The sequence below is a fragment of the Sus scrofa genome, chromosome 13, assembly GCF_054392235.1.
Source record: "Sus scrofa isolate SSC_HxYL_T2T_F1_AM1 chromosome 13, Sscrofa_HxYL_maternal_Yorkshire_Landrace_v2.0, whole genome shotgun sequence".
Lineage (NCBI taxonomy): Eukaryota > Metazoa > Chordata > Mammalia > Artiodactyla > Suidae > Sus > Sus scrofa.
Genome location: NC_139395.1, coordinates 195,635,338 through 195,757,823, shown reverse-complemented (window position 1 = coordinate 195,757,823; position 122,486 = coordinate 195,635,338). Strand labels below are relative to the sequence as shown.

The following is a 122,486-nucleotide window of genomic DNA, read 5'->3' as shown; positions in this document are numbered from 1 at the left end:
CTCTTGAGGTAAAGTGTGCACTCATTTTTTTGTAATCTGACTTTGGAACAACTCTTTTCTCCCACACAAAACAACACGACTTTTTAGTAAAGGAGTCAACACATAATAGAAGTGCAGTCAATATGCGATCAGTTGAATCATTTCATACTCGTGGGAAATTTTTATTTTTCACGTTAAAAAGTAATTGGTTGTTCTAAGTGAGCTCTGGGTGCAAATAATACAAACCGAATTTGTGTTATCATTTTGCGCTCTTGATGTTTCACATTGGTTGCCTAAGGACAAATGCTTCCAAGCTCCTATTTCTTTCTGGTTTTTCAGCTAGTAAATCGGCATGCAAATTAACCTACACCTAAAGATCTGGATTCTGAAGGCAGGAGGGCTGGGGATAAATAAATATTTTTATAAAGTTTTTTAAATTTAAGAATATGTACTATCTTGAAATCTATCATTATTTTGTTCAAATCAGTATTGGTGTAGCCATGGAAACTTGGGAGATGAAGGTAAACATCAGTCAAATGAAATAGTTTGAATTTATCTGCACTTGTGCCGGGAATCTCTGAGTCTTGGAAGACTGTCTTCCGGCCATTTTCTCATCTTTATAATAAGTTTTAACTGATTTTCTCCTTCTATGGTTCCAGCATTCCTTTGACCCAGTCTGATTCCCCTTTTATTAATGTTTACCCTCATTCCTACTCTGAGTCTGCTGTGATTTCCTTCATATGTTTTTCAGTCCTTTGCAGATAAGACCCATGGTGACCCCAAATGAACTCAAACCCTGACTCATGGAGGCTCCTTGGACACTCCTCTCTTAGAGAAAACTCGGCTCCTGCTCCTTGATTGCCCTGCCATTTGTCATTATCCGTTGTTTACCGTCTTTGAGCCAGTTTTCAATCCCTGCGACAGCACTTCTGTCCAAATCAATTTGTATTAATTTTTTCCAAGTCAGATTTCGCAAGGCGCTGCATCCAATGGATTCCAGAGGTCCAGGCATATTACATTTACAGGTTCCCTTCACCCAGTGGCTTTGTAATTAGATTTTTTTATAAGTGGGGGTGGGAAGGCGATCGAGTTTCGCTGGCGTGATGGTCCAGGGCTGTCTCACCACCTAGTGAAAATTCATGTGTGGAGCTATTGACGCAGGCGCGAGTTTAATACCCGTGATAAAGTGGGGGATTTTAAAAAATGGAACTGAAATGCCAGCTGCTCCTCACATTCCTCGCACCATATTGTCTAATGAAGCGGCCCCTTTTTTCAGCACCTCCGGCCTGGAATCTCTGCGTCATTTTCTGATCCTCTTTTATCCTTTGATCAACATTTGATCTGTGGAAGGAAGCCAAATTGTGAAAGTCCATCAGCCTCCCGCTCCCCTTCCGCGCTCTGTTATCAACGCTCTCGTGGCCCTGGACTCATTTCCAACCAGCTGTACCTCTGCAGTTCTTTGTTCGGTGGTATAAGGTGGCCCCTCGACTGTTTCAAAACTGTTTTAAAATCAGCTGGTCAAGTCGACCCCAGTGCTGTGGGCAAAGCCTCATTACTCAGGCACTTCACCTTCTGAAACGCAGTTTGGAAGCCTTGAGTCTTGCGGTCCCTGGTCCTCTTCACTGGGCGGGGAGCAGAGGCAGCTCTCTGGGATTCACTGCCATTTTTTTAACTCTTAGAACATTGCATCTCCATAAAAATCGAGTGGGATTTGTGTGTTGGTGAGCAGGGGAAGGGTCGTGGAGTGCTTGCCTGCGCCATCTAGGAGTACTATCATTAGTTCTGTCTTGTGCTGTTTTAAAACACAAACAGTTCTAGCCTAGCTCTCTTAATCCACTATGTATATTTTATTTATATATTTATAAATATATATTTGCATCCAAGCTGATGCCAAACTCTCAAAAGGCTGAAAACAACACTCACAATAAAGGATTACGAGCATTAGGTTTAACCCTTTATGTATATTTGAACATGGCTTTCCTTCTCCAATGAGAACGGTGACTAGTTTTTAACTTTGCCTCGTTTTTACTATGCCTTGCTCCCATCTGACTGTCTGAACTTTGCACTGTGCCACCCTCTCAAATCCCTGCCCCCAAAATGAATTTTATAATACTTGACCTTTTAATCTAGCAAATCAGGCCCTTCTGTAATTAAATTAAACTTTTCAGGGGATGAACCCAACTATCAAATGTCATCTTATCTTCAGCAGCAGAAGTTGAAACAGAAATATCAGACATGTAGACAAGAAAGAGTCAAAACAGATCATTAACACCAGACTAAATGCCTTTAGACTGTCTTACAATGACTTCATGCTTAGCTGTTGAAAATAAGCTGTCAAAAACTATGTTGCTGTCTGTTCAAGGAATACGAAGTAATATACCAAATGCATTTGCTTTGAAGAATGTCTGGAACGGCTCTGAAAAACATTAACAATTTCACTTAGACATATGAGTGCCAGAGTGGATAGAATAACTGTTTTGAGACAGGAAGCACTAAGTGTAGACATACTACACTATGCTCCCAGCGCTATCCTTTGATAATAAAAGCTAATAGAAAATGAGAATAAACCAGTTAGAATATACAGAACGAAAATAAATATTATAGGATATGGCTGAAACCGCCATTAAATACTAAGATCTATTTTGCAATGCATTGAGACTTATGATTAAACATTTTTTCAAAGTGTGTGAATAATAAATAAGTGAAGTTCAATCCTAATATCCAACTTCGAAAATAAGTGTTACCTTTTTCTGGTCTCTCCCGCATTAAACAGATCTGATAAAACCAGGAAGAAATAGAAATAAGGTTTACTATATTTTATCACCTTTATGTTTTGTGAGGATCTGTTTACTGATTAATAGAACTAGGAATGGTAAAGGAAAGAGAAATCGTATATGAAGAACCTATCACTCTGCCTGGTACATAGTAGGTGCTCAAAATCTGTCCTTCCTAGTAAATAAATCCATTCAACCATAGTGTGAGCAGGTCCTGCTTTGAACCTAGGACAAGTGGTCTGACCTCTAAAGCTTAATGTGTTTGCCTCTTCTCACTACGGAAAACAGTTGTGTTCTGGGTGAAGCCAGTGAATACGATTGTTACTATTTCTTGTCAATGGTAAGAACCATAATAAATTGGAGAGGACTTTGTAGTTGAGAAGACTTGTGTTTTCATCTAGTTCATAATAGTGCTTCACACCTCTTTGAGCTTTATTTTTTTCATCTGAAATATGGGAGTAATACCACCTACCTCATAGGGTGGCCAGAATTAAAGGAGGTTGTTTAGACATTTCTCTAAAGTGTCTGTAAATTAACTGTTTCTCAGCAGATGTTTTTCAATGTCATTCTCCTTTCCTTTGAGGAACAGAGTTGATGAGACTTAGAGAGAGTGTCAAGGTGTTAGTTGAATAGTCTACAGCCATACCACCCTGAGTGGGTGGGTCAGATGATCTTCTCTGAAGAGGAAGGAACAACAATTACATGGTCAAGGAGTGGGGGTGGGGAAGGATGGACTGGGAGTTTAGGGTTAGCAGATGCAAACTATTGCATATAGAATGGATAACCAACAAGGTCCCTCTTTGTAACACCGGAAACTCAATTCAGCATCCTGAGATAAACCATTAATGGAAAAGAATACAAAAAAATAATGTGTATTTATATGTAATGGGATCATTTTGCTGTACAGCTGAAATTAATACAACATTGTAAATCAACTATATTTCAATTTTTAAAAATTCATTAAAAAATAAAAATAAAAACAATTATATGATGGAACCAACACAACTGGGTTAGAGAGAGCATGAGGGACAACACCCTGGACCTGCCATCAGCTCAGGTTAATAGTAGAAAAATTTACTTTTAATCATTTCCAAAGGAGGCTGCCTTCTCTCTGAAGGGTCCCTATAGCATATCACAAATGATGTCCATACATCAGTGTAAGTGTCAGGGAAGAATACAAGTGCCCATGCCCTATCTCTTTTCTATGAATCTGGGCCTCTGTGTTCTTTGTTAGCTCTCCAGGGGGTGATTCAACATTTGTGAACCACTGGGTAGGTAATTCAGTTGCAATAATCAGGGCTAAAGTTTGTCCTCTGGCTCCAGCCATTTCTAGAGCAGAGAGTTCCAGGGCACTGCAGTTGTCTAACAGCAGTGTCTTTGGCTTCTGCTCTGGGTCCCTTCCAGTACCAAAGATTGTGGCTGGAGTGAGTTTCAGTGCAGTGGTGCTTGAACAATGGAAGATACAAGTCAATGGGTAAACGCTCTCTGTCCATCCTTGGGTGGACAATTCTGAGAAGCATTCTGTGAGGAGGTCCCAGTGGAATAATACTCCATTCTCCAATTCTCCAAAGTGGTTATCTCAAAATCACATGCATATTATATTGGATTTTCCCCTTTATCCTTCTCACATTTCCTGCAATCTCACACTTCTAGATGAACATTTGCAGGCAGATTCTTAGCTCAAATGCTACTTTTAGGACAACTAAGGCAATAATGCTTGGCCAAAAACATGCTCAGGAGAGCATGGCTCATTTGTTTGTCAAGTGGGAACCTTATAAACTCATTCAACCTCACAAGAGAGTGAATTAAGAGATTACCACTTAATTCACTAGTGTGTGCAACAAGAAAGTGAATTAAAAAATGAATGATGTCAGGAAGGGTCAGAGGTTTTGTTCAGGAGTATAACTAGTGCCACACCCTCGAAATGAGAAACAGGCACAGAGCTGAGCCAAGGCTGCAGGGTTTGTTGGAGGAGAAGACAAGTCAAGTCCTGGATTCTCTGATACAGATGCCAGCAGGAGCAAAGGCATCACTAGGAAAACACAGAGACACTGATGGAGTATTTAGAAAATCCCAAGAAGTATATCCCTGGACCAAAAAGGATCTTGGCTGGTGTGCAGTAAATAACTGACCTCACCCAAAGAAAGGTTTGACTGTCATTCTCACTTCTGGGAAGGAATATCTAAGCCCTTGGAATGTCTGCCTCGTATGAGTGGATTTGCTTCCCTTGGAGGCCTTGGGCCATGCCAGATAGTCTAGGCTAACGATGTGATTTATGGTGAAGGACCTTAGGCAATATGGTAGCACTTCAACCCAAGGAGGGGCTAGATTCTAAGGTTAGGCATGTGTAAGGTCAGTCAGGTTGATGTGTAAAGTTCTGGATGCTATGGCTTGGGTGAGTTTCCCTAGCTGGCAATACTCTGGCATATTGTCACACACCATTGCTAAGAGAAATAGGCACTGTTCATACCTCTCCCTGTGGAGGAGGCAACTAAAAACTCTTCACCCTGTGTCCCCCAGCCCTGCCTTATGGGACTCTTCCTTGTGTTGATTTTAATCTGTATCCTTTAGTAGCTTTCAAGATTAGATTGTGAAAGACAGTGACTTCCATTTTGCTCATATTCTCTCTGGGGTTCTCTTGTTTGTTCCTCCTGGAAGACCCACAGGGCAGCCTCCAGGCCATGGCCTATAAAAAACTGAGGCCTCCAGACTGGTAATTGGCAAGAAGCAGAATCCTGCCAACAACCAGATGGCTCTCCCTTCAGTTGAATGTTGAGAGTTTCCTGTAATTTCCTCCATATGAGAAACCCAGAGCCAGAGGGCCCAGCTAATCCACAAGTGTGATGTCAATGATTTAAACTGCTATGTTTTAGGGTAACTTCTCATGCAGCAATAATTAGTATCTGGGACTAAATCTCAGCTTCCCTCCTTTGTAATAGTGTGGTTGTATATAAGTTACTGAAGCTTTTGGTGCCTTGATTTAGTTACTTGTAAACCTTGGGATCATAGTAGTACTTACCTTACCAGGTTATTATGAAAACCAATACAATGAATTAATCCCCAGTAGGACCACCTAGCAAGAACTCAGTGCATCTTAATTCTCCCTGATGCTGGTTTGGGGACTGTGTGGAAACAGAAGTGACGGCTACCAGCAAGGGGTGCGTTTCCAAGCTGAAACTGAGTGGCTTCTTTAGTGATGGCATCTGATGTGACTACCAATTGAATATGAAAGTCTCTGAATTAATAGTTTAGAAAATTTGAAAAGAAAGAAAGTGCTCAGTTTCTTCTTTAGCACCAAAATGTTTAAAGTGTAATTGTAAAACTTGACAGATGCACTGAACTCGAAAGTGCAGGCATCCCGTTTTGAAGGTCGATGGAAGGTGGAGGTCAGTATTCGGGAGAGTTGCAAAATGCATAAAAGGAACTTAATATTTTCCCCTGCTGTTAGTTTTGCCCTGTGGGCTCTTTAGGCATCCAGCAATTGTGAATTAGGACTGAAAATAAATTTAATGTATTTATCAGATCATCCTCTTCCTCTAAAACCTTAACTGAAGTAGTACCTATTAAGAGTTTGTACCTGTAATTACTATTCGGCAAGTGTTAAATCAAGTCTGTGGCATCCTTGCACATCGAACCAGACCTTCCACATACACTTCAGTCCTCAAATCCTTTCTCTGGTCAATTCTCTTTTCATCACGCATTTTCTTGTGGAATTTTTTAAAAAGCTAAGTCATGCATTTGGGAGGAGTATAGATGGCCAAGATCTTATAAGAGGACTGATAGGCTAGGGTCCTTCCAACATAATTTACTTTGGGGGTTCCAGAGTTCCAGAAAGCTCCTGACTGGCATAGAAAGGCATTTTTAGGACCACATGATTGGCAGGCCTTGCCTGAGTAATTTGTATTCTCTTTCTAGCCAAGTGCAATAACATCAACTTGAAGTGATAAGGATACTGCTAAATTTGCTTTAATTAATGTCAGGTCCCTGAGTAATAAATCACCAGTAATTTGTGAGTTAGTTTTTTGGAAATGGCCTAGTCTTTTTGGCTGTCACTGCAATTTGGCTGGGAAAAGCCTCCCACTTGTGGAGGCCTGTCTGCTCAATCATATTCTTCACTGTTCTTGGTTTTTCAAGGTGAGACTTCATCTGGATTGAAGGTATGTAAGAGTACACTCATTTTCTTAAGTAGAATCCCAGCAAAACCTTTTTAGCATATTCAACCCTTCCTGTAGACTTAGATCTAGTAGAAGTATTAGCTACTTTATTTTAGACATTTTAGCAGTTTTCAAACACTTGTTTGCTAATATGATTTTTTTTTTCAGAAAAATCCTCTCAAGAGTAGAATTTCATGATAAGACATGAATTTTGAAAAAAAGAAAATATCTACCTGATTGAAAATAACTGAATCTCTTAACTTCACTTTTCAATGTTTTCTTGAGGTGGCAATAAGGTACACAAAACATCTATCTTTTTCCTCTTCTGTGTCAATAATTTAGAGACGTATTTTTTATTTGGCCTTGCCTATGACATATGGAAGTTTCCAGGCCAGGGAATTGAATCACGCCATGGCAGCGATCTCAGCTGCTGCAGTGACAACACCAGATCCTTAACCCACTGGGACACAAGGGAATTCCCAGAGATGCATTTTTTGTGTGTTGCATATTTTTAGAAGAGATGAATGTGTGTGTGTATATGTGTGTGTGTATTTGAAATTCCAGCTATTTGGTGTGCCATTCTTTTAAAAAAATTTTTTTTATTATAGTTGATTTACAAGGTTCTGTCAATTCCTGCTGTATAGCAAGGTGACCCAGTTTTTTATATATAATACACATACACACACACATATATATACACACATATATATATATATTCATTTTTTTCACATTATCCTCCATCATGTTCCATTACAATTGATTAGATATTAATTCAATTTCTTCATGCTGGTTGGTCTGCTCTAGTCTGGCCTTGCAAAGAATTCCCTTCTCAACTTTGGATCAACCTTGTTGAGCAGCTTCTTACTTATGAAGGCTGTTTCCTCAGGCTCTATTTTCAGTTCAATTTTGGCTTTCAGCTCCTGCTGCTATGGGCTGACTTTACTCGTTTTTGCAGTTTGCACTATCCCGTGCATACAGGTAATACAAAGGAAAAATCCTGGTCTGGTCTGAGCCTATGGAAGTTTGATATTTTGTGTGATTATATCTCCTTGATATTTAGCTCTCAGATCACCTCAAACTTTGTTAACTTTACAAGATACCAAATAGCTTTATTGATCAGTTAATTTATAAAGGTTATGAATTCTGGAGGTGTTTTAATAGTTATAACTTGTATTGGTTTTCCAGAGTCTCCAAGAAATGTTGTCTGATCCAAGGTAACAAGGAAACTGCTTTCTTAATGCATTAGATTTTCCTTTGATGAATATGCTAAGCTACCACATTAGGAATCTGACTAAGCTATTGAGTCCATTTTCAGTTAATTTGGTGGGAGGCAGTGGGCTGAAAGAGAACTGGGCTGAGAGTTGTAAAGCCTGATACTGACATCTGACACCACAGACAGTTTACTGGACCTCATTTTCACATCCATTAATTCAGTGAGAAATGCATCTTTGGACTAGGGAGTTTCTGAAATCCTTTCTGTAGTTGACACTCTATGAATCGTCTTCAAGGACCATCTATATCCAGGGCATTTGCTTATCAATTTCTCTGGAGGAGGCAGGTGCAGATTAAAGGTATAAAGGATCAGCTGGTCTTTTTTTTTTTTTTTTTCTTATGTCTAGCATGTAAGGTTAGGTTTGAAAGAAGAATTAAGCCCTTAATGAAAATAGAAAAGGAAATTACCTGTGGATTTATGAAATTACAAAACAAATTCTAATTTTTCATGGGAAATTTAGAATTGGAGAGTTTTTCATAGAACTGTTGGTAAACAGAGGCATCTATTTCTTTTGACTCTTCTTTGGCTACAATACTTTCTTAGTACTCCCCATTCAATCATCACTCCTTCTCATCCTCATGAAGCCACTAGTTTCTTAAGAGCTTTCTGTTCATTCTGTGATTATGACATCCTTAATCAAGGGTTGATTGTGGTGGAAATAGAATACACAAAATTCCTATCTCCTTCCTGTCCTGTCCCTTTAACTTAGAGAGACATTTGTGTGTGTGTGTGTGTTGCATATTTTTAGAAGATATGTGTGTGTGTGTCTGTGTGAAAAAGCACACCGATTCCAATATCTTGTTATACTTGAATGATTTGCTAGCTTCACCCAAGCAGTGATTTTTCTGGGATAAAGGTGGAAATCACTGGAGCAAAAAGACTGAGAAGTATTGTGCAGGGTTGGATAAGAATTCCTAGGTGTGGATTGTTTTAATTGCCTTTTCTTTATCCCATTGGTGAATGAGGGATTCCAACCCTCAGGTTACAGGGGTGGCTAAACACACAACATCCAATGCTGGACAGATGAGATTGTCAGCAGTTAATAGTCACACACCCTTACAGCCCGGGGAAGGGGGACACTATGTGCCACAGGCATTTGGACGTGTAGAGGTTGCACCTGGGAGCAGAGTGATCAACCAGAAACTGTGAGAGGCAAGCTTTGTAGTATCCAGAGAGTGAGGTACTCTGTTTCCCACAGGAGGATGTAATTGGCTTATTGGAACAATCCACATCTTGGCAGGGAACTGAAACCTGGTGCTCAGGGATAAGCAGAACCTGTGACTGGTACCCTCAACCAGAAACTGTTGTTTGACTAGGTGACCTTATCCACAGGAGCAGAGAATGTGGCGGGGGCGGGGGACAAGTTGCAGCTAGGCCATTCAAGGTCCTCCCAGTTTTAGGGGATGTCCCGACAGCAAATAATATTAAAACTTATTTTCAGTCCTTGCAGCGCATGGAAGTATGAAGATTTTTTTTTTAATCCCAAAGCAAAATGATAAGAATTAAAATCGTATTTAAATAAAACACAGGTAACTTTCATCAGTGAGAAATATAGACTAAATTTTTTGGAATAGTATATTAGAAGATAAATGACATGAAAATCTAGAAGAGACTTTTCTTTTTGGCTGCATTCACATGTGGAAGTTTTCAGGTAAGCGGTCGAATCTGAGCCACAGTAGTGACCTGAGATACAGCAGTGACAATGCTAGATCCTTAACCTGCTAAGCCACAAGAGAACATTTTGTTTGGGCAGGAAAAGCTGGGTGAATTTTAGATCTTTTCAGTTCTATGCTTTTACGATTTTTAAAAATTACTTGGATACTGAATAGTTTGCCTTTCTCATAGATTTCATTAATATCTATTTGGTTTTCATTTCCTTTTTTTGTTCTAAAGTCTTTCATCCTACATGACCTAAGCTTTTTCTGCATCTTACAAGGCTGAACTTGGCTTTTCTGGTGTTTATTTTCCTTGGCTTTCATAGTGCAAATCTGTATTTGTGATTTTTAGGTTTGCTCAGCATCTTTTCTATGTAAGAAAATGCTTTGTAAAAGGCAATTCAATAGATTGATTCATAAGGAGAATGTGCAGAAGTGACAAGAAGTATTAAATGAGAAGAAACTGTTCAGAATAATAGTATTAGTGATGAACCCAATGCTATTGAAAGGTTATTTTTCAATAAATACCACTGCAAGTTATAATCATCTATGCTGGGAGATGTACGTACAGTAAACAACTCATTCCAGTTTGTCTAGGGTCTGTTTAAGCTCCGAAGATCCTGCATCCTCAGAAAGTTTTCCATCCTGGCAAACCAGTATGGCTGGTGCCTCTAGTTGAATTCTTATTAGAACTTCTATTACAGAGGATCAGATATACATACAAGGTGACTGATAATAACTTCATAAAATATTTTATGGGTTATTGTATCTCTGGCGCTTAAAAGATTTCTGAGTGCACAGTAGGTTTTCAAGAAATATTTGAGAACAATAACTGAGCCTATAGCCTACCAGTCAGTTGTCTCATTAACTCAGGAGAAGCTGCACCTCACTGGAAGATCATTCTAAATTGTTAGAGACCATCTCTTCTAATTCATGTGAGGTAAAGTAGTTTTCTGACTTGAGGGTGTTAGGATGCCCGGCAAAGGATGCCCAATCTACTGAAAGGCAGAGGTGTGCTACAACACGAACATGAGTTTGTAAAGTGTTGTTGAAGTTTACTCCCAAGTTAAAGTCAGATGCTCGTTTATTGTGTTACTCAAATATCTGTCTTACCTACCCAAACCTCCGTAATTATGAGCTTCACCAAACCCCTAAGGAGAATGGTACATGGACACTAAGTTCTGACGACACCCGTGAGGAGTACATACTTGAGCAAGGACTCTGAGACTACCTGCGTAGTCTATCCAGCAGAGGGCGGTGGTGTACCTGTGCAAAGACCAGGGCTCACCTGGGATGAATGGCGATGGTTAGCAAGATGTCTAGGGCCGGGTCTGTAAAGCGCTGAAAAACAACAGCAGAAAAATATTTCCTGTAGGAAAGCAGTCAGGCCACCTGTTACAAATGCAGCGCCGTCTTGCACAGGTCGTGGTGACCCAGCGAACTCACAAATCTATGAAGTCTCAAAAGTTTGACATAAACGAAAACAAAAACAACACTCTAGTACATTGTCATTCCTGAGAACCAATGCACTAGAAAGCTCATTTCAGAAAAACACTAAGTACTCCAAACCAAGAAAAACAATGAATATATAAAGTCTAAAGGTGTATCTGAAGATAATCTTATTTTTTCTAATTTCTAATGATAATAATATCTAACCAATTTGGTGCCTTAAAGTTTCCCAAACTTATACTCACAATATTTTAAATGTATCAACACTTTAAGGTAGGTCAGACTCTGGCAACTACTACCATTTTATATGTAAGACACCTATGGCAGAGAACAATTAAGTGATTTATTTAAGGACACATAGCTGGATGGATTAGAGCCAGTTAATTCTGAATACCAGTCTGTTTCTGTTTATCCTCCACACTTACCTATGGTTCCTTCCAATTATGTGCCATGTATTCAACAACATGTTATATTTATCATTAATTATTATCATGATTTTTAGCCAAAGACATATACTTCTTACAGGTATTAGGATAATTTCACGAAGACTAAACTTGATACGTGATCTGTTTTTATTTTTTTGTCCTAAAATGTCAAATTGCCCTGCAAGTAGTAATTCAGAAAAAATGAATGAAGTTTTCCAAAGGGCACAATTCTTTGTGCAAGGAAGAAGTAACTATTTCTAGATATCACTAGACATTTTTCAGCACTTTAAGAAAAGACATGATGCACCTTGGAAATGAGAAGATAATGGTGAAATCAGGGAAGTTCCCTGTTCACCAATGATATTTTATTTCCTTTGCTGAGAATGAAGAAGAAGATGAGGTCCCTGGGGCAGCTTCTAACGTGCCCATGGCAGTGTGACATTGCTGAATGCTTTTTCTGACTTCCATTTTTTCAAGGTAGTGACAGCTGTTTGGCTTCTCCCCCTGAATCCTGAAGTTATTTGCTACCCTACAGCAAAATCTGATTGATCACGGTGAGGGAAAAATGGGTTCTGTGACTTAGTGTTTACATTCTGCCCTAATGCTGCTGTTCTGCCTTATGAAAAAGAGACTTCCATGGGACCCCCTTTCCCCAGCTCTGGAAGCTATTTGGCAAGTCCAGCAAAGCTATTTGAGTGTATGTTTACTTTCGAATACCCTATGGTCCACATTCCATCAGAAGAGATCTTCATCAAGCCCAATAATCTGATCATCTAATAGATGGGCTGCTAGGCTGGGTTATCAGGAGCTCGACTGTATATGTAGCATAGATTTTATTTATTTATTTATTTATTTATAGTCTTTTTAGGGCCACACCCACAATATATGGAAGGTCCCAGGCTAGGTGTCGAATCAGAGCTGTAGCTTCTGGCCTGTACCACAGCTCATGGCAACACCAGATCCTTAACCCAGAGTGAGGCCAGGGTTCGAACCTACATCTTCATGGAGGCTAGTTGGGTTCGTTCATGCTGAGCCACAACAGGAACTCCCTGTATTTTTTTTATATATGTTTAACAGTAACTGAATTTTTTTAAAATTGAGATTTCATAACAACAGAGAAGATTATGGAGAGTGACTGAACCCAGAATGTAGAATGAACTATATTCAATGTGTTACATTGTGTGTATAAATTGTATCTTGTGCATACCTATTTGAAAGGCCCAGAAACAGGGCTCAGCTGCAACAAAGAGGAGATCCTTGTGCTTGCTACCATTCTTTCCTAGCAATGGACAATTAAAGGTAAAAACACACCCTCGTTTTGACCCTGATTCTCCTATTCTGTCATTATTTAGATTTTCATCATTGGCTGACTTGCTCTGTGCTCTCTTTTTTTATGTTGATTGGCCTCAGTGCAGTCACTTCCCTGAACATGGACAGATGTGCTAATTGGAAGTATCCGTTGTCTCTCTGTTTGCAGTCATTTAGAGTTCAGACTTTATAGCCCTTTTTTTTTTTTTTTCCGGCTGAATTTCCACAGCTTGTATTTCTGTTCTTATTTGCTACTGGACACAGCCATGCAAAGACTGGGAATGTGAAACTGCTCCATTTCTGTGAACATGCCTATTGTCACTCTGATTATGAAATTCCTTCTCATCTCTGCTATAGGAGCCCCTCAAAATTGGAATTAGGCAGCTGTCTTATGTTTGCCCATAACCCACTGTTCTTATACCTCATGGCACTTATCAAACCGTATTCCAGTTGTCTATTTCTATTCTTCACTAGATTGTAAGCTAACTTTATTCATTCACAAAACCAGTGAGTTAATTGTTTTCTGATAGCTTCATGCATCAACTTTTTGTTGAGCATCTACTATGCATGTGCAAGATACACACACCTAGGATCAAAGCAGACATCTTCCTTGCACTCATTATGTCCTCATTGAGCTTGTAGTCTAATAGGAAAGGCAGACATTCATCAAATAATCAAACAGATAAAATGCATAATCATTAAATGTGATGAAAAAAGGAAAGGTATACAGTAATGTGAATTTATTAAATCTAGTCTGGGAGTGAGGCAGGTGATCAGAGAAGAATTATCTGAGAAAGGAAATTCTGATGTGAAATCTGAAAGGTAACTGAGTTAATTAGAGGGAGATGTGGGAAAAGAGCATTCCAGGCTATGAAGCAACATGCTCAAAATCTCAAGGCAGAAAGGAATAGGGTGAATTTATGAAATGGAAGAAGAGCATTGTGGTTGGATCATAGAGAGTGAAGAGAGAGGAGCAGTGAATGGAGCTGGATAAATAAGGCCAAAATGAATAGTGCAGGGCCTTGAAAGCTGTTTTAGAGAGAGAAAAACCCACTGGAGAGTTTAAAGCAGGGGGACCACATGATCTAGTGTGAAATTGCCCTGCTACCAATGTGGAGAATGAATTGAATGGGATCAGAGCAAATATAGAGAGTTAGCAAGGTGGCCCCTGCAGCAATACAGACAAGAGATGCTAGAGTTTAAATTGGGATGGTGGTGGCAGAGATGGAATAGGAATTGCTAGACTGGTGGCATGAAACTAGGGCCATGTAGGAGTCTTTCTGCCAAAGGGAGAAAATCTTTCCAGAAGGCAATGGTTATAAATGATGAACACTACCTAGGGTTTCCCTACTGTGTCCTGGTCATCACTGCCTCTCCAGCCCCTGGCACCATGCATGGCATGTGGTAAATGCTTGATATCTGTTTGTTCAAGGAAAGTCAGGAGAAAGTAATAAAAGAAAGGAGCAAGGAAGTGGATAATCTTTCCAGGCTTTTAGTGGGAAGAAAAATATCTTCCCCCCATTCAAAATATAAAAATATTTCGCTGATCTTTGATAGAAAATAGCTTCTAAATTGAATGCAAAGATTGATGATTGATTGATTGATTTAGTGGCTAGTTTTAATACTAACATGGAAGCAACCTAAATTTCCATGACAGAGGAGTGGATAAGGAAGCTGTGGTACATATATACAATGGAATATTACTCAACATAGAAAAGAATGAAATAATGCCATTTACAGCAACATAGATGGACTTAGACATTATCATACTAAGTGAAGTTAGTCAGTGAAAGATGAACATCATATGATATCACCTTTATGTGTAATCTAAAAAAAGAAGGATACAAATGAACTTATATGCAGAATAGGAAGAGACCTACAGATGTTGAAAACTAACTTATGGATATCAAAGGGGACAGCTTGTGGGAAGGAATGGACTGGGGGTTTGATACTGGCACATGCACACTGTGGTATATGGAAAGACTGGCCAACAGGGTCCTGCTGTATAACACAGGGAACTCTTCCAATATTCTGTGATAAAAGAATCTGAAAAAGAATGGATGTGTGTATATGTATAACTGAGTCACTTATATCACAATATTGGACATCAACTATACTTCAATAAAACTTTAAAAAATGAAAAAAGAAACTAGGTTTTAAATTGAATGCAAAGATTGATGATTGATTGACTGGTTTGCACAGTGACTTGTTTTAATAGTGGGCTGAAAGGGATGCTGAGGCCTTGTCTGGGTTCCATGGGAAAGCAAGCAGTGCTCCTTAGTCCTGTCTGCCATTGGTATGCTTAGTAGAGAAGGGGTGGAACGAATGCCATGCACGGCTTGTTCTGTGAATTATGCTATAACCCCCTTTGTGGCATTGAGATGAAAACTGTCCACTTCCTAAAAGTTCTTGTCTGTTTACCTATTTCATGCCTACTTATACGTGTGTTACATGTGCTCAGATAACACAACCACACATACACACACTCATAAATAATATACATTTTGATATCATTGTTCTTGTCTCAACTAGAATCATCAGTACTAAGAAAATGATAGTTCAGTCTACACAAATGACCACGTCATCTGCTGCATTCCTTCTTTATAATAGATTCAAAAGACAAAATTTAGCTCACTTTTTTTTTTTTTTTAATGGGAAAAGGATAAACTGGGACAGAGTCAAGGACTCCTGAACTTTTATCGTTTTCCAAAACCTTGGATTGAGATCAATGTCTATTTGGTCCATGTTTCTACCTCACTATTGATGCATTGCCCCCTTTTCCAGCAGCTTTTTTCCTATCTTCATGGAAACTTCCACTTCACCAGTGATCTGTGCTTGACTCTTCTCTCTGTATATTCTCTGACATATTCCATAGTGATGTAAAAGCTCTTCCTATGAGTGCTGGAAAAGGACTTTTTCTCTCTCTCACTTGTTGTTCTCAGGATTTTCCAAAGAATTGAGTGTGTATTAGGCCCTCCAAAGTTGAGAAGTTCAGACTACCACCTGAACCTCTGAGTACATTCTATCAACATAGCTAACATACAGAGTTAATTCCCTCTGTCATTAAAAGACAACATTAATTGTGCTCACATTCCCAAATGCAAGAATACCAGGCAGAAGCGTGTAAAGCTAATCTTCATTGGTCCCTAGATACCAAAACTCAACAGGAATTCCTAGGAGAATACATTAAGAACCTTGGCAGGCTCTATTTGCTCTAGTACAACAATGTTGAGTGTCAATGATGAAATTCACTACAGAGAAATGACACTGTGCTGCTTTTGCCTGGGAATATATTGCTACTTTACAGTCCAGAAGAATAAGAGTGAATGAATATTTATTTGAAGAGGAAATAGCAGAAGATACATAGTGAAACAAAATAAAAAAGAAAATTGCTAGAGGCTTTGGGTGCTTATTCTTACCTGGTTATCCTCTTCCACCTGGCAGGAATTCATACTTCTCTGCCCATCCAGTTAGGCTGGACCATGTGGCCAATTCCTGGAAAAATATCATGGAAGATGTGACATGTGTTGTCACTTCCAGGCCAGAACATTTGATTACTGCTCTGAGCATTCCCTATCCCCAGTGCACTGACCAAGACACTGCTTGCTACAGCTGATACAGCACAGTGTAGTGGAGACTACCTCATCCGAAGCTGCCAAGTGATCGCATGGATGACAGTTGCTCTAGAGAGTCATCAGAAGATCACAGCAGAATTTACATGAGCAAGAAATAAATGGTTACTGTGCTAAACCGCTGAAATCTAAGGCTTGCTCCCCTGGCATGACCTGGTCTATCCCATTTAATGCAGCAAAGTTAGGGAGATTGTTAATTTCTTATCAAAGGCAAAAATACTATAAGGTTTTGGATGGTTGCATCCAAGACTAAAGAATTACGAGAAACTAAAATAAATGAAGATAACCTATATCTATTCCCCTGATCATGGCTTGGTTCTGTCTAGGTAAGTTTGGATTTGGAATGAACAACCCTGCCTGCAGGGGTGATCTCAAATACAATGCCTTGTTTTTTTTGTTTGTTTGTTTGTTTTTGTTTTTGGTTTTTTTTTTTTTTTTCTGCTGGGCCGCACCACGGCATATGGAGGTTTCCAGGCTAGGGGTCGAATCGGAGCTGTAATCGCTGGCCTACGCCAGAACCACAGCAACGTGGGATCCGAGCCGCGTCTGCAACCTACACCACAGCTCACGGCAATGCTGGATCGTTAACCCACTGAGCAAGGGCAGGGACTGAACCCGCAACCTCATGGTTCCTAGTCAGTTTCGTTAACCACTGCGCCACGATGGGAACTCCTGCCTTGTTTTTTTAAAAGTCAACTTTATTGAGGTATAATTCATGTACGGTAAAATTTACCATTCTAAATACATAGTTTTAGAAATTTTTTTTTTTTTTTTGGCTTTTTGTCTTTTTCTGGGGCTGCACCCGAGGCATATGGAGGTTCCCAGGCTAGGGGTCTAATTGGAGCTGTAGCCTCTGGCCTACACCACAGCCACAGCAACGCCAAATCTGAGCCATGTCTGCGACCTACACCACAGCTGATCCTTAACCCACTGAGCAAGGCCAGGGATCAAACCTGCAACCTTAAGGTTCCTAGTGAGTTTCTTTAACCACTGAGCCACAACGAGAACCCCTAGCAATCTTGATGAATGTAAATGATTGTGCAACCACTACTTCCATCATGATATAGACTATTTCTTTTTGTTTGTTTTTATTTATATGTTTTTTTTTTAATGGGCTTCCCTGCAGCCTATGGAATTCCCAGGCCAGGGATCATATCTGAGTCACAGTTTTGACATACACCACATCTGTGGCAATGCCAGATCCTTAAACTACTGTGCCAGGCTGGGAATCAAACCTGGGTCTCATGCTCCAGAGACCCAACCAATCCTATTGTGCCACAGCAAGAGCTCCTAGATAGACTCTTTCTTTCTTTCTTTCTTTCTTTCTTTCTTTCTTTCTTTCTTTCTTTCTTTCTTTCTTTCTTTCTTTCTTTCTTTCTTTCTTTCTTTCTTTCTTTCTCTTTCTTTCTTTCTTTCTTTCTTTCTTTCTTTCTTTTTCTTTCTTTCTTTCTTTCTTTCTTTCTTTCTCTTTTTCTCTTTCTTTCTTTTTCTCTTTCTTTCTTTCTTTCTTTCTTTCTTTCTTTCTTTCTTTCTTTTCTTTCTTCCTCCTTTCTTTCTTTCTTGCTTGCTTGCTTCCTTTTCATTTCCTCCTTTTTCCTTTCTTTCTTGTGTTTTTTAGGGCTGCACTCACGGCATATGGAAGTTCCCAGGCTAGGGGTGGTATTGGAGCTACAGCTGCCAGCCTACACCACAGCCACAGCAATGCTGGATCCTTAACCCACTGAGAGAGGCCAAGGATCAAACCCACAACCTCATGGATACTAGTCAGGCTAGTCACTGATGCACCAGGGAAGGAACTCCTCTTTTATTTTTTAACTCAGTGAATTTTATTACATTTATAGTTGTATAATGATCATCAGATAGACTATTCTGATCACTCCAAAAATTTCTCCTTGTACTCCTTTGTAGTCAATCCTCTTCCTATCCCCACCAACCCCCGGCACTCAGTACTCTGATTTATGTACCTTTAATTTTGCTCTTTCCAGATATTCATATAAACAGAATCACACAGTATGTCAAACTTTTGTGTCTGGCTTTTTTTTAGTTAGCATAATGCTTTTGAGATTTACTTATGTTATTACCTCAATAGTTCATCCATTTCTCTGCTGAGCAATACTTCATAGTATGAAGTTAACACAATTTGTTCATGAATTTACCAGCGGATGGACACTTAGGTTGTTTTTGGATTGGGATGATTATGACTTTAAAAAATCTACAAACATTTACACACAGGTCTTTGTGTGAATACGGGCTTTCATTACTCTTGGGTAAATACTTGGACGGGGTATAGTCTGATTAGAAAGGAAGCATCTGTTTATTCCTCAAAACTACGTTTCAAAGTAGTTATTCCATTTGCATTGCCACTAGTGAAATGTGTAAGATGCTCCACATCCTTATCAGCACTTTGAATTATCAGTTTAAAAATTTTTTATCCACTTGAGGATGCATATGGCAGTATCTTAATTTTGAATTGGCTTTTCCCTAATGGCTAATGGTGTTGAACATCTTTCCTGGTAGTTACCGTTCAAGCCTCTTCTTTTGTGAGTTGTTTATTCAAATCCTTTACTCAGTTGTTATTTGGTTTTCTGTCTTCTTATTCAGTTATGGTACTCCAGATCTCCTAGAGGATATATTCCAAACACAAATCCCTTACCAGATATGTCTTTACTGCATCTTTATTTATTTATTTATCTTTTTTAAACCAGATAAACTCAGGTTGAAAGGAAGTTCTGAGAGGTGAGACAAAATGCTCCTCATTTTTTTTTTTCAGATTTTCTCTCTTTACCCCTGCTTATCTGAGGGGAAAAAAATGAAAAGTATTTATCCCTCTGCCTTCCTGGAGATTTAGGGAGAAGAACAGCTCATGGAAGCTATATTCATGGCCTCATGCATCATGTCCAAATCATATAACTTCTCTATCATCTTTTTCTACAGCATCTAGCCAAATGCCCAAAATCTTTCAAGATTTTGTCCCAATTCAGGGTGTCTTAAATACTGCTTTGATAGGCATTCTTTTGTATAAATGTATGACTGAAAGATTTCAGCATTTTCTCCCACTATGACATCTTATGTTACTCTAAAAAAATTAGATAAAGAGCTTAATAAAAGTATATTTGATCACTATGGGTCTTTGTAAAAACAAAACAAAACAAAACACCTTAATAAATGTAAAAATTGCTTGTCATCTGGAAAGTTTGCCTGCAATATTAATATAAACTTGTTGTTTGACCTAGAGTCCAAGGGGTTCATCACTAAAATGACTTATGCTAATGAGAAAGCAGAATCATTCAGGTTATACTTTGTAAACTCGCTGTGAAAATTTGGGTAACCTTATTTTCTACGTTAATTTTATTTTCTTAACAGATGTTTTTCTACATTTGAAAATTCTTAACTTTTTGAGGTTAATGACCGACTGACAAAGGAGCTCTAAAACCCAGACTGTGATTTTCCATATAGTGTGTACTTTTGCTCATTATCTTTTGGGTGAGGAAGAACTCCACTCATGAAGTTCATTTTAATATATCATTGAAAATATTTACAATGGTACTATTACATTGCCTTTATTGTTTATTAATATTGAGACATGAAGCATTTCTTTTATTGGTATTGATAAATGCAAAGATAAAGAGATTACTCACTGAAACTCCACCTTAATTTTAAAAAATACTGTGAATTAAAAAGAAAAAATATATAGTGTGGTTAAGAATATCAAAGGAAACATATTCATTCTATGGAATTTAAATAGCATCAACCCTCTGTGAAAACCTACTTCCATGAGGGAGCACCACATTCTTTTCACCATGCTTGATTCATATCACACAAGATAATCCCCCTTCCCTTTCTATTATTCATACAGTGATTTTTAAGTTCTTTATTCTGTGCCAACAAAATTCATTTCCATGTAATGTCAATATGATTTAAATATAATGAAAGTAAATAGTGATTGAAATAGAACCTGTAAAATGCAAAAGGACGTTATGATCCCCAAAGCCAATAAAGACAAACCAAGAGATGAAAAGTGAGGCTTGCGGAGAATCTATCTCCCTATCTTTGGGGTTCAAGTGTTTCACTTCTTAACAGAGTAGAAGAAACTATGACAGCATCTTCAGTTTAAGACATTGAAGGCTTTAAGGAGCTGGGTCAAATCAAATAAAATGGGACAAATGAGAAGTAAAGCAACAGCCACTCTACTGTTTTACAACAGTAATATTGACCATTTATTGAACATTTACTACATGCCAGTTCCTATTCTTAGTGCTTTACACATATTAACTACAGCCCCTGACTTATGATCATTTAGTTTTATGATGGTGTGAAAGTGATATGCATTCAGTGGAAACCATGCTTTGAATTTTGATCTTTTCCCAGGTTAGTATATGTGCTAGATACTCTCTCCTGGTGATGGGCAGCATCAGTGACCACCAAGCCTAGTCTGCCCCGAGATCCTGAGGGTCAACCAACAGTACACTTACAACCATTCTCTACCCATCAAACCAGCCTATTTTTCACTTTCAGTCCAGTAGTCAATAAATTACCTGATATATTCAACACTTTTTTTTTAATAAAATAGGCTTTGTGTCAGATGACTTTGCCAAACTTTAAGCTAATATAAGCATTCTGAGCACATTTAAAGTAGGCTAGGCTAGGAGTTTCCTGGTGGCACAGCAGGTTAAGGATCCTGCATTTTCTCTACTGTGGTTTGGGTTGCAGCTGTGGCACAGGTTTTATCCCAGGGCCTGGAACTTCCACATGCCATGGATGTGGCCAAAAAACCAAAACAACAACAAAGCAACAAAAGTAGGCTAGGCTAATCTAGGCTATTTGGTGAGTTGGGCATATTGACCTAAAACAAACTTTCAGCTATTTTTCCAGCACATACAGGTTTATTTAAGATCAGCAGAGAATTGCAATGTGGGGTCTGAAGCTATGATGAGCCATATGATAGTAAGATATCCAGACAAAGCCAATGGGCTTTGTCTGGATATCTTAAGAAATCTGTTTCATAATATGTTCCCTGCTTCAATTTTAGGAATCTTTACTTTTTGGTCGCAAGGGATTTAGAAAAGCTTTATGGGAGGTAGGGAGAAATTGGGAGGGCTGTAGTAAACAAAGAATCCATGGCTTTTTATTGGCTGAGTCCTTGCCAGGAAAAGAGAGGTGTCTATATTCTTCTTCTTTTTTAAGGGCTGCACCTGTGGCATCTGGAATTTCCCAGGCTAGCGGTTGAATCAGAACTGCAGCTGCCAGCCCATCCACAGACACAGCAACGTGAGATATGAGTTGCATCTGTGACCTCTGCTGCAGCTTGTGGTAATGCTGGATCCTTAACCCACTGAGCATGGCCAGGGATTGAACCCATGTCCTCATGGATATTGGTTAGGTTCTTAAGCCGCTGAGCCACAATAGGAACTCTGAGGTGTCTTCTTCCTGTTGGTTTCTGCTATCATCTTTCTGGTCTTCCAATTTATTTAATTGAGGTTTCTGTTTATTACTTTTTTTAAAAAAAAACATTTTCCCTTTTTGATCAAAATCTTTCTTAGAAAGCATTGCTGAGCAAGTGTTAGGTTTTATAGTTTCAGCAGGTTTTTATCACTCAGTGTCAGGAAAGACATTTCCTGGGTGTACTGTTGGAGGGCAAGTACACTGAATGGAAACCTACTGAGGTCACAAGTATGAAGGAAGGATTGAAGAGAAAATTCTCAGGCACTTTTTATCTACAAAACATATTTTAAAATATCTATCCATGTGTTATTAAGATCACAGATACTAGAGATCATCTGAAGCCTTGGTCTTCATCAAAGATCTGGTGACAAAATTCCAATGGGCTTTGTCTGGATATCTTAAGAAATCTGTTTCATAATATGTTCCCTGCTTCAATTTTAGGAATCTTTACTTTTTGGTCGCCAGATGATGTGTAGGTCCAGTTGGGATTCAGTGCTTACTTTAGGTGTACAACTTAGGTGAAGCTGAGTCTAATCCTTGGAGTTTGGTGGCAAGAGAATTGATTAGCAGTACCTGTGAGGGGGCTTTTAGTGAAGTTGAAGTGAGTTTGTGTGGGGTTTTCTTTCCCAAGAGAAAAAAATCTCCAGTTATATGTCTTCATCTTCCAAGAATTCATTGTGAAAAAATTGCTTTACCAAAACATGGGTTTTTGTTTTTGTTTTCTTTTTCTTTTTAGAGCTACACCTGTGGCATATGGAAGTTCCCAGGCTAGGGGTCGAATCGGAGCTGCAGCTGCTGTCTATGCCACAGCCACGTGCCAGACCTGCACAGCATCTGCAACCTGCACCGCAGCTATGGCAACGTCATACCCTTTAACCCACTGAGCGAGGCCAGGGATTGAACCTGCATCCTCATGAGTACTAGCTGAGGTCTTAACTCACTTAGCCACAGCAGGAACTCCAAAACATGGTTATTTTAAATAGAAGTAATTAGCCTTTTGAAATGTTGAGTCTCTCTCCTTTTATCTGTTATGGGTCAAATGAAGCAGGCTCCAAGTGCATTATGTGTCCTGCGATTACCCTGAAGGGGGAGAGTTGATGAGTTTCCAAGGGGTGGATCTGAGATTTAGAGGAACCAATGGCAATGTTTTTGGCCAAGGTATTTGGGGGACCTCCACAAATTGGCCAACTGAGTCTTAATACCGTTAGTGTGTGCCAGCAAGCCAGAGGGTTGTGGGTGGTAAGCACACTGAAAGTGTTCTAAAATCAGTCAAACAGCACAGACTTATTGAAGGACCTGGCCAGTAAAATGGGTTCTTCAATCATTTGGAAGCTGGAGAGGAGTTCTCCAGGGAGGCATAATCTTTTCCAAAAGAACTCTGGCACACAAGAGGCAGTACGGTATCTGCAAGGGAAGATTTCGGTCCAGTATGAGTACCTCCCGACTATGACCAAAACAGACTTATATCTATTAGATGTAGGGAGGTGTATGAAATCCATTTGCCAGATTTTGAATGATCCACTAGATAGTTTAAAATGTTTGTGTATAGTATGAACAGGCTCCTTGGGGTTGTACTTCAGACAAAAGGGACAAGTGAGGCAGGCACTTTCTGTAGCCTTGTTACTGTTTCCCCACCAATATTAACATATGAATGTTATAATTTTGCCCATAGGCCAATGGTTTAATGTACGTCAGTGGTGATAAGTGGAAATTTTAGAGGCTCTGGTAGAACTGGGTTGTTATTTGGTCCAAACCAGACTTTTTTTTTAATCAAATCAATAACTAACTGTTGAATTTCTAATCTTGCGTTTCCTTTCCTGAAGCCAATCTTTGGACCTCTATGGCCAGTTTTTCTAAATTATCATTTGGGGAAAAGTCCCTTTGGACCATGACAGAGCTTTGGTAGCTATTGGTCCCTTTAGGGCAAGTATTCCTTACAGAAATGTCAGGAAGGTGATTTCCCTTAAATCCGAAAGCCAAGTTTAGATGCCCGGAATCTTAATAATAGCTAAACAACATGTAAAATATTGCATCCAATAACTCCTGAACATAGGAGCCATCTTTAGTTTTATTTCTGCTGGAAGCAAGAAACCCATGTTGCTTTCACAACATTCTAAACCCATGAGTGACTCTGAAGTATGTCTACTATCTATCTATCCATCTATCTAGGCAGTTCTGTCCTTGGCTAAAGTACAATCCCGTGTGGAAGTGTAGAATTCAGCTTGTTGGGCCAAAGTTGCCATATGCAAAGATACTGTCTTGAAAACATCAAAAAGAGTTGTAAGAGCATACCCAGAACAATATATGCCATTGTCACCTTTTAAGTAAGAACCATCTGTGAACCATGAGAAGTCAGCATTACTCAAAAAATTTTTCTGTATGTCATCATGAGGAGTCAGGTGGCGGTCCATCAGCATTAAGCAGTTATGAGGATTTTGTTGGTGACAGAGGGGAGCAGTGTAGAAGGGTTAATGTTATTAGAACTTAAAAGAATTATGTGAGAAACAGTTAACAAAAGGACTTCATGGGAGTTGAGGTGGCGGACCAAGAAATGTTGAGGGTGATGAGAACTCAGGAGATCTACTGCATAAGGTACAACAATGGAATAAGAGGATCCTGTAATGATTTTCTCAGTGGCCTTAACTAAAAAGATAGTGCTGTAATGGCTATAAGGCAACAGAGTGTATCCCCATGCCACATGGCCCAATATTTGGTTATAACACCCTGTGGATTGATGGTGCTCCCCATGGTTTTGGGTGAGTAGGCTAATGACATTCCCTTTCTTTTCATATACAAACAGGAAAAAAGGGAATTTGATAACTGGGATGTGTGAGGACAGCTAAGTTCATCAAACTCTCCTTTAAAGCCTTTAAGTCTATGTCATCCTGTCCTTCCCATAAAATTTGATCTAGATCGTTATTGCTTAGTAAAACATAAAGAAGTATGTCCATAAGAGAGAAATTTGGAAGCCGATTTCATCAGTAACCAACTAGCTTGAGAAAACCTCAAGCTGGCACTGAGGTTTGGGTTTTGGGAAACTCGGGACACCACAAAGTCTATCTGGATCAAAATAGCCCTTATTCTAATATCAGATACTCCAAATAGCAAAGCTGGGTTTGGGTAAATTGCAATTTTTCCTTGGTGATTTATGTTCCTTTGAGGCTAAAAGCCTTAGCAAATGGATGCTCTCATCTTATAAGGAGGCTTGAGGAGGTGAGCAAAGAAGTAAATTATTCACAAAGTTCAACAAAGCAGAACTTCTAAGGAACTTTATATCATCCAGATCAGCCTTGTGGATTTGGGAGAAACACCAAGGACTATAAGGAAAACCCTGAGGCATTACAGTCCAAGTAATTTGTTTTTCTTCTCAAAGGAAGGCAAAAAGGTATTGGCTAAACTTTATCAACTGGAATACTAAAGAATGCACTGCATGAAGCAATTGCAGGAAAGAATATGCTTCCAGGGGAATGGATGTTTTGAACAATAATAAGGTGTTGAGGGATAACAATGCTGTTTATTTCTCAGAGGTCCTGAACAAACCTCCGCCCTCAGCCCTTTGGTTTTCTCACTGGTAGATGGGAGTATTACAGGGGCTAGTATAAGACAAAACGAGGCTTTGAGCCCTATAATCTTCTACTATGGGCTTTTGGCCTTGAAGGGCTTCTTTATTTATAGGGTATTGATTAATTCTGGGAAGAGGTTTTGAGGGATCTATTTAAATCTTGATGGGAAGTGCTCTGTAAATTTTATCAATATCAGTTGGATATTTTGCCCATAAGGAGGGTGGTAGCTGATTCAACAGAGACAAATGATCAGTATTTCCAGAATCAGGTCCTGTACTGTGAGAAAAGATGTCAAAGTGTCTTTTCATTCACCTAGCAGGTTGCTTTGATGGCTACTTTCAATTCTAGAATTATTTCCCTCTTTTGGAGGAAAGAAATTTCAGCATGAGAAGTCTTGGCTTAAGAAATGGGCAGCAGCAGAGGAACTAAGGAGAAGTGGGTGTCTGTCTCTCAAAGAGCCTAAACAAAAGGGAATATTTTCAGAGACAGGAACCTCCTGAGGCTCATTAGAAATTCCCACTAGAAGTTCTCGTCGTGGTCCAGCGGAAACGAATCCGACTAGGAACCATGATCTTGTGGGTTTGATCCTTGGCCTTGCTAGTGGGTTAAGGATCTGGTGTTGCTGTGAGCTGTGGTGTAGTTTGCTAGTTTGCAGACATGGTCGGATCGGGCATGTCAGTGGCTATTGCGTAGGCTGGCAGCTGTAGCTCTCATTAGATCCTTGGCCTGGGAATCTCCATATGCTGCGGGTGTGGCCCTGAAAAAGACAAAAGACGAAAAAAAATAAAAATATAAATTCCCAATATTTGAACTGCATTACTACTCTGAGGCAGGCACTCAGAGCAGTGGGGTTGAGCACTGAGAGTGTGGCTCCGATGTTAAGTAGGACTGAAAGAGATTCATCTCCAGTCTGGAGAAAGGTTGCTTCAAGCTGACTAAGAGGGGTGATTGGGAAGAGCCCCTGTAGTTCCTCAGAGATTCACCATTGAGAATTGGGTTTCCATATAGGCCACCAAAATATTGACCTAAAACAAATGCATTGCCGGATATTTCTGCAGCAAAGTTTATTCAGGATCAGCAGAGAATTGCAATTTGGAATATGCAACCATGGCAAGCATGCTAAAGTTTCATATGGCAAGGGAAAGAGAACACTTTTCCAGAGAGAAAAAGGAAGTCGGGAGGATGGTAGTAAACAAAGAGTCCATAGCTTTTCATTGGCCTAGTCTTTGCCAGGAAAGAAGGGTTTTTTCCTTTGGGTTCTGCTATCTTCGCAGGGCATGAGAGCTCCCCCTGCTGGTCTTCCTATTCTATTTAATTGGGGCTTCTGTTTGTAATTTTTATGTGTATGTTAAACACACTTTTAATTTACAGTATTTTCAACTTATAATAGGTTTATTCGAATGTGAACTTAAATTGAGAAAGATCTATAATTTAGTCCTTACAACAAACCAATGAGACTGATACTATTATTAGACCAATTTTACAGACAGGAAACCAAGGTCATACAACTATTAAGTAACTGAGTCAGAGCTCCATCCTGGCGATTGAGCAATGGAGCCCATGACTGTATCTGGTATACTGTCCTGCCTCTCAAATAGTTACTTAGTAGCTCAAAATGATCCTCTCTTATAATTTATTATTTGTATTTGTATTAAATATCATTAACTGAAACTTTATAAAGACATCTTGTTCTAATATATTTTATTTTATTTTATTTACCCAATACATTTTTTTTTCCTGCTGTACAGCATGGTGACCCAGTTACACATACATGTACACATTCTTTTTTCTCACATTGTTATGCTCCCAGTACTATACAGCAGGATCTCATTGCTAACCCATTCCAAAGGCAATAGTCTGCATCCATTAACCCCAAGCTCCCCATCCATCTCACTCCCTCCCCCCCCCCCCAGCAACCACAAAAAGACATCTAATCCCTGTTTTAAGAAAAATTTTAGCTGGTGGATTATCTATAGATTGGATTTATAAAATAATTTAAATAACTTTTAAAAGCACTGAAATTGATAATTCCTAATTTTTGTTTGTTTATTTGTCTTTTTAGAGTTGTACCCATGGCATATAGAGATTCCCAGGCTAGGGGTCGAATCAGAGCTATGGGCGCTGGCCTATGCCACAGCCACAGCGATGCCAGATCCAGCCACATCTGCAGCCTACACCACAGCTCACAGCAATGCCGGATCCTTAACCCACTGAGCAAGGCCAAGGATTGAACCTGCATCCTCATGGATGCTAGTCAGATTCGTTTCCACTGAGCTATGATGGGAACTCTCAGTAATTCCTAATGTATATTGTGCTCCTTGGAGTGGTTACCTTAGGAGGTCTTATATTTACTGCAGACATGCTATCAGTGCTCAAAATATTTTTACATTCCCTTTTTGAATTGTCTTGGAAAACAGGGCATTTTTTGAATGTCTATAATGGCATAAACTGAATCTTTTAAATGTGGATTTGAATGTTGTAAATAAGTAAAGACCAAGTTAACCAAAATAAGGTATAAATCCAAACAAGAATGAATGTTTTTGTTTGTTTCATTTTGCTTTTTATAGGGCCACATATATAGCATATGGAAGTTTCCAGGCTAGGGGTCAAATTGGAGCTACGGCTGATGGCCTACACCACAGCCACAGCAATGCAGAATCTGAGCCATATCTGTGACCTACAGCAGAGCTCTTGGCAATGTCAGAGACTTAACCCACTCATTGAGGCCAGGGACCATATCCACATCATCATGGATACTAGTTGGGCTTGCTACTGCTGAGCCACAGTGGAAACTTCCAAATAAGAATGAATTTTTCTTGTGACTTAAACTGATGCTTATTCCAGGTCTAAAATATTTAGAGAAAGGGGCAATGACAATTTCGTAGTTTGTAACTTACCAAGGTGACTACAACCTTCAAGGAGCATCTTTTGATAATATGCATTCTGATATGCTTTATTAAAGCAGACAATAATAGGTCTGTGTTTAATATCTTGCTTTAACTCATAAGTGGCTTGGATGTTCCTGAATGAATAATAAAATCATTGTTTGAATGATCCATAGTGAACTTAACAGCAGGAAGGGTTAATCACTGTTTTTTATACTATTTAGCATAAAACAGAGATTTTTCTGCAACTTGACTTCATTTGTGAATATCATATACATTTCTCTGTCAAACTCTATTACAAAGGAATTCAATTTCTTCTTTCTAGTTGAAATATGCAAACTCCTAGCCTCTTCTTAAATAACTGATAAGTAAATTGGAAAGCATATTCTGAGCTATATCCTTTCTTGTCGCTTGGTATGATAATGTAGGTGGAGCCTTCTAAAACTGTTTATACACTAGGAAAGTGTTCCATTTATTCATTATTCTGGGCTAAAATGAAATAAAATATTTTAATAATATTTTCATGGAACTAGTGTTAGCCAAAGAAATCAAAGCTATGATTTAGATAAAGGTAGTATTTCAGTGTAATTTCTAAGCGCCCCATCTAGCAATGTTTGATATAGACCAGTAGTTCTCAGCTAAGAACAGTTCCTTAACCCTGGGGACATTTGGCAATGTTTGGAGTTCTGTTTTATGTGACACCTGAGGGGAGTGCTACTAGCATTCAGGGGGTAGAGGCCAGGGATATTGCCAAACATCCTACAGTGGACAATATAGCCAACCCAAAATGTCAATAGTGCCAAAGTTAAGTAACCTTGAAGTAGGCAAACTGCTAATGAAGACAATAATTAGAGTTAAGTTAAAAAGATTATATAAGGGAAGAAGGTATGAAAAAAGTATATATATATATATATATATATATATATATATATATGAGACTTGGTCATATATGATATACATATATGACTGGGTCACTATGCTGTACAGCAGAAATTGTCACAACACTGGAAATCAATTATACTTTAATAAAAAAATGTAAAATAAAAGATTACATGAGAATATAGACATAATAGGAAGGCAAGTAGATAATTTTTAAAATAAGTTTTTAGAATATCAAATGTAGTATCACAGACTGCTTATCTCTTCAACATTCAAGATTCAGTTAGGACACAAAGAGAATGAGTAGTTTTAAACCACCTACTGTGGTAAGTTTAATGGTGGTATTCCAAAAAATATGTCCACCTGGATCCTGCAGCTATGACATTATTTGGAAAATGAAGCTTTGTAGTTGTAATTCAATCTAGAATCCTGACATGAGATCATTCTGAATCATCTGGGTTACCCCCAAATTCAATGACATGCCAAAGGGGTCAAAGCACAGAGGAGAAATCCCCATGAAGACAAGGGTGGAAAATGGAATTATGCATCCACAAACCAAGGAAGCCTTGGAGTCACCAGAAGCTGGGAGGGGCAAGGAAGGATTCTCCCCTAGAGTCTTTTGAAGGAGCATGGCCCTGTTGACACCGTGGATTTCAGACTTTAGCCTCCAAAACTGTGAAGGAATTTAAAAAAAGAAGACTTAATGGATACACAAGGTCTAGGATAATTGAAGAGATCATAGTGGACCTATCAGAACTATTTAACTCTACCAATAGAATGGCCAAAAGGACTGTTAAGCCAAGGCAATCAATCAATGCCACTACCAGACATTAAGTGCAGCAGAACTTAACTGGTCATGAAAGATGAGCTCTACATGGACCCATGTTCAAAAACCAAGACCAGAACCAATATACACTTAAAAAGTCAAGGCCAGAGAGGTGAAGTTTGTTAGGACATTTACCCAATGGTCTTCATTTCAACTTGAATGTGAAGAACACAGCATAGTATGTGGCATACCCAGCCAGAAATAAGCCCTATTGCAAGAGATTAAAGATTACCTTTTACTTGTTTTCCTCTTTTTATAACATCAGAATCATGCGTCTAGTATGAAGAGCCTTTTAAATTGAGGATTCATTCATTCGGCAAATGGATGTCTATCCATGGAACTCCAGTATGGGTTCTTTAACTCAGGACTTTATGAAGAAGACATATGGGTTTGCTAATAGTGACTGATCCAAAGATTAACGGTGAGAGTCATATTGAGTTGACCATGCCTTTTTGGACATGAGAAACTCTTTACAATTATGGGCATTGAAATTGGCACTCTCTTTTCCTGTTGGACAAGAAGCTGGTAATTATCTTTAACCAGCATGACTGAAAGAATAGTACTTTCTCCCACCATTCTTTGCCTTACAAAGTCAGTCTTGAGATATGTGCTTTCTTCTTAAAAGACCTTATTATTAATCTAACTTACTCATCAGACATCCTTATTCCAAATGCAATTTTTGAGTATGTGTCACTTTACTTGATTTATACTGAGGATTTGTTTTTCTTCACTATTTCTTAGAGACTTTGGGTGGGGCTGTGAGGTGAATACTCAGTGCTTTACATACTTAATTTGGTAGCTGTTTCATTAGCATTCTTGTCTCTGGAGTCATGTGGAAAGGGTGCTTTAAATATCCTTTTGTGGGAAAGTTACTCCTTGCTCAGAAAGTGAGTAGCAAAGAGATTCACCGTGAGTCTAAATCTTGGGTGCCATGATGCTTCCTGTTCAACAAAATTAATTGTCTCCTGGGAATCAACTTACCAGCCTTCAGAGTAAGTGCTGATTTGGGCAGAAGCAGTAGAGTTTAGTCTCTTCACAACTAGCAGTTATCATGTGGGACACAAACACAATATCCTGTCTTTGGGAGGATAAAGGGTTCTGCATTAGGAATTCCTCATTAAATTGATGGAAATGTTAGAAATATGTTCCATAAGTTTTACTTTTTAAAAGCTCATCAGCCCACATATTAAAAAAATCAAAACAGTTTTCTAAACCTTTCCTATAGTTATGGACCCTTACAACTTTACCAGCTCTTATAGTGAAGCATCTTAGGTTTGCTGCCTATGAAGTATTTCCCTTTCATTAGCTGAAAGTAGTCCCTATTAAATTATCCAGGGGTTAATCATTTATATACCACCTTTTCCCTCTTCCTCACCTTGCCTGCTTTGGACTTACTCTCTGTTTTTTTCATCACCACCCTCAAGGAGTAGAAAAGGAAAAAAGCTGAAAGACAAACCAGTATTTTACCAGCGATTTTTTAACTTTAAATATGTGAAGACAGAATCAAATTTAATGGCTAAAGTAGAAAGCTATCTCTGGCTTGATTTACCCATGCTAGCCCTGTTGCTCATTAGTGCTGACACTTGAGTTGATTGTAGTGAAAATGTCCTAATGTGCGGTTTAATTTTGAATAGCTGCCTCTTGGAGTTAAGGGATGCTGCTGGCAAGCCCTGGGTGCGCTTGTGGGCAGGCTGGGAAAACTATTTCCCGAAAATGCGAAAATGAGGTGGTGAGAAAGCAACACTGTTGCCCCACTTTAAGTGTTCTTTCCAATTTGCTAAAATGTGCTTTGAAATCATTTGCAAAACAAAAATGACACATACTGAGCCATACTATTCTTGTCAGAAACCTCTGCCATGAAATCTACTGTGCAACAACTCATAAATTTCCTTCTGGTTAAATAGCCATAGTTTTAACACAAAGATTAATCCAACTCATTAAGAAGCAAGAGAGATGATTGGATTCCATTTACAAATGCTAATTAGAAAAGAGTACAGTATTCAGATGTTACTTGGTCCTTCAGTGCTGCTTTGAGAGAAGGTCTTTAAAAGAATAGTTTACAAAGAAATTAGAGCTTTGATAAGTGTTATGGATTCATTAATTTGCAACGATGTATGTGCAACATGCTGCCACATAAAGAATCACCTATAGAGGTCCATCATTTCTTCTTCAGAACATGATACATGATTTCCTTCTACAGTTAAGAGATCACAGACAGTGCTTCGCTGTATAGTGAGGCTCCGGGAGGCCGTGTCCTATCTCCCCAGCCCACTGCCCTTAATTAGCAGAAATAGCCATGCCTCAGAGTAAATGAAGGGTTCCACTGAAGAGAACTTTCAAAATTACTATTTATTCTTTTAAGTCCAAATGTTAAGATGTTAACCATTTCAATATCATTATTGCAGGAAAGAATTATACTCCACAGTGCTCTCTGCAGCCATAATTCTAACTGCATCCTGGACATGTAGTAGACATGATAATAATCAGCAATTGAAACAGGCTGCCATATGGACCTGCCCCCCGCAAGAGACTGAGGTGTGGAGAGCTGCATGTCTAAATACCCACAGAAGCACTATGCATCTTGTCTGGAGCCATTTACACAGCAAGCACTGACTGAGCATTTATCATACTAGACATACAGCTAATTACTAGAACTATAAGCCTGCAAAGACATTAAGCCTGCCCTCAAAATACATACCATCTACTGGGAGAGAGTGACAATTGAAGATGTGACTTCTAATTTCCATTTAACAAGTATTCCTAACAGAAGCAAAAATAGAGTCTTCCTGGGAGGGTCAAGAGATAATTCTGTACTTTTTATTTTATTGAAAACATATAAGTTGCTCTTTCTGATTATAAACATACAGGGGGAAGTTTATAAAATATGAAGAAGTGTCAAGAAGAAAATAAAACCCCTTGTAAGCTCATTATTGAGTGTTAACTGCTAATGACTCATAGATATATTTTCTTCTGAATTGTTCTGAAGAGTGTTTACATAATTTTCTTTTTCTCCAAGTTGTCTTTTATGCAGCTGACCTCTAGTCTACCCACCCACCTGTCCTGCCCACCTTGTCATTTCCTCAACTTTATCTCTATTGGTTGAGAACTCAGACAACCAAACCTGTTCAGGTGGTGCCTAAAAGAAGAGTAAATTACACCGAGGGCAGGTTTAAGGGCCTCTTCTCAGAGAAAAGAGCACGAGCTTTTGCACATGGTTTCTATTTTGGATCCTCAGAGGCCTTTTTTCCCCTTCGCTTCCTGGGTTTCAGCTGTGTTCCTGGTACTTGAGGTTATTGGATAGATGACCTCTCCATAAGCGAGCCGCTTTCTTCTAAATGTAGTTCCTGACTTTCAGAAACTAATGAGAATTTGGCAATGCCTGGCTATCAATAGCTTGTCACTATTAAGCAGTGAGCAAAAATGGCCTCAATTTTAAGCCTCTACTTCAGCCCAAGAGAAGCCTGACAATCTGGGCATAAGAGACATGTGGCAGTTGGAACCTAGCGCTAATATATTTGCCCTCATCTAGGGTTGCCAGGTAAATTATAGGGCCCCCAGTTAAATTTGAATTTAAGTAAACAGTGGGTAATTTTTTAGTATAAGTGTGTCCCAATGTCCCATGCAATAATTGGGACACACACACACACCGTTTATCTGAAATTCAAATCTAACTGGGTGTCTTGCACTTTTATTTGCTATGACTGGCAATTCTCCTTTCATCCTCTTCAGGTACCCTTTTCCCACAGTTCCTTCCTTTTTTTCTTACCCAAAAGGCTTCCCAGAAAGACTCAGTTGAGTTGACTTCACTTTCTACTTGGTTATATTTCAAGTAGTTTAAACATACAGTTTAAATGTATTTGTTGATGAAACAAAATACAGAGCCCCATTCGAAAACAACTAAATTGGGGTCAAAGAATGTGTGAATGTGTGTGTATGTGTGTGTATGTATAATCACTGAAGTTTTAAGAGAAAAATTATTTTCCATTTTAAGCGCATAATGTAAATTTTAAAGATTTGAACAGAAAGTTTTGGAAGTTTCCAATAAAAGTTGAGTATCAAAATTGTAGAGCAAAATATCTAAGTTTTTTTCTTTTCAATGACTTTTTAGAGATTCTAAAACCACAGTCGAGGGATTGAGCCTATTAATTCCTTTAAAGCTAGTGCTAACACTAAGCCAAGTGCCTTGAGATGACTGATCTACTTTTCTTCCTGTTGATGGCAATGATGATGATGCTTTTTAGAAATTTTTTTTTTAGAATTAGTGAATTGGGGGTGTTTTCTTATTTAATGTTTAAAATTCTGAGTTATTCTCTTATTTTAAGGCCAAAACCAGCATGGATTCTAGAGTTCATCCTGGATTAGAATTCTACCTTTGACCCTTACTTATTGGGACCGAAGAAATCACTTCAATGCTTTGAGCTTCTGCCCTGGTATCTGAATAGGTGGATAGCAATATCTGAACAAGGGGATAAGGTTTATGAAGATGAAATGAGGTAATGTATATGAAAGTATCTGGTCTTACACAGTAGGTTTCCAGTAAATGTCACTCAGTATTTAATTTTTTGGGGGGATATAATTGCTGTTAGTCACTAAAATATTTGTCAATTAGAGGGGTGTACTTTTCTGCATCTTTCAAGTCCTCCTTCCCTCTTTCCCCTTTCTTCTACATATCATGAGACATGTAAAATTATTTTGTAGTTCCTAACCTTATAATGTCCCTTTCACTTCTTGCCAAATGCTAAAGCCACATACAGAGAATGGTTTTCTCTTCTGCTTCTAATCAATGAAATTACCTGACAGCGAATAAGACAGAGGTCTTGCATCCAGGGCACTGACATTTTGTCTGTCTTCATCTTTCCTCTGAAAAACATGTATGTACTAATTTTTTCCACTCTTGATAAAAGAAAAGTATGATGGCTTCTTACTACCTAGAGAAGAATCCAGCCAACTCTACAAAGATTTCACATAAGGTTTTACTTAAAGATACAATGAATAGATCTACAGCCTTCCTGGCTCATCTAATATCTCCTTCTCTAGTGCAATGTAGGGACCACTAGGGCATAGTTTTCAGTGAGCCACAGCACCCAACACTGAAGTTCTTACCAGTGTTTCTCTTCAATTTGAGTTAGTCTCAAACAATGAACCTGCATGTTAAGAAGTACCTTGTGCATTTTGCTTCATGTTGCTTTTAAAATAATAGTACTCTGATGGTTTATATTAGGCATCATTTCACTCATATTTTTGACAACTCCTCTGAATAGGAACTGGGAGAAGGAAAGATAGACTTAAATCCGTCCACCAGGAGAGTTCGGCCATTTCTAATGGGGTCGGTGTGGGAGGGAAGAATCTTGGAAAGTAAAAGAAAGTGAAGGTGAGGTATGGTGTAGTTCAGCCCTCTGGAGCCAGCAATAGGGCCCTGGAGGTGGGGGAAGGGGATGTGGCTAGTGGATGTGGCGGTAGTTTGCCAGCTAATTATGTGAAGTGGACCAAACAACCCTAATTCACATGTTAATTGAATAACCCATCACAATAAAGTGTTAGAACTCAGGCAGCCTTATTCTAGGACCTCAGGCTGAATACACCAGAGAAGGAACATTTTTAACCCTCATTTTGCAGAGTTTTGTCTTTGAATCACATTCTGAGCATGGCTGATTTTCCAAAGGGAAGAAATGCAACAGCAGTTCCAATTTCACTGACATCAGGAATGCAAGATTTCCCACTTAGCATAGGTGGGAAGGAGGCCGATTGCTGGGAGCAGAGTCTCAGCCTGGAAGTGGTCTTGGTAATTTGTGCCTGGAATTGTGGGATCCTGGTTCTCTAGCTATGTGGAGGTGAATGAGCATGCTGGGGTGCAAAGTGCTCTAACCCTTGAGGTATGAGCAAAATTGTTATAGAAGCCTTGGTTAAATCTATAGAATGGGCATCTTTTTTTTTTACTACTTAATGACCCTCTGCTTTCAGTCCTAGAGCCATAGATCCAATATCACTGACATCGTATAGAGAGATTTTCCTGGTGGCCATGACAGCAGTGGTCATGGAAACAGTATTTTAACCTTAAAGTATTTCCTACATGGATCCAAGGACCAAACACTGAAAAGTCTTGGCTTTCTAACCATGGCAACAAGCAGCAAATTCTAGCAAGTGTCCCTGGAGATGTCAAACATATTGGAGGAGGGAAACTTTACAGAGAACTTACTTCCTACAGTTAAGCAGAAGAGTAGTTTAGGAAAATAAATGGAGAATATTAATACCATTGAAGAATATCTCCTTATATATTGATGGATGGAGTCCACAATACGTGAGTTATATTTGAATTTATATTCCCACATGTTTATTTATTGATGTCTCAAAGAAACATTATTGCACATCTAGTAGGTATTAAATACTGTGATGTGCTCTGGGGACACATTAGAAACAAGATAGACATGGCTCCTAACTTCCCTTGATGAAATTTGTAGTCTAGTTCTTATATATATCCAAGGAAACTTTACTGTTTTAAAATAATCTTTCCATTAATTTAAGGCATTGAAATCCAAAGACTAAAATATAAAGCTTGCAAGTCTATGTAATAATGAGTCACAGATACGAACCACATTTAGTGTGTAGAAATACTGATGGTTGCTATTGACTTCTCAAATATGGTAGTGAAGAGGTGCGTTTTCTTTTCTAGTGTTGTCTGTAAAATGAAATGCTCAGCCTCTAGATTCAATCTCACAACTTTAGCATCCAGGAATCAAAGGGACACCTGGCCATCCATCCAAATGAACAAAATCCACCTCAGCAATCAAATGAATATCAGATAAATAACCAAATCATCCTCTCAACCAAAATGGTGATGTTAGATATTTCCAATTCAGGAAAGATGGGTCAAATAAATTTCCAACCCCAGACTCTCATAAATAAAAAATCAGTATTCCAGGTGATGATAAATACGTTTGCTTAGAGCACTACCTACAATCTGAAATATAGCTTAGTCATTTGGATCCTCCTTAATGGCATTATGTACATGTCAACATCTGCCATGATAGGCATTAATGATTAGTCAAATAAAATAAATGGTTAGTTGCACTTATGATGTGTTAGATTTTACCGGGCAGCAAGAATTTATTCATCCCTTCAAATGGAGAAATAGAATTAATATATGGTATGGTTCAGACTCTCAAAAAATTATCATCTTGTTAGGAAGATAAAATTAAAACACATATAAAAGAGGTGAGCAAGGGTAAAAAGTAAAAATAAAGAGTGAATTTAAAATACAAAAACACGTAATAAAATACCAAAGTATGGCAAGTGCTAAGGAGAATCAGGTAAAATCACTGAAAGCAGTGATAGCTCAAGAATGTTTCACTGCCTAGATTGCATTTATGCTGAAATTTGAGCAAACGGCAAGTATTTCATAGGAACAAATAGATTTAGGAAATTGCAGGTGGGGTAAACAGTTTAAGAAGTAGTGTGAACTTGCTGTGTTTCTGGATCAATAAATAGACTGGTCTAACTAGAATGAAAGATGAGATAAGATCACTAGGAAGAGTGGGTGGGTGTTTTAGGGAGGACCTGAAAGTCTAGCAGACATTTTTAAAGTTTATTTCATTGAAGTGTAGTTGATTTACAATGTGTTAATTTCTACTGTACAGCAAAGTGATTCGGTTATACATATATTTACATCTTTTTTCATATTCTTTTCCTTTATAGTTTAATCACAGGATATTGAGTATGATTCCCTGTATTACTGAGTAGGACCTTATTCTTTATCCATCCCATTTGTAATAGTTTGCATCTGTTAACCCCCAACTCTCAGTCCCTCCCTTTCCCACCTCTCCTTTTTGGCAACCACAAGTCTGTTCTCAATGTCTGTGAATATGTTTCTGTTTTATAGATATAGTCATGTGTGTCATATTTTAGATCCACACATAAGTGAAATCATATGGTATTTGCCTTTCTCTTTCTGACTTACTTCACTTGATATGATAATCTCTATGTCTATCCACGTTGCTGCAAATGGCATTATTTCATTCTTTGTTATGGCTGAGTAGTAATCCATTGTGTATATGTACCACATATTCTTTATCCATTCCTCCGTCAATGGACTTTTAGGCTGTTTCATGACTTGGCTATTGCAAAGAGTGCTAAGCAGACACGTTTTAACATGGATAGTGAATAGTAAGCCAGAGTAGATTTTGGTGCAGAGGGAGCACATGCTGTAATCAATGGTTAGAAAAATTAATACGATAATTGTTTGGGGTTTAAGGTGAGAAAGACAAGTCAGAGAAAATAGTATCCATGGACACAAGTCAATAGTGAGTCATTATTCCATATATAAAAAGTTGGGATTATCTGTAAATAGTGATAATTGGCATGAATGGATACAAGTGGCGATTAGAGAAGAGTAAATAAAGGAACAATTTAGGTATTGAGCAGGACTAGGGAGAGTAATGAGTTTTGGAAATCTGAGTTAGATGGAGACAACAGAAGATGAAATGTCTGCTATTTGGAAGTTCCTGAGTAACACATGCTTTACATTGAGGGAACTCTTGGAAATCCTGTTAATAGTTGGAGGGCTTTAAAAAATTATTAGTAGGGCTCTGACTCTCAATGACCTTTACCACCCTGGTGAAATATACACATCATGGAACAATGTTTAGAGAAAAGAGGAATATTGAGGTCAATGTAAAACCCTATATCCACAAACAGGTCATTATCTGAGATCATTCTAGATCAAAATGTGAACAATGCATCATGGTCAAATTAGTATGCAAAATAAAGCATCAGCATGGAGTGAATTTATGTGATTATATCATGAATAATTCATTAGCACAGGCAATGCAATTAGCTTCTTATAATATAATGATATAACTATGCATTCATGTACAGTAAGCCTGACCCAAACAGTCATGTAATACTAAGCAGTTTGAAAGTTGAAGAAAGCCCTAAATGTCTCAAATCCAAAGGACACAATGAAATTTGCTGCTAATGAGACAAAAAAAGTACTAAGTATCAGAACAAATTCATGACTAAAATTGGTAAAAAAAAAAAGGCATGTTTTTTTAATATGAGCATTTTATCAGACATCAAACAAAAATTACCTTTGTCAGCATAATTTCAAATTGATGTGTCTGATAAATATACATCAACATATTTTTAAAGTTATTATATAGAGAGCATGTAGTTAACAGTTGAACAATCAGCTATTCTGAATACCTAGCATTTTAACTTTAGAAAAACATTTCTCAAACTTCCAAGAAGATAGAAATCCAGGGATTGAACAGACACAAGATCATTAGTGCTTAGGTTGGATCAATAAGTAACTGGCATCTGGAGTTTGCTTTAAAAGAACCATTACTTTGAAGAATAAAAGTTCAATTCACTTTAAAATTCTACGTTAGTCATTTTTCGTAATGAAATTATCTCTCCCAGACTTTCGTTTTGTTGGTTTAGACTGAGGTTGCCCCTTATATATACTCCATGTGAGTTTCCTTGGAACTTAGTTTGTCCACTCTTCCTTAGGAGTCCCCATGCTCTCATGCATAGGAATACAGCAGAGTAAAATATCTGAACATAGCTTCAGGTTTCTTCTGGTTGGTTTTCCTTCAACATTAATTATGTACAACAGTAAAATATGTAAGTTGAGGATGGTAAAACAGAAATCTCATTTTTACAAGGTACACCGAAAGTAATCAAAAATTCGTATCACCATTTTTGTTGTTATCATGTTAGTGAAACTTTCTATGGTGGGGACCTGGAAAGGAGCAATATTGCAGTGAGCTTTGAGGGACAACAGATGTATGTAAAGTCATACATCTCCAGCAATATTCAAGTTCACATTGAATTTTTCATCATAGTAGTTTCAGTTACTCATTAGATCTCAAAGCTAAAATAACCAGTGGTATATCATTATCCATCTCTTGCACATTCTGTTATAATATATATAGCAGTGAAATAATATCTGTCTCAGTTAATTTTAATTACTATAACAAAAATACCATAGATTGGATGGCTTAAACCACAAACTTGTTTTTAACAGTTCTGGAGGCCGAGAATCCAAGATCAAGGCGCAAGCAGATTCAGTGTCTGGCGAGGACTAACTTCCTTGCTCATAGACAGCAGTCTTCTACATCCTCACGTGGCAGAGAAAGTAAGCTAGCTTTCTGGCCTATTATAAGGGGACTAATCCCATTCATGAGGACTCTACCGTCATGACCTAATTATCTCCAGGAGGCCCTACCTTCAAATCTCATCATCATGTTGTGGGCTAGGATTTCAACATACAAATTTTTTTGAGGGGGTGAAATTATTCAGTTCATAAAAACATCTATTGAGTCAGAACTATGTGAAAAGAAAATCATGGACTTGGAGAATAGACTTGTTGCTGGGGGGAGGGGGAGGGAGTGGGATGGATTGGGAGCTTGGGGTTAGTGGATGCAAACTGTTGCTTTTGGAATGGATTAACAATGAGATCCTGTTGTGTAGCAGTGAGAACTATGTCTAGTTACATATGATGGAGCATGATAAAGGGAGAAAAAACTATGTATACATGTATGTGTAACTGGGTACCCACGCTGTACAGTGAAAAAAAAAATGTGTTGGGGAAATAACAATAAAAAAAAAAAGAACTATGTGACAGGTCCCATTATCTATGTTTGTAAATATAATCCCGTTTAATTCTCATGGAATCTTTGAACAGGGGTGTTCATTTCTTACAATATAGTAGAGAAAATATCTTGTAAAACCCATCTATTGAGAAACATTTAAGTTGCTGAAGAAAATATAAACACATGCGAAAACACATGCACATTCACTCACATTACTGAGTTGGCAAGAAAAGCTAAACTAAGCCGAAGTACCAATCCAGAACAAAGAGTGCTGACTGACCTACAGGTGATTTCCAGAACCATCTGAGCTGGAATTTTGATATTACTAGGTTACATGAGCTTGTACGAGACAAAACATGAAGATCCTAAAGACAGAGTCTTGGATCAGAACTTCACATAAAGCCAGAACTCCAAAAAATCCTCAGTGAAATGGTTAGCTAGAAACAAAATAAAACAAAACAAAACTCTGTCTTATAAAAGTTGTCTGGCAGGAAAATTAACTCTGTACTTTGTCTTGGTGAAGGGGAAAAAATAGAATAAAATAAAAACAAACCTAAACTAATAAACAAATTCAATCAAGTTGCAGGATACAAGATCAGCATGCAAAAACAATGAACAGTCTGCAAATAAAATTTAAAAAATTTACAATACCATCAAAAATAACAAAATATTTAGGAATAAATCTAATCAAGATGTACTATACTTGCACACTAAAAACTGCAAAATATTGCTGAAAGAAATGAAGGAAGATGTAAGTAAATGTAAAGATATCCAGTATTTATGAATTGGAAGTTAATATTGATAAGATGGCAATACTACCCAAATGACATATAGATCAAATGCAGTCCTTATCAATATCCCAATGACATTTTTTGCAGAAATGGAAAAACTGATCCTAAAATGCAAATAAAACTGCAAGAGGCCTTGATTAACCAAAACAATATTGAGAAAGAAGAACAAAGTTAGTTTGTACACTTGATGTCAAAGCTTACTATAAAGCTACAAAATAGTGTGGTGGTGGCACAAGAACAGACATAACCCAATGGACAAAATTAAGTCAGAAATAAACACATACACTTGTGGACAATTAACTTGGTGCCAGAACCACTCAATGGGGAAAGAACAAAAATGACAAAGTCAACAACAAAATGACAAACAACCGAGTTAAAAAATGGGTAAATTATTGAAGAAATACAAAGGCCAAAAGGATAGGAAAAGATGATCAACATCATTAATTATTAATGAAACATAAATCAAAACCCCAAGAAGATATCACTTCACATTCACTAGATTAATTATTAAAAAATAAAAGGAAAAAAGAAGAAGTAGAGTTGGCAAGGATAGAGAAATTAAAACACTCATACTTTGCACATGGGGATTGAAAATGGTACAGCCACTATGGAAAACCATTTTTTGATTCTCCAAAAAGTTAAACATAGATTTGCTATATGAAAAATAATTCACCTCCTAGGCATATGCCCCAAAGAACTGAAAACAGATATTCAAGCAAGAGCTTGTACTTGCACCTGAATGTTTATAGTGGCACTATTAGAAAGGTAAAAGCAACCCAAATGTCCATCAGGGGGTGAAAGGAAAAACATATTTTAATCTGCACACATGATAGAATTCAGCCATAAAATATTGTAAAGATTGATTAATGAATCTAAAAAATGTACTAAATAAAAGAAGCCAGACCCCAAATATCATGTACTGATGATTCCATTTGTATAACATATGTGGAAGAGTTAAATCTATACATGCAGAAAGCAAGTTAATAATTTCTACAGGATGGGGAGAAGGCATAATGGGAAATGATTTGCTTGATGGTATGGGGCTTCCTTTTGGGGTGCTGAAAATGTTTTGGAACTAGATAGAGGTGATGGTTGCACAATGTTATAAATGTACTAAAAACCACTGAATGCACCCAATAAAATACATTTTACATTATGTGAATTAACCTCCAAAAAGAAATATTAAACAAACAAACAAAAAAATCACTCCTGGGAATTCATAAGCACAAACCAGGCCCAATAAAGGCTTGTTTTCTGACATTTACATCATATCCTTGTTGGTAGTGCCTGCTGAAGGATGGCATAAGGAAACGCAAATATTTTCTGGAGGTATACACTCTCAATAGAGGAACAGACAGAGTTTCATCAAGCCTGTACACACAACAATGAAAACAATACCAAACAAAATACAACAGTAAATAAAACACCAAGACAAAAAACAAAAAACAAACAAACAAAAACACACAAAAAAACCCAGAGTGGAATCAAATTCATAAAAACTTCAGATATTGAAATTATTGAGTTTACAATAAAAAGATGAACAATGCTCAATATATTTAAACAAAAGAAAAAGAAGTCTTCCAACATGTTATTGAAGACTAAGAGACTTCAAAATTGATCAGAGATAAAAAGTACTTCTTTAAATAAAAACCATAGTTATTGAAACTGAAAACTCGGTGTAAAGTTTTAACAGCATAGCAGACATGGTTGGAGAAGGAATTTACAATAGCAAAATAGAGCAAAAGAAATGACTCAAAATACAACATGGTTAAAGATTTGGAAAACATGAAATGAAAGTTAAGGGACATTAGGGCAAAATTAAAAGGCCATGCTTGCACCTGGTCAGAATTTTACAGAAGAATATAGAGAATGGAGAAAATTCAGTAAAGATAGAAATAATGCCTGGAAATTTTCCAGTACTGATGACAGACTTGAACACAGATTCAGGCAAACTCACTGAAACTTATTAGATAGCAACATTAAAGTATATACCCGTGAAATCAAAGCTCACCAAAAAACACAGAGCACAGCCAAAATATCTACAGAGAAATGACTCAACCACAATAGGAACCAAAAGATGATGAAAAAAATCTTCCAAGTGCAAGAAAATAGCTATCAAGGAATTATATTCTCAGTGAAACTAGTTGAAATAAAGATATTATCAGACATACAAACACCGCGCTTTTAGCAACAATCCCTCGTGATGGGTGTTCTAAAGGATGTATTTCATAAAAAGTAAAATATACTAGAAGGAAAATATATGTGATTTTTTAAACCAAATAATGTAAAAATTGGTGTACTCATTGTTCTAACAGAAAACTGGGGTTCAGAATATTTCCCAAGATCTATAATCCACAAGTGAGAGAGTCACTCTTAATATTCTGATCTGTGTCATTCGAAGCCTGTATTCTGTAGCACTATGTATTTAATCCATGCCCCAGCTGTATTAGTCTTCTCAAACTGCCATAACAAAATACCATAGACTGGGTGTCATAAAAGAACAGAACTATATTTTCTCAGTTTTGGAGGCTAGGAAGTTCAAGGTGCTGGCTGATTCAGTTTCTTGTGAGAGCTCTCTTCTTGCTTGTAGATAGCCACTTTCACACTGTGTCCTCAAATGGAAGACAGAAAATTTTCTTTCCCTCTCTCTCCCTTTATAAGACCACAGACCTATCAGATTAGAGTCCCATCCTTATGACCTCATTTAATCTTAATTATTTCTTAAAGATCCTATTTGGATACAGTCATAGTGGGGGTTGGGACTTCAACATATGAATGGGGGGTGGGGATACAATTCAGTCCATAGCACCAGTCTCTCGAATAGTAGTTTTGTCTAAATTCCTTAAAGTTATTTCTAGATCCTATGACGAACCCCACTCTATTCCCTAAATCTTTAAAGGGCAAGTTTGGTGCTAGTTACTCACCTCAGTACAAATAAATTTTCCACCCATCTTCTCTCTGCTCTATGCCTCAGGAGGTTAACCTCTGCAGCAGCTATATTTGCTGGGAGATTATTGATTGATTTCAGATCACAGGATGCATTGGCGAAAGATCAAAAGACTGGATTCCCTGCTCCTCCCATGTTTTAGCGCTGCTGCTGTGTCCCTCCAAAACTACAACTCCGATTGGGCAGTCCTTCCTCCGTGGTTGTAGTTGTCATTGGGTTCTGGGAACACCATTTCTTCTCCAATTTCTTCAGCCTAAGAAATAGAAATGTTGCTAATCTCTGGGTGACTCACTAGCTTTTATTTTGTTTCCGAAACCCTGCCTGCAACTTTGTAGAGTCTTATCATGGATGTCTCTTCATTTAAGTCCTATGCAGAGTGAATTCTATATCTTGCTATCCCTAGGAGCTGAAGACTGCTTAAAGATTGTTTTTAACTTAAAGGTCAGGTAATATGGGACTTACATGTCCATCCATTTTTGTATTTGGATTAAAAAGTATGTGCATAGACATCCATTGCATTTAGAAGGGAAAGATGAAAATGAATAGGGGGAAATGTCAGGAGTAAAAGAGTCCTTGCAGACCTGCATAAGGAAATTGTCCCTTTCACTTTCAGAAAACCCTCCCTTGCCAAAGGGCCTCTCCCAAGGGAAACACACAGAAAAAAAAGAAATGCCCTTTTATCTTTTTATGAGTAAATTGAACATCATTACCCAAGTATTGTCCGTTCGTCTAATGGAAGGGTTATAAGAGGAGATCATTCATTTTCATTATGACTCCTTTTTTTTTCCCACTTTTTCACCTTTGGATTGAGAATAAGTAGACATTTTCTCAGTATTTTAGTTTAAAATAGGTCATTTCGCTCACTTTGTCAAAGAAGCCTTACTTCCTTAATTTGGGTGATTAGATGTATTCAGGGAGTTTTTCTAGCAGTGTAGCTGAGTTTCAAAATCAGTGTCATTCTGGAAGTTCCCATTGTGGCTCAGTGGAAACAAACCTGGCTAGTATCCATGAGGGGTTCAATACCCAGCCTCACTCAGTGGGTTAAGGATCTGGTGTTGCTGCAAGCTGTGGTGTAGGTTGCCAACATGACTCTGATCCTGCATTGCTACAGCTGTGGCATAGGCTGGGAGCCCTGGTTCTGATTCGACCCCTAGCCTGGAAACTTCCATATGCCACATCTATGGCCCTAAAAGGCAAAAAAAAAAAAAGCAAAGCAGTGTCATTCTCAGTGTTGGAAATGTGTAGAGGATATCTGTTGGGATTGCTTGGTGAATGCAGGCATAGGTGACAAAAGCCAAAAACATTAGGTTGGAAAGAAGCCTAGGAATAGCCTCCAGCAGAAAAGCCCTACAAGGGGATAATGGACAGGTACAGGTAGGTTCAGGTGCTGTGAAATAAAGTTCAAGGAGGGGATCTAAAGAGATGAACAGAAAGACAGGGTAGGAAGTTCTCCAAGCTGGCAGGTCTCATCGTTAAGACTGAGAGCAGGCTGGGAGAATGTCTTTTTTTCACATACTAGAAGAATTCCATAAGATTAAAATGAGAATGGCTTTGAAACTTCAGTTCACTGAAAATCTGAAAATAGACGTATACTGTTCAAATAATAGAGAGAGATGATACCCTTAAATTCCCCAATGCTGCCTTAGTTATGCACCAAAACATCAGTATGTGATGCTGTGTGAAGTCAAGGCAAGAAAGGGCAATGAATCAGGGAGGGAGGAAATTTCTTTTCACTGAGATAAACACCTTGTCCCTTTGGTCCCTGGGAGGGTGGTGACCCAATAGGGAAGCCAAATCTAATAGCAGGCAGTACTGCTGGAACCTCCGGAGTAGGGTGTTCTAACCCTCTGTTAAATATCTTGAATGTGGGAAACAACTTCATGACCTCGTATTCCAGAACTGCCTTTGCCCTCCACTGGGTAAACAGGAAAGTTTGACTGAGTGCCAAAACCTTCTCATGCCTGACTCCTGTCCTTTCATCCTCTAGACTTATCTTAGAATTGATGGACTCAAGGACACTGGGCCTTGCCTGGACCTCCCACCTCGCCTGTGCCATGCCAGCCACTCCGCGGCCATGTGTGTTTGCTAAAGTTTAGCTAACAAGCTGAAGAAGGAGGAAGAGGGGGCAAATTTCAGCCAGAGTCTGGCCTGAGGAAAGACTTCCAACAGTGCCCCTGCAATGCTTTAACAGTATTAAAGTCAAATGGAAGCTTTTCATAAAGCGAAATCCGCTGCAGCTCTCTGTATGTAGGGCTATCAGCCAGCGGTACCTGAAAGCAGGCGCTGGCCTTGCTCTCTCTCTGCCACAGAATGATGCTCCAGGGATAACAAAGGGAAATACCCGGGAATGTCAAGTCAAACAAATTGTAGCTCTCCCTGCTGCCTTCTCTGACCTTGTTCTGAGGTAAGTCATACCTGCAAGAGGGACGTTCAGAATAAGCACGTTTGTCATTTGAGGCTTCTATCTGCTCCAAAAGGAACTCTAAATCTTCCTTATGGAGGCACTGACATTTAGTTTGGCACATTTTCAGATACTAGAAAAAGAACCATGACTTGACAAAAAAAAATATGTCAAGTTAGTATAAAGAAGAAGAGTCAATGATTTCAGGGCATTTGGAGAATAATTTGCACACAAGTGTGCAAATACACAAGTTTTCAAATACTGAGGGTTTTTTTTTTTTTTTTCTTCTTTTCTGGCAATGAGTAATGTGTACATTGTGTGACTTTTCCAAACCTTCTAAAATCAAGTGAGGTTTTTTTGTTTTTTTTGTTGTTGTTGTTGTTTTCCTTTGTAGTATTCTGGGGTTTTGTTTTGGTTTGGTTTGGTTGCTTGTTTTTTGTCAAATGTGATTTCTGTTTCAAAGTTTAAGAACATCATATAAAGATAAACTTCACTGCATCTGAAGATGAGGGGATGGTTTTTCAGAGAAGTTATAGCATCCACTTTAGAGTAGATATCAGTCTTCGATTTGGCACATGTTTATCTGATAAGCCTCCCTGTGTGTGTTCCAAGTTTCAGTTAAATCTCTCATGGGGCACCCAACCCATTTTTTTTTTTTTTTTTTCCCACTGTACAGCATGGAGACCAAGCTACACTTACATGTATACATTTTTTTTTCCCACCCTTTGTTCTGTTGCGATATAAGTATCTAGACATAGTTCTCATAATGCTACTCAGCAGGATCTCATTGTAAATCCCTTCCAAGTTGCATCCGATAACACCAAGCTCCTGATCCCTCTCACTCCCTCCCTCTCCCCCCGGGCAGCCACAAGTCTATTCTCCAAGTCCATAATTTTCTTACCCAACCCATTTTGATTTGGTGGGGATGTTATACTCTTTTGTGTGACAAAATAACCCAGAGACATTTACAATGTAAAAATGAAAGGGATTTGGAAAGGCTGACAGGATACAAAACATTTTCCAAGATAACTATGCAGTTTGTTATTTGTTGATATACTTGCTGAATATTTTGCTTTTTTTCTCCCGGAGGGGCGTCTAATTCTACATACTCCTTATTTCTTTACTCTTCACCAGCTTCTACACTCTTTAAATTCTATGGTTCTAACATTTTAAGACAATATGTGATCCCTCCAAATCTTTGATTATCATTTTACTTGTTCCCAGAGTAAGCCCTCCATCATTCTATGTTTAAAGAACTGGCTAATGAACGAAATTAGAGGGGAAAAGTTTATCTTTGTAGTTCCAGCAATGGAATACCTTCTACATTTATTACTGCCCATGTATCAGTTATTTGGAGGCAGATTTAAAAAAAAAAGAAGGCTTGTGTCAGAATCATTAATATGTCATGGCCAAATTGTATGGAATTTCTTGAACTCTAAGGGGAAAAAAAGATAGCCTGCTTTTAGAACTTCTGCTTTTCTTATTAACTTTGACCTAAGCTATTTCTCAATCAGCTGCTTACATATCCATTTCATACACTGGAGGTGTAGAAAATTTCATAAGAAAAGCAACCCGCATAAAAATGACTTTTTAAAGAAAGTTCAGCAACCTCTGTATAGATCGAATATGACATGTTCAAGTCACTGACTTCATTTATTAAACGCACTTCCCTGATGTGTTAAATAACTCGCTCTCCTAAGTGCAGAGCGTTTGTGGAGTTCTCCCTGCCCCCCTTTCTTCTCATTTCCACGATTTACGATGTTCTCCTGACAGGCATCATACATCTAGGGCCCATTAGGTAGGAAGGTACTTTTACCTATGGGTGAGTTCTGAAGTAGTCCTAGGGTGAATGTTATTGTTTGGCAGTCTCCCTGGGAGTTTATAGAAGAACAAACAAAAAAAGAATCATCTGGAAGAGAGATTCAAGGGAGTTTTCTCGTGCTTTTGAAATAATCTTTACAGTTTGTTTTCTATGGGGCTTTTTACCCTGGTTTTATTTTATAAACTTACAATGTTCTTCCTTTTAAGAACATGTAGCATTGGAACAAAGGTGAATAAGAAGATGCCTGTTGCAGAAAGGTTTGGCAAAAAAATGGAGCTGCACAAGTCATAAATCGGGGCCACTTGTTGGAGCCTTGAGAACAGAAAAGTACATCATGCATTTAAAACATGGTCTTGTGCCTGTGAATCAGTAAAGGATGTTTATACATGAGGAATGTTCTAATGCTGTCTGGAAACAGCTGCTAATGCTGGATCAGTATCAGGTGTGTGTGTGTGTGTGTGTGTGTGTGTGTGTGTATAAAATGGACTCACTTATACACATATCCATATATCCTGAAGACTGAAGCAGCTGTCAGGGATCAACCATAAGTTAAGTAGCTGAATAATTCAAAGTACCTGTTTTCTCTGAATTCCTTCCCATAGAGATTGACGTCTGAGAGTTCTTGGGAACCCTACTCCCACCTCTGAGCATCGCTACTCTGAGGGCTGGTATTTAAAAAGGAAATCATTACTTTGAAAAAGGGATCGATACCCCCATAGATAGGGATTCATCCTACAAGCGTTTTGCACAAATTCCTTTAAAATGGAGTTGTAAACGTGTCAGTCTTTTTTTCTTTCTTTTGAATGGGTTTTATTACTAGATCAAGAACTTCCAACTGTCAAGCTCAGTAAAATGTGAAATCATTCATATCATTCAGTCCTGTAACAGGCTGGACCTTCTGAGTACATTTTAGTTAAAAGGATAATAATAGTTCTTAAAAATATGAAAATGCTGGTTACTGATTGCTACCTGTCCTCAGGCTTAGTTCTAACACATTGTCACCATGAAAGAGCGCCAATGAAATCTAAATTTGGTGTTAGAAGTCCGTTGCTGTATTAATCTTTTGAAATAAAAATGTCATGGTTATGACTCTTTGGAAACTGCTGCACTTAACTTCCAAACTGTTGCTTTTAAAAAGGCTAATTCAGGGTTGGGTACATTAATGTCAATGTCCTATAAAACTGCCAGCTTTAAAAAAAAAAAAATGTCAGCAGAGACATTTTTTCTGGCCGATGTCAGCACAAAAGGGTGCCTCAGTTGTTTTCATCTCCAAACAGCTGCATGCTTTCATTGACATTTGGTGACCTTTCTTTGTGCACCCGGCTTAACCTCTTAGGTTATTTCCTGGCCTCCCTTCTGTGACCTTTGACCGAGGCTGACCTTTAGCTGGAGAATGTGACATTTTGTTCTCCTCTAGCTGACATGTGATGCTCTCATTATTCAAAGGTATGTGAAAATAATGACCCTGAGTGACCTTTGAGTTTCCTTTCATTTATTGGTTGTTTTTGGTGCTTGTTTGGCATGTACTGGCTTAGGTGAAGGGGGGCGGGTGAGTAGGGATTGGGCTAGGATAAGATGACCAGTATATCTCTTTATTCTATTTCTGATCCCTTTCCGGCAGACAAGCCCCTGTACTGTTTATAACTAAGCCTCAGTATATTCTGTTCATTGATTTGGGGATGATTTTGGCTTTTGCACATTAGGTCTTTTTGAAATTTAAGCAATTTGGTACAGTGAGTGAAACTACTTGTTTGTTTCTATCCTCTTTTTACCTAAGGCATTTCTGTAGATAACAATGTCGACGCTTTTTACATGCAGAGAATGAATAACGCACGTAGGAAGATAATACACGACAAAATAAACAACTGAAAAATTTGTCATTTATGTTTTATATATAAATGATCTAGTTGGACCTTTGAAAGAGCTCCATTTCTAAATGAAAGTTTTATACATTTCATCATATATTCTTAGTAAACCATGATTGTTCTTATAGATTTAATGTTATATTAGTTGAACATGTATAATTATTAATATATGAAGTAAACAAAGGATATCGAGGGTGGAGAGGAAAATAAACTTGATCATTGATAAAATAATGGACATAAGTTGCTTAAGTTAGATTTGGAATTTCGGACTTGAGAGCATTTATCTATAGGAATTTAGATATACAGGAGTTCCCGTTGTGGCTCAGGGATTAAGAAATCTGACTGGCATCCAGGAGGATGCAGGTTGGATCCCTGGCCTTTCTCAGTGGGTTAAGGACCCAACAAAGTAAGGACTCATCATCCCTTTTAAATAATGTGTGTCTGCTTGTATTTTGCTAAGTTTCACCTCTAGAATAGATTTAGCACCATACAAAATTGTACATGAACGTTTGGATTGCTTGGCCAAAATTTAGCATGGTCATTAACTCTGAACTTTCATAACTTTCCAAGGTAAGCTCTTGAAATGCTGATATAGAGTGACTTGATAAGGATAGTGACAACTACATAGTTTTCAGCAAAAACACAGGGCCCTCTGACTATGCACATTCAAATAAAGAGAAGCCCATCATTCCCAAACTATCATAGTTTTCCTAATTTCATTTCCAAACACTTGAAGAAAAAAAATTATACTATATTATACTATACTTTGGGGTATACTAAAAAATGAGACCTATTCAATCCCATAAGACTTTGTCCATTCGTGACTCAGACCACTGTTTGAGCCTGAATTTAAGAAACCCTGACACAGAATATTACATTCCTCCAAAAGAGCTTCCTTAACACTACCCTTTCTTATTTCTGAATAAATGGGACTAATTTCAAAAAGGATTCAAAATAGGTAGAGGTTTCAAGGAACATGATTGTCCTAAAACTAAACATACTTTTCCATCAACCACCTTGAATAGACTGGCATCTTCCTAGAGGTAGCATGCTCTTAGTCTTACTTTGCAAAAGGGTGCGATGGAGGCTGCATTCAACAGATACTTGAATGGCTACCTTAAATAGAGACCTGTAGATGCATGAAGAGGAAATCTAAATTAGACATGGATATGGCCTTTAAGGAAGATGCAACCTGGTAGAAGAGAAAAACCAGTCTAGCACACCAAAATTTCTAAGTGCTGTAAGAAATAGTTCTACCAAAAAAAAAAAAAAATTAAAACCTCAGCCTAAATCAATGTATTTTGCACATTTTAAGCTCTTTCAAAGATTTTGAAAATATCATTAGCAGATAATTTTTCAAAATTTATTTTGAAATAAATTTAAAAATATTTATTTTTAAATAAATTTTTGTCTTATATGTAAAATTCATTTCTCATGCCTAATCTTGTATCTGATTAGTATATATTTTCTTGTCACCCACCAATCCCATCTAAGCAAGTTTTATAAATAATTAGATTTAGGTCTATTATTTTCTGTGGGGTGAAAATTGGACCTAATTCCAAAGCCAGAACTTCTACTTCTCAAACAACAACATATGTTTAAGCTTCCAGGTTAGTTTCCTGGATGCAAAGAAAATCAGAGATGTAGTGATTAAAGTACGAGATTAAGCTCTCTGAATTAATGTGACCAAGAATTGAAAAGGGAAAGAAATTTAGGATACCTCCAGAATGGCGTGTTTACTTATGAGTTTCAGCCCTGACTAATGGTATTCACTGTATTTGCTTAATGAATTTTTTTTCATTTCTTCTGCATCATACTGACAACTTAGACAGTCTTTTACCCTTTTTAAACCAATATGTTTATGTCATAGACTTAGAAAAAAAGCCTCCGACATGCTTATGATTTGCCCTGTGCAAATATGATCATCTCTCAGAGGTTTCATTGCTACCTTATTTCTATTTGAATAGATTTAATCCAACAAAGGACCAAGTTGAAAATATTTCATGATTCCTGGACTGAATTGAAGCACTGCTTAAGAAACAGAAGTGTATGCAAGTAGCTATACTGTCAGGGTAAAAATATTCAATGAAAGGAAGCCACTACAGAAAAAAAAAAAAGCAAAGAAGTGATCAAAAAGTTGATGACTACATATGTTACCTTGTAGGGATATCTTTATTCTGTTATTTTGTAGGGTTTTATAAAAAAATATTAATTTTCCTTTGAGGATGTTTTGGGTTCCCTGATTTGGAAATACTTGATGCATTAATCTCCTATATTCATTTGTTATTTATTTTTGGAAACCTGTTTTTGCACTTAGCTCATTTTGTTCTCTGTAAAGATTCTGACTTGTCAGGCATTTAATCACCATTAAAGACAAATGTTTTCACTTGTTCAAAAGAGTTTCACCTAATAATGAAATATGACTTGCCATACAAATGTCACCCTTCATGGACAAAGTGGTTGAAAGTGATAACGGGTGACCAAGTTATAAATATTTAAAAACTGCGTCTGGCAGGAGACATAAGTTTCTCTCTCCAAACCCCAATAACCCAAAACTGAAGAGAGCCAGGGTCTGTTTCCTGCTTTGTGATACTGCCTTATTGTTATTTAGATGTCTTTAACCACAAAGGCCCTATGCTCCCAAGTGGTGGATTCCTAAGGAACCATAAATCTACCTCCTTGGCCAAGCATAGTTCTTCAGCATCGGTTTTGTTAAGCACCAGAAATGTGCACACAAGTAGCAGAATTACTATTGCCTGTGTAACCTCAACTAGGCTAATGTCGGGGTCTTTGGGTACCTAAGCTCTCAAATTTGGCCATGATTTTTATATTACTGGAGCTGGTACAAATTCCAAGAGCAACTCTTCAAATGGGGAAATTCTATCATAGCAAAAAGGAGTAAAAAATTTTTAGTTTTAAACAGTTAAAAACAAAACCAAAAAAACTAATATCCCATGGCTCATCTAGTTATATATGATAAAACACTTTTTCCTGTAATTCTTTATGCAATTATAACTTTGTCTCTTTTTCACCTTCCAGGTAACATATATGTTCTAATCACTGAAATTCTCTGTTGTTTCTTGAGAAGAAATCTAGATACCATGGATATTGTATCATTTTTTATTTAAAAGTACATACTTCTTTTCTGCCTTGTAGCGAGGGTTTATTTTAATTTTTTATGTGTAAAAATACTTAATAATAATGATTCCTTTTTTTGATTCCTTTATTTTGGAACCATTAATTCAAAGATAAATTCACTTCACTTTGAGCTGAAAGAAGAAAGTGATTTTGTAATGGAAGCTGGAGAGGAACAAACAGATTGAGTTTCAGACCTTGTCTAGTCAAACAGCAGTCCCAGGAACTACCAAAATTCACAGCATTTTCTAATAGTTCTCTTTGTTTTAAAATTAATACTGACATATTTTGAATATCAGATTTTTATTCTTCCAGTTCCAACTGATTTCTTATAGTGACCAAATATTTCTTTAAGTGAAGAAAGTACTTTAAAATATTATTTCTAAAATTAACAATAAAATCCTTTTTAATAGTGTACTAGTGGTTTTTACTCTCAAAATCAATAAATTATTCTATGGGACAAAATAACTCAATATTTATTCTTAAACGAAATTGAAATACCGTCTATATACATAAAATCTGCAAAGGAATTTATTTCAGCAGGATAATAGTTAATTTATAGCATAAGTTCAAAAGGGCAGAAAAAGATAACAACCCAATTTAGGTAAAAATGTAGCACATATATGCTGGAGGAAAATAAATGTCAAACAGAAAACCATATCTGAAATTCAGATCACATTTAGATGCACAAAAAAATGTTACGAGCGTTTGGGGGGCGATTGTATTCCAATTAGATTTCATTCACTCACATCAACCAGTCTTGGTTTGGAAGTTAATCATATGATTTACAGGACTCTTGAAGGAATGAAAAGGAGGAAGCAAATGAAAAGGAGAAGGAACTGATAATATAACATTTCTAAGAAGCCCATCAATTCCAAAGTTTGGTCTTGAGGTAGAGTGGAGGTAAGTTAAAAAAGAGCTATTAAAAATCAAAGTAGTTTACATTTTGTTCTTTTTTTTGCATGCAATATCATTCACTGGAGCTTGTTTTTGAAAAACAGGAAAAAAAAACAGATAATAAATTCCAAGTTTTATATAATCCTTAAATTGACTGTAACCCCAAACCAGAGACTTCCTAAGGTTTAGGATTGCTTCTCAAGGATTCCCTGTGAATAGGCTGGGGGTGGGCTTAGCAGGCACGAAATTATTAGCCTAGAGCAAATATAAATGGAGGTTTTGGTTATGAGAAGCTCAAGGAAGCTGGCTGTATCAAATTGCTCTTGGGCTTATTTTGGGGAAAAAAGCAGTTATTAGGTGAACAACATGGAGAAGTAAAAATGCATCTCAAAGATGAACCAAAAAAAGAAGTGGAAGTTTTGGCATTTGCTTCTTTCAAAAACCCAAGGTACAACACAGAATCTGAAGAAGAATATAAATTGGAGATTTGGGAACAGATCTAAATGAATTATTTGTTTTCCCCAAAGGCTCTTGTATGTGTGCAATATTGAACTCGTATCAGTTTTAGAAGACTGAGAGGTGACAGCTGACTCTGTAAATACTGAAAAGCACACAGTGAACTCATGCATCCACAGATTCTAGGAAAATTTTGGGTTGCCATGGTGGATTTTATTTCTTCTTATCAGTATAATGACTAACAATGTCCATATGCATTGTTTTGAGAGACACCTAAGGTACTAGAAATATTTTGTTGTGAATGCTTTTACAATTTTCTTTGACTTTTCTTATTCTCTTCACACAGTAGTTGATCTGCTAAAGGTCATAATTAGAAAATTACAGGAAAGGAGACAACTGAATATTTTAATTTTAGTGACATTATCATAGTCTTAGGTGACTTCCAATATGCTTGTTTTTGCAATAATAGTTTTTAATATTCTAGCAGTGTTGGTCTTAAAAAATATTTTCATCATCATGGTCCATAAGATAACATTAGGGACAGAAAGAGTTATGAAAAAAAACCACTAGAAGTGATGATGTAAACATGTATATAAGTCTTTTCATAATGCAGACTACATAAATTTGAATTAAGTGACTTTTAAGAACATTGATTATTGATCTGATAAACTATTTTATCCATTAGGGCCTTTTGTGTAAATAACAATTTTTAAAATGCATGCTGCTTTATAATAAAAATTCTTATGAAATGTACTTACGGTCTCTTGCATGCTGAATAGCCACTTTTCAACATTAAATGTCTTGGCCAAAACTACATTTTAAAATTAAGAACATTTAAATTATATAACTACAAAAAAAAAAAAGCCCTCTTGGAATTACTCAGCATGTATTTTAACACTTATATTACTTTAAAATGACCAAGACATTTTGTTTTAAGCCCCTGTAAACATAACTTATATATTTTCTAAGTGACAAGCCATTCTATGCTCTACTGGTTATAGGTCAGACTCTGCCAAAAAAGAAAATTATACTTTTTATCATGGTACTGACCCCTATTTTGGAGCATTTGTAGGTGTCAAAGAACCTTATGTAGTGATGAGCTACATTCATAAAACATATGCATCATGGAAATATGTCATCACTCTGAAAAGAAGTGTGTCCAGTCTGTGCTGAAGATGATGATTGAGCCCAGTCGTTCATGGATCTTGGTGACGTCTCATCTTGGTGTGACAATAAATGAGAGAATGTACATCCATTTGTTAAACTTTCCATAAGTCATACTGATGAATTAATTAACTACCCATCCTTGCCTCCATGGTAAGTTCCTTGAGGACAGGAAACAGCTACCATTTATTTATTTTCACGTATTATTTATTTTATTTATTTTCATTATGGACAATGTCCTGCTCAATAAACATCTGGAGAATGAATGAATGAAAGGTGAATGCCTGTCTCTAAAAGGAAGAAAACTTCCTTTGTACATAAGCAAAAGGACTACAGATTTCAGAAAGAAAATATGTCTTTCCAATGAAAGATATTGCATAACTCTGTTTTAGAATGATAAGATTTTTATTTTTATTTTTATTTAATTATTCAGTTTGGGCTGTGTCCATGCATGTGGAAGTTCTTGGGCTAGGGATCAAACCCACACCATAGCAGTGACCTGGGCCTCAGAAGTGACAATGCCAGTTCCTTAACCCACTGAGCCACAAGGAAACCCCTAGACTCATACAGTTTTGGGAGGTGAAAGATTTCACAGAATGCTAAAGCAGGTTTATCTACACATTCAACATCACATCGACTCAGTTTTTAGAAATGTCAGAAATTAGGAAATTACTTTTTTGAAATTGAGTTTCCCCGCTGCCCCTCCATTTGAGGCTTTTTATATTTCAGAGGTGAAGAGCTAGCTCTCTGTTCTTTTTTTTTTGTTATTGTTTTTACAGGTGCACCTTCAGCTTATGGAGGTTCCCAGGCTAGGGGTTGAATTGGAGCTGCAGCCGCTGGCCTACACCACAGTCACAGCCGAGTGGAATCCGAGCCATATCTGTGACCTACACCATAGCTCTTAGCAATTCTGGATCTTTAACCCACTGATCAAGGTCAGGGATTGAACCTGCATCCTCATGGATGCTGTCAGATTAGTTTCAGCTGACCATGATGGGAACTCCTTTTACCTTTCTTATTTATTTTATCTTTATGTTATGTATTTATTTATTTATTTTGGTTTTTAGGGCCACACCCATGGCATATGGAGGTCCCCAGGCTAGGGGTTGAATCGGAGCTACAGCTGCCAGCCTACACCACAGCCACAGCAAGGCCGGATCTGAGCCACATCTGCTACCAACACTACAGCTCACAGCGACGCCGGATCCTCACTGAGTGAGGCCAGGGATCAAACCCACAACCTCATGGTTCCTAGTCGGATTCATTTCTGCAGCTCTACAATGGGAACTCCCTTTACCTTTTTTAAACCAATATGTTTATGTCATAGACTTAGAAAAAAAAAAGCCTCAAAAATGCTTTGAAGAATGTCGGATTCATTACTGCTGAGCCACAATGGGAATTCCCCAGCTCTCTCTTCTTATTGTTTAGCTGATTTGGTGCCAAGTCCATAGGCCATTTTCACAGATCCACCTTACTTGGGAGTGGAAAAGGGAATTGTTTCTCTGCACTGTTTGACTCACTTGGTTTGAGCATCGTGTTAATGAGGCCAGAGCAACACACTTTCTGAAACGATGCCCTGGCCTCTTAACTTCTCTCATTGCTCTCATGGAGAGGTCAGGAGATGGTAGCAGAACGCAGCCCCCAGGAAGGAGCAAGTCACTGCCTAGGTCCTACTCCCAGCCGGTCATTAGCATCACTTTTTCCACAGGAAGGACAGCATGATGTTAATTCCATGCAGGTCAGCCCTTGGCACTACAGTGCTATGATTAAGGGATGCATGAAGCCAGACCTGCCCTTCGAATGATCCCTCCTCCCCACCCAGCCTTCTATTTAATAAAGCAAAAGAATGAATAAGATGTTAGAAGTGAAGAATCACCATTACAAAAAACAAAACAAAAACAAAACAAAACAAAACAAAAAAAAACCCCTGAATCACCACAGATGCATTACCATCAGGTCATTTCAACAGGCCGATAGCACACGTTTAAACATGTTTTTAATGTCATGTGAACCTGAAAGATGCTTGCATTTCTTTGGAGCCAAGATAAATACCCTGTATTATGTAAATATTTGCACTAGTATGAGATTCTTGCTAGCGCTTAAACCAGCCCAGGGCCCCCAGCTGGTATGAGCACAGGGGTGAGAAGCATGACTGAGGTAAGTTTGCTCACCGCCGATTCTTTCTCAGGTCACTGAGCTCCGTAATTACTGAAGGATCCACATCCAGTGCCAATAGTCTGGGCCTCTCTTGAGACACCGGGGCCATGTGCTATTTTAGTGCCAGTTCTCTTTGCCACCTGCTTTACATTTAACCTGCTGTTTTGTTGCCATTGTTGTTCTTTTGTTGTCATCGTTATCTTTAGTAGAGCATCTTTTTTTTTTTTTTTTTGTTCAAAATGTTTATGTGCTAAAAATAATTTTAAACATGTAGATATCTGAAGCACATCAGATGCTCAATTGAAAATGGGATTGACCACGCTGGGAGGAACATCATTTATTAAAAGCCCAATACATAGGAATGGTCCTCAATAAAATAAATCCAAGAGACAAACACAAAGCATTCCTGCAGAATAGTTCAAAGTAATGTTTAAGCCCAGTGGACTTCAATAAGGCAAACACATTCTAGCAAATATTGTATCAGTGAAGGTCCATGAAGGGGGGAGGGTGGATTTGGGTGGTGATCTTTATCCTAAAACTAAGTCTAATTTAAGGTAAGTCTACTTTTCACCCAGTAGACACCAATAATACAGCTAGATCAGAATTTACAGCTGGGTTTCATTAGACTGGTTGAAACCCAGGCAGTCTTAGTTCTTTAATATTTTAATTATTACCAGGTCTAAAGGAAGTCCTAAAATAAGTGCCTGACTATTGTTAAATAAGAGTATACTGTACACTCCACTGACTCTTCTTAAAATTTCACAGCCACACTGGGAAATAAGCAAGCAGGATTCATTATCCCCACCTGAGCGATGAAGAAATAAGATTTAGAGAGATTGGAGAGCGCTTGTTTTGTGTTTTTCCCACACTAGTGAACCATTACTCCTCACGGTCTCTGCACGCATAGCAATGAGCTCACTCCCCTGACACCACAGTGCTATTCTGTTTATAAGGGAAGCCAAAGAAACGCTTCTTTTAGGCTGCAGACTCCTTTTTGTACATGAAGGAGACGTACCCTGTGTCTGCTGGCAGAGTCCCTAGCAGCTCTCAATATGCCTGAGTGAGAGGAGGTAAAAGGAAGTGCTTTGAAGGGGAGTTGGGTTCAGTCCCCTCATGGGTTGGAAGGTCTTGCCTGGGCTGCCTCACCTCTGGGGACCTTGATCTCCTCATCTGTAACATGAGGATATGACTTGATGCAAATCCTGCCATTGGTTTATGCCGTCCCACCCCCCCACTCCACCGTGGCCCTTTGCTCCCGTGTCTCACACATACTTTATCCTTTCTAAAGTTTCTTTGAGGAAGGGAAGGAAGCTGTTTCACTAAGAACTCAATTGAGTGTACCAACTTAAGGATTACTTCTCAGAAATCTTTGCATTAAAATGAATGTCTTGAGGGTGAACTTTCATTTGGCCCCCATTCCTGTGTGGTAAGGAAGGGTATATTTTGTGGGGTGGGGTAGGGTAGAGGCCATGGTGATCACCCAGGTACATTACCCTTATTCTCCTTCAGGGAAGATCGTGCTGCTGAAGCATGGCCCCTTCAGCCAAGGTCCTGGCCTCCCCAGATTTCCTGCCTCCAGGGATGAGCAAAGGTGCAGAAGTATGAAGACCCACCTGGATCCCAAGGTAATCCTCTCTTCAGAATTCCCTGCCAGGATACCTGAGGCTTTGGTTGGCCTCTGTCCTCACAGACCAGCTTCTCTCCACTTACCAATAATGGGAATCTAGATGGTGCTGGGGGGAGTTGTGGGCAGGAGGTGCTAGAGAGAAAGACCTATTTTCAAAGACCTCATTCGATGCCAAGGTATGAGGAAACACATGTTAAAAGGACTAAAGCAAGAAACAGATAAAGCAGGAAAACAGGGACATATCGATGTTTTTTGAGGAAAGTACCTAAATGGGGAGGTCCCAAGAGACCCTGGTGCTGTAATGGACGGGATTCATCTGGAAGGCCTTTAGGAAACGTCAAGCTCAGAATAGACTCTGGCTGGCCTCTTGTCACCCCAAGTTTCTGTTTAGGGCTCAGGAAAGGCACTCAGTTCCCATCAAGTGGCATAGGACATTTATGGCCACACACTTGACTTTCAGATTACGGCCAGATTTCAGTTTTCCCGCACATTCTTATAGGAAACTTTGAAGACTGCATTTGGCTTCTTGTCACCAGATATACTTCTGTCACACTAAACACACACACATTATTTTACGACAAAGTTGATAACATGTGAGTTTGATTTTTTTTTTCTTTTAGGTTTTACAAAGACGTTACATTATCTTAAGAACAAGAGAACATGGACGAGTGCAGAAAGTAAATGCTCAATGCCAGTGGCTGTTCCCTGAACAGTTCTCGGAAAGGTCAGAGCTTGCTGTCAGAGGTCACAAGAGATGGCACATGACTTCATAATAAATGCAGGGTGGAATATTATTTCAAAGAAACACTGGCAATCAGAACAAGATGCCTTTACTACTGTGGCAATTACTACTGTTTGAGGAGGAGCCACTTTTGGTGATTACACTAGTATCATCCAAAAATGGAGCTTTTGAGTTTGCTCCAGTTTTTGATAAATTGATTCTTACTGAAGAGGACTAAAATCTCCAAGTAAGCATTTAGTGTCTTAACACATTATCTTCTCATCTAGAGGCAGCTTGAACCAGTGTCTTAAGTAAAGGGCTGGAGGCCAGGAATTCTGAGACTGGAAATAGTCTCATAGAAAAAGCATGGGTGATGGGGTGTTATTTAAACTTGAATCTCACTTTGCCACCTAATTGGCTCTGAACCTGCAGCCTTTAATTTTATTTTATTTATTTTAATTTTTTTAATTTAATTATTTTATATTGGAGTATAGTTGATTTACCGTGTTTTATTAGTTTCAGGTGTACAGCAAAGTGGTTCAGTTACACATATACATATATCCATCCTTTTTCAGATTCTTTTCCCATATAGGTCATTACAGAATATCGAGCAGAATTCTCTGTGCTATACAGTAGGTCCCTGTTAATTATTTATTTTATATCCAGGGGTGTTCATGTGTTAATCTCAAACTCCTAATTGAAACTGCACCATTTAAACTAACTCTCTGAGCCTCAATTACTTAATCTGTCAAACAAGGGTAGTGACACTTGCCGAGCAGAGTCATTGTGAGCTTTAGCATGTGTGCTAGATACCAGGAAATATCAGGCACACAAAAATATTGACTTTTCTTACTGTTTGCTGATGACTTAGAGCAAGTTCATGCTACATGAGAGGCAGTTTTCTGGATCTGAAAACTTCCTGTAAGAAGTTAATAGTTTAATAGTTGTAACTCTTTCCCATATGCTATACCAGAAAAATACTTACTGACTGAAGTAACAGGGCATTCATCACCTCCTTTTGAATGGGTAGATTTATCAGTATAGCATGTTTTCTTTCTATACAAGAATACATCCAAACAATCAGATTCGTACTCTTTAATATGTTTTGTGGTTATATGCATCATAATTTCAAATATAACAATAGTTAACATAAAATCTTCTATTACTTTTTTTTCTTTTTACGGCCACACCTGTGACATATTTCAGTTCCCAGGCTAGGGGTCAAATTAGAGCTGCAGCTGCTGACCTATACCACAGCTACAGTAACACCAGATCTGAGCCACATCTGCAACCTATAGCACAGTTTGCAGCAATGCTGTATCCTTAACCCACTGAGTGAGGCCAGGGATTGAACCTGCATCTACAGGGATACTATGTCAAATTCTTAACCTGCTGAGCCACAAAAGAACTCCCCCCCTCTTTTTTTCCTATTACCTTTTAATTCCTGTCCCAGACACACATCTCTACTTTTCAATATTTGCCTTTTATGTATAATAAAATTCACTACCCTCATAAAGATGCTTTGTGCGATGGCATAATTTCTATATATTTAATTCTCAGACATGACACCTCTTTGAAGAATTGGTAAGAGTCGCACTATGAAACACTTTGCTTTGGGCTACTCATCAAGAATATACACAGACCATCCCACTCTCATTATAATTTCCCAGTGAGTCTCCTGAAAAGCTCTAACAGCTGCATTGATTATGCATGAAACATAATTTATTAGCTTGAACGATCACATGGAGATCCTTTGTGGATGAAATGATATAATTCATGTACAGTGGAAAGGGTTATCATTTCCTTTTAAAATCATGACCTTCTTATAAACCTGTTAGCAATTTAGTAAAGAACATTAAAGTCCATGGCTTTGGAGTCAGACCTGCATTCAAATGTTGGCTCTAAAACTCATTGCTTGTATAAATGTAGAGAAATTGCTTACCATTCGGAGTCTCAGCCTCCTCATCTGTTTAGACTGTGTTAGTAATGCTGCTATTTCAGAATGATGTTGTGATGTAGTGATAGAATTCATGAAAGGCAGCCATTACACTCCTTGACACATAGTGGTTGTTCAGTTCATGACTATAGTGGTCACCAGTTTCCTCATCTTTCAAACTGGCTGATAATACCACCTCGATGAGGTTCTTATAAGAGCAAAGTGGCAGGTGACATCTGGGTACTAAAAGAAAACTAGGGACAATGACTGCCTGGAGGAGAAGGCTCCTTAGACCAACGAGATCTCACCTGAAATGTGAAGTATGTGTAGTGTTAGCCAAGCAAGAATGTCTTAAGTGAGATGGCCAACCTTGAGTAACATATTCTTTTTAATTTTATCACACTAATACAGGCTCAGGTCAGAAACTACATTTTATTTGGCATTGAATCTCCTCAGCATACTCTGGTCCTTCTAAGACCAACATTAACGGAGCACTTCACACATAGTAGATAAGTCAGTAAACATTTGTTGTGTCTTATGTGATATGCCCATATATTATTTTTCCCCCACTTTAAAGACAGAGGAACACGTCCTTTGAGAGGGTAATCATTCAACTAATTAAAATCATCAATAAGTCGGAGTGCAGAGGAGATCAGAGTAGAGGTCTTCTGAAATATTCTAGGGCAATTTCATATAGTTATCCAAAATACTTTTATTTTTCTTTTCTTTTTGAAGTTAATTTCATTTTTTTTTTTGAAAAATTTTACATTACCTTTTGTCAGACCAAAATTAAGTGATCATTGATAAAAACCCACATAGGCATAAGCAGTAAAGGAAAAGCAGATAGGAGTTCCTGTCATGGTGCAGCAGAAACAAATCTGACTGGGTATCCATGAGGACACAGGTTCAAACCCTGGCCTCACTCAGTGGGTTAAGGATCCAGTATTGCTGTGAGCTGTAGTGTAGGTCACAGACACGGCTCAGATCCCAGTTGTTGTAGCTGTGGTGCAGGCTGGTGGCTGCAGCTCCAATTTGTCCCCTACCCTGGGAAATTCCATAAGAAAAAGCAGATAAATTGGTGTGCATCAAAAATGAAAAACTTTTGTGTGACAAATGATGCCATCAAGAAATGAAAAGACAACCCATAGAATGGGATAAAATATTTGCAAGTCTTGTATCTGATAAGGGACTGGTATTTAGAATATATTAAGAATTCCCACAGATCAATATGAGGACAAATAACTCAATTTAAAAATATGTTTTTAAAACCCTGTTTAAAAATAATTTGAATAGGCATGCAAAGGAACATTGCAGATTGCCAAGAAGCACATGAAAAGTGTTAAACATCATTATCCATTAGGAAAACAAAAGTGAAAACCATAGTGAGATAACTACTCCACATCCACTAGGATGACTACAATAAAAAAACAAAAAAGAAAGAAGATGAAAGGAAGGAAAGGAAGGAGGAAGGGAAAAAAATAAAAGAAGAAAAATAATGAGTGTTGGAAAGATGTGGGAAAACTGGAACTCTTATTCATTGCTGGTGGAAATGTGAAATCATGCTGCCACTTTGGAAAATAATTTAGAAGTTCTTTAAAAGTTAAATGCAGTGAAGTTCCCACTGTGGTGCAGTAGATTAAAGATCTGGTGTTGCTGCAGCTGTGGAGTAGGAGGTAAGGCTCGGATTTGATCCCTGGCTAGGGAACTTCCATATGCTGTGGGTGCAGCCAAAAAAAAAAAAAAAAAAAAGCTAAACACAGAGATACCATGTTTAACTTTACTATGACTCAGGAATTTCATTTCTAGGTATATATCCAAGAGAAATACAAACATATATCCACACAAAAACATGTACATGAATGTTCATGACAGAATTATTAATAATAGCCCAAAAGGCTTCATGTAAAAAAAAAAAAATAATAGCCCAAAGTGGAAATAGCCCAAATGTTCATCTACTGATAAAAATATGACATGTTCATGCAGCAGAATATTATTCAGCAATTGGAAGGAATGAATTATTAATGCATGCTACAACAGGGATGAACCTTGAAAACATCATACTAAGTGAAAGATGATCACCAGATATCATATATTGCATAATTTTGTTATTGACTTTAAGCAGGACAGGTAGCAACTTTATTTGGAAAGACAGCAGACCAAGAAGATGGTGGAGTAGTGTCCCAAAGAACCATCTTGCCCAGGTTTGGATGCTAGTTTCTTTTACAGAACAAAGAGGGAGAGGTAAGGAGGCAAAGTAAAAAAGGTTAAAGTTGTTGCAAATATTTCCTGGTTCTGACAAGACTCCAGAGGGGATGTGTTAATTTCTTGTTTCCTGCACCCATTCACAGATCTGCCTGGTCAGGATGTTTCCTGTGAGCTAAACAAAAATATGTTAGCTTAATGCTCAGGCATGGGAGGGAGGGTTCCAGGAGATGCATACTTTAAGCTACAGTCAACATCCCTTTGGTGGTTAACTTGTAGCAAAAGCAATAGAGCACACAAATTAAAAGTAAGAGGCAGATCCAATATGGAGTCACATTTGTTCTTCCCTGTTGCAATCCCATTGATAGGAATATCCAGAATATGCAACTCTATAGTGCCAGAATGTAAATTGGAGCGCCCAGGCTGTGGGTATGGATCACATTCAAGGGATATTGACCTAAGCTGAAGATGGCTGGCTACTGGAAATTGACTCCTAATTGCCAAAGGATTTCTAGGGGGGTGGGGGTGACAAAAAGGTTTTAAACTTAGATTGTGGTGATAGTTACTCAACACTCTGAATATATCAAAACCATTTAATTTGGTGAATTTTATGGCATGTGAATTACATGTCAGTAAAAACTTAAAAACAACAACACCAAAAACAGAGGTCCATGTACCCTTGCCAAAAATGGTGGAAATTCCCAAACTCATTGCACTCCTGAGATGCACTTTTGAAATGTTATTGATATTTTTTTAAAAAATGTGTATCCATGAATTCAAAACATCCTGATGTATAAATCATACTACTTTTTTTGATTTAAGTGAAAGTACATTGGGTAAACTCAAAATTAAGTTTGTTAAAGTGATATGATATCATTGCAGAGTTATTTGACTTTCTCCATTTATTATGTTAAATTTAGCATCATCTGAATTGCTCTTTAGGTATGTAAAGTTGTGGTACTGTTTTGCTGGACAATATTTAAGTATTAAGGCATCATATCCAGCAATTACAGTACATGGATATCTCATTCTTCTAACTGATGGTAATAGATATACCTCCATTAACATAATAAGATCATTTTGTAACGACTTTCCAATGCACCAGCTGGACATAAAAAACAACTTTGATTTCTTGTCCCCTATCCTTTTAAGCCTGGCCTGGAAAGTTGCTTTTTCTCGCCACTTGGATGACATCTTGAGAATTCCATAATAAAAGCTCATCCAGTCACTTTTAGTTACAAATACAATCCCACTGAATCAACTTAAATGTCTAGTGCAGGGTCAGACCCATGCCTAGCTAGCACTTGCCTCTCAAGAGTTCAACACTGCATTCGCTTGGATGCCTTTAGCAGCAAAGGGGTGGACAGGAGCAGCCTCCTCTTCAGCCTACTCAATAGCTATGGTTTCTGATCCCCCCTGATCAGGCTGAGGAGTCTGGATCAGAGACCTGGAGGGGGAATTTGAAAACAATCAGCCAAGAGGGCATGAAAGGCCTGAAATTCTGCTCACATTCTGCTCACCAACCCACATATCCTGGCATGGGCTGTGCCCATTAGGAAGAAGAGGCACCTCTCAAGTCTGCAGATGGTTATCATCCATTCATAATCCTTTCATTCATGCGGGTATGACTGCATCTACTTCAAGACAGTACCATTTAGTGTTCCTTTTTAAATAAGGAAATGTTCAACATTATAAAGCAACTCCTGTATATCATCATTCATTTTGAACAATGACCATATTTTGGGGGGGCATCTTTTCATTTCACAGGGAGGCATTGTTCTATAGGCTACCAGAAGCCTTGAATGCAATGTGTAGAAACTTGCTTCATTGGCTGTCACACCTGGTGCCTCCCAGCTCCATAATCTCTCTCTCAACAATCCTCACTGCTTGTCTAAGTCACATCTGCCCTGATGGCCCCTCTCTGCATCCTTTGAAAACCCAAAGCACTAAGTACCAGTTTACTGGGAGCTTTTCTAGTAGAAAGGAATGTTCTTCATCTTTTCTCTTCCTTCTTCTTCCATTCCTTCCTCCCTCATCCCTTCCTTTCCTTGAAAATTTCCTTTCTGCCTTCTCCCCTTGCTCTTTTCTTTTTCTTTTTTCTTTCTTTCTTTCTTTCTTTCTTTCTTTCTTTCTTTCTTTCTTTCTTTCTTTCTTTTCTTTCTTTCTCTTTCTTTCTTTCTTTCTTTCTTTCTTTCTTTCTTTCTTTCTTTCTTTCTTTCTTTCTTTCTTTCTTTCTTTCTTCCTTCCTTCCTTCCTTCCTTTCTTTCCCTTCCTCCCTCCCTCCTTCTTCCTTCCCTCTTCCTTCCTTCCTTCCTTCCTTTCTTTCTTTCTTTCTTTCTTTCTTTCTTTCTTTCTTTCTTTCTTTCTTTCTTTCTTTCTTTCTTTCTTTCTTTCCTTCTTTCCTTCTTTCTTTCTTTCTTTTACTTTCTCTCTTTCTTTCCTAACTTTTATTTTCATCCTGTATATATACTTAGCTTAAAAAGTCAAGTGATATCACTCTTTTAACTAAAACTATTTCTAGACAATTTTTTCACTTTATGAATTTTTTTGTTTATTTCTTTCTAAAAAAAAAATCCTCTAGGATTTAGTAGTCTTACATCAATGCCATAACATACATTTTCTTTCCCTGCATCTTTCCATGCTAATTACATGACACTTTTAAAAAATCAGCATTGAGCTGCATGCAAAGCAATGAAACTAGAACACACCCTCACACCATGCACAAAAATAAACTCCAAATGGCTGAAAGACTTAAATATACGACAGGACACCATCAAACTCCTAGAAGAAAACATAGGCAAAACACTCTCTGACATCAACATCATGAATATTTTCTCAGGTCAGTCTCCCAAAGCAATCGAAATTAGAGCAAAAATAAACCCATGGGACCTCATCAAACAGAAAAGCTTTTGCACAGCAAAGGAAACCCAAAAGAAAACAAAAAGACAACTTACAGAATGGGAGAAAATAGTTTCAAATGATGCAACCGACAAGGGCTTAATCTCTAGAATATATAAACAACTTATACAACCCAACAGCAAAAAAGCCAATCAATCAATGGAAAAATGGGCAAAAGACCTGAATAGACATTTCTCCAAAGAAGATATACAGATGGCCAGCAAACACATGAAAAAATGCTCAACATCGCTGGTTATAAGAGAAATGCAAATCAAAACTACCATGAGATATCACCTCACACCAGTCAGAATGGCCATCATTAATAAATCCACAAATAACAAGTGCTGGAGGGGCTGTGGAGAAAAGGGAACCCTCCTGCACTGTTGGTGGGAATGTAAACTGGTACAGCCACTATGGAGAACAGTATGGAGATACCCTAGAAATCTATACATAGAACTTCCATATGACCCCACAATCCCATTCTTGGGCATATATCCAGACAAAACTCTACTTAAAAGAGACGCATGCACCCGCATGTTCATTGCAGCACTATTCACAATAGCCAGGACATGGAAACAACCCAAATGTCCATCGACAGAGGATTGGATTCGGAAGATGTGGTATATATACACAATGGAATACTACTCAGCCATAAAAAAGGATGACATAATGCCATTTGCAGCAACATGGATGGAACTAGAGAATCTCATCCTGAGTGAAATGAGCCAGAAAGACAAAGACAAATACCATATGATATCACTTATAACTGGAATCTAATATCCAGCACAAATGAACATCTCCTCAGAAAAGAAAATCATGGACTTGGAGAAGAGACTTGTGGCTGCCTGATGGGAGTGGGAGGGAGTGGGAGGGATCAGGAGCTTGGGCTTATCAGATACAACTTAGAATAGATTTACAAGGAGATCCTGCTGAATAGCATTGAGAACTTTGTCTAGATACTCATGTTGCAACAGAAGAAAGGGTTGGGGGAAAAAATGTAATTGTAATGTATACATGTAAGGATAACCTGACCCCCTTGCTGTACAGTGGGAAAATAAAAAAATATAATAAAAAAATTTAAAAAATAAAAAATCAGCATTGGATGTCTGCATTATCATGTATAAGGTGAATTTTTGTTCACATTATGACTTGCAGTTATATACAAGTGTACATAATGTATATATAGTTACACATCCTTACTTGCATAACCTCTAGTTTTTCCTGGATTTAACAATAACCTCATTTATTTGCTTGAATCTGTCATTAATGTACCATAATCTACTTGATTGAACACTAATCTCTTATGCATGCAGCTGGGCATACTGGTTTTATGGTTTTCTTGGTGAAACCCCTCCTGGAACCCTCTGTTTTCTCATTCTAATCTGGACTCATCACCCCGTTACTCTCAGCACAGCTATTTTCTTGGGACTTTCCTTTAACTTCATTTTGGGAATTCCCTTAGCTTGTTTCTCACATTGGATCTCTTTCCTGAATAACTTGTCTTCTTGATTTGTGCCCTTGCTTTGCAGCACATATACCAGTATCCTCCTGAGAAAGTGAGTGTCTCAGCTGTATGAGAAGAGGGAGAATGGATAATTATTTTGAAATTTTGTTGTGTCTGAAAATGTCTTTATCCTATTTGCATACTTGACAGATAACTTGGTTTGGTACAAAATCCTCTCTTGTACATTATCGTCCCTTAAAATCATGAACATTTTTCTCCACTGATTCTAGCTTCCAGGGTGGCTATCAGAAAGTCCAAGACCATTTTGATGTTGGTACTTCTCTGCAAGCTTGTAAAACACTCCCTTTATCTCAGGTTTGCCTGATAAGATTCCTTTTCATTCATTACATCTTATATACATGAATTCTTTAGAATTTGTGCTCCAGATATTTATCAAGTGCTCACTATATGCAGATATTATTGTAGAATTCATGCATGGAGTTCTTTGAAATTTTCTTTTATTATTTCCTACTCCCTATTTTCTATTTTCTTAATTTCTAGAGCTCGTATTATCTGCCCATTGGTATCCTGACTTGATTTACAATTTTCTTACCTTTTATCTCCTACTTTCCATTTCTTTTTCTATTTATTCTTCTGTTCTTATCTAAAAGATACAATTTCTTCTGTTAACTATCTGCTTATATTAATTAAAATTTTAGAGGGTTTTTTTCTTTTTTTTTTTCCTCTAAGGTCTTTTTTTTTCTTTTTCTGTTTTGGATTTTGTGTTTAATAATAGCAGTGTTTTGTGTCTTTCTGTAATCATTGGCTATCACTCCATTTCAGAGTGAAAGTTTGCAGAGTTGAGAGTAAGTTATGGAAGACCAGGTTCATGAATTGCAAGTGTTCTCTCAGACTAGAAAATTCTGCTAAAATGGGCCCTCCATTCTCCTGCCAAGTAGGATGTACATCTGACAGCTGCAATCTGGGGCCTTCAGGAGAAGGAAAGAGAAAGTGTGGCACAGGCACATCCCCATATAGAACACAGACAATCTTGTAAAGACTTCGTTTTCAATGCTGGCCTCCCCTTTAGTCATATAGAGGATAGTGTGTCTGGTCAGTGTGTCTGGTGTCCACCAGTTCAGAGCTTCACTTTGACAGGACTCTTGATGATAACCTCCTTTTTCCAGAATCAGAAGGCACAGCTGATTAGCTGTGTGCATGAAGAAAGGCATCTGGGGATATAACAATTCCCTACAGCTTTTCAATCCATCCATGTGGGGTTAGGCTCCTTCCCACCTCCTTCTTCTGAGATGCCTGGTGCCTCTAGTCCCTGAATCTTCAGAGTTCTCTGATCTCTCTTGGTTTCTCTCCATTAGGTGTGTAAATTTCTAGAAAGGTCAACTCTCTTTGAGTTACCACTTGCCTGTGACTCATCTGTTTTTTTTTTTTTTGTTTGTTTGTTTTTTTTGTCTGCTCCTCTTCTCTTGGTTCTTGTCATTTTGGGGGCTTTGGGGAGATAAGTGTATGTGTGTTCTATCTGGAACTTTTAATTAAAGTCTCTTTGTTTCTTTCTAGCCATTTGCCCTTTAGTCAAAATATTTTCTCATCCTCTCACTTTCTTCTTCCTAGTCTTCAATAAGACCAAAGTAGTGGCCATGGTCTGCTACTAGTCTGACAAGTGGATGGGAAGGTTATGGCCAGATGGGTTTTCAAGATGGTGAGAAGTGATGGAGAAACTGAGAAGGGCAGCCTGAACTTCAGGGACCTCCATCTGTGCCCAGCCTAGGCTGTGGGGAAGGATCACACTCCTGGAACTCTGGACTGGGCTCAGGATGGGTGGCTGATGGCCAGCAACAACAGCACCAGGTTTGGGGTTCCTCCAGTCTTCTTGCCTTGTAGGAATCATCTGGACTTGGTCACAGGAGCTTCGCAGAAATTCTAAGCAAATACAGAGGCCATCATGGTTCCTAGCCTCTAGTTTCATTACCAATGGACATGCAGTCAAGACATCTGGGAAAACAAAAGACAGGACTGGTCTCCAGCATTCTCTGCTGTGTTCATGTCCCAGCCAGCTGCATGGTTTGTTAGTTGTGTTCCATCCCCTCCAAGCTTGCTTAACTCTCTGAGCCTATTTTTTCAATTGTAAAATAAGATCATTAGGCATATCTTTCTCCCAGGTTGTTGTAAAGCTTAAATCTGTTAATATACATAAAAAGCTTAAAATAGTTTGTTTGAAGTACTTAGTAATGACTCAATTAAAAAAAAAAAATGGTATGTCAGGGAGGTGCTCGCCCAGTCTTGCTTCATGTCAGATACGCAGTGTGTCCTCAACAAACCTTTTTGACCAGAGGAGTGAAATGTGTCTGGAGACAATCACAGGGCACTATCTTTGTCTTTGGGTTTTATGGTCAGTTTCTGTGCTTGGCAATAGAACTTTCAAAGAATGCTTTTCACAGTTGCTTTTAGTTGGAATAATTAGCCACATAGCACTGTGACTGAGGAGACGTATACTTTCAAGTCTCTTCTAATAACACCACCAGATAGACAAATCATGACTGATTAACCAAGAGCTACGCTTTGTTTGGTCCAGTAACAACTCTGCCCCAGGCCTGTCGGCAGAGTCTTCCAGGACTCTGAATGATCAGCAAGGAACCAAATGGCTGGTAATTTCTAATTTATAAACACTGCTTGACATAGGCATTTGGGCACTTTGCCACTCTGCAATGGCCTGAAATGGCCTGACCACTTTTCAGTACACTAAAAGCAATTTCAAGTGGTTTAATAACACTTTCCCCACCTCTCTGCTGGGGTCCAGAGACACCATTGGATGGAGATGCCTTCGAGTGGCCTGAGGACAAGGGGTTCAGGTTACAGCTTCATGGGGTTTCCAGCTGAACAATGAGTATATTGTGAAAGCCCCATCTGTCAAAGTAATCAAAATATAAAGAGGGAAATAATACAATTAAACCTTTAAGATGCTTCCATTTATCTTTGGTTTTTTTCAAAACTGATCTCCATTTGGCAGGAATGTTTTTGGCAAAGAAGTCAGAAATTGGCATTCTTTCATACAACTTGAGATCTTGCCTGAAATGAGTCTCTGGGTACAAAGATGAAAACAAAGAGAAACAACTAGTACTACTGGGATGGTTGGGGGGGCAGCGGGTAGGGAGTCCTATTTATAAACTCAGTATTCCACTAAGACAGATAAATAAATAACTGAAGTTAAGCACAATTTTTATCGTTAAAAACAAGGAACACTTGCCTCTTGCTAATGGCATGGGAAGACCACCCATGGGAAAAGGAGAGAAATGCGATCGTTTCTGATGGTAAAAGAATGTGCTCTGGTTGGTGTGATCCCTGGAAGTATCGCCACTGGAGTCACCTGTGCAGTTCCATTCTGTTCTCAGGGGCTTAGGCAGGACCTGACTCACTTTCAGTCTCCTTGGCAGCCACAGACACCTCCTGGGTCCCTGCTATCTGTGCCTGGTGGGATGCTCCCCTACCTGTCACATGTCTTCTCTCTGTCATCATCCATTTATACAGCAGCTAAACACAAGTCATCTTCCATTTATACAGCAGCTAAACACAAGCCATCTTCCTTCTGTGACCTGAGCCTGGCTCACCACACTCAGATGAGCCATTCTTGGGCCATGCCAGGGTCTCCTGTTGTGGCCACACAATAGTGGCTGTGACCTCGCCACACCTGATTTTCAGTGCATTGGCAGAAATCAGTATCCTTCCTATAGGAGGACTTCACCTCCTCTTTTACTTCCTCCATTACCTTAGACCAAGCCATATAAGACACTGTCCAGGTGCAATGGCCTCTTCCTGCTTCTCTGGTGAATGAATGATTGGATATTCCAAGCACCTGCAACCTTGTCTGGGTCTGGAAGGGCACTGAATGAAAGGCAGACACCCAGACATCCCTGAGCAACTCTGAATGCCATTAGACTGGTGTCCTTCTTCCGGCAAGGTGTCCTCGATCAAGGACTCATCATCATTTGTCTAGACAAGATCCTGATCTTTTTAGTGAGTCTAGTCTCACAATAACCTCAGGTCCAAGCAAGAGCACCACCCCAGGACCAACCCTAAAAACTGTGTGCTCAAGAACCCAAATAGAGTTTCTGGGCCATGTTTTGTCTGTCCAATATGATGGATGGTATGATACAGGACTACATACTGGTGGAATGTCCCTAAAGATGATTAGATGGACTCAGTAAATTTTGGGGTCCACCACTGATTGCCATTGACTTGTTCATGTTCCTACATTTATGGTAGAAACAACCTCTTTGGGAATGAAAAGGATTTGCCTGGTTCTAGTCACATCCGTAATGTTCTGGCATTTAAAATCTGGGTTTACACATCTGAGGTTCTATTCTTCTCCACCCCACATAAATAGACAGCAAGACTTCTGACCTTTGAAGGTAGTAGGAAATTCCTTCCCAGCATTAGTGTCTTAGGGAAACAACACTGACCAAAGTCAATCACCTAACTCTGGAGCAAAACTTTCTATGACCAAGACCTCCTTGGTCTTGGTCACTTAGACTGCCACCTCTTGGAAGAGTTCAAAACAGACCTAGAAATAGAGGGTTCAAGGGATCAGGTCAATGCTTTGATGTATTTCTCTTCTCATCAGAGAAATTAGAAGCAACCAACCAGGAAAATATCATATCTAGTAATGTGGACTCTCCAGGACTATGGGATTTCTCCAATTCCAGAAATTTTCTGTCCCTACAACTTCTAGCTCTATTGAATAAAATGACTCAGTAATAACAACCGATCATTAGGCTCTATCCCCAACTCTTTAATGAAAGTGATCCACTCATGCATCATGGTTCAGAAATCACAGACTCCAATACTGAGCATCAGACTTGTCTCAGACATTTGCCTGTCACCCTCAAACTTTCCTACTTGACCTGTTACATTCAGCTCTTTAATCATCTGGTACTTTTGGTTCCCTAAACCTGGATTTAAGGGCTCTTGCTATTTTAGTGCTCCATTGGAAATTTTTAATGTCTTTAACCTCAAGCTCTTTCTAAACTCTTTGGATTTCAGCAGGGGTCTGTCTCTACAAGTTTGGACTTCACAGGGCATCAACTTTCACTCCTACCCCTACCATCATGGCCAGGTCAGCTCCCTTAAGCTCCTGTTTTCTTGATAGAAGATGATGACTATACATTGAATGCCTAAAGATACATTGTGATATAAAATACCTTAATTTTTAAACTTTTTTGCTTTACCTATATCCCTCCCACCCAAGCACACAACATTGTAAGCCAATCTCACTTCATTTTAGAGATTTCATTTTGATGCCTTGTTGGTCTCTTATCTGTGCAGCCACAGTTCTGTACTCATGCCATCAGCCCTGAGTTAAGCAAACCATCATACACACAAACATGCTCACACAAAATATCACTTTGTCTTGCATCCCTAATTCTTCCTTACAACTGTACTGTCACTTCTGTATCTCGATGATATGATTCTTGGCCACCATTTTTTCCCCCCTGGTTTCAATTAATTAAATCACTTCTTCTAATTTCTGCCATTTTCTCCTGACCAACTACCTAGCCATCTTTGCATAGCACTGAATTCTGAAACAATCTTAGAAGCTTACACTGAAGACTCAATGTTTACACTAAAGGACAGAACCAGGACAGATAAGGCAAAATGACAGTGAGAGAAATGGTATGTTAATATAAGGAAGATCTAGCTATGTGGGGTAACTTGCAATGAAGCTGGCTGACACAGAAGTGATGAATTCAACATGAGTAAATATGTTTAAGTCAAAGAGGAATGACTAACATGATAAAAGATTTTTTTGGAAAGAGCACCAAAGAGTCTTTCTACCTCCAATATTATATAAGAACAAGATATTAAATACATCTAAATATTTAAGTGAAACTGAACTTTAAATTCAGTTTTGTCTGAAGCACTGAAGGCTGAGAGTAAGCACACCCAAGTGGGGTGAGGGGACAGGGGCCCTGCAAAGGACATGCTAAGGGTATGAAACTGATTCTGGCAGCATAGGGAATTGCCATAGCAGCCAGGAGAAGAGAACTGTTGAGGAGGAAGGGGTGATCAGAGTGCTCTGCTCCACCTTCTCAAACAAGCCTGAGCTTTGAGGGGGGAACTTTATTTGTGTTTCTGGAGTTGGAGGCATGGGAATAAGGAATCAGGGAAGATAGAAATTTAAGAAATTCAAAAGCAATAGGAGTGACTAAAGCTGCCCACTAGGTGGCAGAGCCAGGGGAGTCCTGGGAGGGAGCTAGGACTTTTCCCCCACAGGTTCAGTTTCCTCATGGGGCAAATGGAAGTGGATTTGAGCCATTCTGAGAGAGTCTCCCCCCCCACCCCACCCTCCAATAAAGAGAATTTATGTATGATCAACTGCTGGGTTCCAGGGACTGAGGGAAGGAATGCGAAGCTGATCACCGGACAAACCATCCAAGTATCAATTAATATTCAGTCAATGAATACACTCCACCATAAGTGGAGGACATTTGTGTGTTTTGAGGATGCATGTAATAGATTTCCTAGAATGATGGGGACTTTGGGGAAAAAAATCCTTGGAGAATGACATTAGCACCAATCTTGAAAGCCCTTGACTGCCCAGCTAAAATCTTACAGTCCAAACCAGTAAGAGGAATTCACCATTGTTATTGGACTGAGAAAAGTCATGATGTTAGATAATTGGGATACAGATTCTTCCTTGGGCCCACTGATTTCACTATTATGGACCGGATTTTCCCCAAATCAAACTGAACTGATTCCTACTGAGGTCTACTCTTTCACATTCATTCTTTTATCCTTATTCAGCTTTCTCCCTTCTAAACTGTTTGTTCATATGCATTGTAATGATATTTAATCTTGTGTTCAGTGTTCCATGCTAGTATTACTTTGCCTGCTAAAATCATTCCTATTTACTGCTATTATTATCAATTTTATAAGAGATTCCTTATTCCATCTCTCATCCACCAAACCCAATCTTTCTGATGTTTTCCTCACTTAGAACTGCATCTTCTTATGTCATGAAATCATTTTCATTGAGCCTTTACAAACACAACTCAAAACTCAGTTCTCCTGTGATGCCTCTAAGATTTCTGCAGAATCATGGACAGTCTCCTAAAGGAAATTTTCCAAGTTAAAATGATTGAAAATTGTATCTATCCTCCCAAATTTCACTGCAACTCACCTCACTCCCAACTTCTACTTTATTCTTACTCAGAACAAAGGGGGTGTTCTTTGAACTGTGTTTTGAAGGAGATGTATAGTAATACTGAAGCAAATGTCTCACTACTAAAAATTGCTAATGATAACAGTAATTAATTAGATTAAATACTTTGGCAACTTTCTAGCTCTGAAAGTGTTTCCTAACAATAACTATTGATGATGCTAATCGATGTTCATGAAGAGAATGAACAACTTCTCTATCTGTAAAACTCTGCTTTTCAATACCCATTACTATGGTCTCTTGAGACTACTTTGCATACTTTCATTTGTTTACCTGATGCTAAATCCTGGAACTGCTCTTGCGGGACACATACAGGGAAAATGTCTCTGGTCTCTGAAGTCTTTCCTGATTCATCAAAATTTATTAGAGAAGAAAATTGACTACCTTGTCAAATATCCATAATGTTTCACTGCATTTGTTTGTATTTTATTAAAATAACTCATATTTAAAATAAGAACATATTTTTTTCTTTTTATGGCCACGCCTGCAGTATATAGAAATTCCTAGGCTAAGGGTTGAATCAGAACTGCAGTTGTAGGCCTGTACCACAACCACAGCCACACCAGATCCAAGCCACATCTGCGACCTATGCCACAGCTTGCAGGAATGGAATGCCAGATCCTTGATCCATGGAATCAACTTGCATCCTCACAGAGCCTATCTAGGGTTCTTAACCCACTGAGCCACAATGGGAACTTCTGAAAACATATTTTATATGATACTATTTTTCCTTTTATTTTACATTATGGTGCTAATTAGGTATATTTTAAAAATATCTATGGTTCTCCTTTCTAGGGTTTATTTTTGCTTTTATTTGTAACAGTTGGGGACATATGTATTATGTATGTGTGTGTATATACATATGTGAATTTTAAAATTTCATTATGTTTATTCAACTTGTATTTTTTTGTTTGTGTAACTTAAAAATCAATAATGATTTTCTTCCTTCATGTTAAAGAGTTCGGATAAAATGCAAAAGCACGAAATTGCACCTGATACTTGAAAGTTGCTGTTCCTGACAGCACTTCATCTTTTTTCATGCCCATCTTGGCTTTTCTCCCGGCCCATCCATTGCTTAATGTAAGTGTTATAAATTGCTCTAAAGTGCCATAAAGCATAATAAACATAAATCAATATTTCTTGGTTAAAAACTTAGAAATGCTGACCCAGCCCAGGTTGGTTATCGATGTCCTGCACCCATCATGTCCTTTGGTTATTTTATCTTAGCAGGAGCCACTTTGGGGCTCAAGAATGCCTCTCTTTTTGTTTTTCTCTCTGGCCTGATTCACATGGACACTTGCAATGACACCTCAGGACAGATTGTGGGGAAGATATCATCCAGCAGTCTTAGAAAAGCCCCATTCTTTTTCCTTTTGGCCTCTGATCTTGGCAACTTTGGAAGAGTGGCGTGACAGTCTCAGACAAAGTTAGAACATAAGCCGGCAGTACGTCAAGTTCGTCTGAGGCAAATTCTTGCTTGTCATGGGGAAAGAAATGTTCATTTTCTTCTGAGATTCAATGAATTAAGCAAAAGCCCACTTCTTTCCTTCTGGCTTGCAAATGTAGCAACTGATCTAAATGGAACACCTGCAGGCAGCTTAATGACAAAACCCACCCATTTGAATTTCTGCTATCTTTGGAATTTTTTAATATGATTATATGCTGTACCCTTGGATATAAAACCACATCCCTCTCCTGGAAATGACAGCTTGCCCTCACAGCTCACTGATGCTATTTATGTGGCATTGTTGTTATTTATTTTATCTCAAAGGGAATGATTGAATGGCTTTGTGGTTTCTCCCAAGAAAATGTGGAGCTACATAGTATGAAATCTGCAAGCTCAGGTGATCATCTTTCTTGAGGAGATTTTCACAGGCAGCTCTTTGGAAATTGCATGAAAAGTTGGGAGGACATTAGACAAAGTGGTTTTATTAGACTTATTGACTCAAAGCTCACTTTTCACACTAATTGTGATCCGGTGCGCTTAGAGGGCAGCCTGCCGTCTTCCCCATACCTCATCCCCTTACAGCCAAAAGCAATGCTCTTTCCACCCACCCCCAGGATATCTAAAAGCATGTATGTGCATTGTGGAAATGAGGATGCAGAGAATTAGATGGACCTTCCAGTTAACCCAGCCTGAAAAGCTACCATTAGCCTCTCATTCATTTGGATTCTGGAAACTGCTGGATCAAAAGAAAAAAAAAAAAATTAAATGACCTCTAAGTATATAAAAAGATGCCAAACTGTTCTCAGAATAAGAGTAGTATAAATTAAAAATATACCCAAATACCGTTTTTTTCACTAATGAGTTTAGTAAGACCAAACTTTAATACATTTTTTTGGACGATTCTTTGAACAAACAGGCATCCTCTAGGGCTATTGATGGGTACAAGGAGGATTAGTTACAGCTATTAAACTTGTAAATGCAATTACCCTTTGATTTCAGCAATCCCAATATTGGAAACTGATCCTACAGTAAAAATTGCACATGTGAATTAAAAAAATGTGTTTAATGTGTTATGCACATATGTTTAAAATTATACATTGAAAGCTCTAACTATCAGAAGTTCAAAACTCTAGGGGACTGGTTAAATTAACTATAGTATATGCACCTAAAGGAATATTGTACAGCAGTATAAAAGAATGGGGAAGCTCATTATATGCTGATATGAAAATATCTCTAGGATGTAGCTTTAAATGGGTAAGTGAAGACAGAGAACATGGAATGTATAATAATATGCATATATATGGAAAGAGGGAATAAGAATTCTTTATTCTTACTCAGTATTTGCATAAAGATGTACCAAAAGTATAACTTAAGAAATTAGTAACAGTGGCTATCTGAAAATTAATAACAAGTGGTTACTTGTGAAAAGGAACAAGATGGATGGAATCAGAGAAAGGGGTAAGAATTATCAGTGTTTACTGCTTTTATTTTTGAACTGTTTGAAAGTGTAGATTTTTTAAATTAGAGGCAATATATTTATGTATTTGTTTATTTTGTAAATATATGATTGTGGTAAAATATATACAGCTTAGAATTTGCCATTTTCACTACTTTAAATGTACAATTCAGTGGCATTAATTATGTTCACAATGTTCTGCAACCCTCACTACTGTCCACTTCCAAAACTTTTTAATCACCTCAAACAGAAACTCTAACAATTAGGTAGTGACTTTCCACTCTCCCCTCCCCACAGCCTCTAGTTACCTCAAATCTGTTTTCTGTCTCCATGAATATGCCTATTCCAGAAATTTCCTATCAGTGGAATATACAATATTTGTTCTTCTGTGTCCAGTTTATTTCACTCAGCATGATGTCTCATGTGTATTGTACCATGTGTCAGAACTTCATTTATTTTTATGACTGCATAATATTCCATTATGTGTATAAAACACATTGTTGTCCATTCCTCTGCTGATGGATACTAGGGTTGTTTCCTCCTTTTGGATGTTATTAATAATGTTGTAATGAACATTAGGGTCCAAGTTCTGTTTGAGTCCTTGTTTTCAATCCATTTGTCTATATATCTAGGCATGGAATTGCTAAATCATTTGGTAATTCTGAGGCTAGCTTTTCAAGAAACTGCCAAACTGTTTTCCATAGTGGCTGCACCTTTTACATTCCCATCAGCAACATACAAGAGTTCCAGTTTCTCTACATTGTCACTAAAACTTGTTATTTTCCATTATTTTTTATTGTAGCCATGGTGCTAGACATGAAATTGTATTTTAGTGTGGTTTGACCTGCTCAAAATTTTTTAATTAATGAGAAAACTGTTTCAGATTTTTTTTATTAACCTATAATACATGAAAAAATTCTACCTCAATTCTGATACTAAATCAAAAAGTCGATTGACAGCTTGCAGACCTCAGGTTGTTGAGGGTCTGGACTGGGCAAGCCCTATCTTTCGAGTGTATGTAAAAGTTACTAACAATCATGGTTTTTAATATTCAATGTCGATCAAAGGCTGACTGTGTTATGTCACTATTCTTTCCCCAAATTCCTGTGAGATAGATATTTTAATCCTCCCTTTATAGAAAAAGAAGATGAGAGTCTCCCAGGAAAGAAAAAAAAAAAAACATAGCCAAAGTCAGATCTCTAGTAAATGAAAATGCCAAGTTTCAAACCATTGACTGCTTGACCTCTGTTCCTGTGTGCTTTCCACCATAACAAGGCTTTAGTGGGAAGGAGGCCATGAGAAAGGGACAGAAGACCATCAAGTGACATCTTACCTACTCCCAATTTTCCATGAGTCATTGGTTTTGTCATTTCAAAAGTTTTTCTTGTTATTGGCTTTGTCATTTCAAAAGTTTTTCTTGTCCAAAATTTATTCCATTAAGCGCAAGTCTTTTCCTTTCTGATTATACTCCAGTAGCATGGGCTCTAACCTGTGCCATTTTCTCTGAAATCCCGGACCCACAAAATGTTTTGCCAAAGACCACAGACCTCCCCATTCTGCCAAAGATGACAGGACTCCCTGAGTGCCTCCCAGACTCAGGCTTGGTACCTGAGGCCTTTCTTCTCCTTTCTCAGGACATGAGTATGTGTACCCCAGGCTTCAGACCACAATTTCAAATATACTCCCAGCCAAATGGCTAGTCCACTATGGAAATGAGTGAGGTACAGTGCAGAAGAGATGGGCTGAACCCCAAGCTCATCTGAACCTGGAGCCTGCTAGAAGGAGACAGGGGGGTATACCCAATGGCCAAATTATTCCATTCATGTACTGACAGATGATCAAACCCTTCCACAGCTATCATGACCTGTTCTGGGCCCACTGTCTTCATCTATGGACAGCTTCTGTCAAATGCTGCTTGGAGATGGACTACCTGCCTCTTGACCCCATGGAAAGTCTACTAGAGAGCTAACCCATAACCTCTTTACCAGGTCTATGTGCAGGTGGGACCATTAGCAAGACCTGGGTATCCATCAGCACACAGAAAATGCTAAACCCTGGGAAATTCATGATCTTGCCAACTAAGCTAAGCTTTTTTCCCATAGAAATGCAAAGCAAATTTTACCCCTTCATCTCATCATGAAGAAGCTTTAAATGAAATATATGACAATGTATTTCACCTGGGGAGGAGTGTGCCAATACAAGATATTCCTTCCAGATTGATTTGTAACCTTTGACTGGTGATGTGAAAATAATCTTTAAAAAAAAATTGGCCAAATTCATAAGACAAGATTTTGTATGTGTATATGAAAGCTACTCATTCAGAAAAAAAAAATCCTGACTGCATTGGGTAGGCTGTAGATTCAGGCTCAAAGGGAATGTCAAAGAGAGATCTGAAGCCTCTTGGAAAGGTCTGGAATACACATGCTCTCTCTTTCTTCCCTCCTGCTCCATGTGCCACCATGACTGTCCACTAAGCCCAGAACACTCCAATGTCCTGTTCTTCCCTTTTATATTTTCACCTGATTTAATTATTTTAAAATAATTTTAAATAATAAGATTAAAATTTGAATTTATTTTCACTGTAGATGTTAAGTAAAGTAACAGTGAAATCCCCTTACCTCTCCCCAGTCTCATTCCACACGGGCATTTTCTATAACCCAGAGAGTGTGGACCATTCTGGGTCTTTTACAAACATTTACATAAGTACATCATGACCCAGTGCCTTAATTAATAAACAGCTATTTAACATATTTTCTAAAGCACTTGCCTTTTAGAAGGCTCTGTTTTAGGCACAGAGCACGTGAAAAGATTGTCATAATATACCGAAGGCTTAATTTATGCCAGGACTTCTGCTGAGGAATTTATCTTTAATTTTGGATGTAATCAGCATAACAACCCTGAAAAGGTGGACTACTACTTGTTCTACAGATGAGAAAACTGAAGCTCAGAGAAGCTAGGTAATTTACCCGAGGTCACAGATGATTAGATAAGAGTTCAGAGTCAAACAGAGGACCAGCTGGGGAGAGCCCATAGTTTAACGACAGAGCATGACAACTACTGAAGTAATAGTCAGCGTTTCTCCCATGCTAGGAGATTTAGCTAGGGCTTTACATATTTTGACTCATTTAATTTTCACATGAATCATCTGCCCCCATTTTACAGATGAGGGTACTGAAGCTTAGCGAGGTTCATTAACTTACCCTAGATTATGCTAGAGTAATGAGTGCCAGAGCGAGGACTGCGATCTAGATGATCCTGTTGCATCACTTAACTCCTTGCATTTCTCTTAACTCCTATGTGACAGGGTCTGCTCCAATATTACATGCATTGAGGCATATTCATGCTTGAAAACTATGCAGCTCTTAGATACAAACTATTATGTATGGAATGAATAAACAACAAGGTCCTACTGTATAGCCCAGGGAAACTTAGTCAATATCCTATGATAAACCATAATGGAAAAGAATATTTAAAAAAAAAAGAATGTATAATGACAGTGTAAATCAACTATTCTTTAATTAATTATTTTTTTTCAAGGATTATGGCCATATTTTATTTATTTATTTATATTTTTTACAGAATAAAATACGTATATTTAAACACAATTACATTCACACAGATTATTATATCATGGATCTTAAGAAACAGATTAAGTGACTCCCTCTGGAGAAGCAGAATGGAAAATATGCTGAGACAAATAGGAAATTTATTCTATACTTGATCCCATTTTGTATGGCTTTCATCTTCACTATTTAGTATTATCTATTTCATTTCAATTTTTCTTTAAAAATTAGCATTATATTAAAATTATGTATATTATGCAACTAAAATTTATAAAGAAGAAAGCCTTATATACCATTAAATATTTATATAGCATAATAAAAAGAATAACAACTGGTAATAATAACAAAAATAATACACCCTCTGAAAATAAGTAAAATATAAAATGCATAAATTGGTTAAAAAACAGTGTAACTATATAAACATGTCCTCACAATTTGTTACATCTTATTGATTCTTCAATATAGGCATAACACCATTCTAGGTGATGTGATAAACAAGACATTATAGACCTTACATTGTACCATGGAGAGAAATGTTTATTAATAATACAATTGTAGAACTGTATTATTTAATTGTACAGTTGCATTATTTAATTATAATTGTCGTAAATTCTTTGATGGAGAGGAAATCAGAATCAGATGTAAGAAGACTTCACATTCCAAGAATGGTGTCAAATGACCCCTTCATGATGAATTATGTACTTATTTACCATGAGATATATTTCTTCTCCAGAGATTCCTTGTTTGTGCATCAATTGTAGATTTTTGGTTTGCAGTTATTCTGAAGTTTTGATATAAGAGTCTATATGTATATGAGATTGTTTTAAGTTGTTGTTCTCTTAATTGCAATTTCATCTCCAGTGTCCTGCATTTGTACCCACATCTTCTCATGATTTCTGATTTTGATGGTATAATTGTGCATGGATGATTTCGTATCTATACTGTATATATACCTTTACTGGTGAGCCTTGTCATTTGTGGTATTTTTGTTTCTGATTGCAGCCTTTTCTTTTCTGCCTAGAGAAGTTCGTTTAGTATTTGTTGTAAGGCTGGTTTAGTGTTGCTGAATTCTCTCAACTTTTGCTTATCTGTGAAGTTTTGATTTCTCCTTCAAATCTGAATGAGAGCCTTGCTAGGTAGAGTAATCTTGGTTGGAGCTTTTTTCCTTTCATCACGTTAAGTACATCATGCCACTCTCTTCTGGCTTGCAGAGTTTCTGCTGAAAAATATGCTGATAACCTTATTGGGGTTCCCTTGTATGTTACTTGTTTCTTTTTGCTAGCTGCTTTCAAGATTCTCTCTTTGTCTTTAATTTTGGTTAGTTTGATTAACATGTGTCTTGGTGTATTCCTCCTTGGATTTATTTTATATGGTACTCGTTGTGCTTCCTGGATTTGAGTGAGTGGTTCCTTTCCCATGTTAGAGAAGTTTTTGGCTATTATTTCTTGGAATATTTTTTCTGTCCCCTTCTCTCTCTCTTCTCCTTCTGGCACCCCTATAATACAGATGTTGGTGCATTTAATGTTGTCCCAGAGTTCTCTGAGCCTCTCTTACTTCTGGTGGCTGCCCCCCTTGTGGCTGAAGTCACTATCCAACTATTCTTTAATTTAAAAAGACACAAAAAGAATGTATATACATGTATAACTGAATCTCCTTGTTGTACAGTAGAAATTAACACAACATTGTGAAGCAACTATATTTCCATTAAAAAAAGAAAAAAACCTATGCCGCTCTTAATCATATTTGCTTAGAGTTTTTTTTTTAACAATGTTGAAAAATCCGTACTTGTAATGTCAATAAAACAATAGAATCCAGAATCACATATATGGTATGATCCTAATTATTTCAAATATATGGCAGAAGAATTTTGCCAGAAATTAGTTTTTTTTTTTGAAATGCACTTTCTTTAACTTTGTATGAAAAAGTGTGAGTAGAATCCAAAGTAAATTAAACATTTTCACATTCCTTTACACCAAAATCTATTTCTTCATATTAACTTCACTATTCAAATAATAAGTCCACAGCAATTTAGGAACTGGGAAAGAGACATGGCTCCTCCAGGCATACCTTTGTTCCTCCTGCTTGTAGGTGTTTTTTCTCTTGCTATTTAGAAAAGGTCACCAAGTCCCTGTGTTCTTTTAACTCAGTTGGGATTGGGGAGGGGGGCAAAAGCAACAGTTTCCAGACACTCAGCAGATCCCACATGCACCTGAACCTGTCCTCTTCCAGGGGACTATGCCAGGTGGTGGGGGCCAGGTGGCCAGGAGACAAGTGTTTTTGGAGGAGAGGAGGTGAAAACAGGAGAACAGGCCAGAAGTATACAGAGCTTCTCTCATCACTGGGGAGGAACTGGGATTTTTTTTCCAAAGCTCTTCAGTTAATGGAGACCAGTCCCCACATCCATGGTGACAGTCAGCCCACTGGTGATATGACTTGGAGGGACAGTTTCAATGTGTGGTGAAGGCTTGGGGGAAACAGGGTCTATGGGCAGAAGCAGTAAAAACCATGCACTGGGAGGCCATATTAAAGATCCCTGTGCTTGACTTTAAAAAGTTAGATGACTGTGGTGATCAGTGTGGAGTAAAGAAAAAAGTCCCTTTCCAGAATATTCTCGAGATTGCAAAAGATCACATAACACTTTTTTGAAAGACTTTCACCTGACTTCCACACAGCATAGGAGTTAATAATGATGGAGCCTTTCCTCCAGCTCTGCTGGTAAGACCTCAGATTAAATTTTATTTAAAGAGTAAAAGGAAAGGAACATGACATTCCAGGTAGAGAAAAGACATAGGAAAACCTCAACCGTTGTTCTCTTTAGGTAGTAGAATCATCGTTGTCTTTTTCTTTATGGTTTTCTATATTTTCAAGTTTTCTATGATTGTCACTTGCTACTTACAAAATCATAAAGCCGATTACTTTTTTTAAACTCTTATTAGTTATGTCATTTCACCGTCCATCTGGCTTAGTCATGCTTTATTTTCATCTAGACATTTTTACACTGCAAATGTTTGTTACAAGTAGGACAGCTATGATTTTTTCTCTAGAATCCAGTCCTAGAATTTGCATTTATATATATGTAAATGAAAGCAATTTAGGCCAACATTATTCTATATCCTACTTGAAGAGAATTTTTAAAGTGTTAAGGAAAACTAGAAGGATTTAATCAGTGTGTTTCATGCCAAACTGCAAGTCCAGGATCAAGCCCATAAATGATGACAGGGGCCAGGCCAGCAACACCTCGACTTAATGCTCTTGAAAAAAAGGGAATCAGGGCCAAGTATGCAGATCTACCAGAAAACCCCCATAAGCTGTTTGCATAATTGGAGCAACTACGTTGCATCTTCTCCTAGAGTCAATCACTGGTTTACAGCATAATTATTCACATCAATTAGATACCCCAATAGATAGACTGTGTCAAGTTAGTTCATCCCAGACTCAAGCAACTCTATTATAATCCTATATAGAAATTAGCATTTGCTAAAGATCACCTTGAGACAGATCTGACTTTAGCCAAACCCTCATATGCAAACTGGATCCTATGCTTCAGATCAGCACCGGTCAATATCCAGCTTCACAGCAACTCCCTGTGTGTTGGTCTCATACCTCTGGCATTGTCTGAAGAATCCCAGTTACTCGGTATCAATCCTTTCTTCTGTGCCCCAGCATCTTGCCTGTAATTTACCTTCTGATTTTTGCAATAACTTTTATCTCTAGAGCACCGTTTCCCCTTGAGCCATACCTCTAGGTATTGGAGTTTAATGTCCCATTGCAAGCTAGCTGAATAAATACCAACTCGATCCTAATGCTAGGCCTTGCAGGATTTCCTTGAGCCTGCTTGCTTGAGTCGAAGGTGTGCTTGGGCAACTGCTTGCTGTTCATGGTTATGAACCTGAACCATCCCTGCTGAAATATTCATCCCTCAGTGTCATCTCTTCCCACCCTAGCTCTCCCAGTAATGGAAGAGTCCACTCTTTTACCATCATCAGTCTTTACTCTCTAACAGATTGGCTTAGTGCCCTGTTACTCTTCACCTCTCATATAAATACATTCAAGGCACAATTTATTGTGGATGATACAAAGATGACAAAACTTAGATTTTTGTGCTTAAGAAACTCAAACATTGGTGGGTGGTCTCATTTCCTAGTGTTGCCTTAACAAAGTATCACAAACTGGGGAGCTTACAGAAACAGAAATTTATTATCTTAGAGTTCTGGTGGCTAGTTCTGAAATCAAGGTGTTGACGGGGGTGACCCCTTCTAAGGCCATAGGAAGAATCTGTCTTTGGTTCTCCCCCAGCTTCTGGTGGCCTCAGGTGTTCCTTGGCTTACAGATTACTGTTCTCTCTGTGTCTTCCCATTATCTTCCCTCTGTACCTGTCTGTGTTCAAAGTTTCCCTTTTTAGAAGGAAACCTATCATATTGGATTAAAAGTCTACCCTCCTCTTGTATGACCTCATCTTAACTCAGCTAATTGCATCAATCATCACCCTATTTCCAATAACAGTAGGAAAGAGTGGGGGTTAGCAACTCAACATACGAGTTTTGAGGAGGGGAGACATTTCAGCCTGTCGCAGCGAGGAAAATGCATGCACATGGGATTAATTACAATAAAATATGAGAAGCGAAATGCTAACGAGAAGCACTAAGGGCTAGTAAAGCACAGAGGAGAAGTGTTGTTTTATGACTGAGGTAAACTGGGCAGGGTTGGCTCATGGCAGAATGAGGCTGTCATTTTTAAGTCAAGGATGCTCCTGTCGGTGCTGTCATAGAGCAGAGGAGAATGTCCCTCTGCATGGGAGCCTGGAAAAGCTCCCCCTGTCTGTGGGCAGCAGGCCAGAGTGACTGGGCTCCTCAGGGTATCTTTGACCCATCTCTGAGTCCACCACAGAGACAATGGTCTCCCACAATATACACTGTACATCTACTCTCTGTGTGTCAGAGTCTACTGCACTTATCAGATTTATTAGATAAAATTGCCGGAGGGCGGAAGTACCAAAAAGTATGAGTAATTAAAACACTGAGCTGCAATATTATTAAAGGTATATTAAAATCAATGACATCCATTTGAAAAGATATATTTCACACCCCGTCCTCCACAGTGGGAGATGGAGCTGAGCAGAAACAGGTCAAGCAGGGAGTATTGTTAATGAAGGTCCTTGTGGAAAAGGCTGCCGGAGACAAAATGAGTTAAAATCTTTATTGGGTCTTGACAGCCCACATGAATCTATGATGATGATAAATGTTCTCATTTAGAACTTTTTCCTTTTCCTGAGACATTTTACATGCTATCTCCAATTTGCTTTGAATTTCTCAAAAGACATATGTTCACAGGAGAAAGTCTCTGCTTGCTTTTCATTAAGTAAGATCTTATCAGGGTGTTTGCCTGTGACATCACGTTTGAACTATTAATCTTCTGACAGGATATTAAAAAGGGGGGGAAGGGAATTCCTTAACAGCTTGAGGGCCATTACACCTGAGAAACAGCCCTTGGTACCCAACAACAACCACTGGCTCCGGAATTGCACCTGAAATGATTAATAAGCACTTTCCCGGAGCAAACACTCTCGGTAAGAAGGTTGCTCCCTGGAAGGGTGTGCAGTGGACGGCAAAAGCTTAAATGGCTTGTGTGCCACTGGGCTGGAAAGTGCTGCTGTGGGGTCTCGGACCTGCAGGATCCTGCCAGGGCACCAGGGTATGATTGTTCATGCTCAGTGGAATTAAGGCTTCTCTGGTTTTGAGACGCAAATGGTGGGGCAACTGCACAGACCTGGTGTGAAAGGAAACATAATCCCCTATCACTGCTATAATGACTTTCTAAAGAACACATCCACACTCGTGCACACAAACACGCAGATATACACAGACCACACTGTAACAGACTGGCAGGAAATAGGTTTAAGATGAGCTGTAAGCAAGGTCTAGACTTAGTGGGCCATAAGACCATGATAAAGACTTTGATATTTGCCCTCGGAGCGATGGGAAATCTTTGAAGGATTTTAAGCGGGAAAATACACAATCATATTTACATTTTTCAAAGGTTATTTTGCCTGAAGGTGGATATAGGTTTAAATGGGGCAAACGACAGAGCTATGGAGAAGCATAGTGGACTCCCTTGGTGATGGCAGGCCTATGAAGGTGAGAAAAGTATATAAACCCCAGTGATATTTTGGATGTTAAATCAAAGGACTTGATGATGGCTTGAATACTGGGGACAGGAAAGAAGACGATGAGACTTCCATTTTTCTGGGCATACAACCAGAAGGAAGGTTATGAATTTATGGAGACAGGAAAAATTGGGAATAATCTACTCAGTCCTATCTAGCTATCTCTCCTCTGTTTTGCTAAATCAGTTTTCACATTTAAAAAAAATTTAATTGGAAACATTTTTTTTTAATTGGAGAGAATAAGACATCTTAGAATTGTGTCAAATTTATAAACTAAATGTACATAAAATAATCCAATAAATGTTTGTTTTCCCCTTTTGTATCCAGGAAAAATCTCATTTGAAGGAGCAGAAGTCAAACAGGGGTCAAAGGCTAATGAGAGCAGAAAAAAATGTAGCGAAGTCAGGTGAACATTGGTTAGGTTCTAAGAGAACTGGGGTTTATTATTTGTGGGGAATGATTCCTAATTACCTCTCCCTCCAGTTTTTTATTCCCCTCTTATCATTGGTTTCTTCTTCCCATCCTACAGCCTCAGACATGGAACACATCCCTTTTACCATAATTTTCCAATGTAACTACAAACACGGGGCTAAAATAAAAAATTCCTCTTGCTTTATTTTGCACAACAGTTCAGTTTTCCTATCCTTACTCTTTTTCCTTCAAGAACTTGCCATATGTTAACCATCTTTTTCTATTCTTCTTCAGACTATATCCATTTTGGTGTCTTTGTTTAGGCGAATTTGGAGTGTGGACACACAGTATAGATCTGCCAATAGGTCAGGGCAAAGCCTGAATCCAGATCACTCACTGGGGGAGGAACATGTCTGCTCCAGGTTTCCTGTTCCCTCCAACTAGTTTGAAACAGGTCTCAGAATTTTCCTTAATATTATTCTGAATCACTCAGTGAAGTAAATGTCAAGTGTTTTATCTCCATTTCCCTAAAAGCGAGAATGGGTTGCTAGGGGAAATGCCCAAGACAGTCATAAAGCATTTCCAAAGGGAGGACATATTGAATGAAAATGATAATTCTTGTCTTGTTTAACAAGCTCTCATGGAAGCTCCTGGGGGTTGTAAAATTTCTACTTCTACCAGGACAGCCCCAGAGGATGGCATCAGCATGGCATGCAAGGCTGTCCTGGGAAACTGAAATAGTACAGTTGTCAGTTCCCCTTTACTTGACTGAATCGTTTGTCTCTGCTGTGCCCGGGAGGTTTATACTACATGGGGTAGAAGGGGGTGGATTCAGGTCACAAGTTTTTGACTTAATCCTTTTTCAGAAAAATGATATCTATTGAGTGTGGGCTGAGTAGAGTGAAAGCAAGTTTAAAATTTACAGTAACCTAAAGCTGAAGGTTGGTAATGGACTTGTACCCTTCGAGCTGCCATGGGTCTAAAGGACAGCTAGACTGGTAGCGAGAGCCCAGAGGGGTTTGTCAGGATGAAGTTGTACAAGCCATCTCACTGACTCAAAGGTCACAAAAGGCTGCTGTAACACTGGGTTTATTCCAATGCTTATTCTCTATGTTTCTCAATCTTCTCATAAGTGAAATGGAAATAAGATGACTTAAAAGTTTCTTGGAAAGATTAAATGCATGAAAAATGTACAGTGTTAGAGCAGCAGTTTGATATAGGAGCACCATACATAACAGACTATTATTGAAATAAAAATTATAGTATTATTATTAAGAAATTATTACAGAACATAATTTTCATCAGTTATTGTATATAAGAACCTAGTATAGAGGAAATTTTTCCATTTAAAATGAAAAAATTACAACACTTCTGCATTTGTTCATGAGAGAATCATTCCTGTTAGTAGAAGAATAAATTCTTTCATCTATAAAAACCGGTGGGAATTGATGATGTTTAAGGTGAGACTATAATGTTAAGACCTTATATTGTCTTTATCAAAAAAAAAAATCCTAGCTAATCATTTCTGATGGGGTAATATAAGTTCCAGGAAAATTCTTGAAGGAAAAAGAGTAAGGATAGGAAAATTGAATTATTTTGCAAAATAAAGCAAGAGGAATTTTTATTTTAGCCCTGTGTTTGTACTTACATCAGAAAATTATGGTAAAAGGGATGTGTTCCATGTCTGAGGCTGTAGGATGGGAAGAAGAAACCAATGATAAGAGGGGAATTAAAAATTGGAATGAGAGGTAATCAGGAAAAAAGAAAGCTTTCTGCAAATCCTTGCAAATATGGGCAGAGAACGATGGTTCTCTCAAAGAATGTGGGATCAGGAGAGTCTGTCTCTCTGTCTATGTATGTACATATGTATGTATGCATGTATGTGTCTGTCTGTCTGCCTATCTATCTATCTATCTATCTATCTATCTATCTATCTATCTATCTATCTATTTATCTATGAGTGACCCACTCCCAGAGCCATATAAGAAGACTCCAAGGTGTCCCACAAGACTGAAGAACCCCAAGTAGCTCATACTTGGCTTACAATTTGTCTACTCTTATGCTCTTGTTCCATTATTCCTGTTAGAACATCTTGCACATGGACATTGAGAAGCTTTGATGTATCCAGAGCTGAAACTATGACTCAGTTTGTAAATATTTCTGAACCATATGCCTAGAATCAGATTCGAATTATGCTGATGTAATTGATGAAGCTTACTCTGAAATACTCTGGAAATGATTCTCTTAGAAACACAAGAGCCTAACCTAAGGCAACATTTTGCCATGCATATATCTTCGTGGAGCAAGACAGAATACTCTGAGGGGGAAGCTGGGTGGATGGTCCTATGTAATGGCCTTGCTTGCAGACTGTCCTTTCCTTGCATCAAATAAAAAAATAAAAGCCCTTCATGGGAACTCCTTTTCACTGTGGGGAAGCTCCCAGCTTTGGTCTGACATAAGTGGCCTCTCACCAATTTACAACCTGTGGAGATCCACTTTATAATGTTGCAGATGTTGGAACTGGAACGATATTTGTCACTCCTTGCTGCAGCAATTCTAAAGATTTCAGGAACTTCCTCATTTTGGCCCTCTGATGGCTCAGGATGAGAATACTCCAGATGGAATGTCCCCATTTCTGCCATGTCTATCCCCCAAATCATTGTTTTTTTATTTTTCCTTTTGATGAGAAATGAAAGATGGATTTCCTCTTTATATGAGAAATTGCTATTTTATTTTCAATGGTTACCATCCTTCTTAGTAAAACAATCTTGAATTTTATAGATGGGCACGTTGCCACTCATCTAAAGATCTATTTCCCTTGCAACAAAGTCAGGCCAAGTGCCTAGGTTCTTGCCAACGAGATGTAAGCTGGAGCGTAGTCTGGTAATTTTGGAAAGTCTCTTTTGAAAAGGTGGGGCACCCTCTCCCACTTCATCTTGGTATATGTTAGAGGCCCCAGGGATTATTTTATGTGTTGACCAGAAACTTTTAGTGACCTATCTCCTCACCTCAGCTAATTCACATTCTGCGTCCCAGCTTTTGCAAAACAACATTCCAGGAACTAATTTCAATATATTTAGTACCCTTTTACTTGAAAATGATTTTTTAAAAAGCTCACATCAAACTTGCTTAAGTAAAAGAAGAAATTTATTGATGTAGAAGTAAAGGGAGAGAATTAACTTCAGTAGAACTTGTTTTTAGGTAGGCCCCATCTATCGATCTTTTCTTTCTGTTGCTTCCTCTGATGAAATATGGTGGCCACCAATTGGCTCAAACCCATTCCAGAATAATACCTTGGAGGTCTAGTTCTGCTGAAGCAAATGAAGATCATTTTGCTATAAGAAGAAGGGGCAAATTTTGGGTAGTGTGTCCACACACACACACCCTCACCACTCAAATCAAATCTACTTAACACATGGGTGGAAAATTGAAAATTGCTGGTGTTTCCTTACATTCCCCACTGGGGATAAAGCCTGAATTCCTTGTATGAGGAACTGAGTAATAAAAAATATGTAGTTCAACTCAGATCTCACCAGCCCAACAGAGGATGCAGTGCAGGTATAGTACTGCTTAAATAATTTGTACTTATGGCTGTGAGTACTCTTTGTCCCTGAGAATCCTGAAGGACAGATGTTTGCATCCAAGCAGTATGTCAGAGTGGATAACAGTAGCTGTGCAGCCCCTCTCTCTGACATGCTGTGATAATTAATTTGATGTGTAACTTAGCTGGACCACACAGTACCCAGCTATTGGTTTAGACACTGGTCTGGATGTTGCTTGATGTCGTTTATTTAGATGAGATGAAAATTTAAATCAGCCCAGTAGATTACCCTCCAAAATGTGGGTGATTTTCATCCAATCAGTTGAAGGCCTTAAGAGGAAAAGACTGAGGTAGAACTACAGACTGTCTTTGGATCCCAACTTCAGCAAGTCCTGCCTAGGTTTCCAGTTGGGGCATCTTGCAGAATTTGGACTTGCCAGCCTCCACAGTCATGTGAGACAACTTCTTACAGTAAATCTCTCTCTCTCTCCAAACACCACCCCCCCCCTGCCAACACACACAAACACACACCCTATTAGTCTGGAGAAATCTGAGTGATATACACACTAATGTTGATGTGGTACTAATTAACACACTGGACAGAGCAGTGTATTATTTTCTCATTGCTGCTGTAACAAAAGACCATAAATTTAATGGATTGAAACAACATTAAGTTATTATCATGTAGTTTTGAGGTCAGAAGTCTGACACAGGTGTCACTGGGTTAAAATGAAATTGTCAGCAGGGCTACATTCTTTCACAGGCTCTAAGAAAGAATTTGTCATTGCCTTTTCCAACTATAGAAGTCACCTGCATTCCTTGGCTCATGGCTGTGGCATTTTGCTGTCTCTCTGAGTCTGACTCTCCTGGTTCTCTCTTCTAAGAACTCTTGTGATTACCTCGAGCTCACCTGGGTATCCAGGATAATCTCCCTCAAGTCTTGTTCACATCAGCAAAGTCCCTCTTGTCATGTAAAATAACAGATTCCCAGGTTCTAAGGATTAGGATGGACATTTTATGGGTTTCTTTATTCTGCCTACCACAGCTCTTTGTGATGTGTTCAGTCACCCACTCAATAAGAACTGACTGAGTTCTCACCCTGTGCTATGAACTGGGACAATTTTGCACTGTTCTAGAAGTTGGCCTTTGAAACAACAGTGAACAAAACAGGTCTGCTTTTCACAGTCAGAGTTTTGCTTCTGAAAAGGCTAGACAACAGGTAAGTCAATAAATATATAAATAAGTTTAATTTCAAATTTCTCTAGATTTTAAAAAATCTGAAAAGAAAAGGATTTGTGTGGTAACTGGAACTGGGATGGGGTGGCTTCAAAAATGAAGTGTCACTTCTAAAGTGACACGAATTGGAAGAAGCTGCTGGCCATTACTAAGATATGTGAGAACATTTCAGGCAGAGGAACGAGTTATATTGCTCTAGGCCTCAGGTAGTAATGAGCATGATGTGTTGGACAAAAAAGTCATGCTAGACAGGGGAAGGGTAGTAAAGATGGCATCAGAGACAAGGGCAGAGCCGCATAGGGCTTTGTGGGTTTTGGGTTTATTAAAGGACTTGAGGAGCCATCATTTTTCCTTCCATAGGATGTTCCTTGGTAGAGAAATATGATCCCCCTAAGGACCTGTTCAACAGGTAAGCTGCTGGCAGCCCTTTTCTGGCTGAGAAGTTTGTCGAGAATCTTCCATTCAGGTCCTATTCCTGCCGGGGATTTTTCTTTCCCCATAGAATACTTCCTACCACACCAGCAATTTGCCACAGTCAACACGCTTGCAGAATTTTAGCAGTTAGCAAAAATTCTTTGGGCTTACATAGAAACATTTGAATTTGCTGATCTTTTTTCAAATGCATTTTGCCTATGTGGAAATATGCACAGAATATTCATAGGAATAAAAGGAAATTAGATTTGTTGTTGCCCACCTAGCTCAACAATTTAGTATTTAGTATTAGCATCATATCACTACAGAATAAAAAATTACAGGCACTTCCCTGCCTCTCCCATCACCCCATCTTAACTAGGTTTCAATTCAGTCTATTTTAGGTTCCTTTCCTTCACGAAAGGAGAAAGTCTCTGTGTTTCTCGACACAGATAAACCTGCAAGAAAAAGAGCTGAAAGTAAAGGAGAAAATTGATTTGGTAATCCTGCAGTGTAATTCACCTTGGGGAAAAAAATGTCACAACCTTATTTTTAAAGTCCAAATAAAAAGAAATGTATCCTTTGCTGTGTGGACCGTTAGGTCAGGAACCAGGAACCTAGTTAAGTAGCAATTTGAGAATCATAGTCAGAAAATAGCCAATAAAACAAAAAGTGTTATGAAAAAACAAACATATAAGAACTGGCCTGGTCCTTGGTAAACATCAATCTTTAGTTCTATCCATATGCCAAAGATCCTCACTCATTTTCATTAATTTATGGTGTGTCCTTTCTATTTTCTTTATAGCAAAAATAAGCAACTGCATACTCTTTTTGTCTATTTTTTCTTACAGTAAAGGAAGCATATTACCCTGTACTTTTGGTCTACATATCTTTGAAAAACTCACTACCAATCTCTCTCTGCTTTTCTGTCTGTCTCTTTCTGTGGGTGGCTCTCTCTAGGTGGTTTCATAGTACTTTATTTTATGATGGTACTATAATTTATTCAGTGGTCTAAGAATGAACGACTATTTGGGTCATTTTCTGTCAATGGCTATTATATATAAGGATGCATATATTACTTTGGTTTGTGTTTGCAGAAGTGCATCTTCAGGCAAATTCCTAGAAACGGGAGCTACATCAAAGGGTCAAAGGGTAAATGAAAATGTGGTTTTGTTATACATTGCCAAATTCCCTTCCAATGGGATTGGACTATCTTACATTTCCATTAGCAATTTATGTCTGTTTCTCCATTGCCTCACCAACAAAGCAGGTTGTTAGGTTTTTTAATTTTTGACTGTCTGATAGTTAAGATGTTATACCACATAGTAGATTTAATTAGCATTCTCTTATTTTGAGTGGTATTGAGTACTTTTCTTGTATTTTCATAGCAGATGTAATTTATTTATTTATTTATTTATTTTTAGGGTCACATTTGCAGAATATGAAAGTTCCCAGGCTAGGGGCTGAATTGGAGCTACAGCTGTTGGCCTACACCACAGCCACAGCAACACCAAATCAGAGATATGTTTGCAACCTATACCATAGCTCACTGCAATGCTGGAGGCAAGGCCAGGAATCAGACTCGCATCCTCGTGGATACTATTTTGGATCGTTTACGCTGAGCCACAACAGGAACTTCCCAGAGGTAAATCTTTTTATGGAATTATACATTTCATGGTTTTGCCCATTTCCTCTGTCAGATTTTGGTATTTTTCCAGGTGATAGTACAGAATTCTGTACTAAGGAAATCAGTCTTTTATCCAGGACATTTCAGATATTTTTATGGTATCATTTTCTTTAGATTTTACTTGTGGTTTCCTTGTTATGCAATTCGTTTCTATTTAGTAAAATTTACCAGTCTTTTCATTTATTGTAACTGGATTTTGAATTGAGTTAAAAAAGGATTTCTCCACACCAAGGTGATAGAAAATTCACCCATGTTTTCTGCTAATACTCATACCATCTTATTATTTACAATTACATTTCAGATTCATTTGAATTTTTTCTGGTGCATTGTGTGAAGTATACATCCAATTTTATCTTTTTTTCCAAAAGGTTATCCAGTTATCCCAAATTTATAAAATGTCCATGTTTTCCTCAGTTTTTTGAGATATTGCTTATATGAAATTTTCATATTCACTCATATTCATATTCACTAGGACTTATACCTAGGTTTTTCTGCTAGGTTTCACTGGTATATCCATTTGTGTGTCAATATTGCACTTTTTAAATCAAGGCTTAATAGTATCTTTCAGTGTCTGGTAGGGCTAGTTCTCCCTTATTCCTCTTCTTTTCTAGGGATTTACAAGCTATTCTTGTATGTTTATTTTTTCATATGATCTTCAAAAACTATTCTCAATCCAAGGGAAAAAATCTTTTCCTTTGTATAGGGATGACATGATATTTATATATTAAATCAAAAACAAAATCTTTATGATGTTAAACTATGCTATTCAAGAACAGGTGTCTCCTTCCATTTTTTTTGTCTTTGTCTTTATCAGAAGTGCTTTCAAGTTTTCATCATATATGTTTTGCTCACTTATTATTAAGTTTATTCCTAAATATTGGGAGAGAGGGGAAGAATTGTAAGAAAGGTTTTTCATGGCAACTTCTAATTGTTTACTGTCCACACCTATGGAAGTTATTACATTTTATATCATGTTGTCATACCTGAATGTTGTTTTAGTTTTATTTTAGATCCTCCTTGTTTTTCTTTGGAATTTAAATAATACTTTCTTTGTGATAGCATATATGATTAAACTTGGTAAAATTTCCATGAATATTGGAAAAGAAGGTATTTTCAGTTTTTAAAGTAGAAATTTCAATGTGTATATGAATGGATGCTTAATAATTTTATTAGTCAAATTAGCCATGTCCGTAGACAAAATTTATCGATCTTTTGTAATGTTTCCCAATGGGAAAAACTCTATTTATCTCTTTGGTTTTAAAAATAGATTTTGCACTCATAATGAATTAAAGACCTAAATATAAGACCAGACACTATAAAACTCTTAGAGAAAAACATAGGCCAAACACTCACTGACATAAATGACAGCAACATCTTCTCAGATCCACCTCTCAGAGTAAGGATAGTAAAAACAGAAATTAACAAATGGGACCTATTTAAACCTAAAAGTTTCTGCACAGCAAAGGAAACCCTAAACAAAATGAAAAGACAACCCACAGAATGGGAGAAAATCTCTGCAAATGAATCGACTGACAAGGGATTAATCTCCAAAATTTATAAACACCTCCTACTGCTCAATACCAAAAAAAAAAAAACAAACAACCCCAACAAAAAATGGGCAGAAGATCTAAACAATTCTCCAAAGAAGACATAAAGATGGCCAAAAAACACATGAAAAGATGTTCAACATCACTCATTATTAGAGGAAATGCAAATCAAAACCACTATGAGGTACCACCTTACACCAGCCAGAATGACCCTCGTCAAAAAGTCTACCAACAATAAGTGCTGGAGAGGGTGTGGAGAAAAAGGAACTCTATTATACTGAGGGTGGGATTGTAAATTGGGGCAAAGAAATGTGGAAAATGGTATGGAGATTCCTCAGAAAACTAAACATAGAACTACCATTTGATCCAGCAATCCCACTCCTGGGCATCTATCAAGAGAAAACCATGACTCGCAAAGACACATGTACTCCGATGTTCATTGCAGCGCTATTTACAATAGCCAAGACATGGAAACAACCTAAATGTCCATTGACAGAAGAGTGGATCAAGAAGATGTGGTACATATACACAATGGAATATTACTCAGCCATCAAAAAGAGCGAAATACCAGCATTTTTAGCAACATGGATGGATCTAGAAATTATCATGCTAAGTAAAGTCAGCCATACAATAAGACACCAACATCGAATGCTTTCACTGACATGTGGAATCTGAAAAAAGGACAGAATGAACTTCTTTGCAGAACAGATACTGACTCACAGACTTTGAAAAACTTATGGTTTCCAAGGGAGACAGTTCGGGGGATGGGGGGATGCGCTGGGGATGTGGGATGGAAATTCTATAAAATTGGATTGCGATGATCATTGTACAACTATAAATGTAATAAATTCATTGAGTAATTAATAAAATAAAAAATAGATTTTTCTCTACCAAGTTGATTCTCTGTTTTTGGCAAATAATGAAGTGTCTCTAGTGCAGTTTCATTGCACACTGCAAGAGTTGTTAAGGTGATTATGTGAATTATTTTTTTTTCTCAAATTAAAGTTACTCACTGCTTTATTTTTTCTCTTTCGATAAAAAAGTTTGCTCCTTTTAGTTTAAGTTCTCTTTTACTTTTTAAGTTTACTTCTTCTAAGGATATTCATTTTTGTGGCTATAGTATAATTTTACTAAGTATTTTCAAATTTAGTAACTATCACTAAATCTTTCACCTAAAGTAGAATTAGTAATATACCTCTACCAGCAGACAAGAGAGTTTTAAGAGCATCATATTTTCACAAAACTCTAGTTTTTTGCCCAGCTGATTACTGTAGAATTGGTTCTCATTTTGAGGGTTTTTTAAAAAATGTCTTTTTTGGAGTTCCCATGTGGCACAACGGAAACGAATCCTACTAGGAACTGTGAGGTTGCAGGTTCTATCCCTGGCCTCACTTAGTGGGTTAAGGATCTGGCATTGCATTGCCATGAGCTGTGGTGTAGGTTGCAGACATGGCTCAGATCTGGAGTGGCTGTGGTGTAGGCTGCCAGCTGTAACTCTGATTAGACCCCAGCCTGGGAACCTCCATATGCCATGGGTGTGGCGCTAAAAAGAAAAAAAAGTCTTTTTTGTATTTTCTTGAGAACTATGTCTTCCATTTCTGCAGGCTGCTTGTTTAAATATTTGACAGTATTTATTAATTTTAGGAGTTCTTTAAATAGTCTTGATGCTAATTCTCTGTTGATTATATTAATTGGAAATAGTTTATATTTGTTTTTGTTTTCCATTTTAATTTTGAAATAGTGTTTTATAATGAACCAAAGCATATTTCAATGTAAATATAATATCAGTCTTTTTAAAAAAATTATTGAACTATAGTGGATTGACAATATTATGTTAATTTCTGCTGTATAGCAAAGTGACAAAATAATATATATATTTATATATTAATATAATATATATTGTTTTGCATGTTATTTTCCTTTATGGTTTACTATAGGATATTGAATGTAGTTTCCTATATTATACGTTGTTGTTTATTCACCCTATATATAATAGTGTTCTGTTGCTAATGCCAAACTCCCAATCCTTCCCTCTTCCACCCTCCACCCCACTGGGAGTTTTTTCTCTGCATCTCTGGGTTTGTTTTTGCTTTGTAGATACGTGGATTTGTGTCATTTTTTAGATTGCACATATAAGTGATATCACATTGTATTGGTCTTTCTCTGTCTGACTTACTTTGCTTAGTATGATAATCTCTAGGTCCGTTCATGTTCCTGCAAATGACATCATTTTATTATTTTTAATGGCTGAGTAATATACCATAGTATATAGAACTACCATTTGATCCAGCAATCCCACTCCTGGGCATCTATCAAGAGAAAACCATGACTCGCAAAGACACATGTACTCCGATGTTCATTGCAGATATCAATTTATCTATGGATGAACGTTTAGCTTGTTTCCATGCCTTGGCTATTTTAAGCAGTGCAGCTATAAACATAGGGGTGAATGTATCTTTTCTCATTATAGCTTTATCTGGGCATATGCCCAGGATGGGATTTCTGGATCTTATCAATCTTTTCTTTCATGACTTGTGCTTTTTTTTGTATTTTGTTTCAAAGTACTTTTCTGAGGTCCTTGAAGATAATCTCCAATATTTTATTTTGAGGTTTTACTGTGTCTCTTCTTGCTTTTAAGTTTTATTTTGCTTTGTTTTGTTTTGTTTTGTTTTGTTTTTTAGGGCTAAAGTTGCTAGGCTAGGGGTCAAATTAGAGCTACAGCTGCCTTCCTACACCATAGCCACAGCAACACTAGGTCCAAGCTGTGTCTGCAACCTACACCACAGTTCATGGCAACACTGGATCCTTAACCCACTGAGCCACTGAGCAGGACCAAAGATTGAAGTTGCATCCTCATGGATACTAGTCAGGTTCGTTTCCACTAAGCCACAATGGGAGCTCCTGCTTTTAAGTATTGAGACACTGGAATTGGCTTTTTTGCATGGTGTGGGATAGGCATACAATTTAATGTTTTCCTGTAAAAATAACCAATTTTCCCAGGATTACATATTTAATGGTCCACACTTTCCCTGCTCTTCTAAAACGACACTTTTATACCAAATTTCCTTATTTAAGGGTCTATTTATGGACTTTCTACTCTGTTCTAATGGCTTCTTTGTATTTGCCTATCTTAAAAGTATATGATATTTTATTGTTTACAGGATATCATGATATCTGGGGAAATTTATTTCAGTGTTCTTGGCTATTGGCTATTCTTTGCTTTTCATATAAATTTCATAAGCTTTTTTGAGAATTATGAAAACATCTGTTGGGATTCGTGTTTGAAAGGCTTTGTTTTTATGAATTAATTTGTGCAAATTAACATCTTTATTAGGTCATCCTATTCATGAATTAGCCCATCATTTCATTTATTTAGCTTGTCTTTAATGCTATTTTTCTCATAGGTCCCACAATTTGTTCTCAGTTGTGATATTCTTAATTTGCTATGAATAGTCAATTACTTTTGAAAGAAATTTAAAAGGCAAGAAAACTATCTTATATATACAAACACATTTAACACATTTTCTTGTGTTCTCCTTTTTTTATCAATTTTTGTTTTCTATGTATTATCATTTTTCTTCAGCCTAAATAATTTTTAGCATTTATTATAATGGTAGTCTGCTGGCAATACACAAAGTCATTTACAACATTATCTAATTATACTTTCCATATTTATAGGACTTAGTGATTCTTTCCCTTTCACTACTGATATTGGTAACTTATGTTTTCTTGTACTTTATTGATCTGTCTAGCTAAAGGTTTGTTAACTTAATTGATATTTGCAAAGAACCAACTTTTGCTTTTGATGACCTACTCTAGTATATTCCTTTCTTTTTTTTTTTTTTTTTCTTTTTAGGGCTGCACCTGAAGCATATGAAAGTTCCTAGGCCAGGAGTCAATCAGAGCTGCAGCTACCAGCCTACACCACAGCTGTGGCACCCACAGGATCGGAGCTGCATCTATGAACTACAACACAGTACCTTGTGGCAACGTTGGATCCTTAACCCACTGGGCAAGGTCAGGGATCGAACCTACATCCTCATGGATACTAGCTGGTTTCTTAACCTGCTGAGTCACAATCGAAACTCCCTATATTCTTTTTTTTTTTTTTAATTTTTTGACTGCTGTTATTTTTATTGTCCTTCATTCTACCTACCTGGTGTTTCTTTTGACTTTCTTTTTCTACCTTAAAATGGAAGCTTAGATTATTTAGCTTTTTTTGTTAATACAGAATTAAAACTATAAATTTATACCTACAAGGACTGTGTTAGATGCATTTCACAAAGTTTGCATTTTTATTACCTTTCAGATCAGAATATTTTCTAGTATTTCTTATGATTATTTTTCCCCTATGACCCATGAGTTATTCAGATTTCATTTAGGTATTATTTTTTGAAAAATTTGAAGGATATTTTTGCTAGATATAATATTTGTAATTCTTTTTCTTTCTCCCTCTTCAATATGTCTTTTTTCTGACGACTTTTAAGATTTTTCTCTTCATCTTTTTTTAATAAATTTTCTTATGATATGCCTTGTGACTTTTCTTTTGTTTACTTTTGTGTTGCTCAATGAACTTTTTAGGTCTATGTGCTGATATTTTTTATCAAATATAAAAAAGTTCACTCAATAGTTCTTTAAATATATTTCCTGACTCCTGAATCCTTCATGGGATCCAATTTTATATTTTATATTTATACTATAAACAGTCTAACTGTTTATAGTATCCTACAGAGCAGTGAAATTCTACTTGTTTTGTTTGTTTCTTCAGTCTCTTTTTTCCTACTTGCTCAGATTAATTTCTATTGTCATATTGAGCTCCTTCATCTTTTGCAGTACAAAATTTGTTTTTCAGCCTATTTAGGAATATTTGCATTTCAAATATTGTATTTTTCAGCTCTAGATGTTTCTCTTTGGCTGAGTCCTTTCCAGGCTAGAAGAGGAAACTGCTCTTCTTCCTCTTATACTCAGCTATCACCATAAGGCATGAGAGGTTTCCCTTTTGGCCTCTGATTTCTGCTTATTAATTTTTACATTTGCATGCAAGAAGGACATGAATTTAGGGGGTCGAAGATGGCATGCTATATCTGAATGTTTCTGTCCCCCAGCCCCAATTCATATGGTAAAATCCTAATGCCCAATGCAATGGTATAGAGAGGAAGGACCTTTGGGAGGGGATTAGGTCATGATGGAGGAACTCTCATAAATGAGATTTGTGCTCTTATAAAAGAAACCTGAGGAAGATTGCTAGTCCCTCCTGCCAGATGAGGGTGCAAGAAGATATATGTGGCCTGGAAGAGGGCCCTTACCAGACCATGTTGGTTTGCCATGATCTTGGGACTTTCAGCCTTTAGTATTGTAAGAACTAAACTTCCATTGTTTATAAGCTACCAAGTTTCTGATATTTTGTTACAGCAGGCTAAATGGACCAAGACACACAGTTTATCATTACCTAAGACTTTTTCTTTCTCCAGGAATTCTTTGTGCTGCTTTGTAGTATCTCATCCTACACAGTGCAACTTAACAATTTATTAAGATTAAAGGAAGCCCCCATACATATTTCTGGGTTCTTTTCTCTGAGTAGTTTCTTTCTCTCCACTCAGCCACACAGTTTCTAGTTACCTAATCCTCTTCAAGTTCTAATTTATGTTTCTTCTACTCAAGGAGACCACTGTATTCTGTGGTGGGTTCCCCTTCCATGCACCACAACCCAGAAAGTGCCTCTAAGAAGCAACTTGCGGAAATCATAGGACTCCTTTCGTTTGTTTCCCATATTTCAGAGATCACAGTTCTGCAACATATCTCTTTTGTCCAAAGTTTAAATACAGTTGTTTCATATATTTTGTCTATCCTTCATTGTTTGTATCAGAAGGGCTAATCCTGCCAGAAGCAGAAGTTCTCTGCATAGCACTTACTCTTCAAAGAAATAGAAATAAGAAGGAAAGAAAGAGAGAAGAGAAAAAGAAAGAGTAGAAACTATCACAGGTAGGAAAAAAATCTCAAGGATCTGCAATAGACTAACTCATCCCACTCTCATAGGAATTGAATTTTCTTTTCTAAATGTCAAATAAATGGCTGGCGATACTTAATCATCTCTGGTAATGATGAGGCCACTATTTCCAAGGTAGGCTTACATCTCTGGCTGGTAGGAAAGTCTTCTTTATACTGAACAGAACTGTGTTTCCCTGTAACTTTCACATCATCCTTGTTTTATCTCTCAGATCCACAGTAAAAGGTCTACTCTGTCTTCCACTAAATAGTCCTACAAATAGTTAAAGACAGCATCATGTTCCCACAGCCAGCTCTTCTCCAGTCTAAGCATGCTCAGTTTCTTTGACTTACTCCCCAAAATCCTGCAAGTAAAGTAGAAAGACAACTGCTTTATTGTCCTACCTGCCTTTAAGCATATGCCCCAAGACTTTTGAAATTGCAGAAGAAAATTGCCCTTAAAGCCATCCTGCAGTATTAGCTTGAACCAGATATACCTAATTTGATCAGAGGACCCCTCAGCTTTCAGAAACAGTCTTGGTAGTTTTCCTCTTTCAGAATATCCTGTTACTGAACAGGTTTACTTGCCCATTCACAGTAAAACCAATCTACTAATACCAGATTTTGGTGAAGGCAAGTGCAGCATGTATTACAGGGCACCGAGCAAGGAGTTCAGGGCAGCTAGTGCTCAAAACACTCAAAATTCCCCAGTGGATTTCAAGAAAGCATTTTTAAAGGCCCCAAGAGGGAGAGGAGTTTCAGGGTATGTGATTAGCTCATACACAGTTCTCTGACTGGTTGACAGAGAACAGGGTAATGTCACATTATCAATCCTCAGGCTTCATTAGATCTGGAGGCTATGTGCTCATTGTTATCAAGCAGTTAAATCCTTTCATTTAGTAGGGACCTTAGCATCTTTAAAACAACTCAGGAAATGTGCAACAGATACTGTTATTGAGGTACTTCAGAGAGAAACTAAAGCAGAATACATAGGGGAAAGGGTTTGGAAGGCCCCACAGGATCCTCCTCAGTTACAATCCTAGGATTAGTGAAAGGAACCATTACATAGTCGTGTGACCCAAAAAACACCACTTCTAACCATGTTTTCAAAAAAAGCTGGAAGACAAATAAAAAATGGCTTCATTAATTGGGAAATAGGAACTAGAAAGAGGGAGGAAAGTATAATTTTCTATTGATAACTTTAAGAACAAAAGTGAGAGTTCCTGTTGTGGCACAGCAAATTAAGAACATGACTAGTATCCATGAGGATGCAGGTTTGATCCTTGGCCTTACTCAGTGGTTTAACAATCTGATATTGCCATAAGCTGCTGTGCAGGTCAGAGATGTTGCTTGGATTTGGCATTGGTGTGGCTATGGCATAGGCTGGCAGCTGCAGCTCTGATTAGAATCCTAGCTTGGGGAATGTATGTTTGCCACATCTGTGACCCTAAAAAGAAAAAAAAAGAGCAAAATTGGATATAAAATTTCAGCTTCTAAAAGTCAGTGGACACATCTGAAGATCAGGGGTACTTTATAGTCCTGATATTATTTATTGCTTAGTTTTATCCTAACATTGATACATTAGCATTTTGATTTTATTTTAAAATTAGGATTAATCTTACTTAACAAATGTCATATAGTTGAGGTAAAAAATACATTGTTTTGGAAAATATGCTCACTTGCCCCTCTCCATTTCTAATAAGGACCAGTCTGGGGCAGTGGACTTCGTCACTTAATTCTGACAGTTCGGTTTAATTGGTTTCTAATTCATTTCTTTAGGCTATGCCTTATTTCTTTTAGTCTCTAGGTCTGTACCAATCTGCATTAACAGAACACTGCAAAATCTCACTCATTAAAAAAAAAATGCGGATGCTAAATGTCACGCATTTACATTTTGAAACTGTGATTTCCTTCAATATACTTCGTCTTATTTAACTGTAAAAAATGATTTCCCAAGGGCTAAAGTGTAGGAAAACCTTGGTAAGTAACTTTATGTAAGGGTTTTTTTTTAAAATAGATATAGCATTTCTACAGCAGTGTATCCTTATTAGCATGTGATGTTTCACAGGGCTGTGGGGGGTTCTGCTATTGAGGAGTCGTACTAAATATTTAAAAATAATTTTTATGGTAGTTGATTTACAGTGTTGTCAATTTCTGCTGTAAAGTGACCCAGTCATACGTATATATGCACATTCTTCTTCTCACACTCTTCTCCATTATGTTCCCTCACAAGTGATTAAATACAGTTCCTTGTGCTATACAGCAGGATCTCATTGCTCATCCACTCATTTTTGTTGTCCAAGACAGAAAAGTTCATGGCTAATACTTTGCTTTCTCTTCACAGGTCTTTTATTTTCCCAATTAAACTTGTCTCAAGCTCTCTGTTTCTTTATGTAATGATTAGGATTAGATCTGATGTGGGAGTCAAATGGGTTACTCCATCCCACCACCTGTAGAGAGGTAAAATTTTCCGGTAGCTCATTGTGGAAAAGAAGAGGAAAGACTAGAGTTGAAGTGTCTGGGGTTTTTCAGCATGCTACTTTTTTCATGTCACCCTAAGGCATGGCTGGAAAAAGAAAAGAAGTTGATCATAAGACAGGCCTGAGAATTAACTCAAAGAGGATTGGGGGGTTAGACATACTTCAGTATTTGCCAGGCAAACGACTGAATATGAACAGAAAGGAGTATCCTGCAACATCTATCATTTGGTCTTTGTCATATTTTTCTAATACTTGCTGAGTTTGGGTGACTATGAATCTATAGAAATTTATCAGCACCCACTAGAGGTTAAGAGTTTTCTAACTTTAATTTTTGCTAACTTTTCTGGCTCCACTCCACTTTCACCTTCCTTTTTTTCTTCCTTCTTTCCTTCCTTCCTTCCTTTCCTTTGTGCATCTACTGTGGGCCACACCTCAAGCTAGGTACTAAAAATGCAAAAATGAATGTCAAGATTCTGGCTTTGAAGGGGTTCACAGAAAAGATATTGAAACATAGAATTGGAAGAGAGTTTAAGAAGGCTTAAGACTGAGATATCCTGGGTCCAAACCTAAATTTGAGTGATTAAGAGAGAACTCCTGGAAGAAGTAATGCATTAATGGGTCTTGACAGATGAGCAGTTAGCCAGACAATGAATGGGAAAAAATGATAAGACATTCAGAAGAGTGAGAAATGTAGACAAAAAGTATTGCCTACTATATCAGTAAACAAAGGATATGACAGCCATCAAGCCATTGGCCACTGTAGCCACCCCAAACTGTGCCCCCTGAAGGGATTCAGGATAGAGAAAGACAGAATACTGGCCCTAGGTAGTTAAGATACCCATCAAAGCAATGGTTTCAATAGGCCCAGACTCTTGCAACTACCTATACATAGAAAAGCACTCAATTCATTAATTTGAGATGTCTTTTTTTCTTTCATTAAGAGTAAGTAATCTTTTGATGTTCTGACTACCTGGTTTTCATTGCAAAAACTCCTATATATCTTGGCTCCTCACTTACTTCTTTTAAGAGTCTAGTCCCTCCGAGCTGAGAGGCTGCCTCCCTGCTATTAAGTCTTCAGAAAGGACTTAAAAACATAATTCTCAACTTTCAGGTTGTGCAATTTTTTTTTTCAGTTGACAGAAAGGAGGCAGCAGATACAACGATGTGGCCATCTGAGGGATCATGATGACCCCAGATAATGCTAAGTGGTTTAGTGTGGTGGGGACACGGGGCATTTGCATCTATCTTTTAAGTAGTTTGCTCAATGTCAGACCAAGTGACTGAAGCAAGGTTTCAAATCAGACTTTACTGAACCTAAGATCTATACCCTTAACTCTGATACCACACACTATACGATTTTAAAACATGCAGCCAAAATTAGATGTTTGGCAATATAAACACTGTTTGCTTCAATGATTCTTCTTTTGCCAAAGTACAGAAGTTAGGTGTTAATTAAGCAGATATTCTCAGACAATGTCATTTTGGATGAAATAAATAGACTTGATTTTACTGTTTTTATTACAAAAGGTTTTTAGTCCCATTCTTATAATAAGTATTATTTGTCTAAAATTTCATGCTTAGACTTCAAAAATAATAAAAGATTTCATTCGGATAGTTTTCTATCAATGACAGTTTAATTGCCAGGATCTACTTGAACTAAAGTAATAATGGGATTCAACTCAGGTAAAGAGAAGAGAATTTGAGCTTTCACTCATAAATACAACTCTATTCTGTAAGAAAATAATTGTGTCATCAGCTGCCTTAATCTTTTCTCAAATTACCTCAATTACATTTTGTTTATTCTATTATCAGGTTCTTCAGAAGCTGAAAGGTACAATTGTGTTATCATATTTTATTTTAAGTGGATGGGGTTTGGTGACAACTTGGTTGCAGAAACATCAACAGGATTATCTTCCCTATCATATAAAGGATAGTCATGTCAAGATTTTGAAGTTTATAGCAAGTAGTTCTGAAATCAGTAATAGAGTCCAGGGAAGGGAAAGTTAGAGATAGCAAAAGGCCATTGCTTTCCCAGAAGTTTTCTTCCAAAATCTTAGAACTTGCACAAATATCCAAATACCATTAACCACAAGTAATTGCATTATTTTCAACCTGAGCTGTATTTCAGCCAGGTTGTTAATTTGCTTGCTTAAGATCACTGTTTCGTAAATAAAACTGTTTATGCTAAAACAAAAGTTAAATTCATACCACTACCACTACAGACCTGAAAATTGCTACAGAACCAGTTTTGCCTTACTTTTTAGAAAATAATTGATATAAAAAAAAAAACAAAACAGTATGTCTAAAGCACTCACTTGAGAGAATAGATAGGATTTTCTGCCCACATAATTCTGTGAGAAAAAAATGGTACTGAATTAGGAGATAGAGGTGCTAGTTCTAAATCTTTCACTATCAATTGTGGGAATGTTAATGAGATACTTACCTTCTGGGCTTTAGTTTTTTATTACAAAGACAATGAATAGGGCAAATGCCACTAAAATCCATTCCTTTTTGGCCATACCCATGGCATATGGAATTTCTCAGGCAAAGGATGGAGTCTGAGCTGAAGCTACAATCTATGCCACAACTGTGGCAACACAAAATGCTTAACCCACTGATCTGGGCTGGTGATCAAACCAGTGCCTCAGTAGCAACCTGAGCACTGCAGAGACATCAGATCCTTAACCTACTGCACCACAGTGGGAATTCCTACTAAGATCCATTCCCACATAAATGTTTATAATTCTAATCCAAGAAGAAGGGATTTGGTTATACCATCTTCATTTTGCTCCATCCAAGATCAGTTGACACCACATATTGTGCAATTTCTAGGGGGTCCATTGGTTTTCTTTTGTTTCACATAACTTCAGACTTTGGCTTTTCTTGTTATTTCACAAAAGTATGGATTTGACATATATTTTGGAGATTGAGTTGACAAGATTTGCAGGTGCCTGACTGTGGGAAGAAAGGCGAAGGAAGTGTCAAATATGCAATGCTTGTTCCTGGCATAAAGTTTGAGGTCGACGTTGAAATTTGAAACACTGAAGGAGAACCACATTGGAGGGAGAAATCAAAAATTTAATATTAAACAATTTAAGTCTGGAATGCTTCTAAGAACCAAGTGCATAGGCAGTTAAGTATATAAGCCTAGATTTTAAGAGAGAGGTCAGGCGTGGAGATATAAAGATAGAAGTCATCCACATACAATTGGTATTTTAAACAGAAAATGCTGATGAGATTGAGTATAGATTGTACAGGAACAGAGTACAGATTGCAAAGACAGGGGCTTGGGACTGAGCACCGAGACATTCCTATATTTGCAGTTTGAGGAGAGGAAGATGAACTTGCAAAGGACCAAATATCCAGAGAGGCAGGAGAAAATCAGGAGAATAAGTGTAGTAGGAGCTCATGTCAGACAAGTATCAATAAGAAGGGAGAAGCTAACTATATGGAATGTCACAAGAGGATGGGAGAAATCAAGGATGGTCAAGGAGGAGTAGTACGTTTGCCTTCTGACACATGTCTTCTGATTCAAACACATACATGGATAAAATATATAATGAAAAATAATTAGCCAGTTAGACTTACAAGCAAGATAAACAAAGGTTCCCATGAATGAAAATGGAAGACAATGCAATGTAATTAGTTATGCTAAGGCCTTGAATAGGCAGAGGGGCTGAGGTCTGCGTCTCTGTGACATGCTATGAGTGCTTAGAGGAATCAGGCTCACCTAAGTCAGGAGCAGGTATGTGATTGAAAATACTACTCATGCTCATTTTCTGGGACTATGATTTGTATCATTTAATCTAAGGTTGTACAAGGACATGGACATAGTCCTGTGACTAAGACTTGAACCAACATCTTACTATGATGCAATATCTCTACCACTGTGAAACCTGATTCTGGACCAACTTGTAGGAGCTGGGTGGATTTCCAGGCATTGGAGTACCCAGAACCCAGCCTTCCACCTCTTCTTCAGCTAGAGTCACTCTTTGGTGACACTGTCCATGTTTATATTTTTAAATACAATCTATACCCTGATGACCCTTAAATTTGCATTTCTGGCTTAGACTTTCCCCTTGAATTTCAGATTCACACATCTAATGGCCTATTTGACATATCCACTTGGGTATTTCAAAACACAATTCCTGGAATTATGGCTCAGCAGGTTGAGGACCTAATGTTGTCTCTGTGAGGATGCAGGTTTGATCCCTGGCCTTTCTCTGTGGGTTAAGGATCCATCATTGCTGCAAACTACAGCATAGGTCATGGATGCATCTTGGATCCACTGTTGCCTTGGCTCTGGTGTAGACCTGTAGCTTCAGCTCTGATTCAACCCTTAGCCTAAGAACTTCCATATGCCACAGGTGTGTCCATAAAACGAAAAACAAACAAACAAACAAACAACAAAAAAAAAACTACTAGTCTCATCCCCAAAACCATGCTCCTCTCATGGTCTCCCTCATCTCATTAATGGAAACTCTACTCTTTCTGTTGACAAGACTGAAAACATTAGTGTAATCTTTGGCTCTTGTTCCCCTTTTATCCTACATCCAATCTGCCAGCAAATCCTAACAGCTGCACCTTCAAAACATAGCTAATATCTGACCAGCTCTCACTATCTCTGTGATCACCACCCTGGCTCACACTGGCATCATCTCTCACCTCCATTACCACAGTTCCTTAGTGGTTCCCTTCATTATATTGCTTTCTTCTTATTGTCTAATCTCAATATGGTAGCATGAGGGAACCCTTGAGGTACACCAGTCACATATCACATTGTGGCTCAGAATGTTTGAACAGTTTTCCACCTCTCCAGAGTCAAGTCCAAAGTATAACTCCAAACACAAGCTGCTGCCTCTCTGACCTCTTTTGCCAACTCTCCCCTTTGCTCCCTCCACCGCAGCCTCACTATTCTCTTTGATGTTCCCTGAACACAAACATACATACTACTGTCTCAGGGGTCACATTTGCTTTTCCCTCTGACTGTAACGTTCTCCTCAAGAGCCAGAGGTCTTACCCTCTCACCCCCTTCAGCTTTTTTTCAAATGTTACCTTTCAATGAATCCTTTCCTGATCATTTTATTAGAAATCATAAACCCAGTCAAAGACACATGCTGCCAATGTCTATTGTCTTATTTTTCTCTGTAGCACTTTCTGTCATTTGACATGTTAACTATTGCAAACGTACACCTATGTGATCTATCACCAGAAAATAAACTCATGAGACCATAGATTTTTTTTTATTTTTGTTTTTAAATATCTTTCATTCATTGTAATATCCAGAAGTACCTAGGACTGTGCCAAATAGAAGTCCTCAATAAATATATATTTTTTTTTTTTGTCTTTTTGCTATTTCTTGGGCCGCTCTCGTGGCATATGGAGGTTCCCAGGCTAGGGGTCGAATCGGAGCTGTAGCCACCAGCCTACACCAGAGCCACAGCAACGCAGGATCCGAGCCACGTCTGCAACCTACACCACAGCTCACGGCAACGCCGGATCGTTAACCCACTGAGCAAGGGCAGGGACCGAACCCGCAACCTCATGGTTCCTAGTCGGATTCGTTAACCACTGCACCACGACCGGAACTAATATTTGTTGAATGAATGAATAAAGCAAGGGTAAATGTAGAGAGAAAAGGAAAACAAAACAAAAAACAAAAGTCTCACACACACACACACACACTCAACCACTGAAAATGAGCCTGTGAGTGAATCAAAATTTCAACACATTTAAATAAGTTTTCTAAAATAGCCAAATCAACATGGACAAGCCTCAAAGCATGCATAAGCCTAATGGTGCATAATGTATTATATTATTTAGATAAAACTTTGGAACATGAAGAAGGATAATATCTATTGTTTAGATATGCATGCATAAGTAGTAATAGCACTAAAAATAGTATTAAAGACATTACCAAGGTAATGGTAGGTTCAAGTGGTTACCTGTAGTGAGGGAGAGAGGGACCTGAGTTTCTTGGACAGGTACACAGGGTTTCAGTTCCCTCGGGAGGCATTTGTGAGAGGGTGACTCTAACAAGGGCCTGTGCAGTCTCAGCTGAATATGCTCAGGAGGGAAGGAGACACAGAGGATGGATGAGAACAGACCTGTGGTTCCCGGGTTACACAAGCCTGTGATGGAAAAATGACCACTTGAGCTGATGGATGGGGGTTGTGGCTGACTCACAGGTCTTTTCTTGAAGGCCTCCTCCCTCAAATGGTCTCATAAATTCATGGGACACTGATCAGTGTTGCTGAGTAAGTCCTGGGCTCTGCGATTTCAAAACACCCAATTGACCTTTTCTTCTAGGCTCTATAACCACCTCCCGGCCAGAGCTGTGAAAATTCAGTTGAGCAGATACCTGTAGAAAGCCTCATTTATATCTTGGTGATGAGTCTAGCCTTTTGATTCAAAATCTCTATTTCTTATAGTAAATTTTCTGCTAGAGTCTTCATTGTCCTTTCTGGTTTAGAGGCAAAAGCTATTTGATCCCATTGACATGGGGTATGACCCTGAGTCTCAGTGTTTGTGAGACCTCCAATCCCTTTACCCTTTTGTGATGCCTCAGCTTCCTGGATTAGTTAATGAGACAGTAACATCCAAACTCCAAAGCTAAAGACCATGTATCTCTGGATCTGGAGTCCGGAGAGTCCTCTCCATTTTCCATGAATATTTTCCAAAAATGGCACCTTCGAAATTAAAAAAAGACAATTGAAATGCACTTTGTGGTGACTATGATACAAAATATTTTAATGTAAGCAGTATGAAAGCAAGAACCACACAGCAGATAAAGGACCGGGATTTCTTCCAGGTTTGCTGCCTGTTCCCTACTGTTGCCATCAGGATGCTTTGTCTCTGGAGAGTGGAGATGTCTTAAGTTACCTGCCAGTAGTAACTGTGGCATGGGCAAAATGTCCTTACACCTGCATGAATTTTTCTTTTTTCAACTAGGACTGTCTTCATTGTAGTTCTGAATTAAATTCTGCTTCTCCAAAAACCAATGAAATGCCTTAAACCACTGTCTTCCAAATCCAAGTTTCCTTTCTCTCCTCTGAATTCCAAGGTTCTTTGTCCTGCTGTATTAATATGCTAATTTATTTTTATAGGACATACTTTCTGTACCAAACTGTCAGTTACTTCATATCAGGAATCAAATCTCATTATCTTTGTTCTTATCAAAATGCTTTGTTCTAAGTAAAGAATTAGTAGCTATTACCTGAGGTTAAAATATACTATTCATTGTTGCAATAGAAACTACAAATTCTTACTAAGATTTCTGATTCTCTTCTCCTTTCAGAAGTTGCTAGTGGTCAGGTGACTTGCTTTGGCCGACAAAATGTGAGCACAAATGAAGTGTATTATTTTTTGCCTAAAGTTATGAGGTGATGGGCAATTTCCCACAATCCCTTTTCTCTTGCTGTGGAAGCCCATGTAGACATGGCAGAGCTCTAAGAGCAAAGCAGCCTAAGGCGCTGAGCCTCCACATTGAAGACAGGTCCCTGGAGAGCTGTCCAAACCCAAAAAGTGCTTGGTGTGAATAAGAAATTAACGTAAGATGGGTTAAACTACTGAGATTTGGGGACTGTTGTTATCAGAGCATAACCTAATTTATTCTGAGGTACCTAGTACTAAAATGGGAAGGGAATCTATCAATGAAAGGAAAAAAAGAGAGACATCTAACTTCAAATCCTAGACTTAACACTTAATAGCAAGTGACTTTTGAGAAGTTAAGAAACACCACATTTTCCTCATCTGTAAAACAGAAGTTATTAATATTTGCCTTGCAGAGTTATTATAAAGTTATAAAAAATACTCAAGTATTTATTAATAGTAGTTGTTCAATAAGTAGTATCTACCATCTTCTAAATAGTTTGTGATACTTTTGAGATTTTATATACACAAAATTACATTAGTTATAAACATATATATATAATGTCTATCTTTATTTTTCTCTATATCTCTGTCATATATTTATGCATTTTCTTTACCAATTAGCACAACACCAAGCCTGGCAAAACTTGGTAATTAATCTGAATATATTCAGTAGAATACCTATAGACCATACAATGAAAAGCTTAGAGAGGTATGCAGAGACCATTATTATTACTTTTTTGCCTGTTTAGGGCTGCACCTGTGACACATGGAATTTCCTAGGCTAGGGGTCAAATTGGAGCTGTAGCTGCCGGCCTACTCCTTAGCCACAGCAACATAAGATCTGAACTGAGTCTGCAACCTACACCACAGCTCATGGCAATGCTGGATCCCAGAGACCATTTGTAAATTAACAAAGGATGAAAATAAAGTCTGAGTATAAAGCTGACCCTGACCTTTAGAGAATCCAGAGGGTAATGTGTTCTTAAATAATGAACTGTATTGGCACAATATCTCCAATGTGTTGGTCCTGGCCCTTAACATGTCACGTATCAAATCTCTTCATTCTCATCGCCTTGTTCCTAGACATTTGTTCTGTAATTAACCTTGGAAAACTCCACCCTTCAACTTTACTTCTCTTGTATCCTTCCTAATATATCATTTAGCCAGTTTAGGTCTTGGCTTGATTCAGAGCCTAAGGTTTTGATTTCTCAGACTCATTACACACTGGCAATATGCCATGATCATCAACATTAGCCATTTCTATTAATAGAAAATTGTTTTACTTAATACAATTCATTTTAAAAAAATCTTTTGAATTCTGTTACTCTATTTGCCTAAAACAAAAGATTTGAAATAAAACACCCCTCCTTTAAAAAAGGATATTTTGTTTAGAAAGTATAAATAATTTTAACTCAGTCATAAAGCTTTCAAGAATGGTTTGGAAGATTTTTAGAATATCAGGCAAAGATTACAGGCTTTGGAGTAAGGCAGATCTCAATTTCAGCTTCTCCACTTAACAAGTGTTACTTTGGGTAAATGTGTAAGTGTGTTTAACCTCTATGTCTCACTTTTCTTCTCTACTTAGTTCAGATAATAATAATATTTAGATCCTAGAAGAGGGAGTTCCCACGTGGTGCAGCAGAAACAAATCCAACCAGGAACCATGAGGTTTCGGGTTCGATCCCTGGCCTCACTCAGTGGGTTAAGGGCACGGCATTGCCATGTGCTGTGATGTAGATTGCAGATGTGGCTCAGATCCTGCGCTGCTGTGGCTGTGGTGTAGGCCGGCAGCTGTAGCTCCAGTTAAACCCCTAGCCTGGGAACCTCCATATGCTGTGAGTACAGCCCTAAAAAGCAAAAAAAAAAAAAAAAAAAATCCAAGAATAGTAGGGTTAAATGAAATAATCTAAGTAATCCATGGAAAACACATAACAAAGTGACTACCATAAAATTAGCACTGATTAAAATGCAAGTCCCTGCCATCTTGGAAGTTAAAAGTTAGGAGATGTATGGACAGATTTGAACTTGAAGAAAGAGCCCTGTAGAACTGAGCTTGAGTGAGCACCTTTATCTGTAGAAGGACAGGTAGGGACTGACCTTTGTAATAAGGACTTTAGTTGTACCAGGAGGGCAGAGGAAGAAAAGGCCAGTGAGTGCAGGAGTAGAGAACTTTCGCACTTAGAAAACCTTAAAAAGTAACAAAGTAACCAATACTGCAATCCAGACTTTGAGATTTCATCTGCTCTGAAGTATGGACCCAATTCAGACAGACAGAGATTTTAGGTGGGCAGTGGAAGGGATGGCACGAGCTACTAAATTATGACAATATAATTTTTTTTTCATATATGGAAAAGAGTAAAATGATCAGCTGGGGACCAGCACTAAAGAAATTGGACAGAGGGATTGCATCCCTTTGGGAAAGATCTGAAATATGTAAAGGTACTTTTCACTTATTCCGAAGGAAATTTGGAGCCCTTGAAGGATAGTGACATGAGGTGCTTTAGTATGACTGTTATGTATGCAGGACGGCATCAGCCATAGGAAACACTGGGGCAAAGTAGCTTGTTAGGAGATGATAGGAGTAACATTGATGTGATGGATGGAGATCTGGAGCAGTGACAAAATGTGAATAGAAGAAAAATGGTGATCCCTAAAGCCATTCTCAAGAAAGTAGTCACAGAGTTTGGCGGGAGAGTAAAACCAGGAAATAAACAAGAGGTAACTCTCAAGGTTGACCTAGATGAGTGTTTGTGCATCAAACTCAAAAGGTTCATCCCATTCACCAAAGAAATCTTTGAAAAGTTCCTTCATAAAAGCATTCACTAAAATCTGCATGACAAAAGAGATAGAACAAGAATGTTTGTTATTTTTTAAGGTTGCCTCTGCGTTGACCTATATAGAGAGTGAGAGTATATATATCTTTTGTGTGGCACCTAACAGACCTATGAACTCAAAATGGAAAGACATGAATACCTTATATTTTATTTATACCTTATCTACTTTTGCACCATGGACTCAGAAGAGATCCTGCTCTTTTCTAAATGTGGACACGGTTTTCTGCAGCAGGAAAGATTTTTCTCTAGCATGTCAATAGTCATGCAAGCTGAAAATTCCTTTTGTGGCTGGCTCTCATCCCTTGTCTGTATCTGATCCTTCTCCTCCCCTTTCATCAATGGCAAGCGATTAATGCCTCACCTTCTCATTCATTAGCAACAGGCTCGAAGTTCTCTTGTGGTGCAGTGGATTAAGGATCCAGCATTATCAGTGCTGTGGCTCAGGTTGCTGCTGTGGCTCAGATTTAATTCCTGGTCCAGGAACTTCCACATGCTGTGGGGGCAGCCAAAAAACAAGTGAACAAACAAATAAACAAAAACAAACATTAGCAACAGGTTCACATCAGGTGATCACCCCGGTGAGGAATAGTAAAAATACACCAAAGTAAAAAAAGTGAACTAAATTAAAACATGGTAAGTGAAAAAGTTTGCACATAAAATTATACCTCTTGGTACAACCTTTAAAAAATAAACTACATCAAGAGAATAGACCTGGAGAGGTTATTTAATTCATTCCAATGGCTTCAGTTAGAGCAGTTGTTCTCAACTGTGACTGCGTAGGCGTGACATGGGGGCTTCTAAACAATATCCATTCCCAGATCTGGTCCACAGAAATTCTTCTTCTTTTTTTTTTTTTGAAAAACTTTTCTCCCTGTGATAAGAACTTTAAGATCTACTCTCCTATCAACTTTCAAATAGACAATATGATATTATTAACTATAGCTACCATGCTGTACACCATATCCCAATAATTTGATTTATTTTATAATTGAAAATATGTACCTGATTCGCTGGTATATAATGGGACCTCTGATATCAAGGTCTTGAAGTTCCCCAGGTGATTAGCTTATAAAGTGAAACCAAGGTTAAGAAATATTCTTTTATACCCTGGCTTGATTGTTTATTAGGGTCATATGAGAAGCTTATAAAAATACCTTGCCTGGGTCCAACTCCCAAAAGATACTAATTAAGTGTTTTGGGGTATAACTCCATCCTTGGTAGGCTTAAAATCTCAGCCAGTTTGAGCATCAGCTCATCAACGTCTCTCGAACAGCAGAATCTTTCAGTGAGGTTGGTAACAGAGATTGTTAGATTCCATCCCCAGACTGATTGACTGAGTGTGGGTAGGGCCAGATAACTTATATATCTAATAGGTTCCCAGGTTAGGTTGCTACTGGTCTGTAAACTACACTTTGAGAACACTGTAGTAAAAATCATTCATGTTTAAAACATCTCCAAGCAGAAGATTAGACAGTCTCTTTGTAAATATGTTTCGTACTTTAGCCTCCCCTGAATGCAATCTAACATGTGTCTGTAGTAATATTGTGAATATATTCAGGTATTAGCTAATTGAAGTTGAAAGGCTTAGTATCTGAAGTTGAGATGATCAGGTGAATCCAAATTAACTCTACTAGTTACCAATCAATTTCTTCACTTTCTATCCCCTTCCCCCCAAAAGTGATTATTTTGTAATTTCAGTTAAGAATCTAAGCAAATAATTGTTCAGAACTCACAATTTGATTTTCTTCTACTAAGGGTTAAGGTCCACTGATCTGCCTCAAATTTTTTTAAATTGTATAATTACAGAAGAGTAGGAGGCACTGATAAGACACCATTGTAGATATCATATAATGAAACTAAAGTTGAGGTCATGGTGACCCATAGAGTCATCTATGACAATACCATCTACTAAGCACAAAAGAAGACAGATTGTTGCATTTTATTCTTTCTGTGGTTGTAAAGGGAAGAACATATTTTGAGAAACAGGATTAATAAATCATTAAAATAACTAGAAGGAAAAGCTTTAAAGACGTACTGCAATTCAAACTGAGCCTGAACAATAGCTCTTCTCTTTTGATTCTGTTTCTTCTTAATCACAGAAACAACAGTTCTTCCTGGACCAGTCTTTTCCTGTCATCTCTAGCATATAAAAAGCCAATTCAAAAGAGACTAAATATCAGAAATAATTCATCTGTCTGCCTCCATGTTTTTTTCTAAACTAACTCCTCCAGAAAATGTTAAAAGGCAGCTGAACCATTTATGACTACAATGACTTCTACATGGCAGGCTTTTGCCACACCACAGTCATTGGGTTATTCCATTGCAGATTTTCTCAGCCATAGTCAATGGTCTCCAAGGAAAATAAGTCAGAGAGGAAGTAGGAGCACTGCTGTAAAACAGTGGGCAAATGGAACTCTTTCTCCAAAAGACAGACTGCAATTTTTAGGTGAGGGCTGCTCAATTCAGGAAAAGTTTAAACTGAGAAAGGAATCTTTTGGAAAAACACAAAAAGCAACTTACTCTAAATTTTCATTATACAGGAGATAATTTAGTGGACTAAAATACGGACAGTGAATCAAATGGGAGGATATTTTCAACAAGGACAGTGTGATTAATACCTTTTATATCAATGCATATATACTAGGAGACTTCAAATTTAAAGGTAGGCATTTTGCTAAGCCAACTCTCTGCCTAAAAATGCATTACATTTTTTTTTCCTGTAAATTGAGGTCAGGTTATTAAGTGAGAGAACTCTCTATCCCTAAACACTCTCTTTCATAATTGTGCTTAATTAATCATGGACATCTTACATTGGGTTCTTTTTGGATATGATGAGAGAAATCCAATTTTAAAAACTTAAAGGAATAAATAGCAGGCAAAGAGTAAAATGCAAGTTTTGCATCTAGAAGAGATAGAAGAAACTCTCTTTTCCTCCATAACTCTTTCTTTGGGTGGCTTTCCCAGTTCTTAGTACCTAAAATGTAAGTGATTGTGATGAGTAATTTTGCAGGTACAAAAGACTGACAAGCTTTGACTTGCTTAGGAGCCTAAATTCACATGGAATACCTTTTTAAAAAAAATTTTAATTGTTATTTTACAACCCAAATGTCCATCAACAGATGATTGGATTAGGAAGATGTGGTATATATACACAAGGGAATAATACTCGGGCATAGAAAAGAACAAAATAATGCCATTTGCAGGAACATGGATGGAACCAGAGACTTTCATACTAAGTGAAGTAAGTCAGAAAGAGAAAGACAGATGTAATACCTTGACGGGTCAGGATTTTCTGCATTTTTCAACATCTTATTGACACAAAATGTAGTTCTATACAAAGGACACTGTGTGCCCATTCATCTTATGCTCATTTTCCTTTCTGTCCTCTCACCTGATTCTTGTGCTGCATCTTCCCACACTTCCAGAGCAATCCGTGAATTTAACTCCAAGCCATTTGATTAGTGGATTAAAAAAGACTGTATATGAGAAACAGAATGTATATACATATGTAACTGGGTCACTTTGCCGTACAGCAGAATTGACAGAACATTGTAGATCAACTGTAAAACAAAAATTAAAAAAAAAAAACACTGTAACCACTACTTACCTGACTTCCCATATTACTTTTATCTATTTTTTAGAAAAACAGCTGAGAGTCTATCTAATCCACCTAATTATTGGATTAACTGGGGATGATAAGGTAAAACCTATATGAAATCATTCCTGTAGTAACTATCTATCTACAGAATTAGTTTTAAAAAGTAACTATGCTCTTCTCAGTTGCAAAAGGTAAGCTAAAAGAGTGCACCATTTTAGACAAGTATACTCAAGGATATTAAACACTAGGAGGAGGTGATTTCATCACACGAAGAAGGCTGACTTAACATTTTAAAAAATTTAATTAATTAAAGATTGTGAACTCCTTGATGGAAAGGCTTGCTTTCTAAATAGCTTTATATGCCCTTGAATACCTTGAATATCTTAAGTAAAGCTGGCATACAACAGGTGCTCAGTGTGAATGAATGAATAAAGAAATTAGTGAATGAAGGACTGAATTAGTCACTTCTTGTTTTTAGCAGACCAAAATAGAATAGCTCTGGGTCCAAGACATAATTTTTTCCTTTACTGTGTGTGAATGTGAACATAATGTAATATATCTAGGAGTTTTCTCATCTGTTACAGGAGGTTGCTGATGTTGTTATAAGGGTGAAAAGAGAACAGTGCCTGGAAAAATGGTACCATTAAAAACTATGTAGATTACTAGCTTATAGGCATTACTTCATGTAATAATCAGATTGGTCATAGAAAAAAGTTAGAATTTATAGGTCATTATGCAAGAAAAGGGTAGAAGAAGATAAAACCAGGGCAAATTTACCAGTTGAACATAATTGGATCAGTCTGAAGATTCTGAAAAACTATAAGCAGAGAAGACCAAATTCATTGCAAACCATTGTTATGGCACCATGCCCTCCACTTTGGGAAACAGAAACATTTTTCTTGCAGTCCTGACAACTTTGAAGGTGATAATTTGCAAAGATATAAATTATGATTTAAAGAAAGGTCAAAAATAATCTATTCCAGTTGTGGTTTGAAAAAGCTAATTTGAATTTAAAAGTAAAGTCTTTTCTCACTCCTCTTTTGCCATACAAGACTTTTAATACAGCTAATTCCAAACAGATATAATTGCATGGCACCAATAGAGCACTCCAAAGGGATATGCAAAGGGGAAAAAAAAAAGAAACCACTAATAGTTTGAAGGGGAATCATGGATGAATTCACTGGAAGAACAAATCATGTATGGTAGCTGCCCAGACCCAAACAAAGGTCAGTCTTCTCCCAAAACATGGCACCCAAGTTCCTTTCTCTGATCTGCCACCTTATTAAATTCCCATGTGGTCACCTCTGGTTTTTGGTTAGCACATTGTTTTGCTGTCCTGCCAGTCCTCTAAAATTCACAGAGGACCATAGTCTGCTTGAGATAAATCATCCTTCTGTTTACTACTCATCATTTCCTGTTTTTCTTACCATTTTATCATTGAAGCTTTTGGGAAACTAATAGAACACTTGCTCAATATCAGATTGTTGTTACTTTTAGGTTATTTTAGTGAGACAGAAATTTTCAGTTACCTGATTTATTTTCCTCAGTTTTTGTTTCTTGATGTGGAAAGAATCAGTGCAGACAATATGAAATAAACATATTTATTTGGCCAACTCCCAGCTATTCTGGCTAGATTAGCTTCCTCTTGGGTTTATATGTCTAAATTTTCTTCTAAATGTTCAGAACACTTTTTTGAAAGAGTTATATGGAAAATAGGTTATTTGGTAAAGTAATATTATTATTAAAAGATGTAAGAATGAAATTACATATCCTGTAGAAAGATAATCAATAAATTTGAATATGATTTTAGACATGGAAAAGTTAATTTTGTTGATTTCTTGGAATTATGATGTGATAATTTCCAAATATGTATATTATGCAATTTGCACATCAACTGAATTATGCGTATTCCTGAATAAATTTTAATATTATTCTCTGTTATTTGATAATTGATATTTCAGACTGAAAGATGCATACATACTTAAAAGTTAAACAAAGAAATATTGAGATTTCTCTGTTTCTTTGTCTCTTCATTCTAGAATAACATTCACAAAGATAGATCTTACATAGGGCCATAAAATGTCTTAATATTTCAAATGGCTGATACCATTTTCCAACTACAACAAAATTAAACCAGAAATCTAGAGAAAGAAGATATCTGGAAAATTCCAAATAGTTGGCAGCCTAAAAACTCACCATTACATAAGCCATTAGTCAAAGAAGAAA

General features: G+C 37.8%; 2 long non-coding RNA genes across 3 annotated transcripts; one reads left to right on the top strand and one right to left on the bottom strand.

The window, feature by feature from the left end:
- Window positions 1–7,811: 7,811 nt before the first annotated feature.
- On the bottom strand, window positions 7,812–44,596 carry LOC106505836 (uncharacterized). The gene is made up of 3 exons (XR_014825010.1): window positions 44,549–44,596; window positions 16,437–16,512; window positions 7,812–11,176 (listed from the first exon to the last, which is right to left on the bottom strand). It is a non-coding gene; the product is annotated as an uncharacterized LOC106505836 (long non-coding RNA).
- A 2,113-nt stretch (window positions 44,597–46,709) lies between these two features.
- LOC146397827 (uncharacterized) lies at window positions 46,710–62,332 on the top strand. Of its 2 annotated transcripts, none has more exons than XR_014825009.1 (7): window positions 46,710–46,975; window positions 49,001–49,236; window positions 50,131–50,240; window positions 54,586–54,697; window positions 56,220–56,464; window positions 59,978–60,093; window positions 60,716–62,332. It is a non-coding gene; the product is annotated as an uncharacterized LOC146397827 (long non-coding RNA). The 2 variants fall into 2 exon arrangements; XR_014825008.1 differs by having other exon boundaries at window positions 56,211–56,464.
- Window positions 62,333–122,486: the final 60,154 nt, after the last annotated feature.